A 143,004-nucleotide genomic window follows, 5' to 3' on the forward strand; every position below is an offset into this window, starting at 1 on the left:
CCGAGCAGAGTTCTCCAGAGAACACTGCCGGACTGTGCCATACCTTTGCCAGACCCTACAACCTATCCCTTCATTTGTAAGTTACCCCACAAAATAAAACCTCCCTTTTAACTACGTGGAGTGGCCTTAATAATTTCACCATTACAGAGCCCAGCCTATTCTCCAAATATTGTCACCTTCTGAAGAGCTGGGTCAGGATGTCAGTATTTCTTTTGGGGGGTATAACCCCTAAACCCCACTAACAGTGGGGTCAGACCTCAGACTCAGGTCTGATGGCATCGTCTCACTCTTTGTACCTGAAGGGCAGAGACAGGGGTGGGGTGGGGAGTAGGGGTGGTTCTGTCTGATTGATTAATAGCCTTCTTCTTGAGGAGATGAGATAGGAAGGGAACTGCATTCACTAAGAACTCAAGTTGAGGGAGTCTGTGTGGACTTAACCTCCAGGCCCCCACTCCAGCAGAAATGTACTTTGAAAGTTTTATTCCACTCACGAGTGGGGACATCTCAGCAGGGGGTGAAAGCCTGAAGAAAGGGAACCAGCTGAGTGGGGCCCAGTGCCTTTCTCCTTCCCACGGATCCAGAGCCAGCCTGCAGCCAGCCCAGAACCCAGATCACTGAGGGCAAAGCTGTCTGCCAAAGGCCGGCCTAGATCCATCCTAATGTCCTGAGTAAAAGACTCCCAGGGAACCAGTCCTACTGCCAGGGGCCTGTTGTCTGCATCAGGCGGTCAGCTGTCGCAGTTGAATGATATTTGACAATTGGATAATACTTGTATTTTTAGGTCACAGAATCTTCTTTTCTGCTGCCAGCTCTGCCCCCACACTGGGACTCTAAGGGACAGAGCCTCTGGGTGCCTAAAATTAATGCTTCAGTAAAAGTGGGTGGGTGGCATCTGCCAGGCCAGACACTGTGTCCTAGGGTGGGAAGACCTCTACCCTGGAGATGGGGGTCTCTTTGGTGTCTTGGCAGAGGATGGGCACTGTAGCCAGTGCTAGCCCACTTAGGAAAAAGTTCTGCCATTGTGGCCCTGCAGGAGGGCTATACAGATTGGTCCCTCTGCACAGGGTGGGGTGGCATGTGGTATAGGGACAGGAAACAGGTGACCATCTCGCCAAGTTACCAGGATCAGCAAGAGCCATGAAATGCCGTGGTGGGCCGCTGGCATGAGGAGAGTGAGGAATGAGCTCTGAGGAGCCTAGTGGAGGAAGGGTTCAAAAATAGAAAGTCCATATTAGGGGCCAGCAGTGGGTCAGACGAGGACAAAGCTGGGCCCCAGGCCTCAAGCAGGGCTCCTCAACCATGGTACTTGACCCACAGGGCTGGTTGGTTCTTTGTCTTGGGTGACTGTCTTCTCCACTGTTGAACATTTAACAGCATCCCTAGCCTCTCTCTACCCAGCAGATGCCAGCAACGGCCCTCCCCAGCTGTGACAATTAATAATGTCCCCAGGCATTACTAGATGTTTCCAGAATAGGAGGGTAAACTGTCCTCCAGGGAGTGGTAGGAGGACCTGTGGGCTGGATAGTTTGCGGAGAGAAGGGTAGAGTGCTAGAGATGAACAAAGGCCCAAGCCATGGAACAAAGGGCCGGCCTGTGGGCTCTCAGCTTGCACTTTTGTAGGGGCCTGGGGCAAGTATAGGGCATCTCAGGGCTCTGTTCCCACAGGGAGCACCCAGGAAGCTGCGGCAGGCAAAGGGAGAGGATGGAGGATGCTGGGAAGATCTGGGTTAGAAATGGCAGGAACCAAGGCGTCCTTGGTTTCCCCATCTGTGTAATGGGGTACCTCAGTTAGGGTTTCTGTTGCGGTAAAGAGACACCATGACCTCAGAAGCTTTTATAAAAGGAAAACATTTAATCAAGGTGGTAACTTACAATTTCAGAGGTTTAGTCCATTTATCGTCATGATGGATAACAGGGTGGCTGGGTGTATGGTGATGTGCAGGCAGACGTGTTACTGGAGAAGGAGCTGAGAATTCTGCATCTTGATCCAAAGGCAACAGGAAGTGAACTGACTCACTGGGCACTGCTTGAGCATATATGAGACCTCAAAGCTCACCTCCACAGTGACACACTTCCTCCTCCAAGGCCACACCTACTCTAGCAAAGCCATACCTCCTAATACCGCCACTCACTTTGGGGACCATTTTCTTTCAAACCACCACAGGGGGTGAGAACAGCCGCTCTCTCACAGCAGCCCTGCAGGGTTGATGGCATTTCTGTGCCTGGTGGAGGGAGAATCGGCTAGCATGCTGCTGCTGCTGCCGAAGTTGGTTCTCATTTCTTCCATCATGATCTGAACATGGTTTCTTCCACCCCCAAGTGTTGACACTTTTCCTTGGTCCCCTGAACTCTAACTACCACAGGCAACTGCGGGTGCCTCACACACTAAGCCAGTTTACATTCCACTCTGCTGAAGAAACTTCTTGGAGTTTGTCTCAAGGTTCTGGTGATGCTGTTGTTAAAGTGTTTGGGAGAGAATGAGCCTGCCAGGAAAGTAGCAGGTCCCACAGGTGTTTCTCAAGGGAGGCTGTGCCATGCTCTGGCCATGGGACTTCCCCAAGAAGTGTTTTGCTGTGGTTGGTTGTTTGATGGGCAAGACAACAGCTTGCAGAGAAGGATCTGGGCTGGACCAGAGCAGGAGGTAGCGTCCAGGAGGACAGTATGTAGACATGGGTGTGAAGCAACATGGCTGGCTGCCCATGTCCCGCTTTGGGCTCCAAAGAGGGAGAAATCTCAACAAAGGCACATCTATAATGCAAAGGAGGGGTGACACTCCTCCCAACCCAGCCACTGAGGGACCTCCATGGCTAATATTGAGTATCAACTTGACCAGATCTAGAATGTTGAGGAGACAAGCCCCTGAGCTTCCCCGTGGAGAAATCTCTAGGTTGATTTAGTCTCTGGGAATGTCTGTGAGGAAGTTTGGGTTGACTGAGGAGGAAGATCTATGCGGAGTGTAGGTGGCACCATTTCATGGGCTGAGGTCCTGGGCTACATAGAAATGGGAAAGTGAGCTGCATACAGCATCCATTGCTTTCTGCTTCCTGACTGTGGATGTCATGTGACCATCTGCCTCACACTTCTGCCACCACGCCTTCCCTGCCACAATGGACTGTGTACCCTCAAACTGTGACCCAGAACAAACCCTTTTTGATTTAAGCTGCTGTATCAGGCATGTTGTCATAGCAACATAGAAACTATCACAACGACAGAGTAGTAGCCATCAATGACTCAAAGAAAGTGTGAAATGGGCATTCAATGCAAGCCATTAGTGGTGTGTGAGAGCGACATGAACAAGCAAGCATGTGTTCCTTTCCTGCTCTGGAAAGCCTGCCATGATAGAGGGTGATGTAAACACAGCCTTTCTGGGGTACATGGTGAGGAGCAGCCTTGCAAGGGGGAGCAAAAGCAGCTGGCTCCAGGAAGAAGGCATGAGACTTGGGCCTGGGTGGTATGTTTATTTTCCAATTGCTTTGTATTGAAGGCGGACTTCAAATTGTTATGTAGAGAGGAGTCATTGCAGGCAATTCAATATTTACACTCTCATTTAACAGTTTCAACGTTACCAGATAAAGCCCACCTCATCCATCACCTCTGCCTGGAGCAGCCTCAGGTGAGCTCAGGACAAGTCCTCCCCATGGTCACCCCTAGAATGTCAGGCAGAGAAGCAGCTGTGTGGGCCAGACCTCGCCCGCAGCGGCCCCCAAAGTGGCCATTGACAGAGTCAGGAGAGTCTGACGCCTGTCAGTTGCAGCCTCTGGCTTTCTTCTTCAGTTCGCAAGCTTAGCTTGCTGAGCCTCACTTTCCCCCTATGTAAAATGGGCAGGAAGGGGCTACTCCTTCAGGGCACGGAGGCTGAACTAGATGGGGTATGAGAAATGTGGCACACAAAGATTGAGGGGAAGGGTTTAAACCGCACAGGTTCAAGTCCCTCCTCGGGCTAGGGGAAACTAGCTTGGTGCTCTGAGACATTCCTCCAAGCTTCTCATTCAGGCAGATTGGGAAAAAAAGCATGAGATGCCTGAAAATGGGGGCCCCCTTCCCTCACTGTTGTGAACAGAGCAGTGGTGAATATGTCTGTGCAAGTGTCTCTGTGGTAAGGATCAGAGTTCTTCGGGTGTTTCCAGGAATGTTTGGCTGGGTCATATGATGTGTGTGTGTGTGTGTGTGTGTGTGTGTGTATGTGTGTGTGTGTGTGAATGTATGTATGTATATGTTTATATGTATGTGTGTATATATGTATATGTGTGTGTGTTTACACATGCACACATGGAGAGAGGAGAGAGAGAGAGTGTCTCACCACATCAGCATGTAGCTTTGACTGGCCTAGAACTCAATATGTAGATCAGGCTGGCCTCCAACTCCTAGAGATCTGCCTGCCTCTGCTTCCTGAGTTTTATGACAGCCAGGGCTGTTACACAGAGGAACCCTGTCTTGAAAACCAAACTAAAACAAAACAATGACAGAAAATAAGAGTGGTACATGTATACATGTATGCACAAAAGGGTGAGTCAGTGGATACATGGGTAGACAAGCAGTGGATGGGTGAGTTGGTAGATGGACATGTGGGTGGGTTGATGGATTTACGGATGAATGGAGGGTAGATGAAGAGATGGGTGAATGTATGGATAAGTAGATGTGTTTGTGGGTAGATGAATAAGTGGGTAGATAGATGGATGAATATATGAATGGATGAGTTGGTAGGTAGATGAATAGGTGGATGGGTAGATGGATGAAGGGATAAGCTGTCAACTAGAAGAGTGATTTGGTGGATAGATGGGTGGATGGAGGTGTGGATGTATATATGAATGGGTTGGCTGGTGTGTATATATGTATGCATGCATGGATGGATGGATTGATGGATGGATTGATTGATGGATTGGCTGGTGATATGTGTATGAATGGATTAATGGATTGGTTATTGAGTGGATGAATAGATGTATGTATGTATGTATGTATGTATGTATGTATGTATGTATGTATGTATGTATGTATGGACACCAAGCCTTCTGTCATCTCCAGGGCTGAGACCATTGAGGAGTGTCTTCTTTCCCACCCCAGTCCCAAGAGCTGTCATTTTCTCCCACTTCCATCAATCTCAAAATACTTCCCACTCAGCTTCATGGTGGGAACCTGTCCTCTCTCCAAACCTCCCACGGAACTGGTTGGCTCTAGTCATGAGAAAAGAAGCCTGCCGTTGAATCACCAGTGATGTCAGTCAGGGACCATTTAACAAAGAGATTCGTTCTGCTTTTATTTGTTGCTACAATGAAGAGCATGAAAAATTTAACAGCACCCTAATGGAGACCAGATGGAAGAGCCTCTCTGTCTCTCCCACCTTCCAGCAAAAACACCCCAATCCCTTCAGGACAGTTGATGGGATGGACTACAGCCGGAGGACTGCTCTTACAGGTCTGCGGGTTCAGGTCCAGCTCAAGAATGTCTGCTGGGTTACACACTACAGTGGCTCAAGTTGCAATCCTCTGGAACAATGGGAATGTCACAGTGGATCTAGACAGGAAACTGGGGTCCTCCCTGCCATTGGGTTTTCCACTGAATGCTCCTGATTGTGTCAAAGATTTTCTACCCATAAAACCCCAAGGCTTTGAAAATCGCAAAGGAGTAAGTTTGATTTGGGTATGGGCTGTGCAGTCTTGAACAAGTCAGCAATGTCTCTGAGTATAAACTTTCAGCTGCAGAGAAGAAGAGCCGAGGGGAAGACTTGAGTAAGGCTTGAGTAAGACCAAGTCTACGAGATCCTAAAGGATACCTGTTTATGACGCCCTGGCCATGTGGAGAAGGGACTGAATGTTGACTGAGAGACTTAACAGGCAATGACCTGTGGGTCTCACATGGAATTTTGGATTATTGAAAACAAAGTTTTCAGAGCAATGTGGTATGGACCATACCAGCCTGGAGACACACATGCATACAGTATACATGATTGCTTTTTAAGCATTTAAATTTGTTATCACTGGGCCAGGGAAATGGCCCAGGATGTAAGAGCACTTGCTGCACATGCCTGATGATCTGAGTTCCATTCATGGAACCTGTGAATAAAACTGCATGTAGTAGCAGCCATCTGTCAGAGACTGGAGAATCAGCAGGAAGCCCTTGGAGAGCTAGCCTGGAAGACCCAGTGTAGAAATGACAAGGGCCAGTTCAGACTCTCTATCGGCCATTACCAGGATTCTTCGCTAGGGTCACCCTTGTAGATTCCAGGCAGTTTCCACCGCACTGGGTTTCCACATCTCCTCCGAAATGTCCTCCAATTCCAGTCATTTCTCCCAGTATTCTGTCCCTGATCCCTCCTCACCTGCAGCCTGATACCACCTGTTTCCATCCCTACATGCCTCTAGTCCACCTGCCAAATCTGTTCTATTTTCCCTTCTCAGGAAGAGTCATGTATTCCCCTCCCTCACTTGCCTTGAGCCCTCATTACTTTGCCTCTCTGGGTCTGTGGGTTGTAGCATGATTATTTTTCACTTTACAGCTAATATCCACTTATAAGTGAGTACATACCATGTTTGTCTTTCTGGGTCTGTGTTACCTCACCCAGGATGTTTTTTTTTAGTTCCATCCATTTGCCTGCAAATTTCCTGGTGTCATTTTTCAACTGCTAAATAATACTCCAATGTGTAAATGTACCACATTGTCTTTGTTCTTTCTTCAGTTCAGGGGCATCTAGGTTGTTTTCAGGTTCTGGCTATTATGAATAAAGCTGCTATGAGGGGTTGGGGATTTAGCTCAGTGGTAGAGTGCTTGCCTAGCAAGCACTAGACCCTGGGTTTGATCCTCAGCTACACACACACACACATACACACACACACACAAAGCTGCTATGAACATAGTTGAACAAGTGTCCTTGTGGTAGGTTGGAGCATCCTTTGGGTAAACGGCCAAGAGTGGTATAGCTGAGTCCTGAGGTAGATTGATTCCCAGTTTTCTGAGGAACCACCATATTGATTTTCATAGTGGCTGTACAAGTTTGCAATCCCACCAGCAATGGAGGAGTGTTCCGCTTGCTCCACATCCTTGTCAGCATGAACTTCACTTGTGGCTTTGATCTTAGTCATTCTGACAGGTGTAAGATGGAATCTCAGAGTTGTTTTCATTTGCTTTTCCCTAATGGCTAAGGATGTTGAACATTTCTCTAAGTGTTTCTCAGCCATTTGAGATTCCTCTGTTGAGAATTCTCCATTTAGATCTGTAACCCATTTTTAATTGGATTATTTTGTTTGTTGATGTCTAGTTTCTTGAGTTCTTTATATATTTTGGATATTAGCCCTCCATCAAATGTGGAGTTAGTGAAGATCTTTTCCCATTCTGTAGGCTGCTGCCTTGTCCTAAGGATGGTGTCCTTTGTCTTGCAGAAGATTTTCAGTTTCATGAGGTATACCATTTATTAATCATTGTTCTTAGTGCCTGAGCTATCGGTGTTCTGTTCAGGAAGTTGTCTCCTGTGTCAATGCACTCAAGTTATCTGCTGTTAGGCAAGGTTCCTGTAGAGGGACCTGAACACCAATCCAGCCACAAAACCTTTGACCTACAATTTGTCCTGCCTGCAAGGTGTGCTGGGAGTGATAGTGGCACAGAACTTTTTGGGACTGGTCCAACTTGAGGCCCATGCCACAAGAGGGAGCCTACACCTGTGTGGTGGTATTGTGTTCCCCAAAATATTGTGCACCCTAATAAACTTATCTGGGGTCAGAGAATAGAACAGCCACTAGATACAGAAGCTAGAAAATGGTGGCACACACACCTTTAATCCTAGCATTCCAGAGGCAGAAATCCCTGTGGATCTCTGTGAGTTCAAGGCCACATTGGAAACAGCCAGGCTTGGTGACACACACCTTTAATCCCAAGAAGTGAGCCTTTAATCCCAGGGAGTGATGGCAGAAAGCAGAAAGGTATATAAGGCGTGAGGATCAGAAACTAGAAGCATTTAGGCTTTTGAGCAACAGTTCAGCTGAGATCAATTTGGATGAGGACTCAGAAGTTTCCAGTCTGAGGAAACAGGATCAGCTGAGGAACTGGCGAGGTGAGGCAGCTGTGGCTTGTTCTGCTTCTCTGATCTTCCAGCATTCACTCCAATAAGACCATTTAAAATTCCTGCTACACACCTGACACTACCTGGATGGCCAGGAGCCAGAGACTGGACAGTCCAAAGACCTAGAATAATAACCAAACATGACTGACCAAAAAAAAAAAAATTCATTGAAATGATTCCTAATGATATTCTGCTATAATTCATAGATCGGAGGCTGGCCCAATCATCATCAGAGTGGTTTCATCCAGCAACGGATGGGAGCAGATGGAGAGACCCACAGCTAAACATTAGAGCTCAAAGCATCCTTTGGAAGAGGGGGAGGAAGGATTGTAGGAGCCAGAGGGGGCAAGGACACCACCAGAACATGGCCTACAGAATCAACTAAGCAGGGCTCACAGGGGCTCACAGAGACTGAAGCAACAATCACAAAGCCTGTATGGGTCTGAGCTAGGTCCATATACATTATGGTTGTGTAACTTGGTGTTCTTGTGGGACCCCTAACAATGGGAGTGGGGGATGTCTCTGACTCTTTTCTCTGCTCTTGGGACCCTTTTCCTCTTACTGGGTTGCCTCTTCCAGCCTTGACATGAGGGTTTGTGCCTAATCTTAGTGTAACTTGTTATGCCGTGTTCAGTGGGATGCCTGTTCTTTTCTTACAGGAAATGGAGGAGTAGATCTGGGGGAGAGGGGAAGTGAGGAGGTGCTGAGAGGAGTGGAGGGAGGGGAAACTTCAGTCAGGACATAATGTATGAGAAAAGAATTTTTAAAACTAGGAAGGCCGGGCGGTGGTGGCACATGCCTTTAATCCCAGCACTCAGGAGGCAGAGGCAGGCAGATCTCTGTGAGTTCAAGGCCAGCCTGGGCTACAGAGCCTTTAATCCAGGAAAGGTGCAAAGTTACACAGAGAAACCCTGTCTCAAAAAACAAAACAAACAAACAAACAAACAAAAAACTGGGAAGGATAAGAAAAAAATGAAAAGAAATAAATATATATAGAGGGAGGGAAGGAGGGAGGAAGAGAGAGAGATAGAGAGAAATGACAAGCCCCCCCCCCCCCCCCCCCCCCGCCTCAGAAACAAGGTAGAAGGAGAGAACGCACTCCTCAAGATGACCTCTGACTTCCACATGTACATTGTAATGCACACTCATACTCACACAATAAACAAACAAATAAATAATAGAAACTATAAAGAATGGTTCTTACATTGAACCCTGAAATCTTGAATGACTGGGAAACCATCAGATTTATGCCCCAGATACTCCACACTTCTACATAGCAGCAACTGGACAGGCCCCACTTCCCTCTGGTTGTGTTTTCCACCGAATCTGGCCTGCTCATTGGTGTTTTCTGCCTAGAGTGTATAAGCCCATGAGTTTATAGACCCACACTTAGAGTAAAGCCATCACTAGAGAGAAATCAAGGCCAGAAGAAGAACAGGCATACCCCTACACAATTTTTTTTTTCATTTTTTTCCTTTTGTTTTTTGAGACAAGTTTTCTCAGTGTAGTTTTGGTACCTGCCCCGATCTCGCTCTGTAGACCAGGCTGGCCTCAAACTCACATCAATCCGCCTGGCTCTGCCTCCTGAGTGCTGGGATTAAAGGGGTGCACCACCACAGCCCAGCCCTACCACTTTCAAGATAGCCCTCAGCTCCTTCCCCGAAGACAACCTCAGAGTCCTTCTTGACCCTGTGCTGTGGGCAGTTACCAAGTAACCTATCGGGCCCTCAGGGATAGAAGCATCTGCCCAAGATCCCCTGGCTCTGCTTCCCACCCTTAAGGTCTTGACATTCTCTGGGTAGCTGGTAGTCTGGGGTTGCAGATGGATGAGATCTGAATAGTGGCTTGGCTCCCTCTTGCAGGCTCTTGATCTCACAAGAGGTCACCAGAAGGCGGAGTTGGATGGCTATTAAGACCTTCTGACCATGGTCTTGAGGCAACACTTCTATTTCTTTCAGACATTTGTTCGTTGCTTTGTTGAGATAATGCCTCACTTTGTAGCCCAGGCTAGCCAAGCATTCATGGCAATCCTCATGGCAAGAGATGGGCTTGTGAGAATGAGCCATCATGCTGGTTCTTGGTGTTTCCTTCTTCGACAGCCATGGCAAGAATCAGGTACAGCACCATGCAGCTCTGTGGGTGGGAGCATCTCTCAGCTGCTGATGCTGCTTTATTATTTGATGAAGGCTGGTGGGATTACCATGGCGTGCAGGGCTCCATCTCTCCTGCCTCCATTTCCAGGACACATTCAGATTTTGATACATGTCAAAACGAGAGATGTTTTCTGTTTGGCTTGTGGGGCCTCATTAGGGTAGAACATGCCTTTTAGCAAAAATTTAACAGCAAGGAGGTTGTTGGCTTGTGAAATGCCTCCTCTTTGTTCACAGCCCAGCATATCACTGTAGTCCAAAGCTCTGCCTGTGGGTGTTGAGAGGCTGGCTCTAACTGCACAGGCCCCTAATGCCTTCTGACTCCTGCAGAATGCCCCCTAGCTCCTCTCCCACAGCTCAGAGTGATCATTAAATTATCACAATGCCTGGAACAGAACAATGACTCCAACTTCACTTTCTGGCTTCTGAAATACTGACTTAATCAGACCCAGCACTGAAGCAGGATCTCCCAAGGGTGTGTGCCCAGAGCCCTGTGATGCTCCCAAGTACAGTGGCAGACTGAGTTATGTGCACACATCTGTGCATGCCTGTAGGCATGTGTGGGTATGTGTCTATGTGTGGTTTATATATATGATGACTGTGTGTGTTGAGTTCCAGTCTATAATTGTAGGTAATTCAGTAGTATATGTATATGGTATGAAGGTATTATATGTATTGTACATGTGCATTTGTGCAGTGAGAGGATGTGCATGCTTGCAGATATGTGTGTAAGCATGAGTGTATATCCACAGTGTATGCTTGTGTATAGTATATGCAGGTTTGCATCCTTGAAGAGCTTGTTTTTGTATGATGTGATAGGCGTATGATATATATATGTGCATATGTCTATGGGATCTGGGGTGTGTGCATGTGTGTGTCTATGTGTGTCTCTGTAAGGTGTGTAGATACACGTGTAGTCTGTGTGAATGCATGCAGGTGTGTATGATTGTCCATGGTGCATATCATATACATCTGTCAATGTGCATGTATGTGTGCCTGCTGTGTTTTTTCTTCCTACCCTTGTATAAAGTTTGGCCATGGGTTTGGTTGCAGAGTTTTCTGATACAACCTGGTACCTTGTTCTCACCATGTGACCCACAGTGATGTAGAGCAAGGGTTTAAGTAAGACTGCCACTACTATGAATCTTGTCTCCTCCTCTTCTCCTCCTCTTCTCCTCCTCCTGCTCCTCTTCCTCCTCTCTTCCTCTTCTCCTCCCCCCTCCTCTCCTCTTTCTCCTCATTTTTTCTTATTCATTCCTGAATACAATAGAAGCTCATCATTTTGCATTACTTTTTGCAGTTCTGGGCATCGAATCTATCATCTCTCCCATAATTAGGCATGCCCTCCACCAGAGCCACCCCTCCCACTGCACCCCTGGAAGCTTGTGAGCCCTCTAGGAATGTTCTCAACAGTTACCCATGTTGGAAGGTTCTTGACAGGTGAACAAAAGAGTTCACCCTGTGCACACCAGTCCTCCTCTACTTCCAGCCTCTCCCATACTTGCTCTGGAACAAAGAGGCATGGTGGTAAGGTTGGTGGCAGTCAATCTCATGGTTTGGTACACAGGCTTCAGGACATCAAGCTCAGATGGAAATTAGAAAATCAGGAAATCAGGAAATGAATACATTGCCAAGGAGACCATTTAGTGAGCTGCTATTCCGGTAGGAAGGGGGTACATTAGGGAGGTTTGTCCTGTTGCTGGTTTTGTTTGAAAGAGGCCAAGTGGAAACAGGGGGTGCATGGATATTGAGTACCCAGAGGTGTGACCCAGGGAGGTGCTGTGGACTTGCTGGATCATTGCCCTTGACCTCTTCTGTGCTCTTCCATGGTGCAGGAAGGGCAAAGTGGGGGCTGCCATTTGTTTTGCTCTTTGTCTGAAAGTTCTGGATACTATGGGGCTTTTCCAGCTCAGATTCTCTGCAAGGAAGGGAAGGCTAGGAGGAGACAGCCTGCTGAGGGCCATCACGGCATGGTTAGCAGTGGCAGTGGAGACCAGGAGACCCTTCCATTGGCAGCTGTCATGGTTCAATAACCCCTCCTGATGGCATCATCAGGAGGGCCAGCACAGATCCGGATCCAGGGAGGGTACAGGGTAGGAGCACTGCTCCCAGAACCTTAGCATCCTCTCTAGTCCTGCGATAGTTATGTGAGCCATTGATCCACCCGTGATAAACCTATTTCTCCCTAAACCAGTCAGACTGGACTCTGTTATCTGCAACAAAACTGATTGATTCTAGAATCTTCCCTCAATTAGTCTCCCCAGGACACTTGGGAGTCCTAATGTAGTCACAGGGCTTTAGTGCCAACCTAAGTATGATGGAGAATGCCAGCCAAGTGCAGACGACAGACAGGATTCCCTGCTTCAAACCCACCAGACAGGATTGAGAAAGCGATGGGGCCAGCCCTGAGCAAATGGTCCCCTGTTCTTGTTTACCATGTACTGGGCATGTCCAAATCCAATCTCATCCAGTCCTCACAATTGCATCCCTCTAAGGGGATAGTTGGGGAGACTGAGACCAATTGCCTGGAAGATGCACTTATTTGAGTCACGTGCTCACCAGGCTGCTCCAAACCTGTCGGATTCGCCATTCCGAAGAAAGAAAATTAAGAGCAAAAGAGAGCCCGTAAAGACTATTTTTAAAACATAAAATTTTAATTTGGGAGTGATTTGAAAGCCTGCAAAAGCAGCACAGAATTCTCACCACCTTCACCCAGCCTCCACTGACCCCTTACATACCACGGGCATTTGTCAAAATGCAAAGGACATTAACGCCGGCATAGCCATGTTAAGGGAACTCCAGACAGCATTTCATTGGCTTCCTTCTAATGGCCCCTTGCTGTTCCAGGATGCAATCCAGAACACACGCTGCACTTAGATTTTTTTAAAAACTTATTCTTTTTGTTACCTCGTCACCTTGGGGCTTCAATTACTTGCACATGCTCAAGGCCGAGAAACATGCACAAGCAACGTGAGCCAGGCTGTGGCTCAAAACAATTTTGAGCAATTTCCCTTTCTACTCTTCAGTGGAGGAGCCCTCTCAGAGAAACTGGCAGCAGAAGGCCACAGGACAAGCCAAAGCAGAGCGAGGCGGGGCCCAAGCCAGACACCAATTGCAATGCCTTCCAACCAGGTAGTTCCCCCGCAAGTCAGGTCTCTGCTCAGAATGCCTAACCGAGGGAAACAGTGTAAAGAAAGTCACCAAGGTAGCCAGCACTGGCAGGGACCGATGACAGAGAGGCCCCTTTCAAGGACTTGGATGATGTTCTTGCCCAGGGGTCCCCAAGAAGAGGATGATGAACTTCCCCACGGGAACATGTCACTGCCGGGATTGGAAGCCGTGGATGAAATCAGAGGGAATTGTTTCACACCTGACTTAGAAAAAAAAAGTCACAGTCATAAAAATGAATGAATCACCCAGCCAGGCACACGAACACTCCAGGCAGATTTAGAAAGCATGTGTGTGTTTAATGTTACTTTTACAGCGAGTGGAGTGCCCAAAAGGTGCTAAATGGGAAGGAGAGAGACTGGGTCCAGATTTCTTACCGAAACTGTTTTCTTTTTCTTCTTCTTCTTTTGTTTTTTGGTTTGTTTTTTTTTTTTTTTTGTTTTTTTTTGGGGGGGGGCTGAGGATTGAACCCAGGGCCTTGTGCTTGCTAGGCAAGCACTCTACCACTGAGCTAAATCTCCAACCCCTGAAACCGTTTTCACACTGAGGTTCTTGACCCATGGATGCCTCTACAGGGAAAGCTACCTAACAGAACACCAAAACCAATCCCACATACAAGCCCGGGGTGGAGGATCCCGAGGGGCAAAGTTCTTACAACACACTTCTTTATCACTGTTATTGTTGATGACAGTTAGAAGGGGAGCTGCCTCCTTATTCCTGCGTAAAACCCACCAGAATCCCTCGGAGGGTATTTGTGTTTTCTAACACTTTAAACCCCATGGGCTGGGTGGGTCACTTTCCTTCAGGTGTAAATTCCTTGTCCCAGGTGTGGTCTCCTTGTCTGACTAGTAACAGGGAGTCTTCAGGAGTGTCTGTTAACCTGTGGTGAGTCCTAGGTCACTGGCTGGCTTCTCAGACCTCACTACAAGCAGGGTGGCATTCCTTGTCTAGGAAACACACGGGCCATGTGAACTGGGCTGCATCTCAGAACAATTTAGAGCATTTGCCAGGTAGCATCCCGCACATGTACATACACACGTACAGGTACACACATGTGCATGTGTGTGTGTGTGCGTGCGTGTGTGTGTGTGTGTGTGTGTGTGTGTGTATGTACACACAGATGCCAGGTCCCCATGTGGCTCATACTGCAAGAGCCATACCATTTCATCGTTCCCCTTTCTCGCTTAGATCTTACAAAACATTGTGATGGAGAAGGCTGATCTTCAAACCCAAGAACAGAGAGAGCTATAGGGCTCTGGCCCACAGAGTTGGTCTCAAGACCGAGTTCTCCTTGCTGGTACCCACATTGGGGACTCTGTCTCCTTCCTCAGGGAGTGTCTGGGAATGTACCCATCTATCCCTGGAGACAGTGATGGGGTGTCTGGAGGATATTCAGACAGATACTCCCAGGGATGACGCTCATTCTGGCTTGTGTTACAGTGGCCTTGGGCTCCACCTCTGCACAAAGGAGGACTCATCCTGAGGCAGGCAAGTCTAGGACAATTTAGCACTCTGGGACTGTGTTTGGTTTTATTATTTTTTTCCACGCCTCCCTTGAAATAATGCACTTGGCAGCCTAGCTCCATCACCTGTAAGTACCATGTGCACATACCCTTCTCCAAACAGTTCACTAGCAACCTCAGAACTCCCTTAACCCATCCTTGCATCAGGTTACACACATCCCCAACTATGAACAAGTTTCCTTGTTCCTAATAGCAATCAAATTTAGACAGTTCTATTCCAGTGTGTTCTCAGTGTTTCTGGGTATGAAGAATAGACGGGACAAACTGGCCTGAACTGGTTCTAGGTGCGTGTACAGTCTTGATTACTGTTCTATTGATATGAAGAGATACCATAACCAAGACAACTCTTATAATGGAAAGTATTTAACTGGGGGGCTTGCTTACAGTTTCAAAGGATTAGTCCATTATCATCATGGTGGGAAGCAAGCAGGCATGGCACGGGAGCTGTCGCTGAGAGTTTTACATCCTGATCCGCAGGCAGCAATCAGAGAGGGGCTTGATTGACATGAGCTTTTGAAACTTTAAAGCCCACCCCCAGTGACACACTTCCTACAACATGGCCATACCTACTCCAACAAGGCCATACCTTCTAATCCTTCCCAAACAGTTGCACTAACTAGGGACCAAGCATTCAGTGAACCTATGAGGGCCAATCTCATTCAAACCACCATATGCAGTAAGCCAAAACTACATCTTCTACTAAGCTTTTAGTGAGAGTTCCCTATTGATCATCATAAGCATATGCAAAATTGGGTGTGCATGTGATTAAAATCAGATGTGTCATAGGAAGGGACACATACAATAGGAAAAAGGAGTATATGATCTTTTTTTTAGAGAGCCACCCAAACCACACCCCTTAGTAAACAGCCCTTCTTTCCCTCAGACCCCAGAAAGGAGGCCCCAAACAGTTATCAGGCCCCTATCAATCTCTCTAACCTGCACTATCACTTTGCTTCAAATAATGTGACCTTGCTACTTCTACAGATTTGCATGAGCCTTGTTTTCAATTCCTTGAGACGGCCTTGAAATACCCTGCCTGGAGCCCAATGGCCAGCGATAATCCTGCCTAAAAACAATGTCAAAGTAAATTAGCCATAATCCTGTTGCATCTTCCACCTCACGCCTTCCCCAGACAACTCCCAACTTCAGAAGAAGGACTGGCAACCACGGAGTATCTCATAGACCAAAATAGAGCTTTTTATTTCCAAACATAGAGCAGATACATTAAAAAACATAAAACAACAATGGAAACATGAAATCATCTTTCAGAACACTGCTGCCACCAAAATGGACAAGTGTCAGGGACCACCACACGACTTCACAACAGCAATCAGCAGGGACCGGATGACTTGCATGGCCCTTCCCACTGAACTGAGAGGTGCTGTGGGCCCCAGTCAGCTCTGGACTTGATATGAACCGAGATAACACACACACACACACACACACACACACACACACACACACACACACATGTTCCAAGACCGTCATTTGGCTCCAGTTCCACTGGCCTTCCCAGAAAGCTGAACTTATCAAAAATTCATGTTTTATAATCACAGAGACTTGTGACAAGAGGAGATGGTCCCTCTGTACTGTTTACACAAGTGGACACTTTAAACAACGAATTCGATTGCTCTGGACACCAAAGCACACTTACGCAACACCCATACACACGAACATGCACACACACAGACATGCACTTGCCTTCTCTGTCCACCTCTTTATCCCAGGAGCTCCAAGAACTTGCCTGACCCCTGCATCTGCGCTCTTCTAGAAGAATTTGGCACCATGCACAGTGATCTCTCACAGCAACCTCTGTCCTTCATCTGCCATGACAGCGGTGGCCTGAGCCTGTTTCCAGCCCTGCCCCTGGCACCCTACTCTGGTGCTCCCAACTCCCAGTGGCAATGGGAGTCAAAGAGTTTGCTGGTAGAGTAGACACAGGAGAAAAACTGCCACTCCTGCACAGGAACAGCATCTTCCAACAGGCTACCCAGATGCGGGGGGAACAGTGGCCTGTGGTCCACAAGGGAAAGAAAAGCGACAGAAGACAAAGGCAAGTTCTACACAGTGGCAGAAAAACACCCAACTTGTGACCGGTCACCCCTGGGTTCAAATCCTCCATAAAGATGAGGATGACAAGCAGGTGCTTTTCCCACAGGACAGATTAGCAGTAACACTTAAGTGGTTTGAGGACCAGGAAGTCCATTCAGGCTGGAGAGAGAGAAAGGCTCAATGATCAACTACTCATGTCTGCCACAGGTACATTAAGGGAGGGAATGGCCCACTTCTCTTTTCTATGCTGACCTGGAAAGAGTACAAGACTAGGGTGAGGGAACAGAGGAACCTCTGCTGTAGGCAGATCTCTCTGAGACAGGGAAGTGGGGTATGACCCCTCCTGGGTTGTGTCTAAAAACTTAGATGTCCACAGCCAAAGACAGCCTCGGGCCTCCTGCCAAGCCTTGGTGCTCAGACCTCAAGGATCTACCTTGGGGCCTCTAGAGGCGCAGCCAGTGAGCTTCCTTTCCCTTCTGCTACACCCAGGCCCTTTCTCCTGTCCCTCATCTGGCCTCCCTAGTACATCTCCTCTGTCCTCATAGTCACAGCCACATTTAATTTGCAGAAGTCATGAAACACCCTCCTACTTGTTCCCAGGTCCCCCGTGTCTCCTCCGTGGCCCTCTAGCTCCTGGTAGGTTGAGCAGCACCCGTGGGAGGCAGAGGAGCAAGGTCAAGGGCCAAGGCCCTGGCCTGGATTCAGCATCTTATACAGAACAGACCCTTCCTGGTCTAGATCCTGAGGGCAGGGCCTAGACTTCATTTACCCTAATGTTCCAATATGTATGGCCCCAAGAAGAGACTCTAAGGGCTTAATATGTGGGTTAGAATGAAAAGGGACAGGATACTTTAATCTGACCGTCCATCCATCCATCTGTCCATCCATCCATCATCCATCCATTTATTCATCTTCCCCTCTCTTTCTCCCTTCCTTCTTCTTCCTCTCTCCTTCCTTCTCTCTCTCGCCTACTCCCCACTTCCTGTCTCCCTTTCTTGCTGTCTCCCGTCTTCAACAGTGGTAAACACATGCAACGTAAAGTTTGGCCTCATGGCTATTTAGTGTGCATTAGCGGCCCTCCGCCTCTGTGGTCCCTGACTGGCCTCTGTCTCTGTTTCCCATCTGATTACCCCAGCCAGGTCAGCTCTCCTCAGATTCTCAAATCCTCCACAGAGCTTGTTGATCTGGTCAGACCTGGCTCCACACTGCATGGAAAAAGAAAGGCCCCCTCAGTCTCGCTGTCAGGCAGCCTGGGCATCCTGGCAGGGTGGCCCACACCCTTGGCGCCCAGCCTTCCAGCAGCAGCCCACTAGGGGCTTGTCATTCTCCTTGTCCCAGCTGCAGAGGAACCCCAGTTTCCTTCCTCTAAAGTGTCTTAGGACTCTGGTCCCACAGGGAACTAAGGCCAGTGATGGGGGACTTCACAGGTCCAGAGGAGGCCTCAGCTCCAGGGTGTGTGGCAAGTCCTGTCTCTTGGAGCAACATGAGGCTGATGGCCAATGGCCTGCAGGGATGTGCCTGCTGAGGTGATTCCTCAGAGAGCCACAGGAAGCCGAGTCTCGTTAACCCCACCCCAATGGAGCTGAGGGTAGAGAGCTGCCACTCAGTGACACCATTCCCAGAGGCCAGAGATTGCAGCTTAGGGGCACCAGCCCAAAGTCCTTTCTCCCCAGTATGGATGGGCTCCAGGGTCCAGTAACCCTGGATTCGAGTCTTACCTGGATGTGGCCAAGTGGCTTTATATCTTTAAAAGCCTCTGTTTCTCACCTCACACTTAGGGATGAAGAACTACCAGGCTTGATCAGGATGGGCAGTATGGAAATGCCAGCCCTTCGGTGCCGGTTCCCTCATGGAAAGGCATCGCCTATGTCTTAGTTAGGGACTCTATTGCTGTGAAGAGACACCATGACCACAGCAACTCTTACAGAGAAAACATGTAATTGGGGTGGTGGCTTACAGTTTCAGAGGTTCAGTCCATTATCATCATGACAGGGAGCATGGTGGCATGCAGGCAGGTGTGGTGCTGTCTGCATCTCCACTAGAAGGCAGCAGGAAGTCGACTGACTGTCACACTGAGGGAAGCTTGAGCAAAAGGGACCTCAAAGCCCACCCCCACAGTGACACACTTCCTCCAACAAGGCCACACCTCCTAATAGTGCCACTCCCTTTGGGACCATTTGCTTTCAAACCACCACAGCCTAGTGAGCAGCCCCTCTGCCCTTCCCACCAGCACCTCCAGGACTTCCTAGGTCACCCGTTGTCCTGACCCCTAAACCCCCTTCATCCAACCACATTATAAACAGATTCTCTGCTCCTGCATTCTGCACTCAGAGAACAGATGGGGCCGAAAGGAGCAGAAAGTGACACAGGGTGGTAGGGGACCAACAGCATTGATAGTACCTGCTTGGATCCTTACACACATTCCTAGGCTAACCTAGGTAGGTTACATGTGAGCACTGTCTGCAGGATAAATCTCTCTCTCTCTCTCTCTCTCTCTCTCTCTCTCTCTCTCTCTCTCTCTCTCTCCCTCTCTTTCTCTCTCTCTCTCTCTCTCTCTCTCTCTCTCTCTCTCTCTCTCTCTCACACACACACACACACACACTTCTAACGAAGACTTTTTAAGCTTTGTCAGCTCCAACACTTCTCTCCAGGGACACCCTCCAACTCTCTATGGTAACTGGCTAGGAGGCGACATCACAGTAGCAGGTGTCTATACGCACTTTAAGCAAAAGAAGTTACATCGGAAAAGCACCCAGAAATGGCTAGTATGTCATATTCCGGCTATATTCATATGAAAGTAATAAAAATATCAGTCCCCCTCTGTTAAAAAAAGTTATGCAAACAAGCAATCCACAGTGTCGTTGTCAGAGTTAAAAAGAGATATGTTGCCACCACCCCACCACCCGCATGTTGCAGTTACACACTCCCCAGCCATTTACCACGAGACACAATTGCATTAATAGTAAACAGCTCTCTTTTCTGCTTTTTCTTTTTCTCTCTTAAGTTCTGGGGATGGAACCCAGGACTCACACCTGTTGGGCAAGTGTGTTATCTCTGAGCCATGTCCTCGCCCTGGGAAGGGAGATGTGAGGGGGCTCTGCTATATAATGAACACCTGAGGACGGTGGTAAGCAGCCCATTTCTGGCTTTACAGGTTCTTGCTGTGTGGCTGTGGCTAAGTGACTTCCCTTCTCTGGGCCTCAAGTTTCTTACCTGTGAGGTGGGAAAGCAGAAAAGGAAGTGTTGATGTCCTTTGCTGCAGTTCTGACCGATGTGGACCAATGATCTTAGTGAACATCGGGACTCGGCTACCTGGGTCTGAGGTCAGGGTTCACCAGCCCCTGATTTCCCAGCAAAATGGCAGTGTGCAGGGGAGGCCTTATGGCTGAGGTTACAGACGAAGTAACAAGCCCCAAGGCTCTGCCTTCCTGCTTGCCTTTCCTAGGTTCTGTGCAAGGATGAAAGCCATACATGGTGTAGCCTGATGCCAGCTTGGGAGGGACTTGGTCTGTGTGCATAGGGTGGTGACCTTGGAATCGGGTCCCTCTTAGGACCTCAATATTTGTTGTGTTTAAAGTGCCTCTCTGGGTCTTTAACACTGTGGTTGTGTATCTCATGCCAATGCCTGAGGGCACCCCCACCTGCCAGACAAATTCCATCTGTAAAAAGGGGGCATTAAGTATTTTCTAAAAGGAAAAACAGTGTCAGTTTAGGGCAAACCTGATCCAATTTTAACCCACTTAGGAATCCTCCCGGAATTCCCTGGACGTATTTCCAGCCTTGGGCATAGCCTGGAGTCATCCCAGAGGCCTCTCCCACACATGCCTGGAGCCCACCTGTTTCTTCCTGCCTGGGGCTAGACTGTGAGCCGTGGCAGGGGAAGAAGGTAAGACCTGTCCAGCGCTGTAGACCCACCAGCCTGCGCAGTTCCTTCTTGGAAGGGAAGAGAGACCCCTTCAGATGGGCTGAGTCTTTTCCTCTGTGCCTAGTGTGGGCCCGTGCTTGCACTCTGCCCTGAGTTCACACCCTAGCCCGGAGAATGCCCAACCACAGTGATGACACAGGCCTCCGGGGACTGGCACGGGCCACTGGCAATGTGCTTCACCCTTGCTCATAAGAATAAAAAGTCAAGTTCACCTTCCTTTTTCTATCTCCTGGGGAAAACACACAAACAAAACCCCAGCCACTTCCTGAAGACATGCTCATGGTCACAGGCATTTCTCGCTGGTCTGTGCCACCAGTGGCTGCCACGTGGGGGTGGGGCGGGCTAAGCGCCATCACTCTGTGGAACTTCATCAGTTCTCTAAGTTCTTCTGCTCCTCTCTAGGGATCCCTCTGTCACTTGTCTGGTCTCACCACTCCTTTTTATCTAGCCTGAAGCCCAAGTCCTTGTGGCTTTAAAACTAGCCACGTGCACAAGAGCTCCAAGGCTCCAATTCTGTTCAGCTACGCTCACAGCTCGGAGACTTTTGTATCTGGATTCCTGGGTACAGGTTGTCATAAAAGTAACATGTGATTTCTCCTGTCTTCCAGGGATGACAGAATGCTAAGGCACGAGTGTCACAAATCCCATTAGGAAAACACACTGCTGGGGACTTCTGTAGGCACAAAGAGACATCATATCTGAAGTTATCTACACTGAGCATATACATACATGGCGTATAAAAATTCTATACATTATTCCCTAACCACACACAGTACACACCTAGTATAAATAGATAGAAATGACATCGTAGAAAAAGCAAGTTTCTTCTGGGAACAGATGCAGCATTTAGACAGAGGCTCTTCTGGGTGTCTGGTCTGTCCAGCTTCCCCCAGCGGCCAGCCTCAGAGGGTCTGCAGAAAGTCACCTGCAGTAGGCCCCAATGGGCTAGGTGGGCGGGGGGCCATTGTAACGAAGCATGAGCGCGAAGGAGCGGGCGAAGTTGTTGGCCAGGGCGCAGCTGCGTTCCTCCTCGCCGGCCGGCAGCAGGAAGAGCAGCAGAAGAAAGAGCAGGAGCAGGAGCTGCAACGGCAACGCCACGCGGCACGCTTTCTGCAGGAGAGAGCAGGGATTCCGCCACCGCCTCTGCTGTCGACTCTGCGAACCAACACAAGATAGACCGTGAGCCACTACGAGGTTCAGGGGGCAGTGGGACAGGAGGGCATGCTGGATAAATTGCGTGACTACAGACACTGTCTGTCCACTGGGAGGTGGGGTGGGATGGTTGTTGGTCTTGGTTGTCAATCGAGAATCGCTATGGAAACAAACCGCTGAGCATGTCTATAAGGGAGTTGTAGACTGGGTAGAGGTGGGAAGACCCGCCCTAACTGTGGGCCGCACCATCTCATGGGCTGTGATCCCGGACCAAATAAAAGGAGAAAACAATCTCAATCTCTCTCTTTCTCTTTCTCTCTCTCTCTCTCTCTCTCTCTCTCTCTCTCTCTCTCTCTCTCTCTCTCTCTCTCTCTCTCTTTCTCTTCTAACAAAGGCTTTTTAAGAAGCTAACAAAGAAATTGACAATCCTAGCTCATCTCAGTTCCCAGAGCCTTTCTGTGCCTCAGTTTCTCTACAGAGTATTATTACCTGTGTCCTACTCAAAGCTATCCAAGAGAGGAAAGGGCTCCACAGGAGGCAAAACTCCCGTCCTTCATCCTCTTTGCTCTGGCCATCTGCCTATCCCTCAGTACCCAGGAGGTGACCACAGAGTCTCACACCCATCATCTGTAAAGATTTTTCATTATCCCAATATTACACCCCAAACATCTGGGCTCCATTTGTCATGTGTGTACACATGTGTACACACACTGTACCCAAGCCCTCCTGCTCAACTCTTCACCTAGACCATAAGCTTCCTGAATGTTTCTAACTGCTCTGGGAGGCTGGTTGTCCTCTGCCTGTTTTACAGAGGAAGAAACTAAGCTATAGGAGAGTCAGTGGCCTGAGATCACACACAGGCTCAACTTCCACAACACTGCAAAGCCCAGGCTCTCTCCATCACCCCACATGGTGTCTCTCACAAGAAACCGTGACCAAAGATAATCACAAGGCAGCACTCTGGGCCTAGCTGTCCAACATGGGTCCCATCTATACAGTATTCTGCCTGCATGTGTCCCTGCAGGCCAGAAGAGGGCACCAGATCTCATTACAGGTGGTTGTGATCCACCATGTGGTTGCTGGGAATTGAACTCAGTCCCATCTTGTCTCAGCATGTTGAGTACAGAAGTCATATCAATGCAACTGAAGCTTGGGGTCCTTTCCTAAGACCTGGCTAGGCCTCATTCACCACCACAAAGCTAGACCAGCCCCAACAGCTCAAGGTGAAGAGAAGCCTGGCTGAGCCCAGGGCAGGGCCTCTCACTGTAGCTCCCTCAGCACCATCTTTAACCTTCTGCCTGCCCTGGGGCACATTGGTAACTGCTGTCCTTGTCTGTCCTTGGGAGCCCAGGCATGGGAACTGCGTAAGTCCTAATGGTGAACACATTTCCCAGCTGGCTACCTTGACCATATGTTTTCTTCCCTATTCTCTGAGTACCAAAAGCATGGGTTTGCAGCCCTGATCTCACTACTGAGGGCTCAGAGGAGCCTGTGTGTGTCTCATCTGTGCACAGGCCAGGTTTACTTGATCTCTGTGTGAGCTAGGCAGGCCACAGAATCACTTTTTTTTTTTTTTTTTCAAACTCCCAGGTTGATGGAGTAGGAGAGGAGACAAGGTACACTGAACTGGTCTTTGCAACTGGTTGCCTTCCACAGTGGAAGACATTGGATGTAATGGCCAAGGGAAGGGCAACTTTGTCCTCACTCAAGGAAGGCTAGCACCACTTCAGGGGCAGGTGTGTGGGTGTCAGCATCGAGTATCATCATCACATTCAGGTAACTGGGGAAATAGCAGAAAGAGAGGAACCAGGGTAGATGTAGGAGTCAGAACAACCTCTGCAGGGGATGCAATCACAGCTAGAGAAAGACAACACCTGATACATTCACAAGCCTGACTGACCAGGGAGTTACAGGCTCCACGGCTAGGGTGAGTCTCTAAGAAGTAGGGGAGGTATGGGAGGGGGAGGCTTGGAGACAGGAGGCCTGGAAAGCAACCCATGTGGACATCGGAAGTCAGACTCAGGTTCAAAGACTCAGTGTTGAAGGTCTTGGTGACAACTCTGTCATAACTCAGCAATGCCCAGCTGCTTTGGGGTTCCGTGGGTGGAAGGAAGATGGCACCCAACGTGGTCTGAGGCCAGTCTGGGTCAGAGACAGTATGGTTGAGCAAAGCCCAGCTATCTATTCAGCTAGGACGAGGGATGCGGCAGATTTGAGCTGTTTGCTGAGCTATGAGCAGGTGACACAGAGAGTGTTCAGTGACATCACTCTGCCACAGTCCCAACTGGCCTTGCTGTCCCTGGGCAGAAAGAAGGAAGAGAGCTGTCAAGAGCTTTGAAGATCAGGCATGAGAGTGTCCATCACAGCACCCGTCATACTTTTTTTTTTTTAAACCTCAGCAGTGACAGCTATCCTCTACCATTGGAACCCAACCAATGCCTTCTAAGGTTTGGTATTACAGTATCCCACCCAGCCCAAGCATCTGTTGAAAGGCAACCATTATCTTACTACCAAGAAAGCAAACAGCCACCACCAACACCAGAATGCACTGAAAAGTCTCCATAAAGGAGCTGGGACACTGTGGCTCAGTAGGTAGAATGCTTGTCTAGTGTTCATGAAGTCCTGGGTTTGGTCCCCAGCAGTGGGTAAATTGGGTATGATAGTAACACTGGCACTCAGGCAGTATTAGAAATCCAGGTTTGTCCTCACAGACAGTGAATTTGAAGCTAGCCTGGGCTATGGGAGACTCTTTTGGAAGAGAGGGAGGGAGAGAGAGGAAGTGAAGAAAGACAGCCCACATAAAGCTGTGTGCACACGGAGGGGCTGTGCACATAAAGCCGTGTGCACACAGGGGGCTGTGCACATAAAGCCGTGTGCACACGGAGGGGCTGTGCACATAAAGCCGTGTGCACATAGGGGGCTGTGCACATAAAGCTGTGTGCACACGGAGGGGCTGTGCACATAAAGCTGCGTGCATGCCACAGGGGGCTGTGCACATAAAGCCGTGTGCACACGGAGGGGCTGTGCACATAAAGCCGTGTGCACATAGGGGGCTGTGCACATAAAGCTGCGTGCATGCCACAGGGGGCTGTGCACATAAAGCCGTGTGCACACGGAGGGGCTGTGCACATAAAGCCGTGTGCACATAGGGGGCTGTGCACATAAAGCTGCGTGCATGCCACAGGGAGCTGTGCACATAAAGCTGCGTGTGTGCACATAGAGGGGCTGTGCACATAAAGCTGCATGCACACAGGGGGCTGTGCACATAAAGCTGCGTGTGTGCACACAGAGGGGCTGTGCACATAAAGTTGTGTGCACACAGGGGGCTGTGCACATAAAGATGCGTGCGTGGACACAGGGGGTTGTGCACATAAAGCTGCGTGCATGCACATAGGGGGCTGTGTACATAAAGATGCATGCACATGGAGGTGCTGTGCACACAGAGGGCCTACGCCATCAGTGGGGATGTAGAGAACAAGGAGAATGACTTCATAGAAAGAGGAGCCAGAACATTACACATTTGAGAGGGAGGAAAAGCCATTTCTTGGGAACTTGAGCCATAGGCAGGGCCTCCTCCAAATAGGTGGGCTAAGTGGGTATCCCCAGTGTAGCCTAAAGAAAACCAGAACAAAATGTAATCATCAGCAGAGATTTTGACCTCCAAGAATCCCAGGTGAAGGTTGCCTGGTAGAGGGTGGAAGTAATCATGAGTGCTCCCTGGGAGGACTAGATTGGAACAGAAATCTAAATTCCAGAGAGGTGAAAATGTAAAAGAAAAATTATGAATCTTAAAACCTTGGGAAGGGGAGGGAACGGGAGGAGAGGAGGGAGGGGAAGCTGCGGTTGGTATGTAAAATAAAAGGAAAATGTTAATTATAGAAAATAAAAATAAAAATAAACTTTGGGGATACAATCAGGTAAACCCATGGCACTCTCAGGTGGCACCACATGTGGGCCTGTGTGCTGAGAGTCCCACTGTGAGGTGCCCAGTGTACCAAGAGAGCCTGGCCCTTGCAAACTGGAGAAGAGCAGGGCCAGTCAGCTCAGGGTCCCAGTGAAAAGACTGTTTTCAGGGAGGGCAGTGACACATCCCAGGCCACAGCAGGCCTTGAGGTGACTCACGGCCCAGCTGCCATTCAAGAAGCAACTACAATTCGTATGTCTGAGCACTGCAGGCAGGTGTCCACTGGCACAGAGCTGGCTACCACGCTGGCAGTACAAATGTAATAAATCTTAATTATTCCGTGTATGCAAACAAACAGGCTGCAGCTGCTGACGTAGCTGGAGCCTTGGATGACTTGAGGCCTGGAGGGAGTAAAGGAAGTGTGGAGAACCAGCCACACATAAATCATTAGCTCGACAGTGGGTGTCTTTCTTCCCCGTGGGCTGAACATAATATATAAAATGGTTTTAAGTTGGTGAGATCACAACGTTTGCAGAAGGTACTTCTGTTCTACCTGGCTGGCCTCTGCATATGTGTGTGTGTCATGTGTATGTGTGTGCATGTGTGTGTGTGTGTGCACAAGGATGCATGTGCAAATGTGTGTATGTGTGTGCCCATGTGAGCTTAGGCACAAGTGCATGTGTGTGTGCACATGTGTGTGGAGCCCTATCATATTTAAACATACCTAACCAGGTTAAAAAAATAACATAAGGACTGTGAATTTGGGTCTTGAGCATCCCGTAGAGACTTGTGAGTTACAGAACTGATACCCCGGCTACAGTATTTGGAGGAATGGAATCCTTAAGAGGTAGGGCTGCAAATGCCTCAGCTGTTAAGAACAATGTCTGCTCTTGCAGAGGACCTAGGTTCAATTCCCAGCACCCACAGGGCTGCTTACAACTGTAACTCCAGTTCCAGGGGATCTGATGGCCTCTTCTGGCCTCTAAAGGCACACATGTAGTGCACAGACACGCACACAGGCAAACACTCATACACATAAAATAAATATAATAAAATAAAATAAAAGGACCTCCTGGAAGGTCCTTAGGCCATTAAGGAGTGTGTCCTTGAAGAGGACCATGGAACAGACTGTGGTCTTCTCTTCTTCCTCTTCCTTTGCTTCCTGGCCATGAGGTGGGTAGTTTTGTTCCACCTCATGTTCCCACTATGATGTACTACTTCACCAAAGGCCCAGAGCAACAGGGACAAGTGAGCATGGGTGGGAAAACTTTATAAAACCTGTGAGCCAAATAACTCTTCCTTCTTTATAAGCTGGTGGTCACAACACACACATACACACACACACACACACACACACACACCAATGAGAGCCTACTATGTGCTAGTCAGTAGGAAGGAAACTTTTCCCGTCTTTTAGTTCAGTGGACTCCTTTCCTTCACTGGAAGATCATGGTCGAGCAATTTGCCAAATGTAACACACACCGGTGACTGAGTCTTGATTTGAATCCAGAGCATAAAACACTGGTTCTCAAAGTGTGGTCCCTGAACTAGAAGTGTGACCAACACCCGGGAATGTGTCAGAAACACAGATTCATGAACTATCCAGACCAGTGGATCTCAGGGCTGGGTGCATCCATCTGGGGTCACGGGGCATCCTAATTGTCTCTCCTAATTGTCTCTGAAGCCACTATGAATGGCTTCCTTCTTCATAGGAAGCTGAGGTACTTTGGCTTAAAAGGAAGCCAGACTTGAAGTCAGTCTTTTATATGCCTACTTGTTGGAAACATAGCATGGGTAAGCACATAGAAGCTTCTAGTTTGTATACCCAACAGTGCAATGGCTGACATCTCCTAGCTGTAGCTTAACAGGGCTATTTGGTGACTGACTAGGTTATGAGCTCTCATGGCTGCTGCCCTTCAGAGCCCTCTGACACAGAGACAGCCAGGCCCCAGCTCCAAACAGATGTTCCTGCTGCTCTGCACCCAGCCAGGTGCACACGCTCTAGGATGGCACACTGCCACTCTTTTCTTGGATGATGGGTTTTGAGCATATTAAACAGCATGTGTCACGAAGTCATCACTGACTCAGGGACGACAAAATAAATAAATGACTAAAGGGAGAGATGGTCAGTGGGGACCACGACTGTACCAGGGATCTGGACATAGCTACCACTTAGAATCTGCCTGACAGAGGTGTACGGTCGGTCTATGGCCCACCTGTCACATGCACCCCAGGACAGCTAGGGATGTTGTCCAACACAAAACTATAAACTTACTTAAAACATTGTGAGGGTTTTGGGGGGTTATTTTTTTTTTAAGGGAAAAAAACTCTTTGCATGGTATGTCTCAGTGTCAAAAGGTTGGACACCTCTGATCAACTCTAGCCTAGGCTGCATGGATGGGGACTTGAGTCCTGGGTTAGTCTCCAACAGGGACTCCCAACCACAGAGGGACTTAAAGTGCAGCAACTACAGGCAGATTGAACACTGGTCTCGGGACTTCTATCTTCCACCAGGAACCACAAAGCCAGGCAGTCGGGGTCACCTGCCCTTCCTAGACCCTGAGGTTCACCTCATTCTGAACTAGAGGGAAATCCTGGGTGAGACATGTCTGCCTCGGTATGTTCTGGTTCACACAGTCTTCAAAATTAATTCGAGGAGTAAATTAAGCCAATATTGATGTTTTCACACATGGGAAAGGGAACCCCCAAGGCAAGGTGATTTTTCCAAGGCCATAAAGCTGCTTGGTGAAGGGCCGTAGGTGCAGCCTTGGTCCATAATAAGCCCTACTTGATCCACAAGCCGCTCAGTCCCCTGAAGTTGCCAGAGGCCAGGAATGGATCCAGGGTGCCCTCACCTGGGATTTAGACTCAGGGGAATGAGAGATCTGAAGTGACACCGGGTTCTTTAACCAGAGTGTGCTGGGGGTCCAGGTCACCATGGCCAATGTTTGGCAAGAAACCGAGGGCATCACTGGGGACAGCAAGGGACAGGATTGGGGAGAAAGGCCCCAGGGATTCTTCCAAGGCACCCTGGGAAGGGTGAAAGCGTGGGTGTTGGGACCTGAGGGCCGATGCCATCAGCAGTCACATGCCTGGTGGACACATGGGCTCTTCATACCATTTTCTCCTCAGGCTTAGAGCTGAGCTAAGAATGCTCCTTAGTGTCAGTGTCAGGGCACAATGCGATACTCTAGCCACAAGTGTCCTGGCCTGAACTGGAAATAGCCCCCACAGGCTTGTGGTTTTAACTGCGGGTGGTTCCTCATAAGGGGAGGTTGTGGAGCCTATGGGAGTGGGGGCCTAGCAGGCTGAAGGCTATAGCAGGTCGCGGTCCCCAATTTATCCCTCTTCCTCCCCTCCCTTCCCCTCCCCCATCCCCGGTCTCTCACTTTTCCTCTCCCTCTCTCCCTGGTTGGTCAGGAAGTGGACCGCCATGCTCTGCCACAGGCTCCCAATGCAACGACATACTACCCAAGCACAGAGTCCTAAAGACCGTGGCTGCATGCTCTGAAACCCTGAGCCAAAGCAAACCCCCTTCTCAGGTTTTTATCTGTTGGATATTTGCTAACAGCACTGGAAATGGAACTGAGACCCCCCTAAGAACCAGTCCTGGCACACAGAGCCCAAGCAGTAGGGGGCGCCCCAGCTAGAGTGCAGTGATTGGTACCGATCTCACTTCAGCTGTGGCTAGCATGGGAAGAGCCAGAGACTCAGTGGGCACCAGTGGAAACGTGCCTGGTAGAGCAAAGGACTCCACCACCCTTTCTTTTTTCTTTTTTAAAGATTTATTTATTTATTATGTATACAGTGTTCGCCTGCATGTGTCCCTGCACTCCACAAGAGGGCACCAGGCCTTACTACAGATGGTTGTGAACCACCATGTGGGTGCTGGGAATTGAACTCGGGTCCTCTGGAAGAGCAGCCAGTGCTCTTAACCACTGAGCCATCTCTCCAGCCCTCCACCACCCTTTCTAATGTGTCCCCTAGGACCGAAGAGGCCACATGATCCAATTTGCCCAGAATAGTCCAGGCTCCTGGGTCAGTCCTGATTTACACCTGCTGGCACAGTAATCAAAGCAGTATCCAGTCACTCTCCAGTGTGTTCTGGGTCTGGATGACAAATCTAGGGGTCCTCCTCCACTGTGTGTAGATCAAGGCTAATCTATGCACACTTGTCGATCCCTCCTTGAGCCTAGGGCTTCCTGAGAACATATACCTCAGGGCCCAGCCCATTACAACCCAAAGTTGGTTCTCTTCAGATCTCACAGAACATTCTAGAAAATCCAGACCCCCTGTTCCAGCATCACAGGCCTTCTCGCCTCCAACATTCTCTACCCTCCAGCTATGTGGAGCAGATGGCAGACACGTACCTTTTGGAATGCAGTCAGCTCCCCTGGAGAACTCTGCGTCTGTTATTTTAAGGAAGGGGAAGAAACGGGGCAAAAATCAGCTAGGCGCGTAAAACTTAAACCCCAGCAGAACCCGTAACAGAATATTCATTTTGTCGGGGGAGTATTTCGTTAAAATTTCTGGTCATCTGGACAGCCTGCGCCAGCAGGGGATTCTGTTTAATGAGCTTTTTAACACACTTCAGGTCCAGGTGGCACACTGTCTGGATGGCCTTGGCCAGGGCTGGGGACGTGGCCTCGCTGGCTTGGACTGGGCTGACACCTAGTGGTCAAACTGGCAGTTGTGGGGCCAGAAAAGCCTGGTGTGCCCCAAGCTATGGCTTCTGGGCTCCGTGGTCTGAAAGGGGCGCTCTCACCTATGCTTTCCTGGGCCTAGGAAACTTAACTTCTTTGTCTCACATTGCTGTTGACTAGAGGGAAGGAGACCCCTCTCCTGAATGGGCGCGTTAGGAGACCACAGCATTTAATAAAGGCTATCATCACCCATGGTTTGTGTAGGAGACAGGAAATCCAGGAGACAAAAGCGCTAGGTCAAGGTCAGAGGAAGGGAGGGCCGAGTCTCAGGACTGCCGGCATCCAAATCATGCATCCCTATGGCAGCGCCATACCACAGAGATGTAACAGAATGTTGCCTCTGCCGGTGAAGAACTATGACCCAAGCTTCTAGCACTGGGGTCAGGGGTGGGACTCAGCTATGCCCTCTGGAGAATGGGGTGCAGATACTCCAGCAGAAGGTGGCTATAGGCCCAAATGGGAAATGCACAAAAAACTCTGACATGGCAGAAGTAAGAGAGCCATATACACTACTCACAGGACTCCAGCCTCACTGGGAGGTAAGATGGACAAATGATATGACATAACTCACGTACCTAAGACCCAAGAGTGTCCCTCTCTTCCTCTGAGCAGTCCCATTGGCCTGGTATATGGATGCACCCGAAACAGCTAAATAGATCCAGCTCAGTCTCTCCAAGCCATGATTGCCTCCTGGGACCCCCAACCTTTTCCCCCAGCACCTACCAGCAGGTGGCCAGAGTCCTTGAGTTTGGACTTGTACAGCATCCAACGATAGCGTAGATCTTCCAGTTCATTGGAGGGGTCCCTTGCTGGCCTGAGACGGAGCAGGTTCTCAAAGAGATGCTGGCCTTCTGGGATTCGAGCCTCCAGCTCCTGAGAGAAAGGCAGCATCATGTCACAGCTACCCAGAGGCCTAAGAACCCCACCTGGATGGTAAAAATACGCCAATCAAGTGCTACCTGAGGCATGCTGGGAGATGTGGACAGGACCAGTAACATGAGACTCTCATCCAAGAAAGTTTTTGAAGAAATATTTTTAGGAGGGGACCAAATGTTGCCTCATAACTATTTTTAACTTTAGTCTCGGGGGATCTGATGCTCTCTTCTGCCCTCCAAGGGTACTAGGCACCCATGTGATGCACAGACAGATATGCAAGCAAAATATTCATACACGTAAAATAAATATTCTTTCAAAAATTGGTCTTCTATTAGAAGTTTTTATTTTATATGTATACATGTTTTGCCTGCATGTATATATGTGCATCATGAATATGCCTGGTGCCTGCAGAAATCTGAAGAGGGTCTTAGATCCCTTGGCACTGGGGTTATAGATGGTTGTGAGCCACCATGTGGATGCTGGAAACTGAACCCAGGTTGTCTATGAGAGCAGCAAGTTCTCTTAACTTCTGAGTCATCTTTTCAGCCTTCATCTGTGCATCCAAAATCTTAGAGAACACCCCACAGTGTTTACTTTTAACACTGACATTCCAGGACCACGAGTGGTCACCATTACAAAGCAGTCATCATGGAGCATGCCACTCTGCTGGCATTTTTGAAGCTGGCAGAGTTGGGTAGACTTTTTCTATCTAAGTAGAACACATCTCTCTCGTAGGATGACACTTCCTCTTCCCAGGAGTCCTGAGAGGTAGTATGATGTGGAGTGGATGAGGAGTCTACAGGTTAGAGTCTAGGCTTCAGTCCCAGGTTTGGACCCTGGCTAAGCTGCTCAGTACCTACCATGGTGCATGCTGGGTAAGAAGTCATTGTTCATATGACTGGAGTGGAGGGTGGGAAACAGACCTGAGTTGAGGGAGGGTGGGTGGGTAGGAAGACTTGCTGGTGATGTGCAGCTCCATCAGTAGGATGAGCCATGCACTGAGAACATAGTACAACATTTAAAGCCATCAATGGGCTAACAAATAGGGGAGGCTAGTCAGGTCAAAACTCAAGGGGGTGGAAGTACATGCCCATGGCAGAGCACTTGGCTAGCAGGTCTGAGTCCCTGGGTTCAATCCCCAGCACTGCAAAGAAAACCAAGCCACCACAGAAGCTCTGGGGATGGACAAGAACCCAGAGAAGCAAGGCCTCTTCAGACCTACTTTTGCTCTTATGATTTTTGCCAACCTAGAGGGGATAATACCAGCTTTGAACCAATCTATGTTTCCGAAGTCTCCCAAGGTTAAGGTGGTGAGAGTCAAAGCCTGGGCTCTGCAGGGGAAGGGACTCATCATTCCCTTTGTAGATGAGATGCCTGCACACTTATTCTCAGAGTAAAGGGAGCCATAAGTGAATCTAGGCCTTGAGCATGCTTACTCACAGCCTAGCTCCAGATCATCTTAGTGATCCAAGGAACTACAAGACTTGAACTTGGACTCAGTGGTCCCAGAATCATAAAGCCCCCACTTCTCAGAAATAGAAAAAAAATATCTCTGGAGGAAGAAATTATTCTAACTCCCAAATTAGTTTTATGTATATTTTGTTCAGGACAAAAAGTAACCACACAATGATACATGACACCAAGAATGAGAAGCAGAAATATTCCCAAATGCCTGGAGGTATCAGAATTATTAGGCAGTGCAATTATGGTGGGTTACAGTTCAAAGAATTAAAAAACAAGCTTGAACATTTCATCAAGGATGTGATGGAAGCCAGAGAATGTAGCCAACCAAACTGAAGGGAACCAAATAGAAGTTCTAAAACTGATTGCCATGACAACCAAAGTTAAGATCTTAATAGACATATGTAATAGCAAATGAGACATAGCCAGGAAGAGAATTAGTCAAGTGGAAGTTGAGTCAGAAAAAAAAAATATTCAGAATTCAACACTCTGAGTCAAGAGTGAAAATACACAAAAGAAACAGACAAAAATATACAGTGGGAAGGAAAAATGTGGATTTCAATGACATGTGAGAAAAAAGACATCAAGGCAAAGGTGGTATTTTAAGAGATCTTGTCACATTATGTCCATAAAGGCCCCACATCACAAATGCAGTCACCATGATTGCCAAGCAGGATAAATAAGAAAATTGGACCCTAAACTATCACTGAGATGTCATATAAATAAAGGAGAGGAGAGGAAAAGTGGGCTTGATTAGGGAGGTCTTAGACAATAACGTAGGTTTGAACTCCGTACTAAAATGTTTTCATCGGGGGGCGAGTTCAGATTAGTGATTCTGTTGGGTCATGGCTGCCTGCAGAAGGAGCCACGACCTGGGTGACGCTCCACCAGAAAGGAGAGCAGGGAGGAAGCTGCTGCTGTGATCAAGTGAACAACAAATGCAGAGGGGACAGAAACATCCAGGAAGTGGACTTGGGAAGGGCTTGATGACTGCTATGGGTTGAATGATTGTCCCTTCCCAAACCCATGTGGACAGTATTGGAAGATGGGACCTTTGAGAGATGACCTGGCCCAAGGGTGGGATTAATGACCCTCAAGGATGGGGCTAATACTGTCACAAAAAGGCCTCTTTTAGATCCCTTTGCCTCTTTGTGCCTCCTCCATCTTTTGGCCATATGATGACACAAGAAGGAAACCTTGCTAGGTTCTGATACTTGGACTTTCTAGCCTTTAGAGTGGTGAAATTCTTGTTGGTTATATATTATTCAGTCTGGAGTATTTAGCAATGGAGACAGACCAAGACTAACAAGATGGCATGGAGGAGAGAGTAGTGGTAGACCAAATACAAGCATGTGATTCCCTCTCCCCTGCCTGCAACACCTTTGACTTTACATCAAGGGGCGGAGTTTCTTTCTTATCCCTTGAATATGAAATAGCCTGTTGACTTTCTTTGTGCAGCATAACACAGAAGAATCCATGTGACACTTGCATGCAAGTCCTTATTCTGGGCATTGAGTGGTCTGGGCTGTCCCACATGAGAATGAGACACACATGGTCCATGTCATGTTTGTCTCCACCAACTTCCAGCCCCCCACCAGAGCCACCTAGCTGTTCCATATCTGACAAAAGATAAGATTGTCCAGAATATGTGTCTTGAGCCCAGAACTGGCAGAAACCAAGCTGAGCTCAAATCACCAAGTGTCAAAGTCATAAGTTAAACAATAGATGTTGTTTTAAGCAACTCACTGTTGTGGTGGTTTACGGCACAGTGGCAGCTAACTGATACTGGAGTCAAGTGATCCATGGTGATATTTTTCAAATAGAGAAATATAAAGTGGGATGGATGGAAACATGCATAAATGGATGATTGATGGATGCATGGATGGGTGGATGGATGGATGAATGCATGGATGGATGGATGCATGGATGAATGGATGGACTCATGGATGGAAACATGGATGGACAGATGCATCGATGGATGGATGCATGCATGCGTGCATGCATGGATTCATGGATGGATGCATGTATGCATGGATGGATAGATAGATACATGCATAAATGGATCATTGATGGATGGAAGGATGTATGCATGGATGCACAGACAGATAAATGGATGAATGGATGGACAGATGCAAGGAAAAGTTAGTTCTAAAATATTTGAACCCAAACAATTTAAAACTATTATATAGACTCAGGATGGCTTACAAATGACTATTAAGCATGAACCCCTTAATTTGAGGAACTTCTGGTGGCATGGCCCCATTAGGGATCATTCCTTGGAACAAACCTGCAGCTTCATCTTTCTGGTCCTCAAGTCCTTGGCTGTGGCTGTTCTCATTGCGATGATTCCAACTAACTTGGAGTTTTCTGCCTGCAGCCACTGTTCAAAGTCCCTCAGGAGCTGGGAGTGATCTTCATGAAGGTCATGCTCTTCCAGTAGGTTTGCCTGCAGGCAAGCATGTGTTTAGATGTGAGAAAGTCCTGCTGGCCATGGATCCAGGGATCCCACCAAAGCTGAAGATGAGGACAGGGGACCTGGAGGGCACAGGAGAGGCTCAGAGGAATGATGAATGGGCCTCTATTCATCCACATTTAGGAGCCAAGAGCATCCCTCACCATCACCTCTCTGGAGCTCCAAAAGTGATCATCATCCTTAACCAGGACACCTACCCAGTGGTCATCATCCTTGACCAGGACACCTACCCAGTGGTCATCATCCTTGACCAGGACACCTACCCAGTGGTCATCTTTCCTCCATTCTTGTGGAGATGTGGGCAGGGTGAAATGAAAGCCACTTCAGAGAAGTCCTTCCCTATCCCTTGGTGGTGCCCTACTCTTCCCTGATGTGGCTGGAGAGCTCTGGGTTCCAGTTCTACAGGCTCCTTGAAGGTTGAGCTTCTCCTCTCCCCCTCCTTGGCACAGCCTGCAGCTGCATCCCAGTACCTTGAACTTCCACTCCTTCTGGGTCTCTGTATATACAACCCCCTCTACTGAGAACATGCCTGTGGTGGTTTGAATGATAATGGTCCCTATAAGTGCATATATTTGAATGCTTGGTTCCCAGTTGGTAGAACTATTTGGGAGTAATTAGTAGTATGGCCTTGTTGGAGAAAGTATATCACTGGAGGTGATATCACTGGCTTTGAGTTTTCAAAAGGCCAGGCCATCCCCTGTTAGCTCTTTCTGCCTCGTCTCGTGGATCAAGAAGTGAGCTCTCAGCTATTGCTCCAGCATCATGCCTACTTGCTGCAGCCATGGTCCCTGCTATGATGGTCATGAACTCTAACCCTTTGGAACTGTAAGCCCCAAATACATATTTTCTTTTTAAGTTACTGTGATCATGGGGTTTTTGTCATGGCAATACAAAAGTAATTAAGACAATGCCTCTCCCTCCTTCTCCCACTCAGTCTTGAGGGTTCAACTGATATTTCATCATCCCTAGAAGGGCTTCCTCATCCCCAGAACTGGGTATAGCATCCAGCCTAGCTGCCAGCATATGCCACCCCTTTTAAAACCCTGCTTAAATGCCTGGACCCCCACTCCTTTGTCATCTCTCATGCTGTGTTTCAGAGCCCAGCAGCACAGATCACGTGCCTGGTGCTTGTCAGCCATGCAGAATCAGGACCTGCATCTCCGACCTGTTTGCTCTTTGGGGTCATCAGTAAGTTTTAAAGCCCCGTCCTCTCCTAACACAGGCTGCTGCAGGGGTTCAGATAAATGAGGGCCAGTCTTGTCCAGGGGTGTTCCTGACTTTCTATATAATCTGAGTCCTCTGAGATCTTAGACCCCCAAGACCGTCAGTCCTTTAGCAATTGATTAATTCTGAGGATACATCAGGGGCAAGTAACAAGAAAGTAGGTATATACTATGAGCTAAGCACATGGTCCAGGGCAGGGAGGGAGCTGTGCTGCAGGCCCCCACCTCCTTGATTGACATGGGATCTGACCTTTCTCCCAAAGCCTGTGTGTGAGACAGACTCACCCCGTGCCGATGCCTGGGAATAGGGTCCTGGGGGTTGATGAGAAAGCCAGCCTTCGGGATGTTGTTGGTGAAGAGCAGTTTCTTCCCCGCGTCCACTTCTGTCCTCTGCAGCTGCTGGCTTCTGGTGAGACTGGGAAGAAGACTATACTTACTCAAGGCAGCCATGTGCTGAGCATCCTCCAGGTCCCAGGAGAAGCAACAGTACCGGGGCACCAAGGAAACTTTTGAGATTCACCATGGTTAAGAACTTAGCAGCCGGGGCTGGAGAGACGGCTCAGCACTTAAAGAGCACCGGCTACTCTTCCAGAGGTCCTGAGTTCAATTCCCAGCAACCACATGGTGACTCACAACTATCTGTAATGAGATTTGGTGCCCTCTTCTGGCCTGCAGGGACACATGCAGGCAGAACACTGCATACAAAAGAAATAAACAAATAAATCTTAAGAGGAAGGGGGAGGGGCAAGGGGAAGAAGGAGGAGGAGGAGGAGGAGGAGGGAGGAGGAGGAGGAGGAGGAGGAGGAGGAGGAGGAGGAGAAGAAGAAGAAGAAGAAGAAGAAGAAGAAGAAGAAGAAGAAGAAGAAGAAGAAGAAGAAGAAGAAGAAGAAGAACTTAGCAGCTACCTTTGGGGACCATCAAAGGCTTCCCAGGCACATTCATGCCATTTCTTACTTTAAACCCACCTTACCATACTGGCAAGGCACATGTACCTATCGATGCAGCCAGAGAAGCTCAGGCAAGAACAGGATGGAGGCTAACTCCCTAGTGAGGGACGTTCTCCAACCCTCAGAACCCTATCAGAATCACACTAACTAACTGGATCAAAGATGGGGATATCCCCAGATTCCTAGCACCATGCCTGGCATACATCTCAGCCTCAGTCAGATGCTCTACAGACCCTAGGTGATGAGGAGACATTGTCTGAGGCAAAGTGGGGAGCAAGGAAGACCCTTACCTCAGCAGATTCTCCTCTAGCAGCCGCAGGGCCTGCCAAGACTCCACCAGCTTCCTCAGATCCTCCTGGACCATGGCTGCCCCCTCTGGGGAAGACTTCTTCATCACAAGCTGGCCCAGTGCTTGGAGCAGGGACAGCTGGACCTCTCTCTCTGGAATTTCAGCCAGCAGCCTCTGTGGGACACATGGATGGACATATACGCATGTGAGGTACTAGTTTGGGAGAAAACTCTGTACCTCAGTATGAAGGTTACCCAGAATGCTTGAAGGGAATGCAGGCAAGAGAATGAACCAGTACCTTACCTCAGGTCCAGTCTCTTGGGACTCAGCATCCCACAGATGCACATCCCCTTGGTGCATCTCCAACGTCTGTGTGACCATGATGACCCACTGCTGCAGCTCTGACAGCCGGTGGCTGAAGGTGCAATGCTCCCGTACGCTCTGCTGACACCTGTCCACAAGGTCCTGTGGTACAGCCAGGAGGTCTGAATGCTGCTTGAGGCAGACTGCAGATGATACCCCACAAAGGATACCTAGACCTGCCTACATGCCCCCACAAGTATTAGGGACCATCACGGGAGATGGGGGAGAAAGGATGTAAGAGCCAGAGGATGGGAAGGATGCTATGACATGATATGGCTGGTAAACACACAAACTCACAGCAGCTGCAGTTACCAGTACAAAACCAAGCTGATTGATACTACAGCTTGGATAAGAGAGGGGCTCATGAGGCTCCACCCCTTCCTGAGGAGTGGCTGGCAGCTGAAGGCTCTTGGGGGATGAGGAGTCATTTCTTTTTGGGGTGTGGCCTCTTTTAGGCTGCCCATTTTCAGGGGATGGTCCCACACTTACCCCATGTGGGCAGTACTAACTACTCAGTGGATTACAATTAAAAAAAAAAAAAGAAGAAGAAGAGCGGATGAAGGTGGGGTGGGGACATGTTGGGGATGGTCCAGAAGGAGTAGGAAAGGGGAGTAGAGTGGATATGATGAAGATTTATTGTATACATGTATGAAATTATCAAAGGATAAATAAAAATAGTCTTTAAAAAGAATGGGCAGCTTGTGACCCCCTGCAGCATTGTAGCGGAATCTGCAAGCATTGTGTGGAGGGGTGGAGCAAACAGCTCTGAGGTCAGGGCTGAGGGTAAGCGATGGACAGTACATGGGGTCCTTACATGGTGTTTGTTTGTTCTTTAAGATTCATGGAGCCATGCCAACATGCTTTCTTTTCTGTATATGATTGACTCTGTATAAAGGTTTTCAAAGCTAACTTGCTTTATTTTGGCGGCGGGGGTAGGGGGGGCATCTATTCCTGGATCCTGTTTCCTAGGCCTGTTAGTTTCTCAGAAGTCTGAATCACGGGCCTTTCTCTTCTCTGTCTCCAAGAAAGCTGGGCACTCTCCTCAGAATGATGGCCATTCTCCATTCTTTTGGCCCCTTTGCCTGGGACTCTCTGAGCCCCCTTTCCAGCCCCCCCCATGAGCCATTTAGACTCTGGCTCTCTGCCACTATTCTCACTGAATTACGCTGAAGGTCTCATGCCTCTGTGCTGGGCTTCCAAAGACCCTATCTCCCTGAATCTCAAAAAAATAAAAATAAAAATAAAAATTACTGCAGAGATAGGGATGCCAGGCCCCTGCCAAGGGGTTATAAGCCCAATGGGGATGGGGGTTTCAGCATCCCACATATTGTACCTACTTTCAACAATCCATCAAAGATGGCCTCAAACACAGTGCCAGGACCTAGGTACCAATACTAATCACCTCCAATGGCTTCCTGCCCTAGGGACCTGTGGTCTCTGACAAAGGAGCATGCTCCCTGTGGATGTGATAGTTAATCTTACTTGACCCGACCTAGAATCACCGTGGAAACAAGCCTCTGAAGGATTGTCTAGGTTCAGTTAACTGAGGTGAGAATTTCCATAAATGTGAGCTGCCCCACTCCACAGGCCCAGGACTACATGAAAACGGAGAAAACTGGAAGCAACTGGATCTTTGTGAGTTCACAGCCAGCTTGGCCTGTACAGGGCTCCAGAGTCCATCTCTCTCTACTTCCTGACTGCAGACACAGTGAGGCTGGTCGCTCCAAGCTCCTGCCGCCGTGGTTCCCTGAAACGTGATAGGCTACACTCTGGAACCGTGAGGCAAGCAAACCTTCTAGTGTTGTCTTTGTCAGACATTCTGTCAGGGACGTCAGGACATGAAGGCCACTTGGCTGTAAAGGAAGGGGGAGTTTACACTCACTAGACTTAACAAGCGCCGAATGTCTGAATAAGGGGGACAGTTTCCCTTTACAGATGCATGATGGGATGTCACCCTCTTTTGACCTCAAATGACACCCAGTAAATGTGTCCTCTAACGATTGGCCTAGCTCATCATTTGGATATAGTTCTTGGAGCTGATGTTTGGAGTTCTAGGGGCTTCTAGAAGCTGGGAACAGTGTCCTATCTATATCTCCTTCCTTTACCCCTGAGACTACAGATGCAAGTTTACCGAGCAGAATTAGCGAATTCATCCAGACCCAAGGAGTCGCTTAGGCCAACAGGGCTCCTTAGGTCCTTGGTGTATGGCATCATCTGTTTCCTGGAGACTCCTGGGGAAGCATTTGGGGCTGAGGGTGGAGCAGGGGCCAAAGGTAGCAGACAATGTAAGGTGCTGTCACTCCATGGAGGGAGGGAGACAGAACTGCCCCACACCCCACTAAAATGTCTCACGCCCACCCATATCCACAGTGATCAAAAGCCTATTTGCCATGGCCTGGGGTTGGGCTCTGTGGTAGTCTGAATGTAACTGGCCTCCATGAGCTCATAGGGAGTGGCACTATTAGGAGGTGTGGTTTTGTTGGAATAGGTATGGCCTTGTTGGACGAAGTGTGTCACTGTGAGGGTGGGCTTTAAGGTCTCAGATGCTCCAGCCATGCTTGGTGTAGTCCCAGTTCATTTCCTGTGGACTGAAGATTAAGATGTAGAACTCTCAGCTCCATCTCCAGCACCATGTCTGCCTGCATGTTGCCATGTCCCACCCTGATGTAATGGACTAAATCTTTGAACTGTAATCAAGCCCCGATTAAATGTTTCCTTTATCAGAGTTGCTGTGGTCATGGTGTCTCTTCACAGCAATAGAAACCCTAACTGAGACAGGGTCTAACTCCACACACAGGTGCAAGGAGGTCTCTGAAGTTCTAACAAGGCCACTGGCTTGTCTGGGAGCACACCCGTCCTATACACAAAGGGCTTTGCTTCAGTTTGGTCGAGATTTTATCTCACTCCTTAGAGGTACCACTGGCCATGATGCCTGATGTGACATCAGTGGTTGTGGTATAAAGGGAATATTTTCTGACCTCTCCTATGACCAGAGCTATCTGTAGCCACTTATGTATGACTTGATTATAATGTCTCTTTAAGAATTTCTTTCTATCCTAGACATTTCTAGATTGTCTGTGAGAGTGGTGTGCCCACCTGTTAGCTTCAGGGTGGTAAAGAAGGTGTTTGCTATGGAAACTGGGTGTACAGGGCCAGGTGGGCTGAAGAAGGGATCAGCTTGAACTCCCTGAGGCTTAATTAAAAAGCAGGGCGATCCAAACCTGTCTAAATCAGGGTGTGTAGGGAACCTGGAGCCTGCATCTCTACTTGTCTCGGTCAATTGTCAAGAAGTCTGGGGTTCTAAGCAGCTATGAGACTGCAGAAGTAAAAGCAATCCTGTGCACCAGAAAGTGCTCAGAGGGCCACTAGAGGGCGCTGCAAACAAGGCTCTGAGGCCACCAGGGCCAGTGGACACAAACAACTGGGTACCCACGCTTGCAGAGGAGACAAGGCAGCCTTTTCTGTTCTCAGGTGGCATCACTCACTCACTTGCTGATTTACTGTCCCATCCACCCAGTCCCCAGGAAAGCAGGGCCCTGTCTGTCAGTGTATGCTGCCTCCCCCACTGGAGCCCAGAACAGCAGCCGGCATACAGAAATAGCTCAACAACCAGAAGCTACACCAATGAGGATGAGAAGAAAGAGAGGTTGGAAGGAACAGAGGATGAAAGGAGAAAGGACCCAGGAGTGTAGGATTCTAAGACCTGGTCCTCGCTGCTTAGGCTCTTCACTGGTCCCTTACCTCCAGGGATCTCTTCAGGGCTTGCTGGTCAGAGGAAATCTGGTCCATTTTGTGCTGGTGGTTAGAGTTCTCCTGGGCAAGAGGCCTCACAGCCTCTATCTGTGTCCCCAGATCGAGACCCTCTTCCTGCAGGCCCTGTGATAGAGAGAAGAACAAGTGAGCTTGGCCAATTGTCTCTCCATCCAGAAGCCCTTCCATCCCAGAAGACTTTCAGTCCAGAAGACCCTCCATCCCAGAAGACTCTCCATCCCAGAAGACCCCCCATTCAGAAGATCCTCCACCCAGAAGACCCCTCATTTCAGAAGACCCTCCAGCCAAGAAACCCTCCATCCCAGAAGACCCTCCATCTAGAGGCTCAGTGGGGTAGGGACTCTGAGTGGGAAAGTCCTTGGTTGGGGTTCCCAGGATAGCATGTTCTCTCTATCAGTGGCTGCACCACATGGGTGGTCCAATAGATTCCTTTTTCAGGGCAAATGAATCTTTAAAATTCAGACACAAATATCCTGGGGCATTATTAAAATAAACTATAGGAAAGACCAGACAGCATCTTGGGAAAGAAACTCACATCTGGACTCTCACTTGGTGACCATTGGCCGTTATGAAGAATTATACCCACTTCAGTGTTAAAGCCTCAAATGCACCACACTTAATGTTTTCCAGAGAATGCTGTCAGCTTATACAGGAATGGTGTTTGGGTTTGAAACAATAAACACTGTGTCATATGTATGATAAAAACCAGTAAAGCTCCTCAGCTGGCTGGCGATTACCAATGACCCGCCTGCATGCAGTCCACACATGATATAAAACATATCTTCCTAATCGCAAAATTGGTTTATTCAACTGAAAGTCTCCGGACTCACCAAAAATAGTTCATACAACAGTTAATCTCCATTGTCATCTTGACTGGATTTGTGTCATCTAGGAGACACCTCTAGGTGTTTCCAAATAAGACTAACCGAAGAGGGAAAACCCACATTGAATGTGGACAGCACCACCCCATCAGCTGGAGTACCAAACCAAATAGAACTGAGCTGAGTGCCGTTGTTCAGACTTCGGAACCCAGGGCAAACAAAAGAACTGTTTGTTGCTCAGTTAGACTTGACTCAGCAGCTTGGGGGTGCTAACAGCCCCGCTGGGGCCAGGAACTGTCTGTCAGCTGAAGAAGCAGAGGTTCTACTGAGACCCAAGTAGTCAGATCCCCAGTAAGAACCTTGGGCTCAGGCGAGCGACTGTTTTGCAGCTTGCTGCCAGAAGGAGGAGCTCCCGAGCAGGCAACAGTGTGCCAGGTGCCAGTCACTCCTCACCTGCAACCTTAGGAGTTGAACCTGCTTTCCAGGAAGGTCCCGCTGAAGCCCTTTCTCTGCTTGGATCCTGGCTTGGAGGTCTAGGAGTTTCCTGTGTAGGGGGTCAAAAGCCACCCCGAAGTCCTTGTGCTGGGCGAGCAGGCTCTGCAAATAGAAGCATTTTCCTCACAGCACCTTGTAAGACCTAACACTGGGCTGGGCTGCTCTCTCTATACTCACACCTGACCTACCTCCACCAGGAAACACTTCCTGATGGGCCACTCTAGTGTTCTCTTACCACACTTTAGCCATGGTCCTCAAGAACAGCCCTCCCCCATACACCAAATCTCACCAGAAGCTTGTTTGTAAATAAGGTTTTGTGAGAATACGCTCCCCCCACCCCCCCCCCGCCTACTCATTTCCTTATGACTCTCTGCTATAGAGGCAGAATTGGGCTGACTGCCTGACAGACACTGGCATCTTCACTGCCTGGGCCCTTGCAGGAGCAGCAGCAGCCTGTAGACAAGAGGTTCTCAACCTTTGGGTTGAGACCCTTTTGGGGTCAAATGAACCTTTCACAGGGGTCACCTAAGATGATTCGACAGCATGGATATTTCCGTTATGATTCATAACAGTAGCAAAATCACAATTAAGAAGTCACAACAAAAATAATTTTATGCTTGGGGGTCACCACATCATGAGGAACTGTATTCAAGGACTGCAGCATTAGGAAGGTTGAGAACCATGACCTAGAGCTTTGCTGAGATGGCTCTGCGGACACCTCCTGTAACTGTCCGTGTGTGGTTATCCCCACCAACCGCCGCCGCCATGGTTTGAGAGTGGAGACTTCACTTCCTTTCTGGTTCCCCCAGCTCTGGCAACCCTGCCTTATTGTGCTGATGAAGTGAGATTGCTGGCTTGGAATCAAGTGACGTAGCCCGAACCCTGACCCTTCCTGAGATACCTAACAGACTCTCCTCACCTGTAAAACAGGGAGACTGGCAAAACCTCCCCCATAGTGTCAGCTGGACAAAGATTAACAGGTGCCTGGCCCAGAGCCAACACCTGAAGACCGTAACTATTATTATGATCATTACTGGCCGCTTAGCAAACATTTGGCAGCTAGAACCGGCTGGCTGCAGAGTGCCAAGCCATTGCTTTGACTTATTGCAGTCAGAAGCATGCCATTAATAATATTCACTCGCTGTGGAACAATCTTTTTGTACACTGTGACTATGTATTACTCTCATCGGTTAATAAAGAGCTGACTGGCCAATAGCTAGGCAGGAAAAGGTTAGGTAAGACTGTGGACAAAAAGAAAGCCTAGGGAGAAGAGCAAGGAGTTGCCAGGAGATACGGAGAGAAGCAAGATGAACATGCCTTGGTGAAGAAAGGTACTGCCATGTAGGAGAGAGTAGATAAGAAATATGGGTTAATTTAAGTTGTAAGAGCTAGTTAGTAACAAGCCTAAGCTATCAGTTGAGCATTTATAATTAATATTAAGTCTGTGTGGTTATTTGTGAGCTGGCCAGTGGTCCAGATGAAAAACTCTGCCTACATTCACTCCTAGGATCATGGTTGGTTAAAGTTAGCAAATGCTTGTGTTTGCATTTTCTATTACATTTCATTTACTTGTGTGTGTGTGTGTGTGTGTGTGTGTGTGTGTGTGTGTGTGTGTGTGTTTGTGCACATGCACGTGCACGTGCACAAACATAAACATGTGGAGGTCAGATGATAGCTGTAGGAGTTGGTTTTCTCCTCCTACCATCTGGCCCTGGGGATTGAAATTGGGTAGAGAATGAGCAGCAAAACACCTTCACTGGTTGAACCATCTCCCCCACCCCATCTTTGCTTGTCCATCAGCTCTACAGAAGACAGTGTGGCTTGATTGAAACCTAGGGAACAGGGTTAGGAGTGACCAGCAGCAGACAGGTGACTAGGGAGCCAGTGTGAGGGGTGACATGAGAGTCCTGCCCTGTCCATCAACTCAGAACCTGGGATTGTGGGAAACAGAGGCATACATCCAGAGCCACTGGGCAGGGGTGGAGCTGAAATCAAAATACCAAGAAGGGCTGTGTCCGTCCCCTGGCCAAACTCCAGGGTGAAGCGGCTGATGCTCACCTGTAGTTTGCTCTTCCTCTGCAGAAGGCTGTTATGCAGTAAGTCTCTGTCCCTCACAGAACTTGCCACCTGCTCCAGGAGAGCAGCTGCTCTCTCCTGGCCGAGGATGCTACCCAGCAAGTCTGTCTTCAGCTGCAGCATTGCCAGCTGCTCTTTCAGTCTGGAGCTCTCTGCTAGGGCCGCCTGTGGGAGACAAGGTACCCATGCACCTCAGATAGCCAGGGAGGCCCAAGCTCACAATTCCTACTGTTGTTGTGCAGGAGCTGTGTCATCCGGAGAACCAGCACAGTAGAAGCAGACCACTGGGAATACATTGGAAGGTCCTGAATTTCAGGATCCATGTTGATTTTCTTTTACCCACCCTCACCCATCTCATTATCGAAGGCCAAGGAACAAGTCATCCCTTTCCTGTCTGGGAAACCCTATGTCCCCTCCATCATCACCACCACCAGCCATGGCACATGCTCAGCCTCTCTCACCTGGACCACAGCTCTGCCTGCCTGTTGCGTCTAAGCTGGTGCCTCAGAACTGACCTTTCACACCTCGCCGGCTTGATCCTCCATGCCTCTATACCAGTGGTTCTCAACCTTCCTAATGCTGCAACTCGTTAATACAGTTCCTCATGTTGTGGTGACACCCCCACCATAAAATTATTTTCGTGGCTACTTCATAACTGTAATTTTGCTACTGCTAATGTAATGTAAATATCTGATATGCAGGATATCCAATGGGGGTCACAACCCATAGATTGAGAACCACTTTTCCACTGTGACCCTCCATCACCAACAGACCTTCTGACTTCCTGGAAACACCTTGCTTTGGACTTCTGGCCTTGAGAACTATGAGAAAATAGAACTTTTTTATTTTTTAAGACAAGGTTTTACTCTGTAGCTCAGACTGGCCTGCAGATTACTACATAGCCTAGGCTGGTCTTGAACTCACAGCAGTTCTCCTGCCTCTGTCTCCACAGTGCTGGGATTACAAACATGAGCCATCACATCATAGTCCACAGCTGTATGACATGATCACAAAAACTGTAAATTAATTAGATTTTCTGTCTATCTTATGGAAAGGTCTGAATGGATTTCATCAAATCAAAGGACAGGTTTAGGATGTTCTGACCTAAAATTGAGGTTTGTAGTACACAGAAATTTCATATGAGATCATTTCATTCTCAGGAGGATTGTCTAAAAGAGCTAGAGACACGGCTCAGCCACTAAGAGTTTCCAGAGGACCTTTCCAGAGGACCTGGGTTCAATTCCCAGACCTCCATAACAGCTGACAAATGTCTGTAATTCTCCTTCCAGGAGATCTGATGCCCTCGTCTGGCTTAGGTGGGTACCAGGCACACAGTGGTGTATAAACACATACATAGGCAAGACATCCATACACACAAAAATAATAAAATAAAATAAATTAGAAAGATGACCACCACAGCCACCCAGACAGCATAGTGGTTAAGAGAGCACACTACTGTGGCAGAGGACCTGAGTTCAATTCCCAGCACCCACCTGCAACTCCAGCTTCAGGAGGGATCTGTTGCTTTGGCCTCCTCGGGTACCTGTGCTCACATGCACATACCCATATATGGGCATACACATAATTAAATTTGTTTTTCAACTTAAAAAAAAATGACTAGCATCCTTCAGCTCCTAAGCATGGGAAAAGGGATCTGCTGAACCTTTGAGAGGAAGGATCTCGCCCTGCTGTCAATAACTATGGAGTTAGGCTTGATGGTACACATCTCCAATCTCAGCATTTGGAGGGCAGAGGCAAGTGGATCTCTGTGAGTTCATGACCAGCCTAATCTATATAGCAAGTTCCAGGCTAGCCAGACCTACAAAGTGAGACCCTGTCTCAAAAACTAAAAGACTCAATAACATAAATAAATAATTAGGGAGGGATTGAAGTTGGGGAGACAGCTCAACAATTGGGGTGCTTGCTGAACAAGCCCGAAGATCTGAGTTTGAATCCCAAGAAACCCAAATAAATGCTGAATGGGCATGGTGGCCCTACTGTAGTTTCAGCTTATGAAGGCAGAGGTGGTGGGGGATCCCTAAAGCAAGCTGGCTAGCAAGACTAGCCACACCAGTGAGTTCTGGGTTCAGTGCATAAGGAGAAAGAGTAACCAAGTGATTCCCAGCATCAACCTCGGGCTCACACATGTGCAGGCTTCAAGCTGCAGGCTGAGCCGTGTTCTCCAGGGGAAGTGGGTCAACCCTGAGTAAAGATTCTCCCAGCAACACTCAGCAGGTCAGGGCAGTGATGGGAGAACTGTTTCAATATGTTGATGATGGTCCTATGCTTTGTGGGATGGTGGGTACTCTTCGTTTAATTTTCCAGAAATCCTTACGTTTTCGGGGTAATGTACGCATGTTTTTATAATCAGAACAAAAACTAATATAAAACGAGGTTGACACCCAGCACATTTTCATACCTCTCTCTGCTCTGTGTGTCTGAGAATCCCTGGACACAAGAGCATCTCATGGACTGAGAGCTCAGTGGTAGCATAAAGCAGGGCTTATGAGCCAATCAAAGCCCCAGTGTTGAGGGACTCTGGGGCGGATGCTGCCACATGCTCTCCCTGTAACGGTTCCTCTTTCTCCGAACAGCCAACACTTGTTTTGTGCCCAGCTGAAGGCCTAGAATGGTTAGTGTTACTGCTTCAGCCAGTCATGACAATTTCACCATCTTCAGCCAGGCACTGGGTGAAAGGATGGTCACATGACCTGCCCAACCAATGAGATGATAGATTCCCAGAAAGGCTTCAGCTCCTTGTTGGCAGAGTGAGCGTGGTGATGGGCAGTTCCCACCAATAACAAACACTGCTTGCTACTTGGCAGCTAACTGGAGGCCAGAAAGAGACATGCCCTGGATCTAGGAGAGCCTGGGTTCCAGATGACTCTGTTGAGCCATGAAATTGACCTGATCACCTCTGTCTTTGAAGTTCCCACTGGTCAGGCTGTCCCTGAAGACACAGTGAAGGCAATGGCTTGCTACACTGCTCTCTTGTAGAATCATCAATGCTCTACCTGTGGTGGGGTCCCCAAGGGAGACAAATTCCATGTAGCTTTGAGAAGTTTCATGAAAGTCACACAAGGCTTTGGCTTCTTTACCTGAGGACTAAGGATGACTTTTGTCCCTGAGAACAAGTGGTGACCCTTCCTGCATACTTGGTACTTGGCTGACACAGAGCAGTGAGCTGGACCCAGGTGTCTCAAGGACCCAGGAATGCACTTGTCCCTGGGAGAGTTGCTGAGGTGCCACACACTGGGCCAGCAGCCTCCCCGGCCCGCCCGCAAAGCCTGATTACCTCAATCTGGGGCAGAAAGGTATGAATGGAGGGCAGATCCGGCAGGCTGGTGGTGATGTCCAGGAGCCTCTGAGCCAGGGCCTTCCACAGCTGCAGGTCATTGAGGGGCCGCTGGAAACGCTGCCACAGCTCTGCCCTGGTCGCATTGTGGAGCCTGGTGTTCTTTCCCTTCATACTGCCAGGGCAGCGCAGGGCACAGATCCAGAGAGGAGAGAGTGAGATCAGTCCAGGGTAAGGCCTCTGACCAGGCTGCCCTCCCAACACATGGGATGCTACGAAGTAGTATAGGAAGTAGATGCGAACTTGTAAACGCCGAGACAGAGTAGCACTGACCCCATGCCTCGGGTCTTCCTGAGGACAGACCCTCAGCTCCCTCAGGCCTGTAAGCTCTCAAGGAAATGAGATACACAAGTGTCCCCTGGGTTTGCAGTATCTGAAAAGCTGAGACTGGAGTCAGGCAGAGCAGCTGTGACTTGTGTGGCTTAACTCTGTCAAGACCCTGCTTCCTCATCTGAAGAACGAGTAACACAGTGCTCTTCACACTGATCCCAGAAACATTCATAATCCTGATGCCCTTCACACTGATCCCAGAAACATTCATAATCCTGATGCCCTTCACACTGATCCCAGAAACATTATAATCCTGATGCCCTTCACACTGATCCCAGAAACATTCATAATCCTGATGCCCTTCACACTGATCCCAGAAACATTATAATCCTGATGCCCTTCACACTGATCCCAGAAACATTCATAATCCTGATGCCCTTCACACTGACCCCAGAAACATTCATAATCCTGATGCCCTTCACACTGATCCCAGAAACATTCATAATCCTGATGCCCTTCACACCCATCCCAGAAACATTATAATCCTGATGCCCTTCACACTGATCCCAGAAACATTCATAATCCTGATGCCCTTCACACCACTCCCAGAAACATTCACAATCCTGAAGGCTCCTAGTAACAGAAAGCTAGGAGCTTCCTTTCCCACTTAGAACCAAACAAGAGCTTAATCCAATTTTTAAAAGAAATAAACAAAAATGTGAGTCTGGGACCCAGAGCTACTGTGAGCCTAAGGGCATTTGTCAACCTGGAAGAGTGCTGTAGAATGAGCTAGTCTGTGACAGCCCCCAGAGTGAGGACAAAAGGGAAGCATGCTCTGATAACCATACCCTGCTTGAAGGTGGGACCTTGAAAGCTGGGTTCTAAGGATAAAAGCACTGCTATGGAGCTGTCTTCACACAGAGATAGTCCAGCTTCAAGGCAGGAGACCAAAAGCCTTGGGGGTAAATTGTGGAGACCAAACCCAAACCCTGGTTAAGGTATCATCCCAGGCTCAGCTACTTCCTGCAAGTAAGTTTCCACATACAAGGCCCAACACCGGATAAAGCTGCCCTGATCCTGATAACAGGGTGGCACCAAGCTGAGGGAGAGGAGACCTATAGCCACTTTGCCTTTGTCTGTTCTGTGTGTAGCAGGTCCAAGCCCCAGCCTAGCCCTGCTTCAGCATCGGGCAGTGGGATCTAGGCACTATCCCAGTTTTACAGATGTGGAGCCTAGGAACAGCTGTGGGTGAGAGACACAGCAGATGAAACTCCTATGTCCACGCTGAAGGAATTCCCTACAATCAGGCAGGGTATAAGATGTACTACAGGGGTGCCATTGCGCTGTTTTTAGGATGCTGTCTTGGCAAAAATAGGTGAGCACCCCGAATGTGCAGCGCTCATTTCTACAGAGGGAGGCCATTACTCTACTCTTTGCTGAGCTCGACTGTGCCCACAGTGAGAGAGGTAAGCAGAGGCGTTACTGAAGAGACGATCTGGTACTTTAGTCTCAGCATGGTCAGAGGCAGAGGAGTGGTTTCATTTACACAGCAGCCCTCCCTTATGACACGGCATGGTGAAGCCCTCCCAACGCGCAGCCACTCAAGACCCAGCAGAGGTGGGCTGATGAGCCTCTGAGCCATGAAAAGCAATGCTCACGCCCCTTGCTGGGAGCCAAATGCAAGTCTCAGCTGAGTAGAGACTTGCCACCCCCAGACAGCCTATCCACCACACACAGGGTACCAAGTATCGAGCACCCTGAGTCCCGCCCACGCATAGTCCTGCCTGCCTTCATCCTCCCTGGGTACCTTTGATATTCCTGAATGGCAGCCACCACGCTGTTGGAGAGTGACTGCAGGTCGGGGAAGGTGACAAGTTCCTTCAGTTGAGTTTGTAGCCGGTCTACACGGGGCTCCTCTGAAGCCAGTGCAGCCTGAGTTCCCTGCAAGGCACAACAACCAGAAACTGGTGAGGCTCCTTAGGGGAATGACAGTGTGTGTGCAGGGGCTGAGAAGAGGCTGGTGACTGGCCAGGCTGGAGGACCTGGTCACCAAGGGCACGGACTGCAGGATCTTACCCTTAGGCTGTTTCCTTCCCTGTAATAGCCTGGTTACACATGGTGTCATCTTCTTCACAGTGACACTGTGACAAATGCTTCAATCCACTGTAACTGCTCCCATTGGTTCTGGGATATCTTAACTGCAGGCCCCCACCTGGGTTCAATCCCCAACACTAACAAAAAGGATGATGATGGAGAAGAACGTTCCAATAGAAGGGATTTCCAGACCGTGGACTATTGGTTAGTAAGCTGGACTCACGATAAGAGCCAGAAATTCTTAAGCATCGACATTTTTAGGCACCAAGCACTTTCTCTGGCCCTACTGCCATTCATCCCAAATCACATACACCTGAAGTAAAAACCATTTCCCCAAAAGCTGCCCAGGAGAAAGGAGAGGAACCTGCCTGAACCCATGCAGGCTGGTCCCGCAGTCCCCACTCTCAACCACTGCACCAAGCTCCAACTCAGACTGAAGCAGATGGCCGTTAAGGATGCATGGTCCCCTTTGTAGAAAGATATAGTGTGACCTGGCCTGCTGGGAGGCTGGGCAGAAAAGCTCCCAAATGCACAAAGGATGCTCCAGAAAACCTTAGCACCATGGTGGGGCAGAAGAGCGGTCAGGGCCACTTTTATTTATTTTTTAAAGATTTTTTCCTTTAATGCCTGACTACTTGAGGGGCTAGGGAAGGAACCTGGAGTCCCATGCAAGCTAGGTAAGTCTATCACTGAGCCTCAGCACCAGCTTCAAGTGTTTCCTTTGACCAAATCATGATATTAACAATAAAGTAAGGGGTTGGGGAGTGTTGGACAGCTTGATCTAAAACCTGTCTGCACACTTCCTGCCGTGGTTTGAACAGTGCTGGCAGCGGTACTGTGAGCTTTTAGGAGGAGGCGCCCAGGGGGTCCTTAGGTCTTTGGAGGTGTGCCATGGAAGGGGTCTGTAAGGGGTCTGCTTGTCTTGTCTTCTTCATGGGCCCTACTTTCTGGCTTAAGAGGTGAATGGTTTACTCTGCCAGACTCCTACCATGACACGCTGTCCCTGCCAGAGGCCCAGAGAAATGCAGTCGCTGGACCTCAACGGCACCTCCAGAACATGTGCCACAGCAAACCTTTGCTCCTCCTAAGTTCACCTCGGCTGTTTTGCTACGGTAACAGGAAGGTTACCAAGACTTCCCGAGTGGGTAGGTGCCCACGCTGCCTTCCCTCCCCAGCCCCTGCCCTGTGTTTACCTCACATCATCTCTCCACTGTGAGCTTCCCTCCACCTCTAACTTCGCAGCTCCCTGGCCAGAACATCTGTCCCTCATCCCAATGCTGAGTTAGCCACCAACTTACTATGTGCTTTGCAAGGGGGAAAGTATTTCAGGCCTTAGTTTCTCCTTCTGGAAATGAGAATAAACACGTGCCTTCTCAATGGCCCTTTCAGGGAACTCCGGTGCCAAAGGATCAGGCACACCAGAGAGCGTGCGTAAGCCGATTCTGATTCTCCAAGTGGCAACCTGAGGCCCAGCACATGCCTGTACTTACAGAGAACAGCCTCCAGTGGGCCACCAGCTCATCTTCTGTGGCTGTCTTCACCGTGGGATCCAAGCCCTCATGGGCCAACCTCTGAAGGCTTTTCTTGAACTCCCCCAGCTCCGCCTCCAGCCTCAGGATCTGCTGCTCACAGGCCCCCTTGGACTGGAGCAGGCCCTGCAGCCTCCCTTCTTCCTCCTTCCAGAGGACTCTCAGCTTCTCCAGGACCGCTCGCATCTCCTCCAGCTCCCCTGAGATCTTCTCTGCACCCAAAGGAGAGGTGTTCCGTATGACACCCTCAGCCTGATCCTCCAACATGTTCAAAGACTCCTCGCCCCTAGGGAAATCCTTGGCCATGTCCTGTCCAGGATGACAGGGAGACAGCAGGAAAGCAGAGGTTAGCTGTGTTCTCAGAGCAGACCTGGGGATCATGCCATGGGTGGACTTGTGAGATGGGAACTGTTCTCTCCTGTTTCCTGCAAGCCATTGAGCACTTACAGGAGAATGTCTCTTTTGGGCATGTCTGTCTTCAGCACTGTCTGGCATTTGCTAATGTTTCTTTCTTTCTTTCTTTCTTTCTTTCTTTCTTTCTTTCTTTCTTTCTTTCTTTCTTTCTTTCTTTCTTTCCTTCCTTCCTTCCTTCCTTCCTTCCTTCCTTTCTTTCTTTCTTTATTGGTTTTTTCAAGGCAGGGTTTCTCTGTAGCTTTGGAGCCTGTCCTGGACTAGCTCTGTAGACCAGGTTGGCCTCGAACTCACAGAGATCTACCTGCCTCTGCCTCTGCCTCCCGAGTGCTGGGATTACAGGCATGCGCCATTACCACCTGGCACTAATGTTTCTTTTAAAAAAATTTTAAAAAATCAACTTGAAGCCATCAGCAAGATATGCCATGGGGCTACAAAGAATCAAGGGTCACTGAGCCTCACAGTGTGTGTGTGTGTGTGTGTGTGTGTGTGTGTGTGTGTGTGTGTATAGATATCTATTTAGATTTTAGATGCATGTCGAGCTATATCACTGTATCTGTACAGATATATGGAGAATGTGTGTGTGGCTGATGATGCTCATGTTGGCCTCGATATAGAGCTAAGAATGGCCTTAAACTTCTAATCCTCTAGACCCATGGGTCTAGACCAAGCTAATGGAATCTTGTAGGTCCAAATGTCCCCTCTGTCAGCCACCACACCAAATGTTTTGTACTGGATCCCCCGACTCTCTCCGTAGGAGTGTGTGCTGTGGGTTGTGAGTGTCTGTGTCTAGTGTGGAAACTAATATGATCCCCACTTGCAACATGTAGCATCTCCCTCAGCCAGGCCTCAAGATGCCCTAGTTGGGACGCAGTGTCCTGGATGGGTCGCAGTGGTTGGTATACCTGCAGCGCAGAGAGGCGAAGCTCTGTAGCCAGCTTGCAGTTCCGCCCTAGACAGCTGCGCACTTTCTCCACTACTGCCTTCAGCCACAGCTGGAACTCGGTCACAGCCTCCTGGTACTGTTCATGCTCCTGGGCCACCTGGGTCAGGAAATCCACCCTATGCTGCAGGAGAAATTGCCTGTCATGAGGGTCCCCAGCCTGGCTAGGAGCCCACTGCCTGTAGCTGGGGCTCTTTAAGGCCAGGGAACAATCACTGGCTTGGCAGGGAGTCGGGAGGCATCTGTATGGATGTGTGAGTGTGCACATCAGGGATGTTGGAATCAGGGCCAGATCCTGGAGTCCCACACATGCCAGCACTTGGCCTGGTCAACCCTACAGCTGGCATTCTGTCCTGCTATGTCCGAGGAATGCCATTTGACTAGGGTACAGGAGTAACACCACCAACAATAACAGAACACGTCCCTCTGAGCCCTTGTTCCTGCCCTCCCCTTCACCCTCGCCCTGCTATGGGCATTGCTAAGGACGTTCCATGCAAACTCTGTAAACTCCCCTGCCCATCCATAAGGGGCTCCCATTTTTATTTTTGACAGACAAGGACACTGAGCCCCAGAGAGGTGAAGTGACATGCCCAAGGTCACCCCGCTAGGACAACCAGAGGTGTGGGGGGTCCGAGCTGTATAAGAAAGGTAGCTGAGCACAACCTAGAGAAGAAGCCATAAAGCAAATCAGTAGCAGCATCTTTCCGTGGCTTCTGCTTCAGTTCCTGTCCTGACTTCCCTCAAGGATGGACACTGACCTGGAACAGTAAGCCAAATAAACGCTCTCCTTCCCTAGGAAGCTTTTGGTCAGAGTTTGTATCACAGAAATGGAGGAGCCAAGTAGGGGACAGGAGTTTGCAGAGAAGGCTGAGGAAAGGGTAGGAGGACTCATTCACCATGCACCTTGTGCAGCTGGGCATTCATGAGCCATAACCTAAAACCATTGATGATGGAACAATTGGCGTTAGATAAGATCGCCCCTATTTAAGATGCACACTGGAGTCAGGAGGGCCTAGGATTCTCACAGGGCCCAAGTTGAGATCCAGACAGTAATCATGGCACTACATTCTCTATCCCCACATAGGGATGAGGGGGGACCCCTCAAGCTGGGGGACCCCAGGCTGTTTCTAACAAGCCAAATGCTTTTGGCTTTACCTGTCCTGTGGCTTCTACTGCCATTACTCACTCGAGAGTTACTTGCGTTGTGCCACACCAGCAGCCAAACAGTGTGGAAAAGAACGGCCCTGTTCCCATGAAACCTTTTCACTATGAACCCTAGAACCTGAACTTCCTGTCGCTTCTGTGGGTGATGAAATAGTCAGCTTTGAAATTGCCCTGTCCGTTTAAACACCTAAAAGCTGTTCTTAGGCCAACGCCAAGCAGCCATACGAGAAACCAGACAGTGTAGCAGCCGAAGGTTGGTGACCTCAGCTCCTCGCTGTGGAGCAGGCCATGTCTAGGAAGGCCCTGAGCCCGTGGGAAGCTGAGTCACAAGTCCTTCACTGAGGAGGGCAGGCAGTCTGTGCACAGTTCCCCTCCTTTGAGACACTGTTCACCAAAACTACTCAATAATGATAGCTCATTAAACCTCGGCAAAAAACACAACATGCAGAAGAAAATCTCCCCATTTTAGAGATGAGGTAGCCAAGGCTTGAGACCAGGTTCCTTAGGAAAGAGCTGAGAATCTCAAGATAAGGACCACCTGCATTCAAAGGAGAGCCTTGGCAAGGTCCACTGCCTTCGCGATCGGTCCTCAACCTTTCAAAGTTGCTGGAGTCTCTTCAGTTCCCTCAATGGTTCCCACTTCCTGTGGTGTGGTTTGCACACACACAGCGCCCTCCAGTCCTAGGAAAGGCTCACGGATGAGTCATAGCGGGGTTCCTAGGAACCTTGGAGCCTAATGCTGATGTTAATGGATGAGGGTGGGAAGGAGCCCTCCCCACCCAGGAATGAATAGTAGGTAACATTGCCTGTGTGAATGATGAGGTGCTGGCACCCAGGAAAGTCCAGAGCAAATAAAAGTCCCTGTGATAAGGAGCAGGCGCTGGCAAGGAGTGGCGGCAGGCAGGAATCCAGATTAGCTGAGCACCAGGCACAGCCATTTCAAAGCCAGCTCAGCCAGTGGGAGGTGACAGGGTCAGGAGCGACTGAGGGCTCCGCCTCCTCATTAAACCAAACAATTAAACCATCTGCAGCAAGCAGAGTTATCAACAATGTCAAACCCAAGCAATTAACAGGGTGGCTTGGATTTATGTCACCCACAAAGGGCTGCGGAAAGGCTAGGACCCATGGCCTGATGCCAGGCAGCCCTTCTCAGAGGCAGAAGAGGGAGGACGCTGCTGTTTGCCACTCGGAAGCAATGGTTTCAAATCAAACAAGGAAGACACTCCCGGCACCAGCTGGCCTGCCTGTACTTTCCTTTTGATACTGTTGCTCACCTCTGCACTGGGCCTAGAAGCTTCTTAGGGGTGGTCCCCAAAGCCCAAGGGAGTGGCCCTATCCCCACCCATATCAGAGGCTCACCAACTCACAGGTTGGACAGCCGTAAAAACAGACTGGGGGTGTCGAGGTGGCTCAGCAGGTAACTGTCCTCTTGCTGTCAAACCTGACAACCAGCATGCACAGGGTAGACAGGGAAAAGGCTGGAGAGGCAGCTCAGTAGTTCAGAGAGCTTGCTGCTCTTACACAGGATCCAAGTTCAGTTCCCATCACCCATGTTAGGCAGCTCACAAGTGCCCGTAATTTCAGCTTCATGACATCCAACACCCTCTTTCAGCTTACAATAATACACACATACACACACACACACACACACACACACACACACACAATATTTGAGTGTGATGTCACATGGGCCAAGCCACCTCTGGGTTTTCCCAAGCCAGCTGGCCACTGTTAAATAGTCCCTCTAACTCCTCTGGGGTTCAAGAAGTGAATAATCAAGGGTCCACAGGCTTCAGCCAGCAGTTGAAAGGTGAAACAATTCACTTCTGCAGAATCCATTTCCCTCCATTCCTGCACCTCATTTCCATGTTGGGGTTAAGGCGACAGCTGTACCAGAAAGGCCACCTCCTTGCCAACCTTGCTGGTCCCATCATAGAGGCCTCATGTACCTACACCCAGTCACTCCAGGAGCCCCAAATCCCTTCTTTGTGCTAATGCTCAGAAGCAACCACACCCAACCTACCCCCTTGGACCTACTGATGGACCCAGGTGTAGGGACACTCCCAGGATCCATGTCTACCTTGGGAATCAAGAACTTCTGACCCTTTCTGTTGGGTCAGTGGTGCCTGGCCTTCAGATATTTTTTATTATTATTATTATTATTATTATTATTATTATTATTATTAGCCTTTATAAATGCACCTGCTGACACACACCCCCATCTGTCTACACTGTAAGAAGCCCTGTCTACACTGTAACACGACTGGAGGACTGAGGCGGTAGAGACAGGAAGAGGCTTAGGAAAGACAGAGCTTGCTCCTGAAAGCTATGATTGCTAGGGGACTTTGGATCATATGAGGTGGACAGTGAGACTCCCAGAGGTGATGAGCCATGATGGCTTCTGAATTGGGGTGGCAGTGGTACTCACGTAACTTCCCCAGGAGCATTGTGTGTGTGTGTGTGTGTGAGAGAGAGAGAGAGAGAGACAGAGATACAGAGAGACAGAGAGACAGAAACAGAGACAGAGACAGAGAGAGATTCTCATAAACAGTTCTGCATGCCAAACAAGGATGCTGCTTCTGTCTGTCCTTCATACACTGAGAATAAGGGACATCCTTTATGGCGGGCAAACACTGGCCAGTTCTCCAAGAGTTAAAAACCTAATGATGATTAAGTGAACAAACCCTATACCAAGGGGAAGCAGCAAGGCCTGGCCTGGAACCCAGTCCCTTCTCAAGCACTCAGTGTCTCTAATGGATTTCCATTCTCTGCTGTTATGTTTTGGATGTCAGTGTCCCCTCACAGCTCGTGTGTGGAAGGCTGGTCTCCAGCTGGTGAGAGGCGATTGGATCCTGAGGGCACTGACTTCATCAATGGGCCAATCCACTGATGGGCTGGAGCTGAACGGGCTGTTGGAAAGTGGAAGCTACCAACTCCTCTCTGCTTCCTGGCTGAATCGGTGAGCAGCTTGCCCACCACAGCCTCCTTCTGCCATGCTGCTCTACGCCACCTCAGGCTCAGAGCAGGAGTCAGACTGAGCTGGCTAACACTGTGAGCTGAATTAAAAACCTCTTCTCCTTTAAGTTATTTTCTTCTGGTATTTTCTCCCAGACATGAAAACTAGCACAACTGGCTTAGTATAGAAACTCTTTCCTATAAATTTTGTGGACTTGAGGCCCCCAAGAGACCCCAGCACCGAGGACAATAAGTGAGTGTCCTCCCACAACACCAGCAGGGATACGGGAAAGAGAGACACATCCTTCGGGATAGCAGACCACAGCACACCACAGAAAGGGACACTGCTGCAGGAGTAGGACACTGGGACCGCCAGCCTGAAGCACTGTAAGAGGAATAATGGCTTTCAAGCCCAGGAGGAGCAGAGACCCTGCAGCGAGACAGAGCCCTGAGAGAGCTGCCCTCACTCGCCACCACTGTGGGACCACGCACAGAGCTACACTTCTACAAATGTGGTATGAGAAGGAAGCAGTTACCCAAAATAAATAAATAAATAAATCGGCAACAAACAAAGCCAGCCATCTTGCAGAACATGGAACCAAGAGCCTATGGCATCAATTTGGCTCAGCGATCAGTTTTAAAAAAACATACTTGGGGGAAAAAAAAGAAAGAGAGTTTAATTTAATGTCGGGCGGTGGTGGCACATGCCTTTAATCCCAGCACTTGGATTAATTAATCCCAGAGGCCAAAACATGGCCAGGATGAAGTGAGAGGATGGGGCAGAGGGATTGGGGTAAGGGGAAGAGCAGGAGTAGATGGGCTTGAGGGATGAAGGGGGGGTACTAAAAGGGAAGAACTGAAGGGAGGTGGGAGGGAGGAAGGGAGGGGAGGAAGGATGGGGGGGGGCATGAACTGCATAATCCATTACTTTGTACATGTTTACTAAGCATCCACATGTGTATGAAGCCCTGAGCAACTCTGGGTGTATGGACAATGGGTGGAAGGATAGATGGATGGGTAGCTGCAAGATTGGTGCATGTGTAACCAGGTGCCGGATGGATGAGCAAGTGGGTGAAGATGGACAGCAGACAATGAGTAGGGGGCGGGCAAGAAAACAGATGGATAGGATTACTACATGAGAGCCTGGCTTGACGGGTGGGTAGATGGGTGGGGTAGATGGCTAAGTGGTTGGAGAGACAAATAGACTAGTTAGTTAGGGAGCAGTAGACTGATGAGTGAGTGACCAGATGGACAGTAGAGATAGGAGAGTGTAGACTGATGGATGGGGTGGGCGGTAGGGAGTGAAAGGGAGGCTTACTAATACACTGGGGAAGGGAGCAGACAGACCAGGAGGCTGAGTGGGAAGTGGGTGGGTAGATAGACTGATGGTGGGTTGCTGTGGGATGGCTTTGTGCTGGGAAGATGTGTTGCTATGATTGGTTGATAAATAAAGCCACATTGGCCTATGGCAGGGCAGGATGGAGCCAGGTGGGAAAATCCAAGGGAGACAGTGAGAGGAGAAGGAGAATGGAGAGAGAGACCAGCTTGCTGCCCAAGGAGCAATATGTAATGGGACACAGGTAAAGCCACAGAACATGTGGTGATACACAGATTAATAGTTATGGGTTGAATTAAGTTATAAAAGCCAGCTAGCAAGAAGCTTGACCCATAGGCCATATAATTTGCAATTAATATTAAGCCTCTGAGTGATTATTTTATAAGTGGCTGCGGGATCACAGGCCGGGGACCGGAGAAACGTATGGCTACAGTGGGTAGCTAATGAAAGATGGACTATGAGTGAGCAGAAGAAGGATGGATGGGGGATGGAGCCATCCATGGCTTACCTGGGCTCTGGCCTTCACGGCATCATACTCAGCCTTCATCTTCTTCTGGGCATCTTCATCCACGCTGGGGTCCCCGATCCTATTGAACAGGGAGCCTGCCTCCTCCAGCAGCCTATCCAGGAGCACGGCCTGATTGTCCACATTGTGCAGCAACACCTGGGCGTGGCTCAGCTGCCACTGCTTCTCCTTCAGGCCCAGCTGCAGCTCCACAGGGGGCTCCAGAGCGACCACCATCTTCTGGAACCAGCGGTAAAACTCATCCCGGGCCAGTAGATACTCACTCCAGTGCAGCCACACCCACTCAATGCGGCTGTGGGAGAGATAGAGGGGCTGAGAGGCCTGTCCCTAGCTCCTGGGTATAGAAACCCTGTCGCTGCCCCCTCCCAGATACTAGGGGATGTGTTATAGGGACATGAAGGTGACTTCTCTGCGCTGAGTCACAATCCAGATTCTAGACTCTGGTTTCTTATGAGACCTTGCGTCCTGTAAGTAATCTCCCAGATGAGGCCAAGCCTGGATTCTATAAATACCCTCAGCCACCCACTGGGGAGATGAAGTTCAGGGGGCCCTGAGCCACCAGCACCCCAGATTCTGGCTCTGAACTCCCACTGCCAGTACACAAATCCTTCACTCTGTCCATAGTGGCCCCAGGCCCTTAGCACATGCTGCCTGAAAGCAATTAGAAGATTGCTCCAGGACTGTGCCTGATATTAGGCAGAATACAACTATCCATGGGCCAGTTAGTGGCTGACAGGTAGGGATAGAGGACTGAGGGCCTGTGTGAATCCTCGGGGTAGCTCCACCCATTCATCTGCCTCAGTGTCTGCCTCTCTAGATGACCCTATCTCTGCAGTCAACATGGAGACATTTGTAATGTCAGAGAGAAGGGTTTGGAAGGCAGAGAGTTCTGTTCGGTCATGCGCTACCATGTTCAGATTTACATGCGCTCTGGGGATCTGAACTGTCCTGATACTTGCATATCAAGCACTTTACCCACTGAGCCGTCTCCCTGGTCAAGGCCAGGCCTTCTTATATGTCTGCCGTTCTGCAGAGGAACAGACACAAGCCCATTAGGACTGCTGATGCAGGAATTCAAGTGTCCAGAGTCCACCCATCATCACCATTATGCGTGTGTGTTGTTAGAAAGAGACACTGGCCTGAATCCAAAGAGGACATGCTGTTCCCGGGACCCCTAAGTCCAAAGAAGTGTCACTCAGACAGGGGTCCCAAGATGGTATGGTGATGGGTAAGGAGGGTCACCAGCATCTGAGCATGTAGCACTGAGGTCCCCTGCCCATCCCCACCTGTGGCAGTGAGTCATGTAGGTGACCGTCTCCTCCCACTGGGACTTGATATCTCTCAGCTGGGCCAGGATCTCAGGCTTCTGGCCCTCCTGACAGGTTGCCAGGAGGGCCTCAGCCGCCCGCAGGACCAGTTCCACCTTCATGCATCCCTCAGGCTCCAGCTGGCAGATTTTCTGTGGATACAACAGCCATTTTCCCAGGGTCAGACGCACCACCACCAGGCACAGACATCGGTCCAGCGCCAAGAGCTGGGATTTCGTGGCTGAAGTTGCTGCAGCTCAGCTTAAGGCCCTATACTCTTCTGATATGTCCCCTGAGCAAACTGCTACTGGGGAATGGAGAGGGAGCCCTGGAGGTTATCCTTGTCCTTCACCACTGGGCCACATCCGGCTTCCAACTCAGACAGTTCACTCTCTCTTGGGATGTGCCTTCCATGTTCTGTACCACGGTATGAGCAGATCAACCTCTCAGATTTTAACTCAGAAGAAAACAAACATAGGCAGCGTGCATCACCAAGTGTGTGGCCTTGAGGTGACACCCTCAAGTCTGCTGTGAGATGCTATTGTGGTCCCCACCCAGCCAAGGTTCTAAAGGAGTTAGTCACACTGCTTTGCCCTTTGCTCCAAGGCCCTGCTCCCACAGGTGACGGGAATTCTACAGCCAATTCCTGATGGGTGAGTCACTCAAGGACACCCCGGAGCCTTGCCTACGTCCATCCAGCCTGTCTCCGGCCTGTCTCTCCTGCCCTCATCTCTCCATAGTAATATGATGTAAAGGTCAGAGGACAACTTTGAGGCATCTGTTCTCTCCTACCGTGGGCCCTGGAAATCAAATTCATGTTGTCAAGTTTATGAGGCATCCCAGTCAACTTGGCAAAACCTAGACTCATCTGAGGAGAGTCTCAAGTAAGGGATCTTCCTGATCGGATTGGCCTGTGGCCAGGTCTGTGAAGGAATTGTCCTCATTGTTCGTTACCCATTGTGGGTGGCACCATCCCTAAGCAGGTGGGCCTGGGCTGTGTGTGTGTGTGTGTGTGTGTGTGAGAGAGAGAGAGACAGACAGACAGACAGACAGACAGACAGACAGACATAGAGAGAGAGACAGATGAAAGAAAGACAAAGACAGAGAGCAAAATGTTCCTCTGTGGTTTTTCCTTCAAGCTCTTGCCTTGAGGTTCAGCCTCAATGTCCCTCACTGACGGATTGTGACCTGGAAGTGTTAGCCGAATAATCCCTTTACACTCCGCTTTTGGATACTGTGTTTATCACAGCTGCAGGATAAAACTGGAACACACGGTACACCCCCTTACCCCTCCAATATGCCTCACTAGCCCTGTACCCTAGCATCATTCTGGGGTACATCCCCTCATAGATGTCCTGCCTCTTTTTTTTTTTTTTTTTCCTAAGACAGGGTTTCTCTGTGTAGCCCTAGCTGTCCTGGAACTCACTCTGTAGCCCAGGCTGGCCTTGAACTCCAGAGATCCACCTGCCTCTGCCTCCCGAGTGCTGGGATGAAAGACGTGCGCCATCAGCCCCAGCTCAACATCCTACATCTTTAACTACATCCTGCCTTCTGCTATCTGAGGTGGGCATGAGGCACAGCAGACAGTTAGCCAGAGCCACCATCACTAGCGTTAATATTCCACCTCACAGACATGAGCTTGGCCTCCCAATCAGGTGACAGGACCAATTCTAGGGCCATTTGTGCACTAAAGGGTCCCTCAGGCCTATGACAGGCAGGCAGGCATGGTTACATTACAACACCAGGGCTGCAGTAAGTCACGTTAGCATGCTTCACTGCACTGGGCACCAGTACCTATCCACTATTATTACATTGTTTGCAGACAACAGAATCTATTTTTTTCTCTTTTATTACCACCTCCTTCTTGACTTATTGGCAGCTCCCCTCGGCCTCACCTCAAGCTTAGTTGTCAGCTTTCTCAAACTCAACCAGGACAGCCTGGTTGTCTCTGTGCCCTCTAGGTGGATGGAGAAGGAAGGGCTCCTGACATTCAGATGTGGCCTTCTCTGACAGTGTGCGACCTCAGGCAGGTCACATGACTGCTCTATGTCTCCCCTTCACTCCAGTGACCATCCAGAAATCCCAGCTACGTCCACCTTACATACTGTTTTAAGCATATTGACAGAACATGAAAGTAAGCGTTTTTGTCAACTGTAGCATAATTAGACAGACCCTCCTCCAACACACGTACATAGTCCCCAACCCTCTTTTTTGCTTCATATGGTAGAAGTTAGCTAGGATGACAAATACAGACTTCCCACTCACACATGCTATCGAAGAGTGAAACTTAAGAGTCCCCTCCAAGCCGGGCGGTGGTGGTGCACGCCTTTAAGGCTAGCCTGGGCTACCAAGTGAGTTCCAGGAATGGCGCAAAGCTACACAGAGAAACCCTGTCTCGGAAAACAAACAAACAAACAAACAAAAAAGAATCCCCTCCCCTTTCCCCATCTCTACGTGGGACCAGTTCAAGTGGAGAGTGGGGAGCATCCTTACAAGAGAGAAGAGGTTTTGTTTGTTCTGTGGGGTGGCAGGACATGACAAGTCACCCTCTCTGGGCACTGGCTGTGTCAGGCCCCCAGACAAGAACCTGTGTCCCACTCAGTAATAATCAGTGGTGAGGAAGACAGCCAATACCTCCATGGCCAGGGTAGATTGAAGAAGCAAGAGCCACTTACAGAATGCTCTAGACTGAGCATCCAGTGTGCAGGATGCTGCCCACCACTAGGAAGAGGGGCCTGCAGTACGGCTGGGGATGAATCTTTTGCCTGCCAGAGATATGGTCTGACTAATAATAATAATTAGGAAACAGTATCTCTCAGGCCCAGATGGACGCAGGGGCTGTCACAGTCCTCACACCTGCAACAGGGATGTGTTGCTCACTCCAGTTTTACAGCAAAGAACGTTAGGGACCCACAGAAGCCAGGGGCGTTGGGTAGAGACTAAAGCCGCCAGAGAGGCTCCTAGGCCCCTGAGTCTCACGGGGATCTTGTAGCCTCTGGCAACCAAGAGATCCTTTAACTTGGGGGAAGAAGTGAAATTCAGCCTCCAGGGCCACACCCCGAAGGAACCTGCCCTGCCTGTGAGGTGACAAGGACAAAGCTCTCCTTCCTTCCCAAAGCTAAGTGCCCTGCCGGGTGACCTCGCCTTTGCCTGTCTGATCTCCCAGGAGAGGGGCATAGGCTGGACTTGAAGAGACAAGAAAGCACCCGAGCCCCTCTGCTCTTTCCAAGCACGTAATCTTGATGCCTCCTCAAAAGGAGCTGACAGGTCTCAGAGGAGACAGAACACGATGCAACCTCCCTTCCACAGACAACAGGCTTGCTGTCACCAAGCAGGAAGAGACATTTGCTGTGCCCCGAGGCCTGGAGAGGCTGAGGCCACAGCAGAGAAAGGGGGGATGGGGGACAGAGAGGAAGAATTGGTCCCTCCTTCTGTCACAACATGGGGAGTCCCTTCTGTAGCTTTTGCTCGGCATAAGGGCCCTCACCGGCAAGCGGGGATCCCAGGGAAGTCTGGCAAGACAGGAGCAGCAGAACCGCTCTGCTGGTTCAGAGCAGCTGGTGGCAAAAATGGCGTCTGGGCGGTGGTGGCGCACGCCTTTAATCCCAGCACTCGGGAGGCAGAGCCAGGCGGATTTCTGTGAGTTCGAGGCCAGCCTGGGCTACCAAGTGAGTTCCAGAAAAGGTGCAAAGCTACACAGAGAAACCCTGTCTCGAAAAACGAGGGGGAAAAAAAAAAAGGCATGTGGATTAGATGGCGAGAAGGAGGCAGTGAAAGCTAGAACAGACTTAATCAAGGGCTTCCCCTCAACCCAGCCAACACTAGCTGACCACAGGCTGGGCACGGCACTGGACAGTGTGGCCCATTCTGGGATGTCCAAGCAGGACACAGGGAGGACTGCAGACAAGAGAATCACAGACCATGATGTAAAAGGAATTAGAACTGGGAAAAATCCAAAAGGGCTTCTTGGAGGAGGCAGCATTGATGCCAAGCACGGAAATGGTGCCCACAACTGGAAAGGCAGAGGAACGAAAGTGGAGAAGCAAGACATAACTGGGGATGCACACACCCGGCTTCTGGAAACCGGACCCCCAGCAAATGCTAAGGAGTCCCTGGTCAGGATGAGGCCTTGAAGCTGGTGAGAAATCTGAGGATGGGACTCAAGTGCAGGGCCCAGGAGGCTGGGAACCAGAAAGTGAAGAGGACGAGACATGGGGACTTGGAAGAGGATCTGGGAGCTTTGTGACCACAAGTACAGCTAGTGTCCCGGTGTCCTAGCCTGTAGGAATCAGGCGGTCCTCCCACTTCCAGGGCTGAGCCCATCCACACACACATACATACGTACACATACAAGCGTGTGCGCATGCACACCACACACACACACACACACACTCACTCACTCACTCACTCACCAGCCTAGACAACAGCTCCTCCCATGTCCCTGTCAGCCCTCACAATCTGCCAGCCTGCCTGTAGGTGCAGAGTTTCCTGTGACCGGCTGCTGGGGAAGGGCACTGGAGGACAGGGGTGCTGATGGGTAGTGATGGGCAGGAGGGTGCCAGGAAACCAGCTGGAGTCAGAAAAGCCTGATAGTATTTCATTTTACACGCTCACTCATGCCAAGCTGATGGGTATTCTGAGGAGATGCGGTTCATGGGCAAAAGCCTAGTGACAGGAAATAGAGAGGAGTGTGTAGGCTCGGGAGGGGTAACAGCAAAGCGGGGGTGGGGTGTCTTAGACATGAGGATTTCTTTTTCTTTTTTTTTTTTTTTTAAAGATTTATTTATTTATTATATATACAGAAGAGGGCACCAGATCTCATTACAAGTGGTTGTGAGCCACCATGTGGTTGCTGGGAATTGAACTCAGGACCTTTGGAAGAGCAGTAGGTGCTCTTAACCTCTGAACCATCTCTCCAGCCCAACATGAGGATTTCTAATGCCAGGTAAAATTTAGTTTTCCTTTGGCAGACAATGGGAGGTGTGGAGAGCTTCAGAGGAAGACCACAGAAGATGGTTAGTCTCAACTGTCAGTTTGACTGGATTTGAGAGCCACCTGGGAGATTGGCAAAGTGCACCTCTCGGTGTGTCTGTGCAAGCTCTGACCACATCAATATATGTGTGCCTATGTGTATGCAACATGTACGTCCATAGAGGCTGAGAGAGAGAGAGTGCTTGATCCCCTGGAGCGGGAGTGACAGGCAGTTATACGCTGCCAACATGGGTGCTGGAAACTGAACTCCTCCCATTGTTTTAATAATTTATTTTATTCTTAGCTGTGTGTACATGTGCCTGTGTGAGGGTTTGTGCGTGTGAGAGCAGGTGCCAGCGAAGACCAGAAGATGACAGATCCTCTTCAGCTAGAGTTACAGGTGGCTGTGGGCTACCTGAGAGGCATGCTGGGAACTGAGTCCTAACCCTCTTCTGGAGCTGGATGACAGACATACCTAGAGCTGAGGCATCTCTCCAGCCTTGGAGCAGTGGTTCTTAATGGCTCCCCACTGAGGGTAGAAGTGAGCCGATCTGGGCCTAGCAGAAGTCTTGGATTTAAGAAGTGGGTATTAGGCAGAGCCAAGTCTGAGCCAACAGGGGTAGGGCACCCACCTGGATGTGCAGATGCACCCCCCACCCGACACACCCTGGATGGAAGGAGGGACGTTTTGAATGAACAGCTGGGTCATCTTGTAGAACTTTCTGGAAGATCAGAACCTCAGCCTCAGCCTCAAACCACCTTATCAGAGTGTATATTTGAGCAAAATGACCAGGACATCTCAACACAGGTCAGGGTGTGAACAACTCTCTAGTCTCTCAGCCACAAAGATGGCCGATGCCACAGGGCCAGCAAAACCCGGCCATTACCTACCTCTGTCTCACGCAACCGTGCCTCCAGGGCCGCTCGGGGCCCCTGTGTGTTGTCATTGACCTGAAGCTGCTCCTGTATCACCTTCATCCATGCCTGGGCATCCTCCACACTTCTGTCAAAGTCCTCCTGGGGCTGCTGCGTCATGGCACCTGTGGAGACTGAGAAGGACCTCATGGGGTCAGAGCTATGGAGAGACCCCAGGCGGCAGCAGGCACAGTATACCAGTGCCCCCCATGATGCGCCCCGCTTGGCACAGTTGCCAATCCTAGTGGCCCAGAGCTGGAAATGGACAGGGAGAAAGCAGGTACAGCCTCTGCTGTGCGAGCAGTAGCTGGTAGAGACATCCCCTTGTCACGTAGCCTCCCTGTCCCATTCTCTAGCTTGGGAGCAAGGTGGCTCCTATCTATATTCTCAGACCCCCCACAAAGCTCACAGACAGAGACGGTGAGACCCAAAATGAGCTTGATTTGAATGGATCCAAGCCCTCAAATGAAAGAGCATTGCCCCGGGGATCACAGAAGCCCAGAGCACTCCTGAAATGAACGTGGCCAGGAGATGGCCATGTGAGTTTATATTGTCCCCACTTCACACCACCTTGGGTCTCCAGCAGTCCTTGCTTGTGTCTCTCTGTGGCAGGGGGAGGTGGGGGAGGGAGGTGTCCTCACAGACACAGGCAATCAGCTGACCCAGCCCATCTGATAAAGCCCACCCATTCCTTAGTGATACCTGCCAGCTTTGGCAAGCCACGCACCCACACCAATCCCCGCGCCTGGGCTGCTCCTAACCTCATCCTGCACTGTGTGAATGCAAAGATTTGCTCATGCAGTATTCTCCAAAATCCCATTAAACCAGGACAAAACTCTTTTGCATTCCAGTTCTAGGTGTCAGCTGACAGCGACTATAACCTGCTTTGGATTAAAGTTATTTACATCCACATTCTGTGTAAAGGGATTGGGTCTGATTTATCTGCCAGTCTCCCATGATGCCTTGCACAGAACGTCCAAGGTTGCTGGAAGAAGCAGCCCAGAATCGGCACACACTCTAACACTAAACTCCCCACACACCATTTTCTCATTATTTTGTTTTATTGCAAATGCTGGGGATGGGACACAGGACTGTGCATCTGCTAAAGGAATACCCTACCATGGAGCTGCATCCCAGACATGCTACTATCTGAAATGCCAAAATGTGAGTTGGAGAGATGGCTCAGCGGTTAGGAGCACCAACTGCTCTTCCTGAGGACTAGGGTCCAATTCCCAGCACCCACATGGCAGCTGACAACTGTCTCTAACTCCAAGTTCTGGTACTCTTACACAGACATACATACATGCAGGAAAAACGCCAATGTAAGTGAGGTAAAGGTAAATAAATTATTTTAAAAAAATTAAAATAAAATGGCAAAATGTGTAGGACATCAGAGTAGAAGGTGTCTATAGGGCAGGAAGTAGAGGTCTAAAGAGAAGGTTATGGGCAAAAGGAGATAAAATATCTAAAATATCACATAAGCTCACTCATATGTAAAATCTGTGTTTAATTATATCACACATGTGCATACACACATGTAATGGAAGCAGAGGGAGACTATTTGGAATGAGGAAAGGAACCAATGGGGGAGGATAAAGAAAATGGGGATGGGGATGGGAAGAGGAGTTGGGGAGGTGAGCCAAGAGCAATGGGATATGTGAATGAAAAGTCATATGTACCACAGATCATGATCTATTATTCTGTATGCTAGCTAAAAAAAAATAATAATAAATAAAGTGGCTAACCGAAAGGAAGCTAGAAGCAATCTCCACGCCCAACCGCAGGGACTTGGTTCGTATTATGGTCTATGGTGTACTTGCACTTGAGAATCTATAGCCAGCCGCCCACAGAATGCAAGCTTAACAGGGACACTGAGGATACAATACTGAAGTGAGGCAGAATTATGTATTTAGTAGCTACAACCTTACAACTAACAAAAATACCACCAACAGGGGTCTGGAGAAACAGCTCACTGGCTGCTCTTGCAAGTGGACCTAAGTTCATTTTCCAGCACCCACATGGTGGCTCACAACCACCTGTTACTCCAGGGGGTGTCTGACTCCCTCTTCTGGCCTCCACAGGCACTGCATGCATATACATGGTACACAGACATACATAAAACAGACATAATTAAATCTTAAAAAAAAAAAAAAAAAAAAACCTCCACTCATATAAAAAGGTTGAGACTCCCCATTGCTGAGTCCATGTGACTAAGTAAGAGTTGAGGGTATGTAGAAGTGGCCCAGCCCCTTAAAGGCCTGGTTGTCCATATATAAGACCTGAGGTTTCTCCTATGAGCATAGCCACCATGGCCTCAGAAGCTACTTGGCAAAGGGCAATTGTCCATGCCAAGATCAGCACTGAAGGATTCTGCCCTCTCATTTTTACTTATTTTTAAAAATATTTATTTTATTTTTAATTATGTGTATATATGTATGTGTATGTGCATATGAACATGGGTGCCTGCAGAGGCCAGATCTGTCAGATCCTATGGAGCTGGAGTTACAGGTGGTTGTAAGCCTCCTGACATGGGTGCTAAGAATCGAACTCAGATCCTCTGGAAGAGCAGTGCTCCTAACCACTGAGCCCTCTCTCTAGCCCATCTCGGATTTTCAATTTCACAAAACTTTGTGAAAATTTTCAGGAAAGAGCAACCATCTTTTTACGATTAAAAAAATAAGTAAAACCTTTTCCGAACATGACTAAATCACTCAAAAAGCCTTGGCTGGGAATCTGGCTGGCCTCAATCCCCATGGCACTGGGTGGAGGAATTTGTGGCAGACAAAGGCCTGGCCAGCAGTGCAGGGCCAAAGGACATGGGCATGGGTGGGCGGTGCAGAGCAGGCGGCATGCTAGGCGTGGCGGCTGCCCGTCCAGAGCTCAGCCCCCAACTTGTTGTTTTTCTTTTAGAGCTGTTTTGACATTTTTCTAGAAACTTAATCCACACCTGCAGCCACTCCCTATCTCTCTGTGCTTCTTTTGAAATGAGCCTTCACGTGTGTTGGCCTCCACATTGGTTCTTTGTGGCCCTGAACTGCCAACTAGCTGTCGGTCTTGTCTAGCTGCCGAGAATTCAGCTTTTATTTTTACAAAGCCAGGAATGTAGAGACAGAAAATCATGCCCAGAGCCTCAGAGGACAGGAGCCCCCTGGTCACTAGCAGAACCCTTTCAAGGGCAGGGCCTGCCAAGGAAAGCATGCTGATGTGGTGGCCCAGTAATGCACCTCACAGCTGGCAGGGCTCAGCCCAGCCTCACACCACTCACATTGACTGGGGAGGCTGCAGGCAGAGTTCAGGGGATCTGAACCTCTTGGACAAAGCTGCCACACCCAGGAATTTAATTAACACATCGCCCAGCCTACCTCAGGCTGCAGCCCCAGCAGTGAAAAAACAGACAGCCCCGGCGGCGGCGGCGGCGGCGGCGGCGTTCAGGATGGACAGCTGCCCACAGAGCATGTGTGGCTACAGGCGGCTAAGCGCCTTCAAGGGGAAAGAACTGAAGAAAACCAGCCAAAATAAGACCCAGTTACCAAACACGGAAAATCAAAATTGAGACACACCACCACCACCACTACTACATTAACACAGTAAATCACACAATCTAACCATGGATCCTATAACTCCCGTAACTCTGAAATAATATTGGACATAAACAACACTTGGAGACATGTGTGACAGCTGCACCATTAACTAAAAATACGCGTGATGGAATGCCAGGCCCCGTGAATAGCAGGGGGGCTTCACTCCTGCCTGTGCACAAGGAGGGAAACTATCAGCTCAGGGTTAAGTCAGGGTAAAGGTGGAGTCAGTTTCCCATTTAAACTCATGGGTCCCCAAGTTCTACCCAGGGGCCCCATCAGTGCAAAGACCTGTGTGTGACAGCCTTCATTTAGCCAATGGGGAGAGACTTCTCTGCAAGCAAGTGTAAGAAGTTGACAGCTGAAAAGGCAAACAAAAGGCTGGAGTGATGACCGAGGGGTTAAGAGCACTTTCTGCCCTTGTAGAGGATGCAGGTTCGGTTCCCAACACCAATGGGGCAGCTAGCAACTTGGCAGTTCACAACTGTCTGTAACTAGTTCCAGGGGATCAAATGTTTCTTCTGGTCTCGGTGGGCACCAAACATAAACATAGCGTGTGTGTGCACACACACACACTTGCAGACAATCACTTATACACTATCATAGTCAACTTGACTATGTCTGGAATTAACTAAAACTCAGGTGGTTGGGCATACCTGTATTTTGAAGTTAGGAAGACTCACTTTTTTTTTTTTTTTTTTTTTTGAGCTGAGGATTGAACCCAGGGCTAGTACTCTACCACTGAGCTAAATCCCCAATCCCAAGACCCACTTTTAAACCTGATCTTTTGAAGTGGGAAGATCCACCTTTAATCTGGGTCACAACTTCTGTAGTCTATATAAAGGACGTGGAGGAAGGAAGCTCTCTCTTTGCCTGCTTGCCCTCACTGTCACTGGCAAGTCCATTCCTTCACTGGCATCAGAGCCTACTTTTCTGGGATTTCAGCATATTCCAAAGACCAGTAGAGAATCCAGCCTCATGGACTGAACAACTACTGGATTCTTGGACTTTCTGATGGTAGCCAGCCATTGTTGGACTAACTGGACCACAGACAATAAGCCATTCTAATAAATCCTGTGTGTGTGTGTGTGTGTGTGTGTGTGTGTGTGTGTGTGTGTAAATATATGTGTATGGGACTATATGAATATTGAATATAATATTAATATATATGCATTGACCTCACAAGTGGAAATAGTATTTTTAAAAAGTACTCGAGGGCTGGAGAGATGGCTCAGTGCTTAAGAGCACTGGCTGTTCTTCCAGAGGTCCTGAGTTCAATTGCCAGCAACCACATGGTGGCTCACAACCATCTCTAATGAGATCTGGCGCCCTCTTCTGGCATACAGGCATATATGCAGACATACATTATATATATATACACATACATACATATACATATATATACATAATAAACAAATCTTTAAAAAAAAGAATGAAAGAAAGAAAGAAAAGAAAAGAAAAGAAAAGGAGTTGGGCAGTGGTAGCGCACGCCTGTAATCCCAGCACTCGGGAGGCAGAGGCAGAGGCAGGTGGGTCTCTGTGAGTTTGAGGCCATCTTGGTCTACAGAGCTAATCCAGGACAGGCTCAAAAAGCTGCAGAGAAACCCTGTCTCGAAAAACCAAAAAAAAGAAAGAAAGAAAAGCAAAGAAACTGTGCTCACTATAACATATTACACACTTTATGAAGAACTAGAAGGAGTGTGAAGGTTCCAAACATGAAGACAGCAAGCAGAGGGACACTGAGCACAGCAGAGGGACGCTGGGCACAGCAGAGGGATGCTGGGCACAGCAGAGGGATGCTGGGCACAGAAGAGGGATGCGGGGCACAGGAAAGGTATGATGGGCACAGAAGAGGGACATAGGGCACAGGAAAGGTATGATGGGCACAGCAGAGGGACACTGGGCACAGAAGAGGGATGCTGAGCACAGCACACCTTGCACACCTGCACTGAATTTGCACACGGTGCCCATAAATATAGATAGTTTTATGTGTCAATCAAAAGAAAACATAAAATTAAATGAAGCTTTAAAAGAATGCTTTCCCAGAGTGGGAGAGATCACTCGGAGGTTAAAAGCACATACTGCTTTTGCAAAGGACCTGAATTCCAGCATCCACATTGGACAGCTCACAATCACCTGTAATTCCAGTTCCAGAGGAATCATATACCTCTGGTCTCCATGGACACTGTACTCACATGTATATACCCACACATACACATAGTAAAAGTAAAATCTTTTTTAAATGCTTTTGAAGAATCTAGTAGATTCCAAATATATTTTAAGTAAATCCATTACATGTGGTCTATTTTTTAAAATTAACAAACATTTTTCCTCTTTGTTTCCAACTGCTCTTTCTACCCATATTTGTGAGTTAGGTGTTGTTTGAACAGTTTTCTGGGAGTTCATTCAAGGAGTCCATATAGATGTAGTGGATCAAAAGAACCAAGAAGTCACCATAGGACAAAAGGGACCTAGAGATCAGTCACCAGGCTGCAGAGAAGGAGATGGTGACATTACCAGACCTGCATTGGAGGTGGCAGAGAGGAATAATCCAGTAAGCAGCACCCCTCCATGGCCTCTGCATCACCTCCTGCCTCCAGGACCCTGTCCTGTTTGAGTTCCTGTCCTGACTTCCTTCAGTGATGGGCCATGATGTGCAAGTGTAAGCCAAATAAACCCTTTCCTCTCCAACTCGATTTTGGTCCTGGTGTTTCACAGCAGCAATAGAAACTGTGACTAAGACAATGACTATAGGCACAGACAGGACGGGGAGAGGCAAATAGGAGGGGATTGGGCCAGAGCAAGGCACACTGTCCATTTAAAGGCTCCCTTGATCCTGATCCTGGCCCCCAGAGCAAATGGCTGAGCTGCAATTTGGTGTCAAGGGACCAGTCTTGCAGGAAGGGCAGGGTTCTCAACATTGACAAAATTGCCCAACATGGCCTCCTGCCCACTGGGGCTCCGTGTCCTGTCTGCCAGGGTCAATTAGACCTCCCTCCCTCTCCTTTCCTCTGTCTAAGCTGAAGCTGCAGATTCTTGCTCTGTACTGCCGCTGGTCAGGGGCTGACCCCCTGGCCTCAGTCATCTTGTGCTGGTTCGTGTTTCTGTCAACTTGTCGTGAGTTAGGGTCATCCAGGAAGAGGGAACCTCATTTGAGGAAATGACTCTGTCAGATTTGTAGGCAAGTCTGTGGGACGTTTTCTTGATGAAATGATTGATATAGGAGGGTCCAATCCACTGTGGGTGGTGCCACCGTGGGCAGGTGGTCCTGGGGTGGGATAAGAAAGTGAGCTGAGCAGGCCACAAGGAGCAAGCCCTCCTCCATGGCCTCTGCTTCAGGTCCTACCTCAAGTTCCTGCCCTGACTTCTTCCCTCGTTCATGATGTGCCTTAACCTGTGAGCCAAATAAACCCTTTCTTCCCCAGGCTGCTTTTGGTCATGGTATTTATCACAACAACTGAAAACAAACTAAGACAGACAGACAGACAGACAGACAGACAGACACACACACACACACACACACACACACACACACACACACACCACCCTAGTGGCGTGCCCTGCAATATTGCTTGCCCTCCAGTGATGCAGGGCTCCCGGAACCCTGTCCAGAACTGAAGCATATCTTGTTGAAGGCACCCCAAAAGCACAACACCAGACCCCCTCAAATAAAGCAAGGGGCAAAGTCGGGTTCTCAACATAACAGCACGGGTGTGGCATTATCAGTCCCATTCTGCAGGGAGGGAAACAAAGTCAGAAGCACTGATTCTAGATCCACAGTGGGCACAGCTGCAGCCAGCGTTTCCAGGGCATCCTTCATGGGCCTGGCTCTGTAGCAGTGGTTCTCAACATGTGGGGTCGTGACCCCTTGGGGACGATCAGAAAACACAGATACCTACAGTATCTGATATATACACAGCTATAGACCACAGGAAAATTATTATTGTGAAGGTGCAATGAAAATAATTTTATGGTTGGGGGTGGTCACCACAACACGAGGAACTGTATTAAGGGTGGCAGCATCAGGAATGTTGAGAACCCCTGCTCTATTGGGAGGGTTTATACCTATTTACTTAATCCCCCTACAAAGGCCCACGCAGGCACTTACCATTCTCCTTTCTGTGGAGATGAGAAAACTGGGGTTTGTGAATTCCAAGAAGCCTGCAAGCAGCACAGACAGGACTTGAATCCAGGACAACTCAGTCTAAGCCCTTTTTCCTTAGCCTTGAGTGCTACACAGCTTGCTACTCCTGCGTGAGCCAGGCCTCCACTGAGAGCTGCCAAGTGACGTGGGGAGCTGGGGCAGCCAGCCCGCTGTGGGCCATCTTCAGAGACCTGGTCTCAGATGGAGAACCTAGACTTTTGGACAAGCTCTATGGGACAGCCAGCCCCCCCCCCCCCCCCCCCCCCCCCAAGACTTACTGCACTGGATGCTTTTGCCCTGTGCCCACGCACCTCACCTACTGGCACTATGTTCAGGGCTCCCAAAGCGGTGGAGAGGAACTCATGACCCAGGAAAGCTAAGGCTCTTCTGAGAAGTTATGTCCTGGGGCTCCTGCCTGGTCACCCTAGCTGGCCCACCACACACTGACCCTGAGTCCTAAGGGGCATGCTCCCTGGGCTGTGACTCACCGGACTCACAGTGACTCAGTCCTTCCCTGCCACATATGGTTCCCACCCTTCCATTCTCCTTCCCTCTGGTCTCTTATACAAAGATAGAATTTCACGATCTGAGCTCCAGCTGGTTTTAATCCTAAAGCTTCTCCAAGTGTGCTGAGGGAAGGCTCCCTTCCTCTGTGTTAAGGGGGATGGTGGAGGGAGCTGCAGAGAGGTCGCCATCCACAGTGCCAGAGCAACGGTCCTTGGGATTCTCTTTCACGGTGTTAACAAAAGGTGATTCTAAGAGTGAGTGTAGGAGGGCGGGGGGAGCTCCCAGGGATCATGAACTGGCTATTGATCCAGGCACCTGAATCCTGCCCCATTCACCTTACCCCCCTCCAGGGCAGCAGAATCTAGACTTAGGAATAGCCCCAATGTCCTACCCCATCTTGGAGATAGTAAAACAGTAGCTGACAGGCTAAGGGACCGAGTGAAATGTGCACAAGCTTTGGAGAGGTGAGGTACCACGACCATCTCGGTCCACTAAGTATGCAGTCAGCTCTCAGTGTCCAGGGCTTCCACATCCATTGATGCAGCCAACCATATTGATCAATCTTTTTTTTTTTTTTTTTTTTTGAGACAGGATCTCATTATGTAACCTTGGTTGGCTTAGAACTCACTATGTAGACTAGGTTGGCCTTAAACTCATAGAGATCCTCCTGCCTCTGCTTCCTGAGAGCTGGAATTAAAGGTGTTTTGCTGTTGCTGTTTTATGTTGCATTTGAGCTGGGCACAGTAGTGTATACCTTCAATCCCAAAGCTCAGGAGGTGGAGACAGGAGGATGAGGAATTCAACGTCATCCTCAACAACAAACCAAGTTTGATGCCAGGCCGGGCTAGATGAGGCTCTGTCTCAGCACCCCCCTCCTACCAACGCCGCTGCCGCCGCTGCCTCTGCCACTGCCTCTGCCGCCGCCACCACCGCCGCCACCACCGCCGCCGCCGCCGCCGCCGCCGCCACCACCACCACCACCACCACCACCGCCACCACCACCACCACCAATAAAACCCTTGCATTCATCAACTAGCGCACTCCTGCAATCTCAGTACACAGGAGGCTAAGGCAGGAGGATTGCTTCATGTTGGAGGCTACCCTGGGCTAGCTATGCAGTGGCTTTCAGGTCAGCCTGAACTACATAACAAGACCCTGTCTCAAAAACAACAACAAAAAGCATGTCTTTGACATTACAGGCATTTTCTAGTCATTTCCTAAGAAATACAGTATATCAGCTAGCAAGAATGCACTGGTTGACTTTGTGGTTCATGCATGCAGGAGGATGCACCCACAGGTTCTACGGAAATGCTATTCCATTTTATCTAAGGGACTTGAGCATGGATAGATTTTGGTATCCACTGGGGAGGGGGCAGGGGCCTAGAACTCATCCCCCTAGGATACTGAGAGATGACTGTCAATGGTTATACAAGAAACCCCACTCTGAAAGAGAGTTGTACGGCTCACTTCAGTTAAAGCCACTGAGAACACAGGCCAGCAACTGCTTTCAATAAAGGGCTCTGAAAGTGGATTGAGATTGGCCCTTCCATCAGAGATAGATGGTCCTTGGTTGTGAAAACTGGCTGCTGCTGGAGCCACCTCTTTCTCCAGATAGACTGACTATAAAAGCATCCTCAAGGAGCTTCCACAAGCTCTCTAGCAATAGGCAGAGGCTGGGGGATGCCAAGACTCCACCTGGGAAACTCTGGCATTGGCAACTCAAAGTCAATATATAAGAAGCTGAGAAGGGAAAGGAGGCAGGCAAGCCACTGTGGGCACCCCTGGTGCAGGCTGGGACTCCAAAGGCTTTACTATGGCTCCCCGAATTTGGGCTCAATTAGTGCAGGCTCCAGGAGGCCAGCCAATCAGGAGGCGTGAAAGTTCACAGGAGTCCTTAGGGGTTCTCTGGCAACAGGGTCAGCAGGACAGAGAGTGGACAGAGCTCAGCAGCCATGGGACTGGCCATCTGCTGTACAACAGATCGTGCTAAGGTGGGTGCTGGGACCACTGGAGCCTGGCTGGGATGGAGAATGCCCTATCCCAGGCTGATGCCAGCCAATCAACACAGCTAAGCTTTACTGGAGGGCATGTTAAATGCCTATATTTTTACACTGAAAGTGGTAATATGTGTACACACACACACACACACACACACACACACACACACACACTCTCTAAAGACCAATGGGCTAGGCCAGTGGCACCAATCCTCAACTCCTTCTTAAAAGCCTTTGGAAGTCCTGCTAAATCAAACTTCTAGAACTTATCCATCAGATTCTAAAATAGTGGGACATGGGCTCGAGAGATGACGCAGCAGTTAAGAGCACTGGCTGCTCTTCCAGAGAACGTGAGTTCAATTCCCAGCACCCACATGGAGGCTCACAACCTTCTGTAAGTTCAGTCTAGGGAAATCAGTTGCCCTCTTCTGGCCTCAATAGGCACTGAGTTCACAGGTATGCATGCAGGCAAATATCCATACACATAAAGAAAAGGAGTGGGGTAGAGACAGAAGAGAGGGAGAGAAAATAAACATGAAGGTGCATGAGTGTGTGAGTGTGAGAGGCCATGGGCAGATGTGCACATAATTAGAGACCAGGGGTCAAGCTTAGTGCCCTTCTTCAAGAACCATCACATCCACCTTGGTTTTTGAGAACAGGGTCTTTCACTGGCTGGGAACATGGTTGAGTTTTTTCCCTCTGTATGTGGTGGGGGTGTGGAAGAGAGAGATGGGGTGGAAGAAGAAAGAGAGAGTGTGTATATGTTGGTGTGCATGGAGGCCAGAGAAAACCTTGGTACTGTCCCTTTGAAGCCATCTGCCTTTGTTTTTGTAGGCAGGGCCTCTCACTGGCCTGGAATTCTCCAAGTAGGCCAGACTGGCTAGCCAGTGAGACCTGGTATGCACCTGTCTCCACCTCCCCATTACTGGGATTACAGCATTTGCCTGGCTTCCCTGAGCCATTGCCTCTTCCCTAGATGTGCATTTCTGATGACTAATGAGCATTTCGGGATGACCAGGGCTTCGGGAGGACAGGGCTTATTCCAGCTGTGTGTGCAGCTGTTCCGGTCATATATATATGGGGTGAGGGGGGCTACCAGACCTTGACTGGTTTGAGTAAGCACGGGCTAAGGATAGACACAGGAACTCAGTCACAGCCCATCTTGGCTCCCTGCACTCTGGCCTACATTGCCTCAGCCATTTCTTCTCCAGAACACAGAGCAGGCTTCCAGAGCAGAGCCAGGCTCCAAGTATCATCTCCAAATTCTAATGGCTGTCACTACAGGAAACTTCCATGGGATTCTGTAGAGCAATTAATAGTCCCAAGTGCTGTTCTCTGTCTCCCCAGAGGCACTGAAGGTCACCTGAGGAGCTGGTTGCTCTCAAAGATGGCAAGGTTCCCTGATGTCACCTCCCCATGACAACTATGTCTCCCAGAACTCTTCAACTCCAGCTTTTGTTGCCTCTGCACCCAGCAAGTTGTCTCTCCCATCCCCAAGTTGCTCAGTGCCTACTCTGAGGAAAAGGCACCAACGGAGTCCCATTTGGAAAGGTGTGGTCAGGGAGCAGACAAGGCCAGAAGCCTTCCTTTAGGGGTACCACCCAGAGCCATTCTCACAATGTGGGGAGAAGGAAATCCTGGGACAGCAGATCTGTCCTGCCCACACCTCAGCAGGGAACATAGCGCTCACATGCCCAAGTACTTGCAGAAGGAATATCCAAGGGCCTGCCTGGGCTGGGAGGACAGTTCACCAACTCCTGGCCTGGAGACCTGTTGTGGACTATTATTTTAAGATGTCTTATGATCGTTTATACTGCGGGATATCTGTTTAAAGATGCAAACATGTGTTGTGTTCTTTTCTGTTGCTTTTGTTTAACTCTGTGAAGCTGTGTGACTGTGACTGTCTAAAACACCTGATTGGTCTAATAAAGAGCTGACCATCCAGTAGCAAGGCAGGAGAGAGGGTAGGCAGGGCTGGCAGATTGAGAATAAATAGAAGGAGAAGAACATGAAAGGGGGAGCAAGAAAAGGAGGAGAGAGGACACTAGGGGCCAGACACCAGCAGCACAGCCAGCCATGGAGTAAGACAGAAAGAAAGGTGTATAGATAGAGAAAGGCAAAAGCCCAGAGGCAAAAGGTAGTTAAGAAAAGTTGCCTAGAAACAAGCCAAGCTAAGGGCAGGCATTCATAATTAAGAATAAGTGTTCCTGTGATTATTTAGGAGCTAGATGGCAAGTCCTTAAAGAGCAAAGAGCCTAAGAGTTAAAAACAAACAAACAAAAACCCAATAAAACAAAACAATAACAACAACAAAAACAAAAAACAACTACAGGGACCCTCCCTGTGAAGACCTGACTCAGCAAGGCGGAGTCATCGAGGAAGTCACATCCTATCCCCACAAGTGTCCACCCCCAGCATCCCTGTGCTCAACACTCACCCTTCTCACTAGTACTATTTGGCCCTAGGAACTGAGGCGCATGCCAAGCTAGCACTGGCCCAATCCCCAGTAACTCTGTCTCCTCAGGCAGGATTTTTACCCACATAAGGGGGAAGTCCCAGAACCCACTAGACCTGCCTGGCCAGCTAGCCACTTCCTGGGCCTCTCCCGTGAAACCTGTGCCTCCTCACAGGACTGTGTACCACAGTGACCATGGACCCCTCACTGCACACTTCCCCTTGAGACTTCAGACATGACAGCTCACTTGTTTTCTCTACCCCCATCCCTCCTTATTTTACAAGACAAGGTTTGCTATGTTGTCCAGGGCTCGGTCTCTTGAGTATCTGGCACTACAGACACAGTCACCATGCCAGCCTCATCTTGCTGATTTTTTTTTTTTTTTTTTTTTGCCAGAGCTGAGGATCGAACCCAGGGCCTTGCGCTTGCTAGGCAAGTGCTCTACCACTGAGCTAAATCCCCAACCCCGCTGATTTTTTTTTATACTTGTGATCCAGTGTATCCTTCCTGGACTTCTGAGCTCATAGACTCTACCATGCACTGCACAAACCTCTCACTTCCACACTCCTTAGTGTGCTTGCACCAGGCCCTGGCTGAAGGCCATGAGGATGAGGAGCTGAGTGATAGGGAGAAGATAGCCAGGAGGAACCTGCTCCAAGTCCTGGGATGCTCCTTGCCAACCCTTGGAATAAGTGGCTCTCTGAGGACAAAACCAGGCACTCTGAATCAACAGCCTAGAGGGTGTAAAGCCAGAAAAACAAACAGACCTCACCCACTGTGCATCAGGCAATCTGAGCTCCAAAAGGCACCTCTATAAGCTCTGTCTCACCCCCCTGCAGGCCCCCAGAGCTCTCTCCAGAGGACCTGGACTGCCATGTGGTTTTGAGGCTGTCACAAACAGCATCAATCCGGAAGATCAACAGCTTATACACAGGCCTCTAAGTTCTGAGTTTGTGTGCATATGCGCCTGTGAGACTATAAACACACACCAGGTCTTGCCCTGGCCTGCTCTAATTCAAACGCTAGGAACAGCAAGTACTTACAGAATGGTACATGGGGAGATGGTGAACCTGGCAATGTACATGGGAATCTTTCCCCTGTTGGAACTTAGTAGGTCTTCAAGATTATTTCATTCCTTGATAAACACTATCAACCAGCTTAGGAGGCCTGAGAAAGGCCAGAACCAGAGGCAGGAGTAGACTCTGTTTACCCCCAAGTAAGAGCTTTCTGAAGGCCATAAGTGGGGGACACAGGTCTCAGTGCAGGCCCCTCCACCAGTGAACTCTGAAACCCAACCTCTTCCCAGCTAAAACAGGACCAGTGGTTGCCACCTGGCTTCCAGGCCCTTCCAGATGAGTGAGCTTGAAGTGGGAAGGCTGCTGATAGGGGACGGGGCACTTGGATTCCCTCAGGACATATTTCTAACAGACTCACTGGAAATACCGGAAATGCTTGCAGCCCTGAGTATGAAGCACTATCATTAACATCATCTGTTCTGACCTTCTAAAGGCTAATTGTGCCAGGTTAGCATGTTACAAGGCGTCTTAGCCCTGGGCTGGAAAACCACCTGCAGAGGGGCCTTAAAAAGCTGCCTTAAATGCTACATTGTTCCACACAACAACTCCAGCCACTGTCTACAGCACTTACACGGCTCTAGGGGCAAATCCACAGGAGGAGGATGCTATAATTAGTTCTACATTATGAATAAAGAAATGAAATGTTAAATAGCCTGCTCACGCGCCTGAAGAGCCAGGTGAAGGCTGGAGCGGTTGGGCTCTAGAAGTTTCCCATGGCCACTTGCTCAGCATCTAGTGGGTCAGTGGGTTGTCAAGGTGACCAGCTGGTGGCCAAGTAAAATGACAGCTGCTTCTGGAAAGCAGGTGGGAGAGGGTTTCCCAGAAGCCCACTTCCTGGTGGTCTGTCTTGCCCCCTTGGTTCCATCTGCCAACCCTTTAGCTTTGGTTCAAGGTTTGCTGAGTGACCCTGTTTGTAGAAGCTCTTGTTATCATCCTCCTGCTAGACCTGCAGCCTTCGATGCACAGGGCCAGCCGGCCTGCCCCCTTACTGGTCCCTGGACTGCTTCTCAATCAGCGTGTGTCTCCTGCTCAGTGCACAAAGCTCCCATGCACTGACACAGAGGAGCAGGCGTGCTGCTCTTTACCCAGTGAGCACCCACTGACCCTGACATTCTCACATGGCCAGGCTGGAACCACCCCACATCTGACTGTGGTTCCAGGTCTCAGGCTGCAGGGTAGGTCTTCATGGCATAATAAAGTCCTCGAAAAAGTCAAGAAGAGGAAGGTTCCAGACAAACCCCTCAACCTCTGCATGTCACATGGAAATTCTCGCTAGTTGGGCTGTCTTGCAGAAACGAGACTGGAGTTTAGCCAAAAGAGTCACACCGAGATCTTAGAGATGAGATCTATGTAGCCAAGGCTAGCTTCAGACTGGACATAGTCCTGCTTCCATCTCCCACAGTGCTGGGAGTACTGGTGTGTGACACATTTCTAGCTTGCCAGGACCACAGAGCAGTGCAGTGGTAGAGCTAGGGCCAGGAATCATCTTGGCAAAAAAGAAACCCGGGCCTCTCGGGGGTGGTGTTCCATTTCTTCAGATAAAGAAACAATTATCCTCATCCAGACAGATTCTTATTTTCCATCAAGGGTGCCAAGAGCATTCACTGGAGAAAGGATGTTTTCAACAAAACATGCTGGACATTACAGACAACAGTATGAAGCTGGAGCCGTCCTTCACACCATACACAAGCCCTACCTCAAAGGGATCAAAGGCTTGAAGGTACAAGTTAGAAACAAAATGTAGTGAGGAAAATACAGCCATGGCGCTTAGAGGCAGAAGGACCAGGTGTTCACAGTCACCCTCAACTGTTCAACGAGCCAGCCTGGACCATGCGAGGCTTTAACTCAAATAACATTAAAAACTGTGGGCCCTCAAGATGGCTTAGCAGGGCCGGGCATGGTGGTGCACACCTTTAATCCCAGCACTCCAGAGGCAGAAGCAGGTGGATCTCTGTGAGTTCGAGGCCAGCCTGGTCTACAGAGTGAGATCCAGGACAGCCAGGGCTATACAGAGAGACCCAGTCTCAAAAATCAAAACAAACAAACAAAAAAGATGGCTCCAAAGGTAAAGGCACTTGCCACCAAATCTAACTCCAAGTTCGATTCCCAGAACCCACAAAGCGAAAAGAGAATCAATTCTCAATCATCTATATGCACACCACAGCATGCATGAGTGCAAGTATACTACACACATACACACACACACAGAGTAAATAGATAAATGTATTAAAAAAACAAAAACCTGCCCAGTCACACTCTTCATATCCAGTGCCACTGAAAGGTAACTAACTAGTCTCCCCAACTTCATGATCATCAGTGACCTACAATTGCCCTGTCAAGGTCACCTATGTGTGCCAGAGGAAGATCCGATAGTTTGGATAAAATGTTACCAAGTTCCAGTTACAATAGTAATAGCAAGCTGGGGTGGGGGGGGGGACTAACAGCAGCCCTGTGTGTGTAAGCCTTGAGTAGTAACCCCTCCACCTTCCAGATGGAGAAACCAAGGCTCAGAGAGGCCTGTTCTCCTTTCCAGATCAGACAGCCACTAAGATCCTGACTCGGAAATGGGCCCATGTGTGTCCATGGCCAGCAACGGTGCCAGCAGTGAGCCGGTAACCCAAATGAGGAAGTGAGTCACAGGCAATGGAGGGGGGGCTTCCTTTCTGAGTCAGAACAGGACTTCCCCTCACACCCAGGAGACTGCAGAGATAGACGAGGGGGCAGCTTGGCATCATCAGGCTAGCCCCTGCATGTAAGCATCTGTCCCTGATGTGGGGACAAGCATGACAGTGTGCATGGCTTTGGCTTAGAGCTATCGGGCCTGGTGAGCCTTCCTCGTGCATTGCCAAAGTACATGGCTGCCAGTGAGTCTACAGGGGCATTGGCCTGGCCTAGGGTGGACAGCTAAGTGACCCTCAGTTTAGCTCTTCTCGTCCCACCTACAAAGGCCTGGGAAGACTCTATCCCTGACAGTCACCTAGGTGCGGCACCTCTCATCTTCCCACAGCCACCATGGTCAGCATCTCTTTTCTCCCAAGCTTGGGAGACGCCAGATTCATCTGATGATACATCACATTTCAACACCCACTCAAAGCTGGTGGGCAAGAGATCACAGAGGTGAGCAAGCAGGATCCTGCCACCCCAACAGCAGAGCCCTGCTCTTCTCAGCTGACCCTGACCCCAGCCAGCACTCTGCCTCTTCCCTCTACTGGAAAAAAATAGCATCCGTTCTGAGTACTCCCCACACCTGTACCCCACTTCTCCAAGCTGAGACACAACGTTCAGGGGCCCACCACCAGAGTATGAATGTCCTTTAGAAGTGCCCTCACTAAGGTCACTTTCCAAAATGGGCCATTGTTGGGCTCCTGGACGGGCCACCAGGTGCCATGTATATCTGTCACTCTAAGTAGTTTTGGCACGTGTTTCTCTCCCAGGGAGAATGTCTGAAATTCTCATGAGCCTCCCTAAGGCTCTTAACCCAAACTAACGTGCTTGCCACAGTGATCCTTGCTATTCGTTATTACTGTAAACAGCCCAGAATGTTCCACAGGAGAAGCCTGGAGCCCTCGTTAGCCTTTCCTGATTGCTGGACAGTCACACTCACTGTATTCTGACTTCTTGGTCCAACCAGATGATATGTGAATTTATCATTTGCTTAACTACTGGTAAACCTCAGGTTCCTTCGGGGCTAAGCCGCTGTAGACCCCCAAACACCATCCTAATCAGGAGCCACTGCTGGTTTTGGCCTTCTGTATAGCATGGGCCATTTTGATCAACAAAACACCATTTGTGGTCACTTGGGCTGAGCAGTCTGTCTATCGAAGACTAGAGGAGAGCTAAATCTGGGTGGTGTGGGCTGCTGGGTGGAGCAGGACAAACACCTGTGAGTCACAGCCCGAACTGTACACAGGATTATCCTGCACATGGGGTTCTCAAAGGCTGATTTCCCAGGACACCTCCTCACAACTGATCAGAGCCGGACAGCTGAGCCAGCTGGCCTGGATTCAAGCCTAACTTTAACACATTATCAGCCAATGGATGTCACACCTCCAACTACAAAGTCAGTACTGTAACCGGCTGACTGCTGACCGGAAGTCTGATAGTGATAAAGTGCTTAAACCAGTGCCCCGCTGGCACACAGTGGGTGCTGCTTAAGTGTTTGTTTAAAAAAACCATTCACCAAATGACTGCCCCGCTGCGAAGGGAAAGCAGAGGGGCAGTCCAGGAAAAAGAAAGTGGCAGAGGAAAATATGTGGCGTCCATCCTGAGGAATATCCTGGGCCATTTGCTGGGAGAAATGTGATGAGTAATATTAGGACCGGAGCTGAAGAGAAGGAGCAGGCTGCTGAACGGCGAACCACATGCTCCTGCGCCAGCCGGCAAGTTTTCCTGGAAAGGGTCAGACAGTAAATACATCCTGTGGCCATGTGGTCTCTGTCAAGGCTACCCAAACCTGCCTTGGGGGTGTGAGAGCAGCTGCAGATGACCCCAGACGGAGCTGGCTGCGTTCCAAAGCCGTCTGATTGACAAGAGCGGGTGGTATCTGGCCAGTGGGCCACCATTTGCCAACCCTATTGCACACATGTTACTTGTGTCGGGAAATGATGGAGACGGAAACAGATGTGGGAAACAGAGCAAAGGGACCCTCAGCACGCGCTCGGAACTTCATCTCACTGCAGGGGGTACAAGCCTGCAGGCTCAGCACTGGGGTCGGCCTCAGCCACCAAAGGAGACCAAGGCCGGGTTGGGCTATATGCCACCTCTTCTCAAATAATAATAATAGTAACAAATCAATCTCCTTAAAGTGATAGGAGCAAGGGGTATTCAATCAATTTTAGATTATGTGCAGGGGTGTGTGTGTGTGTGTGTGTGTCTGTGTGTGTCTGTGTGCACATGTGCACATGTGAGAGAGAGAGAATGAGTGTATGTCTTCAGGTGTGTGTATGTGAGTGCAGATACTTGAGGAGACCAGAAAAGAAGACCAGATCCCCTAAAGCTAGAATTATAAGTGACTATGAGCCTCCAGACATGGGCTATAGGAACAAGAACTCAGGCACTATAAGAGCAGTAGGTGAAGCCATCTCCCAGCTCCCATTTGTTTAGTGGTGGTGGCGGTGCTAGCTTTTAATCCCAGCACTCAGGAGGCAGAGGCAGGAGGATCTCTGTGAGTTCAAGGCCAGCCTGGACTACATAGTGAGATCCAGGACAGTCAAGGCTATCCAGAGAAACCCTGTCTTGAAAGAAAAGGAGAAGAGGAGGAAGAGGAAGAGGATGAGGAAGAGGACGAGGAAGAGGACGAGGACGAGGACGAGGAGGAGAAAAAGAAAGGAATGAAGGAAAAGAAGGAAAGAAAAGAAGCTTTTAATTAACAAAGTGAAAGAGCTCAGAGTTCCCTAGACTTCCAACGTAAGTTTTAGAGTCAAGTATAACATTCACTGCCTACTGTCTAGAAACCAGATAAGCTTCCAAGTCCTTGTACTGACAACTAAATCTGGCTTCCTCATCTGCTGGCTGCATGCCCTCAGGGTACTGACCGCTCTGCTCCTTAATTTCTCTCTGTGTAAGGCGGGTGGCTTCACTTTCAGTCTGAGGAAAATAGCCTCACCAGTTCTCAGGCCCTATAAAATAGCCCAGAGCACTTGGGTTTACTTGATTTAATAAAGGGCCCAGGCTGTGGGTGGGTAAGAGGACCCAAAAGGCTCCTGGTAGGGGTGGCAGAGGGGCATACCAGGATACTTCTACTGGTTTCTCAAAGAATCTTCCAGAGTGTGAATCAGAGGGGCCAGAGTCTTCTGAGAAATTAGCGGTGTCTAAGCATGGAGTCTGCGCCATAGCAGGAAGCCCTGATGTTAAGCAAAGCCCCCCTCACCCATTCCCCACTGCCTGCCTTCCGGCTTGGCTGCTGGTAGCAGGAGCCCCAAGTAGCTCCCAGGTTCAGCCCACCTTGCCACTGCTCCTGTGGGACCCTCCTTTTCCTCTGCCTCCCTAGTCCCTGTAAGCTGACGTCACTGCTTCTGGGAAGTCTGCAGAGTGTCCAGCAGAGTTGGGCACCTAAGTTCCTTGAATCCTCCTCCTCCTCTTTAAATAGATAAGAAATCCAGAGATAGGTACAGAATGGTTAAGTAACTGGAGCAAGGTCACACAGCAAGTCTTTCCGCTGCCTAGGCCTTCCCATAGTCCCGTGGGGGAGGGGAGGCCTGAGTCTTCTAGACAGCCACTTACTCCCCCAAGCCAGGCCAGCCCCTTCATCTTGGGCCACAAAGAGGTGGGAAGATAGAGAACCCATCCTCTGGCATGTGCCCTAGGCTTCACATAGACCGGTGGTCAGCCTGATGAGCAAGAGCAGGCACATTCTAATTATAATCCCAACAGCCGGCCATGATATGGCCCAATGGGAAAGGAAGGGTCCCAGGAGACGCTCTCTGGTGCTCTGCAGGTCTTGTGACAGAAATTCCCATGTATTTCTCACATGGCCCAAGGTGTCACCTTGCAACCTCAGCAGAATGAGGACTATTTGAAACCCCTAGGCAGTAGAAGTGTGACCCCACCCCACCCCCAGGATCCTAGGGAGCTGTTGGTTTCCCAAGCCTGACTGCACCGGCCTCAGCCTGGGAGTGGGGGGGGGGGGCAGAGCACGTCCCTTCTTTCTCCCCTCCCCTCCTCCTCCCTCTGTGAAGGCTTGTTGTGTACAGAGCTGAGAGCTTATCTAAACCCTCTCTCTTCAGCTAGAGGGAGCTGGAGGGCTCTGCCTCTCCCTGGACCAGCTGAGGGCACCCACCCAGACGGTGGAAAAGGATGGTCAGCATGTGAGCCCCGATCTTTACCCCCTCTGGGGGTGGGGCGCGCGCGCACACACACACACACACACACACACACACACACACACACACACACACACTGCATACAAACCCACCTAGCTTTCTAAACTGTCTTCTCCCTCTTCTCAGACAATGCTGGTTTCACTGAGTTCCTGGAAGAGACTCACAGGCCACAGGTTTTGCATGAAAAGCAAATGGACCCACAGGAATAAAACTGCCACCACTGAGGGAGACCAGCTCCCTCTTATTCCCCCAGGGTACAAGAGCAGGGAGAAACGAGGAATTTTTAGATAGAAGGAGAGGGAGAGAGAGTTAGAAAACATAGGCTAGCCTCAGGAGGGACTGGGTCCAAACCCACCAGTCCCTTCTGTCTCTACTAAAGGGCTTTTTAAAGGAATGCCAAGAGACGAGGCACAAGACCTCTCCCAGCACAGCAAGTGTAGACCATCCCAGACACCTGGTAACCATACAGGTGGTTCAGCCATCCCCTAATGCAGTCCTGCTGTGTAAAGTAAGCTTTGATCTCACTAGAAAACCTTTCTGGGCTCCCACACACCAGCTTGTGAGAGAAGCTTTTTTTTTTTTTTTTTTTTGTCACAGAGGAGGGCACCTTATGCCTGCACCTACGCTTCTTGCTGCTTCCCCTATAGCTGTGAAACAGTTGGCAGGGGTTCCAGGCCTGACCACTTGTACTTACTTATCTATTGAGTGTGTGTGTGTGTGTGTGTATGATAGCGGAAGGGAGTGTGTGCCACAGCGCATATGTGGAGGTTAGAGAACAATTTTGTGGAGTCAGCTCTCTCTCTCCTCTTACCTGGGTTCCTGAGGACTCACATGGGGTGAGGCTTTTAAAGCAAATACCTTTTCCTGCTGAGCCATCCTACCATCTGGGTCTGGCAGCACTTGCCATCTGCTGTTTATTAGCTTGCCTACTGAACTACCAGGCCACAGGCATCCCAGGAGTTTCAAATATGGCCTCAAACCTTTGTAAATGACAACATCATAGCATAATGTCCAAAGGCTGGACACACACTTAGGGCTGGGGAGTCTTGCCACACAAGAGTGAGGACCAGTTCTGAGGTGGTCTGAATGGAAATGCCCCCATAGGCTCATAAGGAGTGGCATTCTTGGAAAGGATTAGGACAGATGGCCTTGTAGAACAAGTGTGTTACTGGGGGGCTGGAGGGGGAATTTGGGGTATCTACTGCTCAAGCCAGTCCCAGTCTCTCTCTCTCTCTCTCTCTCTCTCTCTCTCTCTCTCTCTCTCTCTCTCTCTCAGGAGTAAAACTCGTTCTCAGTTCTCCACCACCATGTCTGCCTGCGCACTGCCACGCTTCTCTCCATGACAATAATGGACTAAACCTCTGAATGTGAGCCAGACTCAATTAAATGCTTTCCTTTATAAGAGTTGCCAGCCGGGTGGTGGTGGCACACGCCTGTAATCCCAGCACTTGGGAGGCAGAGGCAGGTGGATCTCTGTGAGTTCCAGGCCAGCCTGGTCTACAGAGCGAGATCCAGGACAGGCTCCAAAGCTACACAGAGAAACCCTGTCTTGAAAAACCAAAAGAAAAAAAAAAAAAGAGTTGCCATGGTTATAGTGTCTCTTCAAAGCAATACAACCCTAAGACAAGACAATTCCCTAAATCCATATAAAAAGTTGGGTATGGTGATATAACCATAATCCCAGTGATGGGGAATCAGAGACAGGATGGTCTCCTGGCCAGGCAGCCTACTAGGCAAGCTCCAGGCCAGTTAGAGACCCTGTCTCAAAACCAAGATGGAATGACATCCAAGGTTGACATTAACCTATACAGACAGACAAGTACACAGACAAAAAAAAAAAAAAGATCCCTGAACTATATATAGCTCTTCCTAGAATGTCAGTTCCAATGCACCCACAACGTTTCCAGTCTTGCTCATCACTCAGTCCCCCTACTCAGGACAGTGCCTGGTACAAGGGACACCTGCAGAGGGATTGAAGGAATGAGCCTCCATCCTGGATGTGGACATGAGCTTCCTTCATCCTGTGGAGACAGCTCACAGGGCTTCCCTGCTGCCTGCACATGCTGGGGACCTCCTGCTGCTCATAGGTAAACCAAGTTGCCCCCAGAGAGAGGTTGAGCCTGGTTCCTGTAGGGAGGACTCTGCCCAGGGGAGGAGAGACAAGGGAGGAGGAGGCTCCTCCAGAGGGACAGTGGAGATGGCTAGGGAAAAGGCTCAGGCAGAGAGGGAGGTAAGACATGCAAAGCATGAATTAGCTTCAAAGTCATTTCTCTCCAGCAAGGAGGAGATAAGGACACTCCTCTAGTCCACACATCCACACTTTCACAGGGATAGTAATGATTAAGCATGAGATTCTGGACAGGCAGGGTTGGCCCCTGGACAATGAACTTCCCACCTTCTCAGCAAAGGAGAGACAGCGCCTTTGCGACTTTTTTTGTTTGTTTGTTTGTTTGTTTGTTTTGTTTTTGTTTTTCAAGACAGGGTTTCTCTGTGTTACAGCTCTGGCTGGCCCTGAACTCACAGAGACCCGCCTGCCTCTGCCTCCCAAGTGCTGGGATTAAAGGCGTGCACCACCACCGTCTACCTCCTTTGTGACTTCTAGAGCATGAAGGCCCAAGGGAAAGGCAATACTGACTCCTCACATCCACCCCCAGTCAGAACAGCAGGACTGACCTGGGGTGATGTCCACCATCAGTGTGACAGCAATGACCTTGAATGACCCTGGCCCTGGTTTGGTGGGCACTTTTTTGGTACTGTGCTCAGGTAAACATTCTCTCTAGGGCAAATTGAGGTCAACTGTCCACCTACTTTCAGCTTCACATCCCCTCCCAAGGTCCCCCCTCACCCTTCCCTCTCAGCCACTCACAGTGTCCTGCAGCCTGTTGTGTGCTCTCAGAAAAAGCCAGGGACCACAAGGGACGCTTCCATCAGGGACCAATGCCTAGGTGTCCCCGTCTTGGTTCATCCTGCTTCTAAGGCTGCTTCTGGTCAGTCACTGCCTCCTGTGGAGTAGGCCTCCTCCCAGCCCAGCTTTGACACTCAGAGTGACGCTACCCAGCAAACACACACCTGGTGACCTGAGGCAGACAGCAGGAGTGAGGGCACACCCACCCACCCACCCCCACACACAAAGGAAACCAAAGCTAGCAGAGCATGGTGCACACACCTGAAATCCAGCACTAAGGAGGCTGAGGCAGGGGAGTTGCCACAAGTGTAAGACCAGCCTGGGTTATTAAGCAATTACCAGGCCAGGGCTACACAGCAATAACTATAATGACTATATAAAAATTTAAAATAACCACCATAATATAAAGTAAAAAATGGATGCTGAAATGTTAAGATAAAAAACACCAAGGTTAAAGCTAGGCAGGGACGCATCTCCATTGTTTGTTTCACAGCACCTGGAGGACCCCATTCTTCCAAATGGCCTCTCCAGAATCCTGTTTCTTCTAGAACCTTCTTCACTTGTCCAGAAGAAACTCAAAAAAACATAATCCTTCCGAAATGTTCGCCTGTAGGCTGGAGGCTTGAACCTGGAGCTCTATGTGGAGCAGTCCCCTCAGTCTGGAGCCATTTCCAGCTGTGGGAGTTGGTGAGAATGGGAGGCCCAGCAGGCAGAGTCATGAGAACTCCCACCACAGGGTATAGAAGCTGATTAAATTAATCCGGTCAGCAAGCTCCCAGATCAATCTCTAATCTCCCGAAGGGCCCTGCAAGGGCATTTGTTCAGAAAGAGCTGGGTATTTGCTAAGTCAATGAGCAAATGAATTACCAACTCCAGTCCCTCAGCCAATCGGCATACAGCACTGAAACCTACTTCAGACTACTGTGGCTGGACTCGAACTCAGGGCAATGCTCCTGTCTCAGTCTTCCTAAATTCAGGGATTACAGGTGTGAACTATGTCCAGTCCTGGCAACCAGCAGGGCCACCTAAGAGTCAGGGTTCCTGCATGACCAGTTTGCCCATGTTCCAGTGAGGTCGTAGAAACCTGTGGACACCACCAAAGTCCTGTAGTCTATTCACCAAGTTTACATGGCAATGGCGACTCCAGGAAGAGATTCTGAGGACCAGACAGAAGCATCTCAGAAAGCTCTGGAGAAGAGGCAAACACGTCGTACTGAGAATTCTCCATACCAGCTTGAGAAACCTCTTTGTTAACCTACAGCCACTCATCATTGTATCCTAGCTCTCTGGAGAGTCCTGGCTTATCAGCACCTGAGGTGAGGGCCGCTCCAGGGCATTGGCCCCACCCTTCAGCCACTGTAAACAGGACACGCCTGGACATGCACACACTTGGCCTCCACGCACAGCACAGGATTGCCCCGCAAGGGTGTCTCGAAGGAATGAATGGAGCTGACCACAAAAAGTGTGGACTGTTCCTTCAGTCACTCCTGTTTTAAGTTTATCTTGAAAGGAAACTTATTATCCTTGCGTCAAATAGGGAAGAAGGATCAATGGCATATCTATTACACATCCTAAGAAATAAGTGGACTGGATAGAAACACATTTGAGGCTGGGAGGTGGTGGCGCATGCCTTTGATCCCAGCACTCGGGAGGCAGAACTAGGTGGATCTCTGTGAGGCCAACCTGGTCTACAGAGGGAGATCCAAGACAGCACCAAAGCTACACAGAGAAACCCTGTCTCGAAAAACCAAAAAAAGAAAAAAAAGAAAGAAAGAAAGAAAGAAAGAAAGAAAGAAAGAAAGAAAGAAAGAAAAGAAAAGAAAAGAAAAGAAAAGAAAAGAAAGACATTTGAGTACTTTTCTCTGGATGGTGTCTCCAGCTTGCATGGAAACCTGCTTCTTGACAGACAGTGAGGAGAGTGAGGGAGAGAGGACAAATTAGTGCCACCCTGAAGTGTCCCAGGCTGTCCCAGTCTGTCCCAGGGTAACCTGGGGCTCTCAACTATCCCCACCCATTAGAATTGCCTGGTAGTCTTTAAAAAACAAAAAACAAACAAACAAACAAAAAAACAAACAAAAAAACCAACAAAGAATCAGCCTCACTTCCAGAGATTTCTAATTCTATTGGCTCGATACTAACCCAAGTGTCCATGAAAACATCCTATAATCAGGACTGTTAAAAGAACCAGAACGGGCTAGAGATGTAGCTCAGCCAGTAGAGGGCTTATCTAGCATACACACAGCCCTGGGCTCAGTTCCCAGCACTGCCTATACCGAGGGTGGTGGTAACCCATCACTCTGGAGGAGGAAGCATGGGGATCAGAAGTTCAAGGCTGTTCTTGCCTGCCTATCTGGTGCTCAGAGCTTCTGATACCCAGTTTCTCTGACAGTCACGCATTGTCCTTGGCTTGGGGCTCTTCTCTCTTCTGAGTTCTACATTGAGAACCAGGGGAATCAAGGCTGGAAATCAGACAGCGGGTCTCAGTGTGCTGGGTCCCGCCGCAGAGACCTTGGCACTCCCCACACCCAGGCTAACTCCGCAAGAGAAAGAGGAAACCAAGATTGAGGTTTGTAGCTTGCATCCTGTCACCTGAGCCCAGGGCAGAGCCACCAGCCATGGTGCCAGCTCAACTCCCTGCAGGTGCCCTGGGTGGGGGAAGCAGAAGTGCTCAGCTTCCTGCAGCCTGTCCTCCCCACCTGGGAGGACCCAGGAAAAGGGGAGGAGTACCCTGAGAGAATGGATGTTCAGGGATCAGGGAAGGTGTGGCCAGCCCCTTGGACAGGTGAGTTAGCCCTGTACAAGAAGGTTATGAAATGGCCAAGATACATTGCAGGCAAGAGAGACTCGGGTCCCACCAGGTCTGTCACATTGTACCTCGGCCCAGGAATAGAAAGAAACTGACTAAATAGAAAGTGGAACTGACCTTTGCGTAGAGTTGATGTACGCAATACTTTGCTCTGTGGGATGACCGAACAACCCGATGATCCCTGACTTCTTGGGGTGGGGGGTTCACCTCACAGACCCAGCAAGATGATAAAAGGAGCCCCTCCTTCCCCACTCTCCCTAGAAGAGGGAGTTGAGACCCAGTGAGACTGCTCTTGGGTGAAATGATAAGGCCTTGAGCATCAGCCAGATAACTCTGTAGGTGAGGGGGCCTGCCAACAAGCCTAAGGTTCTGAGTTCCACTCTCTAGGTCCATACGGAGGAAGGAGAACAGATGCCAGAGAGTTCCCTCGGCTCTCCTTTGCATGTTATGCATGCACTCAAAAAGTGTGTGTGTGTGTGTGTGTGTGTGTGTGTGTGTGTGTGTGTGTGTGTGTGTGTGTGTGTGTGTGTGTGTGTGTGTGTGTGTGTGTGTATGTGTGTGTGTGTGTGTGTGTGTGTGTGTGTGTGTAAAGGCTTCCCAGGCCCTCCCAGGCCTCTGAGCCTCCTTCCCTCCAGGTTATCACCAGCTTGGGGTGGGGAGGCTATGTTTAGAGCACACTTCCTAGCCACCAAACTGTTCCCATGGAGCTGGGACGAGTCCCTGGCTTCTTGCTACCCAGTCCATCACAGTCAAGGTCAAGTACATGGATGGAATGCAGTTATCCAGGGTATGTGGGTTACAGGGCGGAAGAGCCCAGATCCCAGCCACAAGCACATGTCTCTCTGGCTTCCAGAGCACAGCCAGCTCCTGCTAAGAGCTTCATGACTAACTTTGTTTGCTTCCTGTCAGTGACATACACAGGACCATCCTCAGTCCTCCTTACTGAAGCCAAGACCTCACCCAGGAGAAGCCAGCCTACCACTGGCTGGTTTTACCCCCTGAGAAGAAGCAGAAATAAGAGAAGCCTCCAGAAAAAAACAAAACAAACAAACAAACAAAAAAACTTAAAAAAAATCCATTCCTTAAAATCATTTCCAAGCAAAGCTGAATTTGGAGTCCAGAAATAGACAAGCAGGCAAATTACACAATCAGGCTGGCTGCCCAGCGCCGGTGAACGACTGACCGTTTAACCTGGCAACTTCAGCTGGCTCACGTGCTACCTACAACCTCCAGCCCGTGGTCAGCAAGTCTCAATAGCTAACCAACAAGTTGCAAGTGGAGTTCTAGAAAGGGGGAGGGAACAGAGAGGGTTCTCTGGGGTGGGGCTCTTGCTCTGGGGGACTCGTGGCATTCCTGGGCCCATGCATGCTCTTGGGGAAAGGATTTCCTCTGAGGAATGGCTTGGCATAGGAGAGGCCCCGGAGCTGCCCAGCTGGAAGGCTGAAGTCTAGGTTTGCTCTCCACTTTCACAATCCAACTGTGATGCCTGCATCCGAGCACCTGAATTCAACCTCTAACTCCATTGGCACCTGAAGATGACAAGGGCAGGTCATTTAACTCTCTGTCAAGCAGGGGTGACGTCAGCACACCTCTCTGAATTGCTGTGGGATGAGGAGAAGGAGAGGCAAAGAACACTGTGTGCAATGCTGGCCCTCAGCCAGGGCCCACGAGAGAGGCTGGCTGTCATGGCAGACTGGGCAGGAAATCTTCTCTATGGCCCTGTCCCTCCATCGCTGCAGTCTGCAGGCATGGTCAGCCCTCTGCTTCCACAGCCAAGGAGGATGCAGACAGACAGAAAACACTTGCATCTGTCCTGAGTGAACTTGTTTTTCTTCTTCCCTAAGTAACACAGCCTAGCACGGCATCTACCTTGGCTTGGGATTGTAAGGAGGCTAAAGAGAGTTTCAAGTGCATGAGAGCCAGTGTGGTGGCTCATGCTATCATCTCAGCCCTAGGGAAGCTGAGGCAGGAGGATCACAGTGAGTTCCAGGTCAGCCAGAGCAATACATTAAGAGCTGGTTATAGGAGCACTGCTTGCCTGTAATTCTAGCGCTTGAAGGCTGAGGCAGGAGAATTTCAAGTTCTAGGCAGGCTTGGATTATACAAAGAGACCCTGTCTAAGAAAACAGAAGGACACCAAAAAGAAAAGGGGGGGGGGGGAACATGTGTAGCGTGCATAAATTATGTAAGGACGTGTTTTATAGAAGTGTCATTGATTTGGTGTCTTGATAGATGACTCTTCATTGTCCACATGACTGGATGCAGAATCACTATGGAAACAAATCCCCCATGTGTGACTAGGAAGGTGTTCCCAGAAGGGCTTCCCTGAAGAGGAAAGACCCGAGAGGATGGGCAGCAGCATTCACAGGCTGGGATCCTGGGCTGAATTAAAAGGGAGAAAGCGAGCCAAGCATGCCACGCCTTCCCTGCCAATAACAGACTGTACCCTCCACCAGCAAGCCAAGATAAACCCTCCCTTCCTTAAGTCTTTCCCACAAGTGTTCTGTCAAAACTCATCCAATACCCTCGGGGTTCCTGGAACCCGCCCTCTGGAGATGCCGGAGGGAAACCATATACTGAGTAGCAAAGCTGGCTGATGTTGGTCCCTGCCCTGTATCACTTGAGTTCTTGTAGAGGAGACAGACAATAGACACAGATCACATTTCAGACAGTGCTAAGTGCTGAGATGACAGTGGCCCAGCAAGCAATAAGACAGACCCTGCTGGTGAATGCGGGACGGTGCTACTGTGTGGGCAGAAAGCTCTCTCATGGGCTGGGACCAAGGGCTGAGATCCTGGTCCTGGTCCTGATCCTGAAATCGAAAGGGTGGGGTGGGGGCTCCCAGCAAAGGAGATGGGTGTGCTCTACCAGCGAGGTCAAGGCATTGTCAAAGTGTCCAGTGATGGCCTTCAGAGCTCCCAGAAACAGACCCCTGAGTGACAAGGATCGTGAGAGATAAAGACAGGTGTCACAGCTTATCTTGGGTCGTCCCTCCAGGGCTCACTGAGGTTCTGAGTATCCTAGAAACAGTAGGGTCTGCCCCACCCACCTCATTCCCCAGCCTGGAGCATGTGTTGCCCTAGCATTTGTCAGGTCTTATTTAGGTTGGAAAGCCTTTTGTCCAAGTCATAATTATAACTGCCTCTCTCTGGGCTGCCAGTGAGCCGTGAAGATGAACGGGCAACAGGCAGGTGGGGAACCAGACTTGAATTAATTATTAGTACAACAGAACAGAAATTATAATCTGATGGAATCTTCTAGGAGGTGATGGCTACCACGTGTCGGAGGGAGAGCAAGCGAAGGGCAGTTGGCAGAAGTAACTGCCATGGGTAGTGAGGGTAGCGAAGTTAGAATGGATGTGGGACTTTGTGGGACCCAAAAGCAATCCTGCGGGCAGAAAGGAGGGCAGACCCGATATTTAGGGAAAGGAAGAGCAGCCTAAGAAATTTGTCCCTTTCTGGGTGGTGGGCACATGGCAGGAGGGGTGAATCTCAGCTCCCCAAACACCTATTGCTTGGCTTCCGAGTGAGCAAACCTCACAGAGATCTAAATAGATCCTCCCATCTTAAAGAGCAGGCTATTGAGACTGCTTGAAGGTCAAACAGCAGCTCCTCCCAGCACGGAGGGAAGAGGCTGCCTCTGTGAGTCAGCCTAGGGTATTATTCTAGTTAAATGTTTCTTGGGAGGGGCTCAGCCATCTCAGATCTCACATAAAACTTGAGGCTTAATTGGAGTCCCACCACTCCCAGCTTGGTGATGATGGCTGGGGCCTAACCCAGTCAATCAACCTTCCCATCTTCATGTGGCCGTGAGGTCACACCACCATCAACAATGGCCTGGAGTACTAGGGAAGGTGCATGAGTGAGAGCATTGGGTGGGAGTCAGGAGGTCCATTCTAGACCCTGAGGACCGGAAGGCTTGAGCCAGTCAGGCTGGGGAGTTGGCTCAGTTGGTAAATTGCTTGCCTTGCCAGCAGAATCTGAATTCGATCCCTGGAACCCACAGTTTCAAAATGATGTGTGGTGGCACACATTTGTGCCCCCAGTGCTGGATGGGCAGCAGTCAGGAGAAACCCTGGGAGGAGGTAGAGACAGAAGGAATGCTCAGGCTCCTAGGCTCCTAGGCCAGCCAGTCTATCCACATCAGGCCGGTCTCAGGTCAGTGAAATACCCTGTCTAAAAACCAAGGTGGCCAGCTCTTTAAGGAACAACTTCCCAGGTTGATGTCCCGCCTCTACATGCTTACACACAGACACACTGACAACTTTGTTTGTGGAGACTCAGTTTCCCTGTATGTAAAATTACAAGCTCAGACAAGGTTATTTAGAACTCTGGAATTCTCTTATTCTCCACTGTAGCTGTGGCTTCTAAGTTAAGGTGAACATCCCCAATCTGAAAATCAGAAATGCTCTAAAATCCAGATGCCACACTTGACCTGTGTTCAAAACACAAGGGCACTAAGACTATCTTATGCATAAGGTACCTAGGAAACGTAAGTACACAGGTACCTACCCCTCCAGAGGGCAGGCAGGGAGAACACCTTCCGGTAGGAAGAGAGAAGGTCACCAGAGATCTGAGGGTGTGCCAGATACACCCGGACAAAACCAAGCAGGCCTCGGGTGCATCCCACCTCTGTCCTGCAGACAGCATGTTCTGTACCTGGGGCAGTGTGGCCAGGCTGGGACTGTCAGCTCAGAGAATCCTGACACCTGACAGCTACAAGGACCCCGCCCATCTGTTTTCCACAAGGCCATTTCCCTGTGGCCTGCCAGGCTGGGTTGGCCAGACTTTCTGCTTCTCGGGAGTGAAAACAATGTGTTCACAGCCCAGCACGTGGGAAAACAAAAGAGCCATCTGAAATCTCACTGCAGGTTCTCTTGCCCTACCCTCACCTGCAGTGGGATTTGAAGGAAATCACCCACCTCTGTGAACCTGTTTCCCCAGCAACAGCAAACCAGGACTGACCATACCCAGGGCAGTATGCAGTCTGGGAATAAATTATCAAAAAGGATGTTCAGAAAGCAGCTGCCTAAGAAGACTCGGAAACGAGACTCCAAGCCAAGCTCATGTACCGCCTTTGGTGAGGTTTCTGTTCATGAATCGCCATGCACACACACTGTGGCTCTCTCAACATTGTCAGTTAAATCAATGTCATCTCAGGCATGACAGCTGTACCTCCCTGCCTGCCCTCAGGAGGAGAGATCCTAGGGCATCAGGCTCGTGTGACAGGTGATGTCGCTATGAGAGTCATGCACAGGTGTGGACAGCCATTGTGAACTGTCCTCCTTATGTACATCTGTGTCCTGTGTTGACCTTGGCCAAGGCGTGTCTCTGGGTTGTTAAACCAGCAAACTGAACCAGGTAACCTGAGGTCCCTCCCAGCTCAAAAAAATGTCATGATTTCAAGGTTTGGAAGTATAAATCATTAGGCCAGAACTTTAAGACATTCTATTTTTATTTTGATATTCCCAGCTTGGCCATTGCCAGGTCTTGTAGGACAAATGGAGAGGGACAGTGTGTCTCTGCAATAAGGGAACTCATGTGTCCCACAGGGGGGCTTGTGATTGTTTCTTTTAAACTCAGCCAGATTAACATTTGAGTCCAGTAAATAGTTTTCTCAAAGATTCTAAACATGCTCATTATTATCTTTCAATTTTATTTATACTATGTAAGATTTGATGTAAGGGAGAATATATCTCCTATTTGTAATGATGGAATGTAAAAATATTTTTAAAATACATGGAGATGGTTCAGTGGATAAAGGGTTTGCAGGCAAGCCTGACATCCTGAGTTCCATCCCCAAGCCTTACATGGTAGAAGGAAAAAGCTGAGTCCTGAAAGTTGTTCTGACCTCCACACATGGGTCACAGCACGCATGTGCATTTACATACAATAAATAACTGTAATAAACATTCTATCTACTTTTAAACATATATATATACACAAGGCCTGTACTGGGTTGACAGAACAGAATGGGTCCTAAGGAGAAGGGAACAGGCTCATCCCTCACAAGTCATCCCCAAAATAGCCACACTGGTTCACATTAACATCCCCTTGTTCCTTTTTCTTTTTAAACACCTCCTTAAACCCATCATGGCAAGGCATATCTACAATCCCAGCACGGTAGAGCTGAGGCAGGGGGATCATCAGTTCACAGCCTGCTCCGTCTACATATCAAGACCCTGTCTCACAATAAACTTGGCCCAAGAATGTGGCTTAATTGATGGAGTGCTTGCATGATATTCAGGAAAGCCCTGGGTTTGATCCCCAGCACCGTGGAAACCTGGTGGAGTAACACATGCCTGTAATTCTAACTCAGGGGAAGTAGAGACAGGGGGATTAGGAGTTCAAGGTCCTCCTCAGCTACTTATCTACTCTAGGGCACTCTAGTCTACCAGAGACACTATCTCTCTTAAAAAAAAAAAAAAAAAAAAGTTTCATGTGTAAATTAAAATCGGCACAGATACTATACAAATTAGAACATATACAACTGCTTAGCAAATGATTGAAAAGTGCTTTTCTATCCTAACTACCAACATTCTTCTAGTCCTGCTCCTTGTCACCCCATGGTGGCATGTGATTTCCAGTTAAGGTAGTTCATCCCCACACTTCTTCGGTGCATTTTCTTTGTTCAGCTCACCATCATCCTAGTGTTTTGAGCTTTCCAGTTTCCTCAGTGGCTCCCTGCTGATTAAGAAGATGCTAGAATTCTGCAGTTTGGGCCACAGGCAGAGTGGGTTCCCAGCGACACTATGTCATAAAGGCAGGAAAAAGACAAGCAAGAGTCTGGACGGGGACTGATGCCTCTGGTCAGCCCTACCCCTCGTAGTTTCCCAGAGCACCACCTTGATTTCTCTTCTCGGCAACCCGGAAGAGAGTGGCATCACTTTAGAGATGAAATCCGGGCTCCAGATTTGGAGACCTGTCCCCGTCTGCTTCCTAGCCACACAGTCTCAGGTATGGTTGCTAAACCCAAAGCTAAGAATCTTGAGGTTGGGCGATGTCATGTCCCCCTATTTGTCTGTTCCTCCTAGGTCTTATCTTGATACCAAAAATGTATTGATGTTATGGTGTGTGTGTGTGTGTGTGTGTGTGTGTGTGTGTGTGTGTGTGAGACAATCCATGTTTTTATTTCTTTCCATCAGCAACTTGATGATGACTGGGACCCGCCTGATCTTCAGTTTTTCCAGTGACTAACACACAACATTGTCCTTGGATTGTCCAAGACAGGATGTGTAAAGTAATGAACAGCACCGAGTCAAAGGTCTGGAGTTCAAATCGTGGGCCAGCAATGTAGTCAGAGGCTAGTTCTATCGTCTCCTTATCTGTAGTTGTTAGCAATGTCATCCTTGCCACTCGCCAGGGACACAGGAAGTGAACAACAGCATACACTAACCCTAAAACTCCACAGTCACACCTGAATGCCCTATAGGCTTTCTCTTAGCTCCCTCCTCCCAGAGTCAAGGACAAGCTTCCACTATTGAGAGGACCTCAGGGGAGTGATCTAGAGCTCTGACTGACAGATTTGGGGAAATCAAGGCAGAGAGGAAAGAGGCATGGCAGAAACCCCAGGTATCCTCATCAAGTCCCCACCACCACCACACATATACCTCAAACCACAAAAACACTAACCTTTGCTACATCCACAACGCAGGAAAGACAAAATATCTCACTTACTGCCCATAATGCCTCAACGACACAGAAGCTTTGGGGAGCTGGGGTGCCCCCCTTTCTGAAACTAAGGAGTGAAAGCCACACACTTAGGTGAGGCCAAAGTGGCCATCTGATTTGCCCCCTGCCCTCCATCCCTTACAGCAAGAGGATACAAGAGGCCAGAGGTCTCTGGGCTTACAGATTCCAGGGGCCTTTGGAGGCAACGCTTCCCTTGCCAAGTCATGCCTTCCAGAGTGGCCACACCAGGATCCCCCAGCAACCCCAAGTCTCTGTATCACTAGGCAAAGGGGCTGCCCAGGCAGGGCTGGGTCCATGCAAAGCCCCCGAATGGAGGGTGGACAGTTGTTCCCATGGAGACAGAACAGCTCTGCCACACCCTGAGGTCTTTTCAGGACTGAGGGGACAAAGGATCATGGATTCTCACCCCATCCCTCCCTCAGTGACTCCAGAAATAAGGCCTCCTGGTACATTCCTACACCGCCACCCCCAGAGGGGCCTCTCTGGCTCCTGGGGAGCAGCTTGGCTCAGCTGTAACTATCAGCAGGCCAGGAGGAATGGGGGAGCCCACGAGTGTTGGGAGTGTCCCTCTAGCGGCACAGTTCATAGGAAAGCCAGCAAAACAGCCCACTGGCACAGATGCACCTTCCTACCTCCCAGCTCCTGACCCCTGTGAGCTGTTGGCTCTCCCTCCTCTTCCCCTCACTCACTCAGCAAGAGGCAAAGCTAAGGCTTTCATAGAGCCAAGTTCCTGTGCAACACGGATCCTGGCTGTGCCGCCTTGAGCAAGCCACGCCCCCCTCTCTCAATTTGTTTCTTCTTTTCTGGGTAGATGAAAGTTAAACTGCAGGGCCAATGTGACACACAGTTCCCCGACGAGAAGACCAGTCGCTTTTTCCCACCCATGATGTATGAGGTCTATCCCCACTTGGCACTAAAGTCACCCCACAAACACACCTTGGCTATCCATTGTAGAAAGAAGCCATCCCTAGAGAGATGAAGCCGGTCTCCAAGACACAAGGAAAGAGCCCCAGAGCCATAGATTAAATGTTAACACCCTTGGAAATGTTCTGAAGCAGGGGCCAGCCAGGCTGTGTGAGACACAAGGCCTGGGAACGGGCTGCAGATCTGACCTGAAGTGAAGCCAACATCCAGTTCCCCTTTGAAAGGTAGGATGGGGATCGGCGAGACTGTGCCACTCGCCCAAGGATGCACAGAGAGGTAGGTGACTGAAGGAAACGAAGCGCGCACCGGGTGGGACTTTCCTTCCTCACTGCGCGCTCTCAGACTCTGCTTGTTGAGCTCGTGGTCCCCAGAATGGGACATTCCGGGCCCTTGGGAACATGTGAGCGTATTAGCAAGTTCTCCGGCCTCTAGAGGCGAAGAGGGGAGACCAAGAAAGACACCTGGCCCCGGGGACGCGCTGCCCCAGGCACTGCGGCGTCTTGCGGCTGAGCTTCTAGGGTGCCTGGATTTCGCAGCGGGTGAAGCGGTTGCATTTGAACCAAAGCCCCGCCCGCCCTCAGCTGTCACGCTGGCCGCCGCCCCCGCGCTCCTCCCCGGGTCCCCCAGACTTCCCGTGGCGCCGATCTCCCGGGACGCGTCAGGACAGGGGTGCGCTGGGGACCCGGACGCGACCCTCACCAGCCCCGCACGGCCTCCCGCCTCCCTGCCCGCACTCACCCTGCCCGGAGCGTACGGAGCGCGGCGCCAAGGGCAGCTGGGCCGAGTCCCTCCTGCGCCCTACGTCCCGGGCGGCTCCGGGGCGGGGCGGGGCCGGGCCAGGGCGGGGCGGGGGACACCGCGACCGCCCCGCCCCCTTAGGGACCCGCCCGGAGCCCCGCCACACTGCAGATGGGGAACCAAGGGGGAGGATGAATCTCACCGTCCCAAAACTAAGGCGCGAGAGGGCGGGAATACTGTGTCCATGCCAGTCTAGCGGGTCTATGGATCGGATCCGAGTCTTCACCTGTGCCAGCCCATTCCAGAAAATCGAGGGGGCCATCCAAGCGAAGGAGAGCCTGGGGAAGAAATTCTCCTGCCTGTCTAGACTTGGGGAGGTGATCAAAGGATGGCAGATGTTGCCCTCACAGAGCAGAGCAGGGGACACAGGCAAGGTCACCAAATACAAGAATTAAATGACATCCGTCAGTCATCTAATAGAAGGTATTCTACCCATCCCTTCCCACTCCCCAGCCCACTAGCCACCCATACAGCGAACCTCCCACTAAACCCAAGACCCAAGAATGTCCAACTCCTCTCTTTGCTGTCCCAACCCCAACTCAGCACCCTCCCACCCCACTGGCCAATCCCTGTTTCAGACTCCACCCCCTCAACCTTGCTTCTGAAAATAAAGTGTAATCTTCTCTGCCTCTGGGCCTTTGCACTAGCAACTGCCTAAAGCCAGTCTCCGCCACCTGCCAGGTTCCTAGAATTTGCACCTAACCACCCCATTTCCTCTTTCTCTCAGACTTTGTTCAACCTCATTTAAAAAAAAAGCTAGGCAGTGGTGGCGCACGCCTTTAATCCCAGCACTAGGGATCTCTGTGAGTTCGAGGCCAGCCTGGTCTACAAATCGAGTTCCAGGAAAGGTGCAAACCTACACAGAGAAACCCTGTCTGGGGGGAAAAAAAAAAAAAAAAAAAAAGACAAAACAAAACACCCTAGGACTCCAGGGTTATCTCTTCCAGGCAGTAACAGATCCTCCTGATTGACTCTCTCTTCTGAAGGGAGAGCCTGCTGCCAAGGAGACCACAGCTTGAAAAACTAGTACCACGTGAGCCTCACTGTCTTTATGGAACAGGCGTGACCAGTCCACTTAATAGATGGCGAGAGTCTCCAGTACAGAGCCAAGGCTGCTCACAGTGTCCCCCTGCTTGGTTACGTAGCAGAGCTGGCAGAATAAGTCAGTGTAAAAGCCACTGTCCTAAGAGATTAAAGTCAAACAGGACCAGAGAGTAATGAAGTGTGTGTGTGTGTGTGTGTGTGTGTGTGTGAAGAGTGTGTGAAAGTGTGTTTGTGTGAGAGTGTGCATGAGAGTGTGCATGAGAGAGCTTGTGTGAGAGAATGAAAGAGTGTGAATGTGTGTGTGTGTGTGTGTGTGTGTGTGTGTGTGTGTGTGTGTTCTGTTCTGGATTGAGGAAGAGGCAGGAGTTAGTAGGTAAAGCTCCTAACTCCTGGGGATTAACACTGGGGGTGGACCCAGTTTGAAGCTAGAGTGCCAGAGGCTCAGCCACTCCTTGGTGGGAGCCCATTCATTAAGTCATAATTACTCTGAGAAGATCCACACAAAGGGCTTCCCTGGTCTAGCACCTCTGGTCCATCAAGGTGCTGCTGCATGCCCCCTGGGTGGGGGGAGTTTTACAGCAGCCAGGCAGGAGGTGACTAACAGTTACTATAATTCTCACCTTTGGATAAGGCTTTTGCTTTTCAGAATGCTTTCAACAAGCATCCCCTTGTTAAATCCTTACAAAGATCCCCCGGAGTTAGGAGAAGTGTAATTAGCTTCATCTGAAAGGGATAGCAAAGCACCCGAGAGGTCAGGTGCTTTGTACTGGGGTAGAGCTGGCTCTGCCACTGTTGTGAATACAGGAGCCATTGGCCTGCTGGAGTCCCAGATCTGCAGTGAAAGCTGGCCTGGTTACCAGTTATGAGCTGCACACCTTTAATCCCAGCACTCCGGAGGCAGAGGCAGGAGGATCTCTGAGTTTGAGGTCAGCCTGGTCTACAGAGTGAATTCCAGGACATCCAGGGCTACACAGGGAAACCTTGTCTTGCAGGGAGACTATGGTGCCAAATCACCCCAATTGACAACCCTCAGCTGGTTATACTCTTCCTTGGTTTCCTCTTCTGTTAAAAAGGTCTAATTCAGACACTTGTACAGTTTTATGCCTGGTGTCCTGAGGGCCACTTGGCAGGAGCTGTTCACTATGGTTCTGAGTGTGATACGATGGCTAGGGTCTCTGGCATATGATTATTCGAGCCTTTCATCACACACCTCCAGAGGCCAACCATATGCTAATCTCTGGGAATGTGGGGAGGGGTTCACAGAGGGGAACTGTCTGTAGGGTAGCATGGCTAAGACTTTCAGAGCAGCAGAAACTCAAGCGCCAAGCCTTGCCTTTCTATTGTTTGTTAGCTGAGTGAGCCAGGTAACCCCTTAGAATACTGGGGTTGGGGGAGAGTGGAGGAGGTAGCAGTGGCATTGCACAGGTGAAACGCATAAAAATGATAAAATAAGAACTGCAGAACGCCATCAAATATTAAAAGTGCTGGGGAGATTGCTCGGTGAGTAAGTACCTGTGTGCAAGCGTGAAGCCTGAGTGCTCATCACCAACACTCACCTAAAAGCCCAATGTGTTGGCACACATCTGTTAAGGCGGGCACAGGAGGAGGTGGACTGCAGGAGCTCTCTGTCCAACCAGCCTAGCTGAAACAAGCTCTAGGTTCAATGAGAGACTGTGCCTCAAAAACATACGGTGGAGTGCAATAAGGAGAGAGCACTCAATAGATGGTGACCTCTGGCCTCTATGTGCCAACACACACAACAAGCACACACAAACCATTGCAAACACACTGATAGGTTGGCTGCTCGTGTTATCTTTGTCTTCACAGGACTTGGTACTTTTCATGAGGCTGCTGTGTACATCCATCAAAACCAGGACTCCACTATGCATTGGTATTGTGGTTCTGGGTGGAACCTGCTGGGTTACTTCTACACCACAGCTTTTTTTTTTTTTTTTTTTTTTTTTAATATTTTTAGGGCTGGGAACTTAGCTCAGTGGTCGAACATTGCCTAGCATGCGTAAGGTCCTGGGTTCTGTCCACAGCTCCAGTAAAAATAAAATAAAAATAGTTTTTAAGTTATATTTATTTAACCGAAGGAAGGGTCCAGTGCCACAGTGAGCACATGGAGATCAGAGGAAAACTTGTGGAAATCGGTACGTTTGTTTTACCATGCCAATCCCGAGGATCGAACTCACCCTTGGCAGAAAGCGCCTTCCACCACCTTTACCACAGAGCCATCTCACTAGTCTAAGGCCTTGTTTTCTTCAGCAATCCTTTCCCACTCTGAAACATCCACATAGATGGAAGACACCCTGAGGACGCTGTGCAAGTGTGGAGAGAATTCGCAGCTGGGAAGGCGTTAACTAATGCTACGAAGTTATAAAAAAAAAAAAAAAAAAAAGATATCCGGAAAGAAAATTCTGGCAACCGGCTGGGGGAGAGCCCCTCTGTCATCTCTGGAATTGAGCACAGGAAACCCCGCCCAAGACCTCCCTTTCAGAGGCAGCCTGGAGAGGCAACCACAAGAAGAACACTGAAATTATGCCTTTTGGAAATTCTGACTCACTCGCTGTAGGGCTGTTTGTGCAAGGCAAAAATGTCTCCCAAAAAGTGAAGTTGCCATCGTTCCCACCCCTTCCTCTGTGGTGAGTCTCCACCAACACTCTCGGGGAAGCTGGAACCCACTTAATGAACCCAGGGAGTTCTCAGGTCCGCTACACACTGGCAGCTGCTGGGCCAGCCTCCTTGGCCACGCCTACATTCTGTAGGTGTTATTTCCTATTTATGTGCTCAGCCTCCACAGAAAGATTAAAGGGGAAAGCAGGGATGACTTTGCTAGTTTACACAGCCCCTTTGGATGAATGGGTAAATAGAGGCAAGAGGGGAGGAAAGAGGTGCCCTGTCCAGAAGTCCCAAGAGTATCTGTGCTGTTCTGCAAATGTATGGTCCTCTCTCTTGTCTCTTGTCTGGCTTTTCTCTCAGTGATGGATTATGCAATGGCTGCTGGCTAGACACAGATGAAAAGCTCTCACTTGGGTGTCCATTTCTGGGGTACACTGGCAGAGAAGTCCATCTCTTAGCATGGAAGAGCCGGTTCTCACCCCTACTCTACTCACCGATTTTGTGGTGTTGTTTTGTTTGTTTGTTTTTGTGTTTTGTTTTTCAAGACAGGGTCTCTCTGTCTGTAGCCCTGGTTGTCTTGGAAATCACTATGTAGACCCAGCTGACTTCAAATTCACATCTGCCTGCCTCTGCATCCAGAGTGCTAGGATCAAAGGTGTGTGCCACCACTGCCCAGCTGCGATTAAAAAAAAAAAAAAAAAAAAAAAACCTTTGTTTCTGTCTTCCAGTTTTCCAAATCTTACTTCATTTTGCCCCACTGGGGTCCTGATAGAGCCCACTTCCCTGGTAGGTTCAACTCTTTGGGTAAAATTGGCTTCCCTGTGGGCAGCTGCCTCTCAGCTACCTCTGAGCCCAGAACTCCATGAGACGAGAGTAGCAGTGTTTTTCTAGGTATACTCACTTGCCCTGCTTTGCTTTTGTGTGGTTTTTGTTTGGGTTTGTTCTTTAGTCTATGGTTTTGTGCATATTCTGTGGTGCTGGGGATCAAGCCTAGGGCCTCCAAGTGCTATGCAAGCACTCTGCTAACTGAACCATGTCCCCAGCCCTTGCCTTGATTTTAAAAAGTGAGCACACAGTATGAGGTTTTGCAGGGCTGGATTCTAGAGTGACTGGAATCTGGCCACGTCACTTTGGACCTTCGGTCTCTTAAAAATATTTTAGGTTTGTTTGTCTGGTTGGTCAGTTAGCTGGTTGGTGGCTATCCTGGTACCTCCTATGCAGCTCAAGCTAGTCTGGAATTTGCGGCAGTCCACCTGCTTCAGTCTCCCAAGTGGTGGGATTACCACTATTCTGGGCAACTTCAAAAGATATTTTTTTCCTCCTAGTTGCCTTCGGCCATCAACTTGACACACCCCAGAATAATCTAAGGGAATCTCAATTAAGAGATTGCCTCCATCCGATTGGTCTGTGGTCCTCTTCTTGATGGCAGCCCCGTGGGAGGTGCCATTCCCTGCAGGTGGCCCTGGGTTGCATTATGAAAGCGGGCTGAGCAGGAGCCAATGAGAACAAGGCAGTAAGCAGTGCTCCTCCGTGGTCCCTGCCTCTGTGGTCCCTGCTTCTGTGGTCCCTGCCTCTGTGGTCCCTGCCTCCGTGGTCCCTGCCTCTGTGGTCCCTGCCTCTGTTCCTGTTCTGAGATCTCTCAGTGACAGACCCTGACCTGGAAGTGTCAGCCAAGTCAACCCTTCCCTCCCCAAGTTACTTTTGGTCCTGGTGTTTATCACGGCAACAGAAGCAAACCAGGACAATTTTTTAAAATTAATTATTTTTAGGATGTAGCTCAGTTGGCAGAGCACTTGCCTAGCATCTGTGATGCCCTGGATTAGATGCCCAGCGCCGGAAAAAACAGGCATAGTGGCGCATGCCTGTGTTCCGGTACTTAGAATTTGGAAGCAGCAGGATGAGAAATTCAAGATCATCCTTGGCTACATAGTGATCTTGAAGCCCGCCTGTCTCAAAATAAAATAAAATAAAATAAAATGTTTAGCTAGTAAACAAAGAATAGGTTTCATTGTAACACTTCTATATATATATTATACTCCACCCCAACTCCTGCCTCCACCCTCTTGCTGGTCACTTCAGTATATCTGGTCTTTCTCTGTATCAATAGCCCTTGAATAATGACACAGAGACTTTTTATTAATTATGAAAGTTTGGCCTTAGCTTAGGCTTATTCCCAACTAGCTCTTAAAATGAAAATTAACCCATTTACATTAATCTATGTCGTGCTACGTGGCTCATTACCTCTTCTAAATACCCTGTGCCCATCTTCCTCTGCTGGAGAATCTCCTGTCCCTCTTAATCTTTCCCAGAGTTCCTAGCTCTCCCGGAAGTCCCACCTATTCTCTCCTGCCTAACTGTTGGCCATTCATCTCTTTATGAAACCAGTCAGAAGGTGCTTTAGGCAGGTGAGGAAGGACAGAAACACTTCTTCACACAATGTACAAAAAGATTATCCCAACACAGAGTTTTCCAGTCCATGACATAAGGAAAGTGGAAAAGACCATCTCTAGCTTATTTCTACAACTTAAATAATTGTGAGAGGGGCCAGAGAGCTGGCTCATCTGTTAAGAGCACTGGCTGTTCTTCCAGGGGACCTGGGTTCAATTCCCAACACCCGCATGGCAGCTCACAGCTGTCTGTAACTCCAGTTCCAGGGGATCTGACACCTTCACACAGGCATAAATGCAGGAAAAACACTAATGCACGTAAAGTAAAAATGAATTATTTTAAAAAATCAATTTAATAGTTGTGAGATTCTTGGAGCTGGAGAGATGGCTCAGTAATTAAGAGCACTGGCTACAGCCCGAGGGTGTACGCCTTTAATCCCAGCACTCAGGAGGCAGTGGCAGGCAGATCTCTGTGAATTCGAGACCAGCCTGGTCTACAGAGTGAGATTCAGGATATCCAAATGTAGCATGAATCCTAATTAGTCTTAATAAAAACCAGGAGCCAGATATCAGGGTAAATGCTGAACGATCAGAGATGCAGAGCAGCCAGCCACTAGATAGTTCATACCTTTACCCAGTCCTCAGCCTGAAAGAGACTGAGCTCTCTTCTCCTCCCACCTTATATTCCTTTCTCCACCCAGCCATATCACTTCCTGTCTCAACTTCCCTAGTGCTGGGATTAAAGGCGTGTGTGCCTCCCAAGTACTGGGAGCAAAGGCATGAAATTCCGAGTGCTGGGATTAAAGGTGTGTGCCACTACTGCCTGGCCTCTGACCATCAGGCAAGCTTTATTTGTTAGAGCATATACAAAATGTCACCACAGCCAAAGCTACACAAAGAGCACTGGCTGCTTTTCCAGAGTGTCTGGGTTCTATTCTTACCACCCACATGGTGGCTCATAACCACATTTAACTCCAATTCCAGGGGATCTGATGTTCTCTTTTGGCCTCTCTGGGCACCAGGCATGCACGGGGTATACAGACATACACACATAGGGAACATCTGTACATATAAAATTAAATTTTAAAAGGTGAGGATCTTGATCCTGTTAGACCAGCGGTTCTCAACATGTGGGTCACATTTCAAATATCCACCTTATGATTCACAACAGTAGCAAAATCACATTTATGAAGTAGCAATGGAAACAATTTTATGGTTGGGGAAGGGGTCACCACAACATGAGGAACTATATATTTTTTTTTTCATCCGAGACAGGGTTTCTCTGTGTAGCTTTGCGCCTTTCCTGGAACTCACTTGGTAGCCCAGGCTGGCCTCAAACTCACAGAGATCCGCCTGGCTCTGCCTCCCGAGTGCTGGGATTAAAGGCGTGCACCACCACTGCCCGGTGAGGAACTGTATTAAAGGGACGCAGCATTAGGAAGTGTGAGAACCACTGTGGTAGACGAAAGCACAATTCTCTGTGACTAGACATTGTTACTGCTAAATTCCAAGTAAATAAAAAATGCTAGCATATGGTTGATAAACTTTAATTCTGAAAACTGAAGGCCTTCTGGAAAAAGCTTCCTGTGTATCTCCTGGAGGGCAGTCAGAGCTATGCTCTCTGTTTCCATGGGCTTACCTTAAAGGTGTTTAACTGTGTGCTTTACTTTGAGATAATTGTGCATTTACAAGTAGTTACACGAATTTCACAGCTGCTGCCTGCATCTTGCAGAACAAAGAGTGTCTCAGGGAGGGCCCTGACACAGGAACCATCAAGACAAAGCATTCAGTCCTGCAAGCTGCCAGCCTGTCTGATCTGCTCCTTTTAAATGCCAGAACCATCAACCCTCTTATTTCTGTAGCCTGTTTGTATGATGGTCATTTAAGATAGTTTTCTATCCCTCAGATCCTCTGGGTACAGTGGTGTGTAAGCCTGCAACTTCAGCATCCCAAGAGAGGGTTTGGAGCTCAAGGCCAGCCTGGGCTACATAATGAAACTATGTCTCAGATACATACAGAATGTAACCTTTTAGGGTTGGCTTTTTCCACTCTTTGTTTTAAGCAGAGTACATATCCCTCTTGCTGAGTCCTGGTCCATGGTATGCTGGTTTAATCATCTCCCTGTGGAAGAACAGTGGTTGCTTCTGGCTCAGTGCTCTCTTGTGAAGCTGCCTTGAGTATTCCGCACATGCCCCTTCACATCTTCGGTTGTTTGCCCCATAGGCAACCCCACCCACTCTGTTCTTCCTAATTATTTATTCCTCCAGTGCATGAACTCGGTGCGGGGGGGGGGGGGGGGGGGATATCTGGACCAAGCTCTGAGTTGTGGTAATCCAATAAAAGCAAATTACTTGTTCCTTCAGAGTGTGTGGGGGTAGCAACACCAGGGCACATGGGACAGTGACTAGCAGCAAATGCCAGGCGGTGCTACATCATGGGCTCCTGGAGGAACCTAGAGACAGAAGAAGCAGGAGAAGGCCTGAGTGTCTGAGGCAAGGCCCTCTGGAGATTGAAGGTTCTGCATTAATCTTAAACGATGCAGGCTACGAAAGGTGTTTTGCATTTATTAAGGGCTTACCAAGAGGCAAGCAATACTCCAATCCTTTGCTTGTATCTCTCTTCTTCTTGGTAGCCTTGAATGACATCTCACTTTACAAATGAGGGAGAAAATGACCCCTTGCCCATCATCACCCAGCTATCAAGTGCCTCATCAGAAATAGAATTGCAGGCAATTCTACCCCAGTGCCCCCACCGTGTGTGTGTGTGTGTGTGTGTGTGTGTGTGTGTGTGTGTGTGTGTGTAAGTGGAGGTCAGAATGACATATTCTTCCTTATCATTTTCTCACCTTATTTTATTTCAATGCAACAAGGTCTATTCACTGGATCTGGAACTTTCCATTTCTGCTAGAGTAACTGGCCAGCAAGCCTCAGAATCTGCCTGTCTCTGCTTCCCGGCGTGGGGCTACAGGTGCACAGTCATGACTGGCATTTTTTTAAAAAGACTTATTTATTTGTTATGTACACAGAAGAGGGGCGCCAGATCTCATTACAGATGGTTGTGAGCCACCATGTGGGTGCTGGGAATTGAACTCAGGACCTCTGGAAGAACAGTCAGTGCTCTTAACCTCTGAGCCATCTCTCCAGCCCATGACCGGCATTTTTTACACAGTTGCTGGGGATTTGAACTCAGTTCCTCACGCTTGTGCAGCAAGCACTGTACCCACTGAGCCATCTTCCCAGCCCCTCACAATCCATACTCTTAATCACTCTAATTCTTTATTATTTTTTAAAATTTTATTTTTATTAATGTTTACAGTGTTCTGTCTGCATGTCTGCCTGCAGGCCAGAAGAGGGAGCCAGATCTCATTACAGATGGTTGTGAGCCACCATGTGGTTGCTGGGAATTGAACTCAGGACCTCTGGAAGAGCAGCCACTGCTCTTAACCTCTGAGCCATTTCTCCAGCCCCTCACTCTAATTCTTTAAAGAAAATTTTTGTTTGTTTGTTTGTTTGTTTGTTTTTATGTGTTCTGTCTGCATGCATGTCTACATCACTTGTGAGCCTGGTGCTCACAGAGGTCAGGAGAGAGTGTTGGATCCCTTGGAACTATAACAGAGGGTTGTAAGCTGCCATGTGAATGCTGAAAAACAAACCCAGGTCTTCTGCAAGAGCAACAAGTGTTAACTGTAGAGGCATCTCTCCAGCCCTAAAGTTGATTTTTGTTTGTTTGTTTGTTGTTTGTTTGTTTTTAATTAGCGTCTCTAGGCATGCCGTGTGTACAGGGCAGGGTCGTGCAGGGGTGACAGAGGAACTTTATGGGTTCAGCTGTAACCTCTTTATGTGGGTTCTAGGGACTGAACTCAGGTCACCAGGCTTGTGTGGCAAGCACCTTTGCCGGCTGAGCCATCTCACCAACCTCCTGGTCACTCAAATTCTGGGTCATGAGTAAATTCCAATCTGTTTCTTAAGTTATATTCCGCACCGCGCTCTGTTTAGTCCAAAATGTTAAAAGTTTGTTCTGGGTCAAGGTTATCCGTAATATAAAAACCGCTGCGAAGAAACAGCGCTCGCTTTGATAACACAGAGAAGTCACTTGATGGATCTGCTTGCTGCCAGGGAGCGCCGGCCGGGCGCACTACTTCATCTGCGCATGTGCAAGCCAGATCCTGGGGTCGTGTTGAATTATCTGCCTGTGCAGCAGGAAAACAGAGCTTCGGGCTGATGGCACGGAGCACGCGGGGCCTCTGAGCCCGCTGCACATAATGAATGTGGTTTTGTTTTCTCGGAATTGCTGCGTACCAGGAAAGTCACGTCCCTGCTCTGCTTTCTCCTTGGTGACTAAACACGCAATATGTGTTCACTGCACTGAAGGTCGCCCACCCTCCGAGCCTCGTCTTTCATATTTAAACAGCAGCATACTGCCAACCTGGCCTGTCGGCTTGTTGCTTTTTCTTTTGAAATCCACATGCGGCCTTCATAATATCAGTGTTTCCAGCCCTGGGGTGATTGGCAGAGCAAAAAACCTCCCAGGATCAAAGTCTCCTGACTGGGTTCCTCTCTGGGCCTGACACCCCAGCATCTGAGCAGAGTCAGATGTCTTATCTCCCAGGCCCCCCACACCCATGAAAGGGGCCACCAGTTCTTGCTGTCTTACCAGTGACAGCTGTCAGGAGGATCATGCAGAATATGATGGTAAAAAACGTGCCATGAATGTGAAGATCTGCCCGAATGTGTCCTGAAATAATCAACTGAATCCTGGCTCAGAACCCTGACACAGAAACCAACTCAGGAGAGGCTGCCTGTGAGAAAATGGCTCCATTAGGTGGGAAAAGGAGGCTTTTGGCGTCTGCTCCCTGGGGACAGAGTTTTCAAAGTCGCTGGAGTGTTCGCTCTGTTTTCTGAACCAGTGATCATGTTAGAAGCTGTACGATAGGCGGGGTGTCCAGGAAACGGAGGGAGGCCCAGAGCCCAGCCCTGGCTGACTTCCAGAGGCGTGGCCTTGGCATCCAAGCCCGGGCAGCAGAGCTCAGGCAGACATTTGTGCCACTTCGATGTGTCCACAGACAGACAGGTACTCTGCCTTTTGGGGAGGCCTGCATTTGGGGCCTGGGCTACCTCAGATCCAGTGGCAAGGCTTACAAATGTCAGATAGGTCCACGTGAGGGCTGAAAGTGACTTGTAAAACGCTGTCCTCCAGGCCCTTCACCATCATCATCAGAGTAGCTGTGACTGCTGTAAGAGTCTCTGGGAGATGTGTGTGTTGTGTGTGGGGCGGGGGTGTGGGGAGGGGTGGGGCTGGGGCTGTTGTTGTTCCCTGCTAGAAAGAGGAGGGGCTGGGAAGAGATTCCAGCCATTCCTTCCTGTACCTCCCTGCCAGTTGTGTATAAGGAGTCCAAAGAGTACATTCAGTGTGGAAGGTTAATTGAAGGGGTGGGGAGACTCCATATACGCAGCTATGGGGAAGTTGTCCTCCATGCTGGGGTGAGGCTTTACGATGCTGTGGTTGTTTGGGGTCACCCAGTCTTATGAAGAACCCCCTCAGCCATGCTTGTTAAGTAAGCCCAGAAAACTCATTGGTTTCCCCAAAGTATTCCTCCGTGGAATCATGCTTTGACTCCTTACTGGGGCCCTATGGGGTGAACAGACATTTGTCCACTCAACAATGGCCCAAATACATTATGGGTAAAACTGTCGAAGAATTAAAACAGAGCTTAAAAAGGGAAACCTATTGTTTTCTCTCTCTCTCTCTCTCTCTCTCTCTCTCTCTCTCTCTCTCTCTCTCTGTGTGTGTGTGGTATATTCACATATGTGTACATGCACATGCATGTGAAGGCCAAAGGTCAACATTGGATGTCTTCCTTAATCGCTCCCCATCTTCCTTTTGGAGGCAGGGTCTCTCATTGAATCTGGAGCTGATCGGTTGGCTAGTCTGCTGGCCAGCAAGCTCTGGGGAACCTTCTGTCTGTGCTCTCCCAGCACTAGGATCCTGGATCACGTTGCTGTGCCCAGCATTTTATGTGCATGCTGAGTATTGAACTCAGGTCCTCACGTTTGCATGGCTAGCAATCTACCCACTGGGCCATCTCTCCAACCTCATCTTGATCATGATTCTTGATGTCCTGGGACCCTTCCTGAATAGTGAAGACCAAGTGTCACTCTAACAGCCTAGTTCCAGGAAACCTTCGAATCTTGCTGCTGCTGATTGACACCTGACCCAGACTGAAGACATGTTTTCCAAGTGATTGCTGCAAGCCCTTGTAACTGCAACTGCCCAAGACTTAAGACCTTTGATTCTAATTTTCCTCTTTGATGGTAGAGTGGGTACACAGGGAGAAACAGCAAGTGCTTCCTGATTTGGTGAAAAGTCATGGTCAGCAGGCAGAAACAAGCCCTGTAAAAGCCAATGGAGATGCAAACAGAAGGTCCTCCCATCCCAGTGGCCCTGGGCAGCAAAGGTTTTGCAAGCACCATGCAAAAGGGCCAGCCACTGTCTTCTGCTATTGAGGCAACTTCTTCAATGTCATGCAAATTTTTGCTCGTCATTGATATATGTGACATATGCTGATATGTGATATATGCTGAGACCTCTGATTACTTCACAAGCTCTCCAGATGGCCTAGGACACAGGCTCACACACAGGGGCTCACAGCTTAAAAACAGGTGGCAATCCCACCCCCCAACTCTTTCCCAAGCTCCTGAAAGGGCAACTGGCACCTGCGGTCAGGAATCACCCCCAGCCCACACTCCCTCACTGCCCAAAGCAGGAAGCCCTCACCTGGCCTCTCTGTGCCGTGGACATTTTCCATCACTGTCCTTCTCTCCTTCCTCCTTTTCAATCTTCTTTGTGGCCGTCCCTCCGATACTGCACAGACCCAGGGTTCTTCTCTCGTCTGGGCTTTCTCTCTCCAGGCCCACACCTACCTCCGTTATTAGTCAAGAGTTATTTTATTGTAGAGGCAATCATGGAAAAATCTCCTCTTTCGGTGGTAGCCTGATGATTTAGACATCCCTCAGATGTGCTGAGAACCACGGAGTCTTAAGTAATCCATGGTCTCTCTTGTGATGGTCTGTCCGCCTCAAACTGTTCCCCCAAATCAGTAAGGAGCCAGCAGGGTTAAGCAGAACCCCCTACAACCAGCCAATCACCAAGCAGTGCCCTTTCTGTCTTCAGATTGTCAGCTCTTCTCCCATGGGCACCACCACACCACCTGAGACCAGAATGGTTCCACCTTACTACAGACACCAACTGTGGGTCAGCAGCCTCCAGTCCATGCTAGAGGTCCTAGCAGGTGCTCTCCTGACTGGGCAGACAGAGGCTTTCTGGGGTCTTCCTTCCTAAGGAAGGCTCTCCATCTCTCTCTCTCTCTCTCTCTCTCTCTCTCTCTCTCTCTCACACGCACGCACGCACGCACACACACACACACACACACACACACACACACACACACACACACGCACACAGCCATTCCACATTTTTGCATCTCTTAAAGAAAAGTACGTGCCTTCCCTCAGAGTACTCTGAGGGCTATGTCCCCACCCTGGTTGTTTCCTCTTTCTGGAATTTTCCTCCCTCTTACATGGGGGCTCTACTGAGTTACAACCTCAGTGCCACCCTCTGGCCTTTTCTGGCTCCTGAGGTCCTTTGTCATGTCTCCTCAACTCCACTCCTGCCAATTCTTAGTGACATTCTTGCATGTCGCGTTACAAGACTGTGAGGTGTCTGGGGCCTGAGAGTGTAGGTTTCCTCCTAATACCCTATGTAGCATGACGGCAGGAGCTAGGGTGCTAGGAACCGAACTGAGGGCCTTGTGCACACAAAGCAAGTGCTTTACCACGAACGCAAATGCCCTATTTTTCTCTACGACATCTATGAGCATGTCACAGCCTTCACGTAGAAGCAGTGTTGTTTCCCATGGTCTCAGTTACCCACGATCAATCAAGTTCCAAATGTGTGAAATAGAAAACTCCAAAAGTAAATCCCCGAGTTTTAAATTGAGCTCAAACTCAGCAGCATGTTGCTACTTTCCCATCATCCCACTGTGTCCTGATGGGAAAGTCAATCATCCTTGTTCAGTGTATCCACATTGTATATGCTACCTGCCCGGGAGTCATTTAGCTGTGTTGGTCATCAGGTCTCCTGTTGTATATGTCAATATTTGTGTTCATGTCACACTACTTGTGGCCTCAGCGTGCAGGGGATGTTGGCAACTTGGATATGCCACAGAGAAGCTATGGAGTTCTTCCTTTCTGCGAGAAGGCAGAAGAGTGTTGAGGAACCAAGGTCACAGGACTTTCATTATAACACTGCTATGACTGTTCTGTTACTGTCACTGTGGCCACGGTGCTTTCTTACTTCAGTTGACTTATAAGTTGACTTTATCATAGGTAAGTATGTTTACGTAAAAACATGATATTTACAGGGTCTAAAGCTATTTGTGGTCTCTGGCATCTGCTGGGGGTTTTGGGAAAGGGTCTACTATATGAGTTTCATACTTTGGGACTTGCTAAGATACTGTCCTGAATTGTTGACTGTGTTTCATGTTCTTTAATGTTAGAATTATACGTGGGGCGGACCTTAAGGGCTAGGGTTAGTGTGAAGGCACCAGGGGATACAACAAATCCTGTCTGGGAACTCTCGGCTAGTGAGTAAGGCTCAGTGAATACATAACAGAACGAGATGCACACACATCTGTGAAGTGAGGCCAAGCAGCCATCGAGTGTCCTGCTCGTGTTCTTTGGTTCCTGCCCCTGTGCACCCTGGACTGCACAGGCCAGCAGTGCTCACTACACCACGAGGTGGGCAGTTTCCTTCCAGACTACTGTTGTCTCAACAAACCCAGTATGTGGTTCATCAGGAAAAGGACTCCATGCCCATATCACTCACCCCCCCCCCCACCATGGACAGTATCCCAAGGTGCTGACCATGGACTGGTAGGAGGGCTGTCCTAGAAACCTCTGGCATTGTGAAGGGAGAACACATCCATGCCCTTGGAGTTTGTTTGCTCATTCAGTTTTTTGAAACAGGGTCTCTAGTCAGCCCAGGCAGGCCAGTAACTCATGATTCTCCTTGCTTATGCCTAATGCTTCCAGAATGTTCCTTTTTGTTTTGGTTTGGCTGAGTGAAGTAGAAATGGGTCTCACATATTTCAGCTTGGCTGGAATTCATTAAATAACCAAGATGACCTTGAATTTCTGGTCTTTCTGCCTCTGCCAGCTGATGGCTGGGATTACAGGCATGCACCATCACACCCCATTTCATCAGTGTTGGGGGCTGAACTCAGAACTTCTTGTATGCTAAATAAACACTGTACCAACTGAGCCTTTAAAAATCCCAGAATATCTGCCAGCTTTTCAAATCCCCCATTGACCTGTCAGTCAGCTGTTACACATACCACTTTGCAACGCTAATAGAAAGCATGTGAGTTAGCCACCCCATAGGGTAAGGACTTGCACTGGGAGAGAAGCACAGATCTGGGCCACTTCACTGAGTCCCAGACTCCATTATCAGCGCTGCTCCAGCTTCTGCAAGGATGACAGACTAGTGCCCCCTGCTGGCCCTGCAGGGTAAGATAGAGACTCACTAAAATGCCACTTCCCCTCTCCGCCTCCCAGACAAAACAAAACAAGAGACTCTGAAAGATTTTTCTTTTTCCCCACAAGCAACAATTTCTTGAGAAGAATTTTTTAAGAGCCATGAGTAGTAATGCACACCTTTAATGCCAGCATTGAGGCAGGAGGATCAGGTCAGTTCCAAGGCAGGGTGTGGTGGAGCACTGGATGACCACAGGATCTTATTGGCTTCCCTAGATGGCCTAGCACGAGTACGAATTATCTCAGGGCTGCAGCTGGATAGTGTGAGGACAGAGGCATGGGTGGATGGGAGTGCTGGGGTAGAACTAACTTGAAACACCAATGCTTCATGAAAAAGGTTACAGGAAGACCAGGTCTCAGTCCATATGGGAAGTCATTCACAAATGCCCACTTCACCCCAAGACAATAAAACTGCCCAGTTTGCCAGTGAGGCCTATGCAAAAGAGCTTCTTCTTTTACATTAAAAAGAAAGAAACAACAAAAATAATAGCTTTTCATTAAAACCCTCTGGAATTTTTTTTTTTTTTTTTTAATGCACACTGGGGTTTTGTCTGCATGTATGTTTGTGTGAGGATGCCAGATCCCCTGGAACTGGAGTTACAAACAGTTGTGAACTGCCATGTGGGTGCTGGGCATCGAACCTGGTTCATTTGGAAGAGCAGTCAGTGCTCTTAACCACTGAGCCATCCCTCCAGCTCAGAATTTGGTCTCTTACTGGGCCATACTTTCAAAAATACATGTAGAGTAACAAGTGGCATTCTTCTGCTAAAAAGGCAGAAAAACAAATGTTTAAAAACCCTTTCCCCGATTTTTTTCTGAAAAGAAGAATGAAAAGTTATGTCTCTCCCCATTTCTATCAGGGACCACCAAACCCTGGGGTGACTTCTCTTTCTTGGTTGGGGGAATCCTGTGTGCAGTGGACTCTCACGATAGTTACATTCTGAAGGCATGAAAAGATCAAGCCTCAAAGGTTTGGGAAGTGTTGAGAGAAACTGTGACTCAGCAGGAGCCTGAGCTCCCACGTGTTCTTGTGGCTGGGAGTATCTGAGGGGCCCTGGGCCTAGTGACACTGACTGGCTCCTTACTTATTATGTTGGGGTCTTGGTATCTCCTCACAAGTCCCTGGGAGGTAGTCTGCATGACAGAGACTATTTTCTGTTAAAAACCAAAGCAAGCCCCGAACAGCAAACAGCACTGCACACTAAATGGGGGCAAAGCAGAAAATGGGGGAGTCAGTTCACTCCCTCCACCATGCGGGACCTGGTGATTGAACTCAGGACATCCAATCACGCTTGGTCGCAGGCCCTTTTACCCACTGAGCCATCTTGTCAGCCCACCATTTAGCTCTTAATTCAACTTTACAGGAAACCTTTCCTATGTTTTCTTTTAGACTTGGTGTTCAGGAAGTTTCTCAATAAAACGAAGTCCGACAGTACAACGTTAAAGACATTGGCTGGCTGCGGTTCACAACCTGTAACTCCAGCACTTAGGAGGCTGAGACAGGAAGACAGTGTGAGCTCAAGGTCAGTGAGAAACCCTGTCTCAATAAATAAATATATACGTAAGATAAAGGCACTAGCTAACGAGTTCCATCCTTGGTATAAGGAGAAGCGTGAGGACAAAGGGGCAGGAGCACACTTTCAGAGTGAAAAACCATGGTCTGGGTTTTTTCATAGAGGCATGACGGTACACACCTATAACCCTCCTGGCACATGGAAGCAGAAACAGCAAAGTCACTGCAAATTCAAAGCTAACCTGGGCTACAGAGACCCTGTCTAAAAAAACTAAAACCAAAAAGATTTCATTCGGTCTTTGGATTAAAGTTATTGTAGCAAAGTTATAAATTGTAAATATTGCGATCTTATGTAGAAACGCACATATCTACACAATATGCGTACATAAATACCATATGCATGAGTTTGCAAGTCAGCAGAGCTCACTTAGTATTCTGCGGGACTTTCTGGTGTTATAATTCAGCAGGGATAAAAAGTAGAATATGAACGTAACGAAATCCTACTGCCTGCACCCTCCTTTCTTTCTGAAGGGTCAACTTCAACTTGAAATCCTCTGGCTTCAGTCCTGAGTGCTGGTGCTGGATGATGGGCACATCATCCTAGCCTTAGCAAGATTCAACCAGATCTGTGTGCGCAAAAGCTGTTTGAAGAACAAACCCCACAATATACACCATGACAGTATCACACTGAGGCAACTGTTCAGGAGCTGAGGGACACAGCAGATCACCTTACACCTGCATATCACTCAGACAAAGCTTGAAATATACACAACCTTCAGTGGTCACCACAGCTACACTCTCCAAAAACACCAGGAGAGAAAACAGCGTAGAAAAATTCAAGGATGAAAACTCAAGTACTCAGTATTCGTAGAACTGAGGCCCAGGACCACAACCCCACATTCCCAGTCCCAGGACAGAACTCTGGCCCTTCAAAATGCACAGCTCCATGGTCTATGCTAGAGGGACCTAACGCAACTGTAGCACACCATCCATCTCCACTTCTGCCGTAACCTGGGTACAGAGGAGGCAAGGAAACCCTGTGTGCCAGGCAGAGTTCTGTTCCGATGGAGGTAATGGGCCAATCCCAAGGTCAGAGAAGTACTTATAAAAGCAGCTGCTACAGGGCATGGCAAGAACACACCTGTAACCCCAGCACTCAGGAGGCTAAGGCAGGGGGAGCTCAGGTTTCAGGCCAGACTAGGCTTTGATGGCAAGGCTGTCTCAAGGCACGTAATGAAAATTAAACCAAATACAGACCAGCTGCCTTGCTGAGGATAAAGGGAGCCAAACCCAAAGGGCATTTCTAGCTACTTTGGGGGATGAGAAGATGCCCTGGCAGGGCTGGCTCTGCCTGGCTTTCCACACACTGCTTTAGGCTTTGTCGGGACATCAGGTTAATGGGAGGTTTGGGGAGAATGATGCTCTCACGTGATGGGATGATACAGTTAAGTGTCTCACAGGAATGGGCCAGGGTTCAGCTCAGTTTGTGGGTTTCTGGGTCCCAACAGCCATCGTTAGTGTAGGAATGTTTGGTGGCTCCACCCCTGTAACCCAAGCAGCCATTGTTCTCTTAGGGCAGCACCTTCAAAGCTCTGGGCAGCAGGGCCAGACACATCTGTATCACCTGGTCTTATGACCCTTCTAAGTTTTTGTTTAATGTGTCTGAGTGTTTTGCCTGCATGCATGTCTGTGTACCACGTGTGCAGTGCCTAGAGACACCAGAAGAGGGTGCCAGAGTCCCTGGAACCACACTTAACAGTGTGGGTAGGTGCTGGGAACAGAACTCGGGACTGCTAGAACAGTCAGTGCTCTAACCGCTCTCCAGCCCAGCTCCCCCCATAACAGTTGGTTAGTGGATGGAAAGGGAACAGTGCCCACTCAGCTCCAGAATGCCCATGTGGCTGGTTTGGGGCTGAGATACAGGAAGAGTCATGGTTTCATGGTTTTCCCTGGCTTCATGGTGTTTTGGGGAAGTGGGCACAAAGGAGGGTTTTACCAAATATAGCAAAGCCGCATCTGTATGCAGGGAGGAAAAACTGTTAGGACACCTGAGCCAATGTGTTCCCAGGGTGTATTTTGGGGTTTAATTATGTTTTTTTACCCAAACCCTGGGGCTCTTTAAAGTAAACTTGCATCCCACTTCCCCACTAAGGATCCATACCCACAGCTCATACACAAAATGTTAAGAGCATAATTCTGACAACTGCTTTAGAAGTATATTTTTTTACACTTTCATTTTATCTAAAGCAACAGCACAAAACCAAAGTGTTACATCACACACACACACACACACACACACACACACACACTTTAAGACAGTCTTACTCTGTAGCCTTGGCTGGACTGGAACTCACTATGCAGAGTGTGCTGGCCTTGATTCAGACATCCACATGTCTACGCCTCACAAGTGCTGGGATCAAAGGCAGGCGCCACTACACCCAGCTGAGACGCATTTTTGAAAAATAGGCTCAGCCACCTTCCCACTTGCTTACTTTAACATTGCATGACAGCTGTATTAGATATCAGACAACTTAAAGAAAAAAACTGTTTCCTAAGCCAACTGCACACTAGGTCAGTGTGATGGTTCAATCTCATCGTCAGCTTGACTGGATTTACAATCATCATGAAAACCCACTTCTGGGGTGTCTGTGAGGATGTTTCCAGATAGGCTAAGGTAGGGAGGAAGACCCACCCTGACTTTGGGTATCTCCACCCTATAGGATGGGGCCCTGGATCTGAGCAGCAGCATTCATGTTTCCTGACTGTGGATGTCATGTGACCAGCCATCTCAAGTTCCTGCCGCCATGTTTTCCATCGTGTCTATACCCTCAAACTGAGACGAAACAAACCCTCACTCCCTTAAGCTGTTTGTGCCAGGGATTTTTGTCACAGCTAATAGTTAGCAACATGCTATCTGCCATTACTGCTCAGAGCAGTCTGCAGATTCTTCCCCTTCATCCAGTGAGCACAAAAGCCCGTCAGTCAGTTCCGAGTAGGCGAGACACATGGCTTCCCACAAGCAAACTGCCAGTCTTTATTTTATTTTTTCAAGTAAAATTACACACAGCAATGCTAGCATGAATAAAAGCTTGCCGTTTCTGGAGGCAACTTAACAGACTCTCTGCTGCTAAGGGTACAGACTGACTTTCAGAGCAGTGGTTTCATTCCAGTATTTCTTGTGTGTGTCTTTGTATGGTGCCTGGGATCAAAGGGTCTGCAAAATAAAAAGATTTTAATTTCAGGCTTGTCATTAGAAAAAAGAGCAAGCGTCCACAACACCGACTGACAAGGAAGAGGTAGGACACTGTCCCCATCTGTCTTCACAGTTTACTTGGCTCAGGTTTCCCCCTGAGCCATGATTTAGTAGACTCCATTGATGACTTGTGTGCACTTTCTGCTTTTACACTGACTCCCCAGACGAAAATAGGTCACCTCCAGCAACATTCTTAGTAACTTGAGGTTTTGTAGCAGCACTTAAGTGTCCAACAGAAACCACTCCGTCTGCTAAACAATATCTTGACTGCAAAGCTTCTCTGACTGTTGGTGGATCGACAATGGCACGGCATAGCCATCATCACCGTGGCAACAGTACCCGGGGACCTATCAGAGGAACATTGCACATGGAACCGCTGGCTCTTGAGCAGGCATGCCTCAGCTTCCTCTGGAGTATGCTTTTTCTGCAAGTCTGGTGTGCTCTCGGGTACCATCAACCCAGTGCAGGTCCAAGACTACAGATCAGGTAGCATGCCACCGAGTCCTGCTGGCCAGAATCCAGATCCATGTGCTACCAAATAAGAACCATGTCCCGAGCTCTTCTAGGGGGTAAGTACATGTCAAGCGATATATAAGGTGGCGAGCAGAGCAAACAATGGGCCTTCTCAGAAGTACCTCTCATTCTTCTGCAGTAACATAAGCAGATGTGCATGCACATTTTGTGCAAGAACTCCACCCAGTGGCCAGATTCATCTGCTCGGGAAGTCACCGACAGAACACTCTCTTTTATTATTATTTGTGTGCATGTGCTGAGAATGGAACTCAGGATGTCGCTTACACTAGGAAAGCAATTTACTACTGAGTTGTAGCCTCACACTTTCTGTTTTCCGTTTTTAAAAAAGGCCCGGGCTGGTTTATAACTCTCCTTTCTCAGCCGCCAGAGCGTCGGCACTTTGCAGACAAAGGCCACAGGAGCAACCATCAATTTCCTAGTTCGTTCAATAAATCTTCCTAACCCTTGTTAGTACAAGGGGTCATGTGGATAGAAGGGTCACCGAGGGCCCAGAGCCAGCTGTCCCACAGCTGGGGCATTTCACACGTTCCTAAGATAAGAACATCATTCTAGAGACCTGGGAAATGGCTCAGCAGGTAACAGCACTTACCCGGCAAGCCCAGTTCCATCCCTAGACCCCTTGTAAGAGGCGGGAGGAGGGACCTGACTACACAAAATTGTCGTTTGACTTCCACTCCCACGCTGTGGCAGGTGCATGCACGCATATCATACATACACATAATTCTATTTCATGCTAAACATTCTAGAGAAGGAATCCCACACGAGGCAGGACCCGGCTTGGCTGTCCACGTGCACGACGGGTCCGAGGCTGGAGCCCCAGGCAGGACTGGACATGGGGCCGAGTTCGAGGCTACAGCCCCGGACAGGGCTGGACGTGCCAGGTTCGCGGCTCACCTCAGCTGCCGAGGCGCGGAGGCCCACCCACCACTTCCCTGGTCCTCGCTATCGCAAGACTACCGGCCGCGTTACCGTAGCAATCAGCCGCCGCCAACGGAACCGGAACCGGCGTCTGGAAGTGACTCCTTCCCGGCGTGCCGCGGGCGGCAGAAGCCCCGCCCAGCGTCATCCTGGAGTATTCCGGCAGGCTTCCATTGCCCTCGGAGGAAAGTCGTCTTCCTGTCGACGCGCCTCTCATTGCCCTTCTGCGTGACCCTGATGGACGTTCAGTTTGTCCAATCAACACGCAAAGCGGTCGTCCACGCTCACTAGCAAGCCTGTAGTTCGCGGCTTCCAGGGACGGCCCACCGTCACGGTGTGGGCGATATGATTGGTGGAATTGAGCTAGTATTGTCCAATCACGAAGACTCATCTCGGAGCCTGTCCAATGAGAGCCTTCGGTGGGCGGGCCCGGCACCAGGGCCAAGGTAAGTCCCGGGTTGGCCGCAGAGGCGGTGGGCAGCGAGCGGGTATGAGCGCGTCCCTGAGCCGGGCCGCGGCGGCTCTGCTGCGCTGGGGGCGCGGTGCGGGCGGCGGCGGCCTGCCAGGGATCGGCGTGCGGGCGGCGAGCACGGGCGGCCAGGCGGAGCGGCTGGATGCGCTGGTGAAGAAGGACAAGGTGGTGGTGTTCCTCAAGGGGACGCCGGAGCAGCCCCAGTGCGGCTTCAGCAACGCCGTGGTGCAGATCCTGCGACTGCACGGCGTCCGTGACTACGCGGCCTACAACGTGCTGGACGACCCGGAGCTGCGGCAAGGTCAGGCCCGTGGGATCCGGCGGCGAGGGCGCGGTGAACTTGAGCAGATCCCGAGGAGCAGGGGCCCTGGTTGTGTAGCCACCTGGGCTGGGGGTTCGCCTCACCTCACCTCGGGCCGAGCTGTCTCTGGCTGCGTCGGAGGAAGGTGGTCAGTAGCATGACCCCTCCCTCACCGGGTCAGCTGGGGAGTAGCTTGTTGAGGGGGACTCGCAGCAGTACCCGCGACTTGTTGGCACACTGGGGACCCTTTGAGGGTCTTGGAAGTCAGCGGCCTACTTGCTAGGTGAGAGACTGGTATTGCGTATGTGGGGAGGAGGTTTTAGGCTTGCCTGTGTGTGCCTAATGAGGTCAAAGGCTAGCCTCTAATGTTTAAGGCTCCGGGTGTCAGGAAGTGTCTTCTTGCTCTAAAGAGGGTTGCACCATAGTCTAGCTGGACTCACGTTGGGATCTGATTTTTGGGGAAAGACGCGAACTTTGGATTTTAGATCCCGTAGCACAGAAGGGCAGTGTATGAGGGCTGGGGCTTGGAAGAGGTTCAGCGGGAAGAGGAAGACACGACTTCTGACCCCCACCAGATTAACAAACTGCCTCGAGGTAGGAGCCCAAGGGTTAGAGGACCGAACAGCCAGACCTGCGGCTTTTCACCGGGCCCCAGGCAAAGAATCTGGGTCCTGATGGCTAGTTGACATCCTTTATGCAAACTCACAGGCACCTTACTCCGTTTTCTGCTTGCTCTGAGTGGGGAGGAGGAAGGCCAGGCACTTGGGCCTGATCATTGGCAAGAATTGGTCAAGGTAGGTGGAGCCTGCTCCTCCTGCAGTGGAATGGGGTGGGGGGTGCACTCTAGTTCCGGGGACTGAGCACCATCTTCCTGACCCAGTGCTCTGGTTTGACAGCTCCACTGAAAGAAGCCTTTGACAGTTGAAATTACTGACTCTAGTCATTCTTCATATGGTCCTTCTCCTTGATGAGACAGGCTGGGGCTGGGGAGAGCAGATTTGGCTGGGAACCTTCCGTGGCCTAACTGCATTTCATTTTCAGTAAAGTGAAGATTCCGACCCTGGCCGAGTCCATAAGGAACCGAGAAACTGAAAATTGTAGCTGGACATAGTAAATCAGCGCCTGTCCTCCTGGCACTCTGGAGGCTGAGGCAGGAGGATCCGCAGTTCAAGGCCAGACTGCACTGCATCGTGGGAACTCCCCCCACCCCCTTATACCCTGTCTGGCACAGAAGGCACCCACTAAATGGCAGCTACTTTATTACCAAACTGGCTGGTTTCCAAAGCACTTTTCTCCGTGTTGTCTAAAGTAGCTGGCCCTCTGTTTGCTCTCTGACAGTGCTGAGGGACCGAGCGCTAGGGTAGAGCAGAAGCAGCAAGGCAAGTGCTCTCGGGAATGCTGGCAAGCCATGCACTGTGCGCAGAACCCCTGTTTTCCTCCTCAGCTGACACCGCCTGTTTGCGAGGCTCCAGGGTTATCTAGCTCAGGGCAAGCTGTAGTTTTGGGTCAGAGGTGGCTCCTTGCTGGGGAAGATAAGCCCTACTCTGCAGTCTGAACTGGGACCTACCCACAGTTGTCCAGCAGGCACTCTTAGCAGACGGTTGCATTGTGGAGATCTTGCTTACTATGCAGTCTGAGGGTCTTTGGTTTAGATGTTATGTTCCTCTGTGTAGTGTAACTGCAGGCAAGCTCTAACGGATTACAACTAACATGAGCACTTTTTAAAAGCGAGGAGGTTTGTGGTCTTCCATCTCACGTGTCTGGCCTCTGCTCTGTCATTAGGTACTCAAATGAGAGAAGAATTTAACCCTTCCATTATTATTATTACTACGAATTATGATGATGATGATGATGATGATGATGATGATGATTGAGACAGGCTAGTCAAGCTGGCCTAGAACTCACTGTATAGACCAGGCTGCCCCAGAACTCAATTTGATCCTGCTGCCCACAAGTGTTGGAGTTATAGACGTGAGCTATCATGTCCAGCCACAGCCCTTACATTTCTTGACTGTTGATTTTATTGACTTGTTAATTTGGTTAATAAGTGTGCTATACAAATAATTACACATGTGCCTCCTGTGGCTTAGGGAAGGGCTGACACTGGACTGGGCAGGGTGATGTGAGTGTGCTCCCCCAGTGCAGCCTTTGCAGTGTGGAGACTCTTCAAATCATTGTCTACACCCAGAGTTTGCCAAGGGGCAGGCAGGCAAGCAGCTCATTCTCGCTTTGCCAGGCAAGGAGGGGCCCTCCTACCTGTTCTACTGCAGCGTGGGGCTCCCTTTTCCCTTGTGCCAGAATCTTACAAAGGGTCCAGGTTCTCACCCAGGGTCCAGGAAGTGTGGTGCAGAGAGGCCTTCTGGACCTCACTTTCATTACCCAGGGTACACAGCCACGGGGCTCTTGAGGAACTCAGGGCACAATGCAGCCTCATGGTTCCTTGGGCTTCCCACTGCTGGCATTGTGCGAGCCGGCCTGTCTGCACAGAGCATTTCACCTTCGGGAGGGCAGGGGGCTGATGCAATAATCTTTGGTGCTGGGAATGCCATTTGAGCCGGGCAGGCTTTCTGTGACTGTTGTTACGGCTAAGGAGAGACTGGTGTTCCAGTCACATCAGACTCCTCAGTGAGTGCTCTGGCAGGCAGTCCTGTATCCATCCCCATGTGCTCTTTGCATCAGGAGCAGTGCTTGTCAGAGTAGGAGGTTGAATGGTGATGAATGCATAACTCTTAGACTATTTTTTCTTGTCCTTATGATTTGTAAACTTTTTGCAGCATAAGCCTAGGTGACATTGCCATATGTGTGTACATTACATACCACCATCAGAGTAGCTGGCCTAGCTGTCACTTTGGACATGGCAATGTCTTGGTGCTGGGACATTTGGAGTCCTCCCTGCAGGCTGTCGTCTCCCATGGTTTTCTCACTGGCTGTCATATGTACTAGAAGCCCTTCTTTGAACCTCACAGTGAACTTTCTTTTCCTCCGCACCCTTCTCCCAGGCCTCGTCCCCGCAGCCTGTAAGAGCTTATGAAGCAGTGTCTCAGCATTCAAGGCAATAGCTGGGCACTTATTACTCTGGCAAATATTGGAGGTTGGAACCTCGGTTGTGTGTGTTCCCTTCTGTAGGCCAAGCTGTGTGTTGTGGGTGTCTGGTTCCAGCGCTTTGGAATTGTAACAGTCAGTGTATTGGAGGTGAGCAGAGCTGTTTCCCTTCTCCCAGAGCCTAGGGTGGAGACAGACTTGCTCTGTGAAGGGCCAGGAGGTCTGTGGGCTCCTGGGTCCCCATTTCATTTGCTGCTTTGTTGTTGGAGGCTACAAGTAGACTTGGATGTTGTATAATCAGTGAGCAAGCTGAATTCAATACAACTTTATTTGCAAACTCAAGAAGAGGTTTAGCTTGAAGCCAGCTTGCCCACCCCCAGGTCTAGAAGGGTTCATGTAGGACAGAATGCGTGTGTAGGGTGTTCATGACAACATGGCTTGTGGTGGGGATGAACCCACAAGATGGGATCTCAGTCTGTTAGCAGACTGGATTAGCAGGTGGAAGTTCAGTGTTGTAGGGTAACACTATACTGTGCTTGAAACCAACTAGATCCTGGTGTACTTGACATGGCTAAACACAGAAACACATTTGGTCAAAAGTAAGTAGCAAGGAGTACTGATGTCACAATACTGTGTGTATACTGATGTCAAGGTGTAATTCAGTCCCACGTGCTATACACGCATGTGCAGTGAACAAGCAGCTGTGGGCAGGACAAGCTGTGGGGAGGGCCCATGGGTTGAGAGGCTGACTTTAGACTTTAGAAACCTAGATGTTGTCCTGCATCCACCACATGCTGTCTCTGACTTTGGCTGAGTTACTTAACCTCTCTGAACCTTAACATCATCACCTGTCAAACAGGGATCATTATATCATACATCTGCAGTGGTTAAATAGGATCATCTATGGAAGATATGTAGGGAGTATGGAGCACTGTAGCCCTGAGCTCTGCAAATGCTACTTTCTTATTGCTGTGTGGAACTGTATTATTCCTGTGTTCTTTCCACATGCTTTCTGTTTACTTTGTTGCTCAGAAAAGCACTTATGTGACAAATAGAGCGGGAAAACCCTGGATGGGAGGTTGGTGGTGGTGTCATAAGTACATCCATAATCCTTAACCACAGTGCCAGGAAGTAAGTCATTTCACCAATTACATACTGTTTGATCTTCTCAGTAAATCTATAAGGCAGTGGAGCTCCACTTTGCAGCTAAGGAAACAGACCTGGGGCTGGGGGACTGTTCTTAGAGGCCAAGGGAGCTGTTCTTAGAGGCCAGGGGGTGGGCTGTTCCTAGAGGCCAAGGGGCCTATTCCTAGAGGCCAGGGGGAGGGGGCTGTTCCTAGAGGCCAGGGGAAGGGGGCTGTTCCTAGAGGCCAGGGGTTGGGTGGTGTTCTTAGTGGCCAGGGGGGCTGTACTTAGTTAGAGGCCAGTGAGCCCACTCTGCTGACGCATGTGCCTTAGCCTTGTCTGCTGTCCCCAGCCTTTGCTCCCCTATCCTGAGGCTCTGCAGTTTCCCTTCAGAGATCCCCCCAGTCTCCAAGGAGGGAGACATGGAGGAAATGTAACCTAGGATGTGGTACACCCAGCCCAAAGTCACAGAGCCGGTATGTGACTCTGGAGTTGGTCCATACCTGAAGTCCTACTGTGAACTTCATCAGGGACAGGGTAAACCAGGCAGTGTCAAGCGCTGAAGTGTGGACAGCACCTTTTGAAAGTGGACAGGGCAGGGGAATCTTTACATATATCTTGTCTGATCTTGTTTTTCCTGGCTTGATAAGCTGCTGTGTTGAGGGGCGGCACACATGTGTGGGTGCAAGTACCTAAGGGCATGGACACCAGAGTCTATGTCAGGTGTCTGAGGCAGGCTCTCTTACCGAACCTGGAGCCAGCCTGGCTGACCAGTGGCCCTCCTAGCCCTGCCTCCAGAGCTGGGAGATTACAGCATGTGCTGTGGTGCCCAGCTCTTTTACATGGGTTCTGGGGGCTCGAACTCAAGTCCTCATGCTTGCAGGGTAAGCGCTTTGGGAACAGAGCCATCTCCCCAGCCTGGGAGTGTGATTGCTTGGTTTTCTGCTTTTGATGGAACAGTGATATGTGGCCCGAGTCCCTCAGCTTCTCAGGTCCCATGTTAGTGTCTCTGGTTAGGGTGATTTCTGGTCAGCACTTGGACCTGAGTTTGGTCACTGTCGTAGATGTGATTAGCACTAACACCTGTTCTTGGTCTGATTCTCTAGTTGTCAGGAGTTCCTACCTGAACGTCACTAATATTGCAGTTTTTGAAAACTAAGTGGAAAGTAATAAGCCATATTTAAACAACCCTAATGGTTCTTCTCAGTGTTTTAGGTATAGACAGTGGTCTTTATTACTAGAAGTTTCCCACTTTACCCCCGTAAGGAGAATCAGATACCACCCGAGCTATTGAAGAAGCCAGACTGTGGCTCCCTCCTGTAGATACAGCGCTCTGGAGGCGAAGGCCGGAGTAACTGCAAGTTTGAGGCTAGGTGGGCTACATGTGGAGTTCCAGGCCAGATTGGGCTGAAACAAAAGCAAAACAAAAACCTCCCAGCAAGCAGCGACAACAAAGCGTAGTCCCGATGACCCTTCAGTCATCGTGTGCACTCTGAGTTCTGCCAGGTGCTTCCATTTGCCCCTGGGGCAGAGTTCTTGAAATGCCAGCCATGAAGCAAGACCGTGGGCAGAGGGGGCAGTGTGACAATGTCTGCTCTGAGAGCCACTTGTTGGCAGCGAGGTGATAGGCAATCTGGTGGAGGACCCCCAGTCTCCCAGTCCTCAGCAGCAGAGAGGACTTGACATGTGAGGTGAATGAAGGGAGGGCTTGGAGGAGGTGAGTGCTAGAAAGTTGCTACCACGCCAGCCAGCCTCCTGCTTCTCCCACCGAGGCGTCCCTGCCCCAAAGGACTGTACCATACCGGAGGGCACTGTGAGCCAAAGGAAGCTCTGCCTCCCCAGGAAGTAAATAGTAAACAATTCATTCTTTTCTCAGCAAAGTTTTCACAAAAAACAAGGACACTGTTTAGAGTTGAGTGTGGTTTGGGGTGGTCCTCAGGTGGCAACTGTATTTCATTTTGATGTGTTTCAAGCAGGGGGTCCTGAGCAAAAGTAATGAGTAAGTTTCCTGTGGAGGAAAGCAGAGCTGTGAAGCACAGGGACAGGAGTGGTCCAGTTCAGGAGACTCTAAGGGAGCTTGTCTCTAAATGGTTCTTTGTTCCCACACCCCACCCTCGGTCATAAAGGTAAAGATTTGCAACTGATCTCTAGGCTGTTTATACTTGAGGGTCAAGTTTAAAATGGAAACAAAACCAAATTCACATGACCCATGTACTGAGTCGTTGTGTGGGGTTCTATGGCACCCCACATGGATATGATGAAAGCCTTGGATTCAGCAGGGACTTTAGTGTGCCTAGATACTTGATATTGTGAAGGCTGGCAGGACTTTCTCTCTACTGTAGCCTCTCCTGTTCTTCTTGAGAGGGCCTCTCTGTGAAGTCCAGGCCAGCCTTAGCTGAGTGCTGCCTTTACAAGTGTGGGCCGCCACACCCAGCCTGTGACCATTTCTCAGTGTTTGCTGTCTGGAGAAGCAAGATAAAAGCTGTGACTTGGGCTCCCTCCAGCTCTGTTATTTACAGCAAACCCAGTACTGTTTCGAGAAAGACAGTAAGCTTTAAAAGGAAAATATATTGTCTTCTTAGACCATTGTGATGTAACTCAAATTGGTAATTTTAGTTGGAAAACAAATATTGAATGATATGGTAGTAAGAACAGGTTTGTCTACATAAAAGCCCACTGTGTGACTGGTTTTTAGATGTGTGTACTATTGTATTTTTTGGAAGCACTTGCTCACTTACTTTGTGTGTTTGTATGCTTACTTTGGCCATGTAAAAACACTGGCAATAGTATTTATGTCTTTGTTAATTTGTTTATTGCTGAATTGAACTTAGGGGCTCACAGTCATGCTGGCCAAATGCTCTATCTACTATTGAGCTAGATTCCTAGCCCTTCAAAACATTTCTATTACATCTAATACTAGCCACTAATCACATGGGCTATATAGCCGTGTCTGTTACCGGGTTCTGTGGAGCCTATCAGGGAGCTGAGAACATGGGGCTTAGGAGCTGCAACCCTAGCCCGGGGTTTTCTGTGCCTCTTGGTAATCTTCAAAGGTAACATCCACTCAGCATCTTGGTGCTGGTCAGCAGTGGCCCTCACCACTCAGCTGCAGGAAGAAGGCAGAGGTGGGGTCACCCAATCAGCCAGTGAGCTCAGATGGATCCACATTTCACATGACATTTGGGAATGAAGCCATGACAGTTCTTTCCTGAGAACATGACCTGTGTGGATAATTATAGCTTTGCCTGTCTCACGAGCCTTGGTTAGATGTCCGTTCCCTGGCTGATGTGTCAGTGTTTTACCGAGAGCCTTACCTGATTCTCATGAAAGAGAAGCTGAGGATCATGTGACCCTCAAGTGATGTGCTGTCCACGTGGCTCTGAAACTCATTGCTGTCCAGGAGGGGATGGGGCCCCAGGGAGAGGCCTGGGTTTCTGTTAGGAGTGGCTTATGGCGTTTGTGGTGGAAGAGTCTCCCCCTTCTGATGGTTTCATCTCCCATCTCTCCACAGGTATTAAAGACTATTCCAACTGGCCTACCATCCCGCAAGTGTACCTCAATGGCGAGTTTGTGGGGGGCTGTGACATCCTTCTGCAGATGCACCAGAATGGGGACCTGGTGGAGGAACTGAAAAAGCTGGGGATCCGCTCTGCCCTGATAGATGAGAAGAACCAAGACTCAAAGTGAGGCTCCAGTCCTCACCGAGCAGAGCGCCCTCTCCGTCACATTCGCTGCCAGAAAAGCCTTACCGAGTCGTGTGCTGTTGCTGGGTGCTTGCACTGGGCCTCCTGGCTTGCAAGCAGGCTGGTGCTTTTCCTTGGTTTTTGGCTCAGAATGCCCTAGGGTGAACTTCCTTCCAACCACTGCTCTGTAAATCAGCGTTGTAATCTGGTGTTGCTGATTACATCGTCTTTTATTCTCTGCCTGGTTCTGGGGTCATTCCTGACTCTTGTACGTGGGTTGGGTTATCAAGATGGCAGACCCCCCTGATGTTTTTGTAACTTCTTCTAGAAGGGAAATAATGAACAGAGAAGAAAATGTGATGGCTGGAGTGTTGTTGTTTTTTAAATAAATTGCCAACACAGACCATGTGTGTGTGAGTAATGAACCCAGCAAGGATAGATCTGTAGGATGTGGAGGACCAGCCAGCTATTCTTTGGCTTTTCTTCCTTCCTTCCCACCCCCCTTCTCTCTCTCCTGTCCTCTGCTTCTCACTTCTCTCCTCCTTCTGTCTGTCTTTCTATACAGTCCAGGCTGGCATTGAACTCATTACATAGCCAAGGGGTAAACTTGAACTTGAGATCCTCTTACCTATGCCTTCCAGGTGCTGGGATGTCAGCCCTCTGCCACTGTAGTGTTGAGAATGGAATCCGGGGCAATGTACATGTTAGACAAACACTTTAACAATGGAGGTACAGCCCCAGATCTTACCTGTGTCCTCTTATTTTGAGTAATTCATTAACAGTGGCTCTCATATTCACCACTAGGCTGCTCTGCAGTTCTTTAGGTTACTAGGGAGTGCAGGTACAGTGTGTGTGCCCCTGAGCCAGGTGTGACGCTGTGCTGGAGGGATGTGGACCTGCAAGGGGAACCCCTGCCCACCCTTGGAGCCTGTGCCAATAGCTAATGGGAAGCAGGCATCAGCTGGCCTCTGAAATATTTTCTTTCTCATGAAATGCGTTCTAAGAGGAATTAATTGGAACTGTGTCCATCTTCCAGGATAGTGTCTTGGTGGGACTTCTCCAGGCCTGATCCATCCAGAGGCTGGTGTGGAGGACCCAACTCCCCACCCCCACCCGTGGGAAGGAAGCACTTCTCTCCCAGTGTGTCTGGCTCTGCCGGAAGCCACGTTCAGTCTCCAGGAGCCAGACAGCCTTGCCTAGAAGTCACAGAAACAGGAGGAAGGCTGCCTTTTCCCATGAAAGGGCACAGAGAATGAACATTGGCCTCCCAAAGCTGGTCTAGGGCTTTGTGTATTCAGTCATCTGTAGTTCTGCTCTCTTCCTGAGGTAGGGTCCAAGTGTGGATGGGCCTCCCTGCAGGCAGGGTCTGCTGGGCTCCCAGGGTTTGGGGTTCCCCAAGAAGGGAAGGAAAGCTGCAGACCAAGGCTGCCCCTCCCCCATCTCACTAGGGACCTGTGGGCCAGGACAGCCCTCAACAGTGACTAATGTCAAGGCTTTAGGGAGAAGGAAAGACTTATTAGTCTGTGAAGGTTTTAATTGCATTAATTGCACGCTCTCATCTTTTGAGCATGCAGCTGAGCCTGCATGGATTCCTCACAGGGCTTAAAACTCTTTAGAAGCCTTTAGTTCAGCAGGTAGAAAAGGAGCCCAGGAGGAAGGCTGTGCTCAGGATCCTGCATGTGCTGGCAGCCATGTCCTCTAGGAAGAGTGCCATTAACAGATGACATGCCTGCCTGAGCATGAATGCCAGGCTGTGGGTCACATCAGTCTGCTGTGGTCGTCCCCTGCCGTCACACTAGCTGTGGACTGCGTTGCTTTTCCATCACTACTGTGTCTGGCTTTTCCCTGGAACTCCCCGTGTTCCTCAAGGCTCCTTTGGGGAAAAACAAGTGAAATGATAAAAGTCTTATCAGCCAAACAGCACTGTAAGCATCCTCTCTAGAATATTGGCTGGACTAGAACAGGCTGCCAGGGAATGATCTGCTCAAAGCTTGTGAGCCAGTGAGATCCTATCAGAGTCACCCAGAACGTGCCCACCTGAAGCCCTGGAAGAAGTGTGATGTTCTTTCCAGAAGTTAATTAAGAATGCTTTCTTCAGGATTTGCACGTCTTTACCGAGTAGAAAATTGAAGGTGTTATCTCATGTGAGTCCATGAGTGTGCATAATTAGAGTCCATGGTGTGCATAATTAGAGTTCACTGTGAGAATTAAACGGGCACACCCAGCCCTCTAGGAACCTTAGATAGCTTCACAGATGTCTAGTGTATTCCATTGTGACTATATTGGATTTTTGTCACACTTTCCAAATCAGATGTTGTTAGTCTCTTTAGAAATAGGTGGCGTTATGCTGGGTGAACATTTTTTTTTTAAGATTTGAAAAATTTAATTATATGTGAGTGGTGTCTATGTGACAGCATGTATGTGTGATATGGGCACCTGAGAAGGACAGAATATGTCCAATCCCATGGAGCTAGAGTTAAAGATGATTGTAAGCCACCACACTTGGGTGCTAGGAAACCAAACTCAGGTCCTCTGTAAGAGTAGTACTCATTTTTGACTATGGAGCAGTCTCTCTAGCCCAAGAGTGAACATTTTTATTTCAGGCTGGTACATGGATATGATTCAGTTTCCTTTGAACTGTATCTTTTAGAACAATTTTAGAACACAAAGTAACTTTTTGTATATTTTATGCAGCTTCAACCCCTGGCCTCGTGCTTAAAGAGCCCACAATTCAGCACTGAGCCACACCCTCAACTTCATTAGCCTTATTGAATTCACTTTGGGGAGGAGTCCAGGACAGCCATGTAGAGAGGTCTTGTCCCCTTTCTGGGTAGTATATTGGGATAACAGGGTGAACTAAGAAGTTAGATCCTGTAGTGGCCTGAATGATAACTGTCCCCCACAGGTGCATGTGTTTGGACACTTAGTCCCCAGTCAGTGGCGCTGTTTGACAAGGTTGTGGAACTTTTAGGAGGTGGAACCTTGCCAGAGGCAGTGGAGGTGGGCCTTGAGGCTTTATAGCCTGGCTACTTCCTGCTCAGGCTACTTCCTGCTCACTCTGTGCTTCCTGAGTGTGGATGTAATGTGACCAGCCAGTCTCCTGCCTCTGCCGCCACCCATGCCTTCCCTGCGGCCTGCCATGCCTTCTCCGCCATAACAGATAGCACCTCTCTGGGACCGTAAAGTTGCTTTTGCCAGAATATCTTTATCGTAGCAGTAGGAAAAGAAACTAAGTCAGGTCCCTCGTCTGAGCGGGAGATGGTGTCAAGGGAGGAATGGGTCTGTCAGCAAGGCTTTGGTGAAGTAAGTGTCAGCCCCAGGGAAGAAAGCTTTTGCTTTTGCTCCTGAACCACTGGTGGGAAAATACACACATGAAAGGTAATAGATTCAATATTCTACGTAAGAATTGTCCAGAACATGAAAAATAGCTTTAAGGAGCATGTGAGGTATACAGCAGCTGATTGGATAGCAGGCAGAGGAATGGCGAGGGGCGGAGGCAGGTGACTCCAGGCCTCTGCAGAGTTGCAGTGTTGGAGACAGGTAGATGTGTACGGAGAGTGTGCTAAGAGCAGCAGCACAGGGTGCTGAGCCTTCTGGGCGCTCTGTGAGGCCAAGAAGAGCCTTTTCTTCTTCTGCAGTTGCCCTGGAGCCAAGGGTAGTTGACTCGAGAGAGCAGTTCGTGCTGGAGTTAAAGCCAGTGGATACCAGTGAAGGGTCCCTGTGGGGTTGGAGCCTCTTCCCCAGCTTCAGCCAGAGGGCCCTGCATTGATGCCTCTTGTCCCCTTCACGCCACACTTAGAAACTTCTTGGGGCACGTGGAGTGATTGCACACCCAGGCTTGCTCCTTGGTTCCTTCTCTGCTCATCACATGTTAAAAAAAAAAAAAAAAGAAAGAAAGAAAGAAAGAAAGAAAGAAAGAAAGAAAGGAAAGAAAGAAAGAAAGAAAGAAAGAAAGAAAGAAAGAAAGAAAGAAAGAAAGAATGAAGATCCTCCCCCTCATGGGTAACAGGTAGGTATTGTAGCTGGCCAGCCAACCAGCACAGGCCAGTAGCTCACAGCAGCACCCTGAGCTTGTGTTCTTGTGTTTCCCGGCTGTGCAGCAAGCCTCAGGTGACAACATTCTTTTTCCTGTTTGATTGACAAGCACAAATGTCGTATCATATCTACCTCAGACTCAAAACATGGCCATTTATGAGGACTCGGTGTGTGGTTATTGGGGCAGATAAGGACTTTATATGGGCCAGTCTGATTTGCCCCCATTTGAAGGCTTTAAGTAGAGAGGTCTGTCTGGTAGCGGAATATGGTTAATCAGGACTGGGAATATAGAGCTCTGGGTTTAGTCCTCAGTACCACATTAGTGTTGCCATCACAGCATTTGAGAAGTGGAAGCAGGAGGGGTTGGGGGCGGACAGACATTTGAGGTCATACTCAGCTGCCGAGTGGGTTTGAGGGTAGCCTGGGATACATGAGTGAACAGGATTAATGTCTGGTTACCCCTAATTCATCTTGGAAGAGAAATGTCATGATTGAAAACTCGTGACCAGTGTCACAGTAGGTGGCTTAGCTGCTGGGAGGATGTGCTGGTCAGGGCATGTATTTATGTATTTATTTAGTCAGCTTGACACAATCTGGGGTCATCAGGGAAGAGGAAACTTCAGCTGAGAAAATGCCTCCATCAGATTGGCCTGTAGGCAAGTCTGTGGGGGCACTTTCTTGATTAATGACTGATCTGGCAGGACCCAGACCACTATGGACAATACTACCCTTGGGCAGGTGGCCCTGGGTTGTATAAAAAAAAAAAAAAAACAGGGCAGGCTGAGTGAGCCATGAGGAGCAAGCTAGTAAGCAGTGTTCCTCCATGCTGTCTGTTCAGTTCCTTCCTCCAGGTTCCTGCCTCCAGCTCCTGCCCTGAGGTCCCCCCACGATGGAGTGTGACCCCGGGAGTTGGAAGAGGACATAAACCCTTTCCGCCCTACTTGCTTGGTCATGGTGTTTGTCATATTAAATTGAAGTTGAAGGCACTCCACAGGTCAATTCTGTAAGGTTAGATTGCATTTATAGCCAAAGAGTTTTTAAAAATGCCTTTCACGTTGCAGTAGACAATCTCTAATGGGCTGGAATGGTGGGCTTTTATCATATGGAGTTACTGAGAAGGGTACTTTAACCTGAGGCTATCCCATTTTATCAGTACGAGGACCGTGGTACTCGGTCCATAGGACCCTAACAGTTCACCCACGGATACCTTTGCCAGGAAAAGGCGGTGGAAATGCCTGGTGATTTCATAATGCTTTGTGGGAACTATTTCCAGATGACTCATGTGCCCATCACGGGTGTTCAGGGGTAGGCTCAGCAGCCAAAGATGGGCAACGCTTCCTGGAAAAGTCACCAGAGCCCTCAGTTGTGCGCTCCATAGGTTAGCTGGGAACGTTTCCCATCTCCCACCATCCTGGCTTTTTAAGTTGTGAATGATGGTGGTGGCTTTCCCTCACTATAACAGATACCTGAACTAGAGAAGATGGATCTGCTTTTGCTCAGTTTGGAGGTTCCAGGCCATGGATGAGTAGGTGGCCCTGTTGCTCTGGCCCTCTGGCAAGGTAGTGAGTACATCATGGCGGGGAACGTGTGTGCTGAGACAAAACCTCTCTCGGCATGGGCAGGAAGTGATAGAGTGAGATGGGTTCCATAGTCTCCTTCAAGGGCATGCTCCAGCTATCTAAAGAGTTCTCACCAGGCCTGCCACCGCCCTAAAGTGCCACTCTGGAGAGAAAGACTTTACCACAGAGACCTTTGGGTGAGTTGAAGATCCAGGTTGTAGCCTCCGTAGAACAAAGCATTGGCTCTAAGGTGAGAGCAAGGGATGGTGTTCAAGTCCACCAGCTTCCGAACATTTGTGTGTCAGATGCCCCTCCCCTCATCCCCAGAACCTGTGAATATGTTACCTGGGACCTAGCAGATGTGCACAGACTCATGATCTTGAGATAGCAGATGGTCCTGGGTCCTCTGGGTGTGGCTCCTGGCCAAATGTCAGCAGGGGGAGCAGGAGGGTCAGAGTCAGAGTGGAGGTGTAATAAGGGGTATCCTTGAGGGTGACCGAGGGGCTAAATGCTGTGCATTGTGGATTGCAGTCAGCCTCCAGAAGCTAGAAAAAACACGGTGGTGTGTCTACTGTGGAGTCTATGTAAAGAGCACAGGTTTTAGTCTAGTGAAACTGATTTTGGACTTCAGACCCCCTAACTGAAGAATGAAAAATCGGTGTTTTATGCTATTGAGTAGTGTGGCTGCTGCCTGGGTTTTTATGGTGGATAACATGTGGTACGGCAGCTGGGCAAGAGGACAGATGTAGCAGGAATTTTAAAAGTTCTTATTAATAAAAACAAACCCGGAGCCAGGTATTGGGGTGAACGCTGGAAGATCAGAGAAGCAGAACACGCCACAGCTACCTCACCTTGCCAATTCCTCAGCTGATCCTGTTTCCTCAGACTGGATGCCTTTCAGTTGAATTGTGCTGCTCAAAAGCCTAAAAGCTTAACCAGCTCCAGTTCCTGGTCCTCACGCCTTAAATCCCTTTCTGCTTTCTGCCATCATCTCCTGGGATTAAAGGCTCTTGTTACCACAGCCTGGCTGTTTCCAGTGTGGCCTTGAACTCACAGAGATCCAGATGGACCTCTACCTCTGGAATGCTAGGATTAAAGGTGTGTGCTACCACTGCCTAAGCTCTATGTTTAATATTATGACGATTCTGTTCTCTGACCCCCAGATAAATTTATTGGGGTGCACAATATATCAACCACAGACAGACATGTTATTGAGATTATGTATTTCATTGACTCCTCACAAGATTAGTGAACATAAGACAGTAGCTCCTTTTTAGCAGATGACTCCACAGAGGGTCCATGAGATCAGGCTACATGTCCAAGGTCACCAGTGAGTGGCAGGGCTGGGATGTGAGGCTTCATCTGAATGCTGTAATGTGCTCTAGGTGCCCAGCTAGATGAGTACACCCTGGTTTGTCTGGTGGCACCGCTCTGGTGAAGAGCCTGGGGTGGACTCCCTGTGGCCTGAGAGGAAGGACTCTTGCCCCACTGAGCTTATCTTCATCTCCTTACCAAGAACGGGGGAGGTCAGGCCTTTGAAGCTTTCCTCCCCTCACCCATGGCCAAGGATTGGAGGAGGTGGAGGGTCCCAGGGTGGAACCAGCTGCAGCGGTAGGCCTGGGGTGGATGGACGGTCTGTGCTCACCTGGGGAAAGGCACCAAGGCTCTGTTTTCGTGTTTGGACGTGTGACGTCATCGGAGTCTTCATGGTCTCCTCTAACATTCCAGACTGCAGGAAATCCCCAAAGGGTTGTGAAGGCCTGCCCCCTGCAAGGTGCCCCCTGCACCTCCTCTCTGACCTTGACCAACCTCCCTGTACCTATTTCTGCCTCACCTAGAGCCACCTGTTGCCTTGAATGCTAAGCCCTCACTTCCTGTCCACCTACCCCTCCACCCTCCTTCCTCTGTCCACCCCCTCAGCCTTTTCCCTGGCCACAGTCCCCTCCCCCACTCCTGGCAACGTGGCCAAATAAGATCTGTGTTTCCTAACCCCTCTCCTTTGGTTTTTAAACCAGCTCGTTTTTATTTCATTGAAACAATGCCAGCGTATAATTAACCAGCTGGCCAGTCTAATGATGAAAATCGTCAGTCCCCTGCCTCTGACCCTTCTTCCCAGAGTCCACTCTCCAGAGCTGTCAGTTGCTGTTGCTGAAGTTGTTTCTCCTGCTTCTGTAACTCGACACTCTTGCGGCATTTTCAGATATTACCTGATTTTTTTTTTTAAGTTTAATGAGTAAGAACTTAGTGTCTTTATTTTACTGCCAGGCTATACTGCTTCAGATTCCCACTCAATTAACAACAGGCTTTGCAGGTTTTATTATTATTATTATTATTGTTGTTGTTGTTGTTATTATTATTACAGCTTTTAAAAAGTCTTATTAATTAATGTATGTGTTTTCTCCTTCTTCCATGTGGGGTCCAGGGATTGAACACAGGTCATCAGACTTGGCAGCAGGTACTATAAGGGCTAAAGTTAACTTGTAAACCCCACTTGCCCAAGAACAGACAGTTTCCTGGAATGCTGGAAGCTGTTGTTCATGGGCAATAACAACCCATGGTTTTGCTCCCCAAACAAAATTAGTTGACCCAACTGCACCGGATATACCAGACCACATGTAGGTGGGAGGTACGTGGGCAGGAAATACGTCAGGATATAGCTTGACTCTGATTGGACGTAGATGGGAGGTACGCGGGCAAGAAATACATTAAGATATATGCTTGTTCCTGATTGGACCTGATGGGAAATATAGTGGCCTTGTGGTTTTGCCTTTTTAAGTCTCTGCAAAATGTGACTTGTCACCATTTTCTGGCAGCCTGGCCAGAGTCCATCATCCTAGCTAGTATTTAGTGAAGGCTTGCTTCAAATTTGGCTCAAAACCTGTGGAACTGGTCTTTCTCTTGAGTATCTCAGGTTTAACAGCACCTTAATCTATGAAACCATCTCTGTGTCACTATTGTGATGATCTTTTTAATTGCCAGCTCAAATGCCGTGTTCCTTTCTTATGCAATTGCCTCTCCCTTTGTTAGTGATTTTCTTTCTTTCTTTCTTTCTTTCTTTCTTTCTTTCTTTCTTCCTTCCTTCCTTCCTTCCTTCCTTCCTTCCTTCCTTCCTTCCTTTCTTTCTTTCTTTTTTTTATTCTTTGGTTTTTCAAGACAGGGTTTCTCTGTGTAGCTTTGCGCCTTTCCTGGATCTCTCTTTGGAGACCAGACTGGCCTCGAACTCACAGAGATCCGCCTGCCTCTGTCTCCCGAGTGCTGAGATTAAAGGCCACCACTGCCCCGGCGACTATCTTTTTTAAAAATCGGTTGTTGGCTACTTGATTTTCATTGTATTGGATTTTCATACAGTACACAAAACCCACTGATAAAGTTTTCAAACAGAAACATCCAATAATTAATAGTCCCTTTCTTCTTCTTCTCAACCCTGTCTTGGAATCCTCCAATATCCCCATTGTATTGCCCCCGAATACTTTGTGGTTGTTCTGGTCCTCCCGGGGTTGGAGTGTCCCTGCTCCTCAGTTCCCTGTATTCCATGGCTTAGTCATTGTTTGAGGTGTGTGTGTGTGTGTGTGTGTGTGTGTGTGTGTGTGTGTGTGTATACACATATATATGTATGTATATATCTAACATAATGTATTATTATTAATATATATTATTCCTTTGCTGGAGCACAGCCTGTGAAAGCTTCATGAAGCAGGTGCATGGGAGGTTCATTTTTCAGAAGATCGTCTCTTCTGCAAAGGTTTTGTCATCTCCATGTGCTATGGAAAGGCTTGGCTGTGTCCCAGGACATTTACCCTCCCAGTTTGGTAGCATGGCCTCACTACCATGGACATCTACAGCCTTGTTGGGAAGCACAGTGAAGGGCTCTTTGTGACTTTCCCCCTTTTCATGAAGAAACCACTTCAAGATCATCTTAAAAAAATCTCTGGCATAAGTGCTTTCTTAGGAGTCACTTCCTCCCCTCCTCTCCTCACCTCTCCCCTCCCTTCCCTTCCCCTCTCCTCCCCTTCCCTCCCCTCCCCT

General features: G+C 49.3%; 2 protein-coding genes and 1 non-coding gene across 6 annotated transcripts; 1 reads left to right on the forward strand and 2 right to left on the reverse strand.

The window, feature by feature from the left end:
* Window positions 1–19,514: 19,514 nt before the first annotated feature.
* On the reverse strand, window positions 19,515–103,083 carry Syne3 (spectrin repeat containing nuclear envelope family member 3). Of its 4 annotated transcripts, none has more exons than XM_036206609.1 (18): window positions 103,043–103,083; window positions 67,175–67,332; window positions 61,292–61,464; window positions 59,988–60,297; window positions 53,987–54,148; window positions 52,632–52,979; window positions 50,855–50,988; window positions 48,718–48,892; window positions 45,405–45,587; window positions 43,305–43,448; window positions 42,001–42,135; window positions 38,200–38,361; window positions 37,898–38,070; window positions 36,946–37,075; window positions 35,252–35,410; window positions 31,351–31,500; window positions 30,295–30,333; window positions 19,515–22,023 (listed from the first exon to the last, which is right to left on the reverse strand). In XM_036206609.1, exons 2-18 carry the CDS (start codon window positions 67,316–67,318, stop codon window positions 21,814–21,816), a joined length of 2,931 nt encoding a protein of 976 aa, XP_036062502.1. In that variant the 5' UTR covers window positions 67,319–67,332; window positions 103,043–103,083; the 3' UTR covers window positions 19,515–21,813. The 4 variants fall into 4 exon arrangements, with proteins under 4 accessions (XP_036062502.1, XP_036062500.1, XP_036062501.1 ...); XM_036206607.1 differs by lacking the exon at window positions 103,043–103,083 and adding an exon at window positions 102,841–102,933; XM_036206608.1 differs by lacking the exon at window positions 103,043–103,083 and adding an exon at window positions 70,561–70,622.
* A 20,433-nt stretch (window positions 103,084–123,516) lies between these two features.
* LOC118595929 lies at window positions 123,517–123,793 on the reverse strand. The gene has a single exon (XR_004946614.1).
* A 1,400-nt stretch (window positions 123,794–125,193) lies between these two features.
* Glrx5 (glutaredoxin 5) lies at window positions 125,194–133,744 on the forward strand. The gene is made up of 2 exons (XM_036206676.1): window positions 125,194–125,534; window positions 133,213–133,744. The coding sequence occupies exons 1-2, from the start codon at window positions 125,252–125,254 to the stop codon at window positions 133,386–133,388; spliced, it is 459 nt and encodes a 152-aa protein (XP_036062569.1). The 5' UTR covers window positions 125,194–125,251; the 3' UTR covers window positions 133,389–133,744.
* Window positions 133,745–143,004: the final 9,260 nt, after the last annotated feature.

The sequence above is a fragment of the Onychomys torridus genome, chromosome 14 (genome assembly GCF_903995425.1).
Source record: "Onychomys torridus chromosome 14, mOncTor1.1, whole genome shotgun sequence".
Lineage (NCBI taxonomy): Eukaryota > Metazoa > Chordata > Mammalia > Rodentia > Cricetidae > Onychomys > Onychomys torridus.

What these genes read in the sequence shown, in the direction of transcription:
- Glrx5 (XM_036206676.1), top strand. Translation starts at nt 125,252, where the DNA reads ATGAGCGCGTCCCTGAGCCGGGCCGCGGCGGCTCTGCTGCGCTGGGGG. An exon ending in CGACCCGGAGCTGCGGCAAG is followed by an intron (nt 125,535 to 133,212) that starts GTCAGGCCCGTG and finishes ATCTCTCCACAG; the next exon opens with GTATTAAAGACTATTCCAAC.
- Syne3 (XM_036206609.1), bottom strand. Translation starts at nt 67,318, where the DNA reads ATGACGCAGCAGCCCCAGGAGGACTTTGACAGAAGTGTGGAGGATGCC. An exon ending in GCCATTCAGGAATATCAAAG is followed by an intron (nt 48,893 to 50,854) that starts GTACCCAGGGAG and finishes CTGCCCTGGCAG; the next exon opens with TATGAAGGGAAAGAACACCA. An exon ending in CCTTTCTGCCCCAGATTGAG is followed by an intron (nt 45,588 to 48,717) that starts GTAATCAGGCTT and finishes TGTCTCCCACAG; the next exon opens with GCGGCCCTAGCAGAGAGCTC.